At 35.0% G+C, this 121,896-nt stretch overlaps 5 protein-coding genes and 1 long non-coding RNA gene across 8 annotated transcripts; 3 read left to right on the top strand and 3 right to left on the bottom strand.

Annotated features, from left to right (window-relative positions):
• Nucleotides 1–3,053: 3,053 nt before the first annotated feature.
• Nucleotides 3,054–38,293, top strand: LOC128995471 (ras-specific guanine nucleotide-releasing factor RalGPS2-like). The gene is made up of 17 exons (XM_054420490.1): nucleotides 3,054–3,290; nucleotides 12,222–12,318; nucleotides 15,887–16,035; nucleotides 17,138–17,228; nucleotides 20,321–20,485; nucleotides 22,433–22,596; nucleotides 23,163–23,305; nucleotides 24,203–24,428; nucleotides 25,514–25,693; nucleotides 32,675–32,740; nucleotides 35,143–35,356; nucleotides 35,580–35,776; nucleotides 36,019–36,117; nucleotides 36,165–36,318; nucleotides 36,709–36,833; nucleotides 37,186–37,307; nucleotides 37,972–38,293. Exons 2-17 carry the CDS (start codon nucleotides 12,244–12,246, stop codon nucleotides 38,088–38,090), a joined length of 2,289 nt encoding a protein of 762 aa, XP_054276465.1. The 5' UTR covers nucleotides 3,054–3,290; nucleotides 12,222–12,243; the 3' UTR covers nucleotides 38,091–38,293.
• Nucleotides 6,308–11,934, bottom strand: LOC128995472 (uncharacterized). Its single transcript, XM_054420491.1, has 4 exons — nucleotides 11,885–11,934; nucleotides 9,395–9,828; nucleotides 6,640–8,745; nucleotides 6,308–6,465 (listed from the first exon to the last, which is right to left on the bottom strand). The coding sequence occupies exons 1-4, from the start codon at nucleotides 11,932–11,934 to the stop codon at nucleotides 6,308–6,310; spliced, it is 2,748 nt and encodes a 915-aa protein (XP_054276466.1).
• Nucleotides 38,294–45,375: 7,082 nt separating the features above from the next.
• LOC128995266 (neural proliferation differentiation and control protein 1-like) lies at nucleotides 45,376–57,874 on the top strand. 2 transcript variants are annotated; one of them, XM_054420225.1, is made up of 7 exons: nucleotides 45,376–45,556; nucleotides 47,256–47,462; nucleotides 50,337–50,558; nucleotides 52,386–52,452; nucleotides 53,419–53,580; nucleotides 56,544–56,649; nucleotides 57,071–57,874. In XM_054420225.1, exons 1-7 carry the CDS (start codon nucleotides 45,436–45,438, stop codon nucleotides 57,173–57,175), a joined length of 990 nt encoding a protein of 329 aa, XP_054276200.1. In that variant the 5' UTR covers nucleotides 45,376–45,435; the 3' UTR covers nucleotides 57,176–57,874. The 2 variants fall into 2 exon arrangements, with proteins under 2 accessions (XP_054276200.1, XP_054276201.1); XM_054420226.1 differs by lacking the exon at nucleotides 47,256–47,462.
• A 1,278-nt stretch (nucleotides 57,875–59,152) lies between these two features.
• On the bottom strand, nucleotides 59,153–64,161 carry LOC128993763 (uncharacterized). Its single transcript, XR_008490820.1, has 2 exons — nucleotides 64,027–64,161; nucleotides 59,153–59,383 (listed from the first exon to the last, which is right to left on the bottom strand). It is a non-coding gene; the product is annotated as an uncharacterized LOC128993763 (long non-coding RNA).
• A 4,956-nt stretch (nucleotides 64,162–69,117) lies between these two features.
• Nucleotides 69,118–85,946, bottom strand: LOC128994990 (cyclin-dependent kinase 9-like). The gene is made up of 8 exons (XM_054419853.1): nucleotides 85,611–85,946; nucleotides 83,520–83,604; nucleotides 82,640–82,730; nucleotides 81,496–81,662; nucleotides 79,603–79,721; nucleotides 78,952–79,074; nucleotides 74,315–74,462; nucleotides 69,118–72,624 (listed from the first exon to the last, which is right to left on the bottom strand). Exons 1-8 carry the CDS (start codon nucleotides 85,781–85,783, stop codon nucleotides 72,307–72,309), a joined length of 1,224 nt encoding a protein of 407 aa, XP_054275828.1. The 5' UTR covers nucleotides 85,784–85,946; the 3' UTR covers nucleotides 69,118–72,306.
• Nucleotides 85,947–90,516: 4,570 nt separating this feature from the next.
• Nucleotides 90,517–115,810, top strand: LOC128994323 (uncharacterized). Of its 2 annotated transcripts, none has more exons than XM_054418778.1 (11): nucleotides 90,517–90,682; nucleotides 95,689–95,867; nucleotides 98,789–102,672; nucleotides 103,449–103,680; nucleotides 104,107–104,284; nucleotides 104,629–104,820; nucleotides 105,583–105,746; nucleotides 107,563–107,737; nucleotides 109,763–109,951; nucleotides 110,886–111,080; nucleotides 111,972–115,810. In XM_054418778.1, exons 2-11 carry the CDS (start codon nucleotides 95,743–95,745, stop codon nucleotides 112,899–112,901), a joined length of 6,264 nt encoding a protein of 2,087 aa, XP_054274753.1. In that variant the 5' UTR covers nucleotides 90,517–90,682; nucleotides 95,689–95,742; the 3' UTR covers nucleotides 112,902–115,810. The 2 variants fall into 2 exon arrangements, with proteins under 2 accessions (XP_054274753.1, XP_054274751.1); XM_054418776.1 differs by having other exon boundaries at nucleotides 90,517–90,690.
• The last annotated feature ends 6,086 nt before the right edge of the window (nucleotides 115,811–121,896 follow it).

Below are 121,896 nucleotides of genomic sequence, written 5' to 3'. Positions count from 1 at the left end.
TTTTGATATTAGAAATTACATCAATGGACAAAACTATTGTCAAACGTATGTTTCCGATCTTTGGGAAGAATATTTTAATTTTTCTTGCAATAAAAAATCATGCTTGGGTTACTTTTTAACAGAAAAGTTGCATTAACTTCTAATGTTTACAGGAATGGGGGTTGCACTATTTTGTAGTGCTTGTCCTGTGACACTGACCGCTACATGACAAGATCGTTTTATTTGGCTAAATGAAGGCGTAAACAGTGAAACAAATTGTAAACAAAACATGACCTCTATAATCTACATTGCACCGTACAGAAATAAAACTAAAATTTGGGCTTAAGCTGTTCCATAAGTATGACAAATCTACTAAATATGTTTTGATCGTAGATCAAACATCAAGTCCCTTAGAAGATTTGTTATTCTTGTTGAAAAGCTGAAGCCAATTTTATTGCTATTCTATGCCAACTGTAGAGGTTGTATTTCTTTTACAATATGTTTCTTAATTGTTATTTCAGTTATTTAAAACCTAATTTAACCAAATAAAACTATCTTATCATAAAAATATCTGGTCTCCTAGTTATATAACCAAACAGTAAAGCACAAAAATCATAAAATTACCCTAATATAATAGAAACAAGATTTCGTTTACACTAGCGATCAGTGTCGACGTACATGAAATAGAAACGAAAAACAAGCTTCAAAATCAACAATGGGACGAGAAGTCTACTTATGTTGCATAGTCTACGGTTTTATCTATGAAAAAGTATTTTTACACCGGTATTACACAATATTAAAAAATAAATATTACCTATACAATAGTTATCATCCATAGCATAAATAAGCAACACGAGCAATATTAAACTTATGATAATATATTTCAGCTTACATAATTAAAGTAAAACAGCAGATACAAAAAATTATTCCATTATTCAACAAAAAACCATTTAATATATACATCTATAACATATGTCGTCCAGGAGTAAAAAAAACTTGAAATACTTTTGGTTTTGCTACGTTGGCTGCACTTAACGCGACTTCTTATTGCCGAGTAGCGGCTGCTAGTCCATACGATAATTTGAGGACCATTGCACGATAATTTTTTTGTCTACTCAGGATAGATCAGCTGTCCCATCCGCTATGACGTAATTCCCGCGCGTTATAAGCTATGCCACGTTTTTAAAATTATAAGCTATAGAACAAACGAGATTTTATAAGCTGCAGCACATTTGAGCTATGCCATTATAAGTTATGCCACATTTTAAGAAAACCGTTATAAGCTATGCCACATTTCTACGATTATAAGCTATGGAACAATTTAAATTTTCCATTATAAGCTATGCCACATTTTCAAGATTATAAGCTATGCAACAAATTCGCAATTATAAGCTATGACATTATAAGCTATGACATCGTACCGGCTGGAGTACGAGAGTGAACTCTAAACAGCCTATTGTGACTCCTATTGGCTTTACTGTTACTGTACATTGTACTGGTAAAAAAAAATACTAAACTTTGGTTTAGTAAAATCATATTGAAATAAAATAAAGACTGTCAAAGGAAGGTTCCATGATGTGCCGTTAGAGCGTGCTCAGTGTGTGATTTACTGCCGTCCGGCGTCACAAGGCCACACTAAAAAAACTAAAAAGTTTTTTTTAGTGTGGCCTTGGTCGTCGGCACTGTCGGAAGTCGGCTCCTCATCATATGCTACCAGCAGACGCTGCAGCGGTGTGCGGCTACCTAGCCTAGCGGTGGACGCCATAGTGGAAGGAAAATCCGTCCATGGGTGGACGCAAGAACAAATTAACCGCAGCACTGCCACGGCTACTTTTAACTCCAGACCGTGGCCTGGTAGAATTTCCAACGTCCGCAAGTAGTGTTGTTATTAGTGCCAGACGTCCCAAAGATAACATGGCAGGCATCAGGGTGACACCAGCTAATTAATTCGAAAATCATTCATTTAAATTTATAAACATTAAAAGATTGAAAATAAAACATATAGAACTAAACCAAAACAATATAAATTAAAAATCTATTTCTGTACATTTAAACAAAACAGCTGTAACAACAACACAAGGGTTGTTATTTATTATTTGTTACTCACTGTTGTTATTTATTAATTGTTACTCACTGTTATTAATTTTTCATTGTTAGTTGTTATTTATTCTGAGAATATTTATTTATTGTTAGGTACTCTATTGCACTCAATCTTTGTCACTTTTTATTTATTTAGAGTATAACATAATTGAACAGCCGTCCATGTATTCACTCTTGATCAGTTTATTTGTTACTGTTAAGCATGCACAACAATGTATTTAACTGTATTGGTTGTAACCGTTAAATGAATAAATAAATAAATAAACACAACTTGAACCTCCCGGGGCTTACAAATGGTTCCAAACAACCCCCTCCTGAAACCCCCCCCCCTAAACCACTAGATGCGGTCCTGTTTGTACTTGTACCATAGATTAAACATACTCCTTGAGGAGTATGTTTAATCTATGCTTGTACCCATCCATCGACAATCGTCATCGTCATTATTCTAAATTATCGGCAATGACGGCAATCTTATAATTTTTATAATTAAAGGTATGGGTTGCCTTTTTTCTTTTCATCTAATATTAATAATACGAAATGTATACAAAATGTAAATTTGTTTCACATAATGTAAGACAATAGGCATTCTAAAATGTAAATACAGTAATAAAAAATTATTTCAATACAAGTTTGAATTAAGATGATTTATAAAAAGAGCATAAGCTTCTGTTTATTGATCAGACAATAAGTTAATTTATGTTATTTTATTATGTATTCGCGTTAAGTGTACTTAATCAACGCGTTTGTATAGTCGTGTTGTATTTTTTGGTCTTTTTGTTGGGACAAAGACATCAAAAACAATTTGAAATAGAAAATTGAAAAAAAAAAACAGTAAGTATGCACTAAAGCGGAAAAATATTCAGAACAGAACAGATCAACAGATGGTGTTTTATTAATTTGTATACCTAGGCAGGAGGAAGAATTTTCGATTTCGTCTTGTCGTCTTGACGTCTTGTCTCTGTGTAAAATAAACTGTTAACTGTTATGGTTGTCGAAGACTTCCTTTTATCGAGATATATAGGCCTATTTTAGTTTTCATACCCGCAAGTACTTTGGTCACGTGACTACATACTTTCATTTAATTAATTAATTAGCCTTAATAAGTAAGTAAGATTATGGGTCCAGTTAGAGATCAGATTTGTATGTAAGTTAAGCTGCGTGTTTGGCGATACGACCTGTAACATTTAAATAACGTTTTCAACTACCCACAGGTAAGTCTTTATCTTTGTAATGCTCTTTGTTATTATCCATTTAACAATTACCTAGCTCAGTTATGGTGTTTTGGCCTACTATTTTACACGCTATATAAACTGTCATTACCACACATTAGACTATCTGTTTGGCCCAATATACACTCTGATAAACTTCATAGGTCTAAGCCCACAAATACTAGAAAAGCCCCGGTATGGATCATAAACATAAACAAATAGCGTTTTTGGCCCGAAAGTAAACAAACCCCCTATACTACATTAACATATGGATTTGTTTACATTCGGGCCAAAAACGTCATTTTTGATGTTAATGATCCATACCGGGTCTTTTCTAGTATTCGTGCCTAGGCCCTAAAGGCAGCACTCTACTTTACGTCCTACACTCATTCGAATGAAAATATTGATCGATTATTCGATATCGAGGCTGCACTTTACTTGACGTCCTACACTCATTCGATTGTTTTTTCGATTCGATATTTTCATTTGATTGTTTCATTAAATATATCGTTTGGTTAGTTAGGTTAGGTTAACCTTACCTAACTAACCAAACGATATATCGAATGAAGCAATCGATATATCGATCGATATTTTCATTCGAATGAGTGTAGGACGTCAAGTTAAAGTGCAGCCGATATCGATTCATCGATATTATGATTAACTTAGGCCTAGGCCTACTCACTATTTCGATTGCGGTATTCTAACTTATACGTCGATTATTGCATTGTTTTTGTTTTAAAATTTACATTTTTGTTTATTTTTAAAATAGTTTTTGTATAACTTAAGTAAAGTCATTTTTAAAGAACTTCACCACGAATAATCGGAAATTTAACTTAGAGTAGGGCCTATATGATGTAGGTAATCCTGAAAATTGTTTCAAATGGATGCAAGATCAAGGATTACTATGTGAAACCTGGCACAACCATGGTAACAGACCTATGGAAATCATATTTTGGATTAGTAGCCTACATTAAATCTCGGTTAAGACCTATAACCATTTCTCAGTCAACCATAGTAGAAATTTCGTGGATCCAATTAAGTAAGTTCTGCTCATACCCAGACAATTGAATCTTCATGGAGATGTCTCAAAAAATCATTGGGAACTGGCATAAAAGGGGAAAATTTATCGTATCATTTTGCTAAATAAGTTAAGTACCGGTATCTGTTTCGTAGGAATGTTAAGATGTCTAAGAAAGACCCTTTCTTTTCCTTCGTTAAAGCTGTGAAACAACCATGTGTCTTCGGTGTGTTGAGTCGAGACTCGACACACGACCGACGCGCGTCTACATGTCCGTAGTAAATAAAATAAAAGTAGGCCTACAGTGTATTTGTCTTTTATTCGTAATGTATATAAGTGATAAGTTCGTGTACGTGTTCCAAAACTTCAAGACGCACCCTACGGGGAAGATCAAGATCTTATATTAGGACTGATGATGGCAATTTATTCTGCCGAAATGCATATCCTGTAATAGGACACAGCACAAGGATCGACTGGCGGACACAGGTAATTTAACCTGTTATTGTATACCGGTAGGCCTAATGACTTTTATGTCGTGGCACTGGCTTAAGTTATATAATTGGACGTCCTGCAACACTCCCCAAAAGCAAAATCCTTATCTTACCAGACCCAGAAGCCATTTGTCACTAACTTTAGCTATCGATTAAATTATGCTATTAAGAGGTTGATATTAGATAGTAACAAGACCGGATGTTTAGACCGCTCCCTTACAAAAAATGTTGGTAGGTATTTATTTAGTATAGATGCCTCCAAACAAAATTTTAATTTTGATATCTTACTTTATAGTTTTTTACCTCCTGGATCCAAATATACCATTATTTTTCACCGCTGATGAATATTTCTCAAGATATCACCATCAAACTATACAACATTACAATAAACAAGGTAGGATGTATAACATTACAATTGGAATGAACTGTGGGTTAACTAAGCCTGCGGCTGACTCTTTTCAACCACACGATAAGAAACTCCCGTCACAAGTTAAGGTTAAGTGAAGAGAGTAACATGGTTGATGAGAAGAATAACTTCGTTGATTAAACATAACTAAAACATTTCAAGTGATTCTGTAGTCAATAATGTTTTCTATAAAAGTAATTTCGTCACATTATGGAGATATAGATGGACTAGTGGACTAATTACATGTAGTTCTTATTTAGGCATGTCAGGATGGTAGGTCGACCTTTATGTGAATTCGTGACTGCATTAAGTGTTTTAAAATTAGGTTAGATTAGGAAGGTAAAGTTTAGGTTATAATGAATCAAGTTGTTAACTTAGTTTATGTCACCTGCAGACTGTTTTTGTAAAATTAAATTCCTGAGAAAAACACTTAAAATTACTATTTCAAAAATGCTTGCAAATAATGGTACCGGTAGGCCTATATTTGGATTCAGGAGGTAAACAACTATAAAGTTAGACATCAAAATTAAATATTTGTTTGGAGGCACCCTATCTATATATTAATTTGAAACTGTTTTTCTTTGTGACAGCTAATTTGAGAGAACGGCTGGGTGTAGAAACTCGGTAGGGGTCTCTAAAGAAAGGTCTTGGTCTGTAGATGAGCCATCAAAAGAGAAATGTGGTAAATTCCTTTGGGGCTCTGCCCCAGTGGCCTTTAAATTCCCATCCCATGTTATTCTTATGGAGGAAAAACGGGGTTTTGTCACAGCTAATTACAGAGAAAGGCTGGGCGTAGAAACTTGGTAGGGGTCCAAATGATTCAAATGATTCAAATGATTTATTAGGCCATTCAGTGCATACAGGACAATAGGCTACGTCAACAATACAATAAATAATAAATAACATGCCAAGCTTCTTCTAGCATTCTTGACTAACAAAATTAAATTAAAAGCTGAAAAAAAAACATGCAGGATCTCAATCAATATAAACATACAAAGCAATGCATGCAACTAAAAATAAAAAAAAAAATGAAAACTACATGCTGCAAGCCATGCAAGGCAGAGAAAAATAAATAAATTTACATTTTTGTAATACCTCTACTGGACTACTGTGGGTTCAACCCAATAGTAACAAGCTGTGCATTCCAAAACTCTTTTATGGAATAGAAAGGATTGGCAAGCATCCAAGCTTTTAGTGTGGTCGCAAACTTGTTCGGTAAGAGTTGTCTTACAGTTATGGGTAAGGCATTGTAGAACCTTATTCCTGCAACAGGAAAGCAGTTGAGAGTTAAATCTAGTCTAACTCTATCTCTAAAAATATTTTCATTGTTCCTAGTGCTATAATGATAAACATTATTAACCAATGGAAAAGCTGATTCATTGTTCTTAATCTCTAACAGGCATTGGTAAATAAATACATTGTGTACAGGCATTATACCATGCTGAACAAACAGAGGTTTACAATGCTCAAGCTGATGGACTCCACACAAGACCCTGACAGCTTTCTTCTGTAGTTTGAGGACTTTTTGCACTCCAGGGGAGTGACCCCAGAGCCTAGTGCCATACAGAATATGAGCATGGAAAAAAGCTAAGTACGCAAGTCGAACAAATTCAAATGGCATGTCAGCCTTCAACCGTCTGAGCAAATGGATTACACGACTTAGCTTACCACACAGGATTTCAATATGATCATTCCAATCAAGCTGAGGGTCAAGGGTGAAGCCCAGCAGCTTTACAGTGTTTTCTTTCCTCAGTTCCCTAGAAAGACTGAAAGTGATGTTTTGAGTTTTGGCTTGGTTCAGGCATAATTTATTGTTGCGAAACCAGATAGAAGCTACATCTAATAATTCCTGCACAGCAACTTTAGATACAGAAAAATCTGAGTGACTAGAAAAGAGAGTTGTATCATCTGCATATAGCAGGACATTGCCTGCAACACTGTGATACAAGTCATTGATTGAGATTACAAAAAGGAAGGGACCCATAATAGACCCTTGCGGGACTCCATTGTTCACCATCAGAGGACTGGAAGAGTTACCATTCCAAGTCACAACTTGAGACCTCCCTTCAAGATAAGATTTAATCAGTGAGAGAGCATCGCCTCGTACCCCGTACCTTTCGAGCTTTGACAACAGGAGACTATGTGACACACAGTCAAAAGCGCGGGATAGGTCACACATTATAACGGAAGTAGAATTTCTAATCTCTAGACCATTTAAGATTTCTTGAACAAGACAGTCCACAGCCTGAACGGTGGACTTTCCTTTTTGGAAGCCAAATTGAGCGGGCACAATAAGGCGATGCCTCTCAAAGTAGCTGTACAGCTGCTCTAACATGACTGCTTCAAGCACCTTACCAAAGATGGGGATGATAGATATTGGTCTGTAACTTACAGTACTGTCCTTTGGTCCCTTTTTGTACACAGGTACAGTCCTACTAATCTTCAGAGCCTCAGGAAAGACTCCTTCTCTCAGAGATTTATTTACAATATCTACAATGATTGGCGCAACTACATAGATACATCTTTTTAAAAGCTCAACAGACATGTTATAAAAATCTTGACTCTTAGAGGATTTAAAGCTACTGACTACTCTAAGCAGCTTATCAACAGTAACAGGTGTCCATGAAAAATTAGTGGGAACAAATGGAACAGAATTAAGGCAATCATAAGGAACAGATGGATCAGGTTTACAAGAGAGGATTAATTCATCAACAGAATCAAGAAAATATGAATTAAACTCATCAGCAGTGCAAAAGTCTTTAGCAGGAACAGTAGTGGGGGTTTTATGCCTATTGATGTAGTTCCAGGCAGCCTTGCATGCATTTGGAGATGTAGCAATGGCAGTAGCAGTAGCAAATTGCTTCGCCTCCCTTACCTTCAAACGATAATGCTTCCTGAGATCACGGAGGTAGGGCAGCAATTGTGGGTTACTCTTGCATAAGTCACTGATACCTAGGATAAAGTTCTTAAAGGCAGAGAGTTCAGGTGTGTACCAGTTGTTTACACTGCACCCAGCATTTGCATTGGCTGGAGGCACAGTCCTGTAGGTTTTATTTCTTAAGGGAAAACAATAGTCAAAAACTTTTCTGAACTTATCAAAGAAATAGTCAAAGGATTGTTCAGCATTAAATGATTCTATTTCAGAGAGCCACTTTACTGCCAGATCAGTCAATACACATTGAAAGTAACAGTAGTTACTTTCATTAAATTGTCTGTAAGTTACAGTTTTGACAGGATTATTTAAGTAGTCAGGTTCCTGCAGACCATGTTTGGATACACCTTCAGGTAGATCTAGTTTAAAAAAAACATGTTTGTGGTCAGATATCTGATCTACACTTACATGGGCCATGTATCTCCAGCTATCAAGATTGGTAAGAACAGTGTCTAAAGGAGATAGACCACGGGTTGGTTCATTGACACTGAAGAATATATCATGGCTGCGGAGAATGTTCCTGAAATCACTGGCCTCACTTGGATGGTTGAGTATATTCACATTGTGGTCAGTGCCGATTATAATATCTAACCCCAGGGAAGTTAAATAAACTAGACACATGTCAAGTAGATAAAAAAAGCGTTCAAAACTACCACTAGGCGAGTGATACATGGTGACAACAATGAGATTCAAGTTAGAGATGATTATACCTGTAAATTCTGCATGCAGTTCTTCACAGTACTCACTTAAGTCTAACAAAGAGTAGTTCCATTTAGTATTAATGTAAATTGACACACCCCCCCCCAAGGGGTTTTTCGACAAAAACAAGATACAAGGTCAAGGCTATTGATTCTAGAGTAGTATGCAGTTTCTGCCTCTAACAACCAATGTTCAGACACACAAAGCACATCAATGTCCAGTTGACAGCAAAGTATTTCAAGTTCAGCAATTTTATTACGTATAGATTGCACATTTATAGCACACACAAGCAGGCTACTAGCAGATTTTCCCGTACTAGGCAAGATTTCAGGCCCATAACCTAGGATTGAGTTTGACGGGGCTGCATCTTCCCTAAAAAAGTGCGTGATTGTACGAATTGAGGCTTGAGTCTCGGGACAAATTTTTGTTCAAACTCCTTGACCAATGAACCCTTAGGCCAGTAGTCAGCCTGTAAAAGTCTATTTGCATCCGCAGGTTGGACACCTATTTTAAAAGATCGATAAGGCCTATCAAACTTCGACTTTAGAAGAATAGACTCACCTGAAATTCCATCATCAGAGATGTAATTATCAATATCTTCCTTGGTTACATCATTGGCTATACGAGATAGGAAGATCCACGTCTTTTTTTCAACGGCTTTAACCTTAGTTTTAGCGACAGAACCTACATCCACAGACTTGGTGCCTATAATTGGTACAAGCCTATGGGACTTGCGTCTGTTCCTTCGGGATACATGTGTCTGCCAGTTATCAGTAGAAGGAGAAGCCCGAGCACTGACCTTTGTCTTTGTCGGCAATGGTGGAAAATGCTTGTCTAGGCCTATATTCAGATCACCAACAGCAGGAGTCACAAGGTTCACTGAACTGTTAGAATGGTCAATTAAAGTAGAATGGTCTTCTGAAGGAAGATGTATTACAGTTTCATCAGTCTCAATTACAGCGCTAACACTGTCAATTTTTGAAGTGTCGACAGACCTAGGATTCAGATTCAGACCTAACCTCACTTGACAACAAACATCGTCAACGCGTTTATTAAGTTGTAGGTTGTCGTTTGCAACTCCATTAACTAAGGTGACAAGCTTACTTACTATTGAGTTTAGGTTGAGAAACTCTTCAGGATTACCAATCTTTGTAAGCACCTGGTCTACCCTAGTATAGCAAGAGCCACAGAACCACTTAACCTTCGAATCCAGGTCACCAATTTTACTGTATTCAATATCCGTCAAATTAACACATTTAGAGTGATACCAGCTTCTACAAAACCCGTCACAATAAATTGCAGAGTGATTGTCTTTTACACAATTTCTACAGACTCCACAAATTTCGAGTTTGATTTTGTCCATAACCTCAATGAAGCTTGACTCAAATATACAGTACTACAATCAATCAAACACAAATATTATTACAAAATTGTTTGTTCAAAATATTTAGTGGACTTTAAATAAACACTTTTAACATTAGTTAAAATTAGAAAAATTAAAAAAAACCACTTAAAATCGCTTTTAAATGTGGGACTGTCAAACTTAAGTACTTTTACATCATGCAGCAGACGACTCTAAAGAGAGGTCTTAGTCTGTAGATGAGCCATCAAAAGAGAAACAAGGTAAATTCCCTCAGAGGCCTTTAAAGTCCCCTCTGCCCCAGAGGCCTTTAAAGTCCCCTCTTCAGATGTGTTTACATTACGACCATATGCATACATTTACACTACTTTTGAATGAAACAGCTGTTAATATTTAAATTGTGATTTACTAAATTTGTCAAAATTAAGTATTTGCAATGGTTTTTTCTGATTTTAAAATCGATTTTCTTCTGAATCGTGCCATGTTTTGCAATATAATGTTCTATTACCAAATTAGTGGAAAATCCTAATATCACAGTAACCCTTAAAATTATTTCTTATGGAGTTAACTTATATCTATTGTATGGGTTGGTTTCTGGCTTTTTTACCACCTCTTGGAGATTGCACGTAGACAATATTCTTTGGCGTATTGCATCTGTAGTAGACGATACTTGGTTGGTGTAATTTTTAAAATTAGAATGGAAAAAAGTGAGAAATACTGGGCAATTTGGTATACTAAAAATAAAACTGAATTAACACTGTGCTACATTTCTTGAGCAATAATTGAAAGAGCCGATTTGCAAACAATGGAAACAGGAAAGTCATAGAACACAACCAAGTACAGTAGAAGAAATAGAAATGTTAGTTTTTTTTTTCATTTATATTCGTTATTATAGACAACCTAATGCGGCTATGAATGGGGAAAATTTGTAGAAAACACGAAAAAAACAAGGTCAGCTTTTGAAAAAAGATAAGATATTCACAAAATATTTTGATTATATCTAACTGCTGTGTACATCTTGAGTATTTCCATAATCTTTGAGTCGACTCTTATAAAGTCATCGGAAATTATGACTGTTATTCGTTTTAAAATAACGCCTGTAATGCTTCACAATTGCTCGAATTCGAGCAACAGGTACACTAGTACTAAATAATTACCAAAACGTTGCAAAGTGCCACTGGGGTACATAAACACCACAACATAAAAAAACCCCTTGCTTAACCTTAACATAATTGATAACCTTAACTAAATTAATATAGAAAACGCTCAGTCCAAATCCACTTAATATTTTTCCTAGGCTATGAAGTTTCTTACCTATTAATTAATTTGGATTAAATTTTCTTTCAGTTGTAGCACTGGAGCAAGGATAATTAAGTTAGGCTTACCAAATTTAGAATTCATTTCCTACTACTGGAACGTTAGTTATTAATAAATAATAATAATATTACCTTCTTCCGTTCCAAATGATTGTAGTTATTTACGACGCGTTTCGTCAGCACAGTGACATCATCAGGTATCCGCTATCGCTTCGTCTTGAATATATTAACATAAAACAGTCAACAGTGCGTACGTGAGTTGTGGCCACCGCGACGACAACAACGACCGGTCTTTAAATGTATTAAATGTGTGTTTGTGTATTGTGCAATGACTGTTTTATGTTAATATATTCAAGACGAAGCGATAGCGGATACCTGATGATGTCACTGTGCTGACGAAACGCGTCGTAAATAACTACAATCATTTGGAACGGAAGAAGGTAATATTATTATTATTTATTACCAAATTTACTCCCCATTTATTGGTGACACATTCTAGATAGATTAATTAAACATAGGCTTAGTGTAACTTAATTAATTGCAAAAAAATAGATTTTATAGAAAAAATATAGACCCAACCGACTTTGTAAAGGAAAAAGTCCAGGCAGTCTGTTATATAAAGTGATTTCCCAATGTAAAATAATTATTTTGGTTTTACTTCTTGTAGGCATTAACTTGTTTGTAATAGTATTGTATTTATCTTTTGTTCTAGGAATAATTCCTTATGTGCTCTCATGGCAAAAATGAAATATTCAGAGATGTCAAGGGACATCTCCTGCGACAGTCTCTCTACTCTTCGGCTCATAGAGGTGAACCACTATACAGTAGCCTCTTCATTCCATGATATGGAGTGGTTGTGGATTGAATGCTAACCTAACCTAATATGCCCGCGAAAAACTAAATATTGACTTTGAATGTAGATAGTTAATCTAAAAAAGGTTTATGTAGGCCCAATATTATACGTTACTAGTCCTGAAAGTAACTTAGGTGTTCACTGGATGAGTGTGGTTGTTCCTTTGTGAGACGAATGCGAATGTGGGATTACCATACAAGTCTGGTAAACACATTTTGGACGAGTGGTACAATTGTATTTTATGCCATACTACCTTAACAATAAAAAAAAAAACTGTACAAATCCTTAGTATATATTCCCACCACAATCGCTACAGTAGAACCCCTCATATCCGGCCACCACGGAACAAAGCCCCCTGGCCAGATAAACCAACCTACTATGAAAGTGACAATTTCATACCTAATCATAATTTATGTAATCAATATATGCAGTTAAAAGTATCGTTCAAGTATGTTCTGCGATTATTTTTAGGATAATAAACATGTTTGTCATTTAAACATCTTCTGTCATTTATTTATTTATTGCATTTGATTATTAATGTTTATGTTTTGACGCAACTACAGTCGACGCACAGGCTCGCTGCCCATGTCGGCTTATTCCATATAAACATGTACGCTTTTTTAAACATAGATGTAATGTAAAGGTTAATTTTATTTTATTCTTAAATTCACTTATGTTTTTTCCTCCTTTAAATATTTGAGTACATATTCTGTATATACTTTGTTGGAATAAAGAAATAATTCATTCATTCATTCATTCATTCATTGTAAAAATAAAAAAAATAAATTTGTAGGTTAAAGTTGTTAAGTAATGAACATACAAATATTATTACTGGTAACCATAACCTTTTACATCACAATAAAGGTAAAAATTGCAATACATTTACCTTGTAGATCATTAGAACTTGATTGGTACGGTACATACAATTCTAATCAACTATCTAATCCATTTTGTAAAATACAACAATTTAAATGTACTATACCATAGATTAATAGAATAAATATAGACCGTCAGCTGTGCTGCGGTTAGCAGAAGTTTTGGCGTCCACCGCTAGGTTTGCCGTGTAGTTACGGCGCACACTGCTGCAGCATCTGCTGGTCGCATACGGCTCCTGCGCTCCCCGCCTGCAGCGGTGTGCGCCGTAACTACACGGCAAACCCTAGTGGTGGGCGCCGGAACCTTCCTTTGACAGTCTATATTTATTCTATTTGTCTATGACTGTACTAACCCCACTTTGAAAACAATCAACCAACTGTTCAGAGGTTAGGCCAACTAGCTCAACTGAGTGACACAGTAAAATTTATTTACAAACAGATAAATAGTAAGAACTCTCAAGTCACAAAGACTAGTGCTTGCATCTACACGTCTGCAAGCTGTGAGAAAACTATTTATTATTGGCTTCCTAGAAGGGGTCAGATAAAGAGGAGACCGTTAAAATCAAGGCTGGATATCAGTGGCTCTACTGTACTCATAACCTCTAAGAGAGGTTATGTTTTTGTTTATAACCACTCATTGCCAAAATTATTCAGCTGGTGTCCGGTAAAAACTCATTACAGTATAGTTATAAGTCATGAACCCCATTTGATTAGTTTTCTGGACGAAATCCTTGCATGGGCAGTTCGTAAAAACAGTGTGTAGTAAAAACATTTTAAATACAGTGTTCATGTATTTTAACTTTGTTTCGAACATGTCTATTTTATAAAACAAATTAGTAAACTTAATGGCAACAATTAAAACACATACTAAATGTAACTTAGTAGCTACTTATTGGCAGTAAACAGTGACTGATTCAGTGGTCAGTGAAGTAAACAAAGGCTATAATAAGTTATAATCTAACTGTAACGTGGGCCTTCCAACTCTAAACATTTTGTGATCTGCTGAATAACCTACATTCAACTTACAATGGTAATACATAAGGTATATTTTGATTTTTTACAATAGTGTTGAATCTGCAGCGTGATTAATCCACCTGTAGACAATTGGGAGTCTGCTGTAATCACAGCTAATGAAATTAGGTAACATCGTTTCAACCTAATTGGTAATAGGCATGATCAGTCAACCTTTGCAAAGAGTTTTGATATAAAAATGTAAATACTTTTTTTGTTAATATTATTGGAAAGTTTTACCATGCAGTTTTACTAAGCATACTAATATTTATTGTGGTCATGATTGTACTCTTGATTAATTAAAATTGAGTTTGGAGATCCTTGGAAAATTTTGTTTTTAGTCATTGTCTTCCAGTTGTAGCCAATCTTCTGTATGTATCAGATGGGTTCTGTTGTTTATAGTCCAGTCAATGAATGATCCAAAAGTAGGTGTAGAGTGCGTGAGCAGGTAACTAAGCGATTCCTTCAGAAACTTGTTCAGGGGGCTTAGGGTGTTAACATACCAAAAGTCCTGACTCCTAGGTGGTGAGCCAGGGGGTGGAGGGGGGGAAAAGGGGGGGAAAAAGGTACGTATTTTGGGTTTTTTGATTATATCTCGAAAACTATCAACTTTTTGTATACTATAGTAAATTATAAAATTGAAGAAGATTAAATTTTCTACAAGAAAAGTATATAATGTGTTTATTTTGGTTCAACAGATTACGAGTTATAACTTATTTAATTGATATCTTTTTAAAATACTCCTTCCATAAGAAATACATGTAAATTAGTATGCGAAATGGGGCGAATCCTATCCGCCCAAAGGAAATATAACTGATATTCTGGAAATCTTGACCAAATTTCCAGTAATTTAACACTTAAATCATGAAATTTTGTCAAAAATTAAAGCGAGGGTGAGCGTTTAAAAATGGGATGATTTAAGGTTTTTTTTTATATTTCCAATAAAAAAACACCAAAAGTCGACATTTTGTTACCTCGCCCTCGCCTTAATTTTGGATCAATTTTAATGATTAAAGTGTCAAATTACTGGAAATTTTGTCAAGATTTCCAGAATATCATTTATATTTCCTTTGGGCGGATAGGATTCGCCCCATTTCGCATACTAATTTACATGTATTTCTTATGGAAGGAGTATTTTAATAAGATATCAATTAAATAAGTTATAACTCGTAATCTGTTGAACCAAAATAAACACATTATATACTTTTCTTGTAGAAAATTTAATCTTCTTCAATTTTATAATTTACTATAGTATACAAAAAGTTGATAGTTTTCGAGATATAATCAAAAAACCCAAAATGCGTACCTTTTTCCTCCCCTTTTCCCCCCCTCCACCCCCTGGCTCACCACCTAGGAGTCAGGACTTTTGGTATGTTAACACCCTAAGCCCCCTGAACAAGTTTCTGAAGGAATCGCTTAGTTAACTGCTCACGCACTCTACACCTCATTCCTTGACTGGACTATTAACCCAGATTTGAATGTGTTGAATCATGTGAGTTAGCCCCAAAATACTTGTAAATTATAATCCATTGGTTTTGTGTTCTTTTAGTAGTTTTTTTTTGTTTTTAAAGTTAATGACGTATGCATTTCTAGTATGTTCTTGGTGAACAACAATACAGGTTAGGCCTATTTTTTCAGGAGAAACATGAAAAAAAGACAAGAGATTGTGACATTGAGCCTGTGACACTTCCTAAAAATACTCCGAATAAGATCTCTCCAAAGAAGATCTCTCGCACTTCAACTGCGGAATCAATCAGTACAGCGTTGCCTTGTTATGACAATCTCGGGTAAATATTTCACTTCAAGTTAGATTTGTAACATAGGCTATAATTTAACTACAAAGTCTATTCCACAATAAAGTTCGGCCAAAGTTTCTGTACACGTGCCCAAAACTGGTCGGGTCTTGGTGAGGTGTTGGCGGGGGTACTTTTGTGAAAACATTTGTGTCTTCTTTGTCACTCAGTGTAACTGACTCACCCCTACTCCCAGCTCTGCCAATGACTGTCACCCATATGTTTTAGTTCGGCTAGTAGCAACTTGTCCGCGTGCACAGAATTTTTGGCCAAACTGTACAGAGTGTCCAAAAACAAAAAGTCATGGGTCGGTTAAATATTTTTTGAAATATTGAAAATAGAGCTACAAAACTAAGATTTTCATCTGACTCCTAGTGGCCCGTTCCCCTGAGGAAGGAGCGGATCACTGAATATGTGATAAAATAGATTTTTTTGTGCAAAGTTTTGTAGTTCTATTTGAAATATTAGAAAAATATTTAACCTACTCGGGACTTTTTGGACATCCTGTGTATTCCTACTAATTATTAATAGCTACCGAACAAGGTTTTAAATTCCAGTTACACTGTCGAATATCATGAGAAGTTTGATGCCGTGGCAATATGACATTCAGCATTGTTAGCTGCTTGTAGCACTGAGCCGGCCGAGCTGAAACTGTACCGAATCATGTTTACAATCAAAGTATGGTTGGCAGATCACAGTCTTTCGCTCACTGTAAGCAAAACCAAGATTGTGATTCTGACCAAAAAGCGGTTTTACACCATTGTGCCATTGAAGGTGGGGGACGTCGGTCCAAACTGTTTGTGCCGCCAAGTACTTTGTGTCATGTTAGACAGTAAGCTCAGCTGGCGAGACCATCTACTGTACAAGGCCGCTAAGGTGATTTCTTCTCTTAACTGCGTAATGGCCAAAGTCTGAGGTCCTCTGTTCAGTTGAAGCAGACTGTTGTGTAGTTGCCTAACACGGATGTTAACCATAGATCGGTCTATCGAGGCTACTGTAGAACCACATGCTCCCAAAAGTAGGTCCATTGGCATTATTTGTAAACTTTCTCATTACTGGTGATCTCCCTATAACACAAGAACTTGACTTTTTCCAGTGCCACAGGAGTCCAGTCGCAATCTAACAGCAAATCACAGAGTTTACCAGCCCAGGTGTCTCTGCGGTCTATGGACCAACTTGTCTTGGAGGTGAGTATTGTTGCTAAAGGCGCTTTAGCATGAGGCCAGTCGGCAGGTAGGCTACCTCAGGCAGGTTGCATCAGGTAGCTTGGAATCCATTATCTGAGGCTGGTAACCTGACTGCCTACATGCCTTGTGTGACACGGTTGAACAGTTTAGTCACTGTGTGGTGTCTGAGGGTGGGGAAACAACAGAAGTTTTGTTTGGAAACAATGAGAAGTTGTTCACAAAGCTCAGTAGGCCTAGGTATGAACAGTAGTCACAAAACTTAAATGGGTTCGGACCGCTTTCCCTAAAAAGTATTTGACTTCTTTTCAAAAATGCCACTGGCGTAGATACGAGCGAAAAAAAAAAAAATTGTCCACAAATCTTAGTACCTAAATTAATTACCAGTTAGTCTCTGGTATTTATTGTCGATTGTCTACTGTGTGGTTGGGAGATTGGGAAAATTCAATAACAGGAGCTTTGTTTGGAAAACTGATTGTCTAGCTGTGTATTGTCAAAAGATAATTATCTCCAAAAATGTGTAATAAATTGGTAATAAAAATGAATCCCTTTTTTGACGGTATTCCATAACTCAAGAAAGAGTGCACCAGATTGGATGATTCTTTTTTTGGTGTGTTCCTTAGTGCCAGGGGAAGGTTTATAAGGGGGAAATTTATAATCCGTCCAACTGTAATTTAGTAATTTGATTAAAAAAAAAAAAATGCCTTTACATTAGCATTGGAGGAAAATGTTTTCATTAAACTGTAAGATACAATAACATGTGTTAATTTTTAACCAAAAGGTGAGTGAACGTAGCGAATAAACTTCAACCAGGATGTGATTGAGTGATGCGAACGAGCTCATCTTGAAGCAAATTGACAATAAATCAGTAAAATTGCTAGGAATCCATATTGACCAGAAGCTGAATTGGATTGAGCATACAAACTTTTTATGTAGTAAATTGGCTAAAACTGTATTTTTATTTAACAAATTAAAGAACAATGTAAGTGAACAAATTATTCTAAATTGTTATTACGCATTTTTCCATTCTCACCTACAATATGGTGTTCTCTTATGGGGTAACTCTGTAGGAGCCAAAACCGTTTTCAAATGGCAAAGGAAAGCAGTCAGGTGCATTAGAGGAACAATGCCCAGGGAAGATTGCAAAGCAGATTTTAAGGCCCTAAATATCCTAACCCATCTTTATACATTTTAAATTGCTTATTATACGTAAAAGAGAATATAGACCAGTATAGCATCCGATCTGACATACATAAACATTACACAAGAAATAGCCATCATCTCAACTTACTACTTACAAGACTTACACTTACACACAATAGCTACAAATATCTTAGTATACAATTTTTTAATAAATTTCCCCCTTCTGCAATAACGATTCCAATAAAAAAATTCAAAACGGTCCTTGATTCATGGTTAAAATTAAAATGTTTTTACTCTGTAGATAAGTCCTTGGAAGTTTTAGATATAAGTTTTTAAATAATTTATTTAAGATCAAGGTTCCTGTTATTTATTCCATGACTATGTTTAATGCTTCAATGACAAGATGCCATTTGACAATGTCAATTGCTTTTGTAGAGCTGAAAGACAATAAAAAGATTTGATTTGATTTGAAAATGAACGAGCATTTGACATAAAACCACATTAGGACAGGATGACCTGTCGGGCCAGCTAGTTTAAAATAAATATCTTCAATAGAAATTCAGTTTGTTTCTTCTTTGCAAATTTATGTGTTCAAGGTTTAAAAAATCAATTAGTTATTGGTTCCTAGAAGTCTTTACACAAATCATGTTAAGACTTAAGTATTGGAATTTTCGCTCCTTTAAACAACTCCAAAGTCTTAATTTTTTACTTATCAACACATCATTAAACTTCCTCTAATAGATTTCTAGGAACTATAAATCTAATTTGTACAGAATGACAACTTTGACCAAATGTATGATAAAATTGAGCAAAGCTTTATCTGAGTGCTATCAGAAAGATTTGTCATGACAAAACAACGATATTAGTAATACCACAGCTATTTATTCGTTAGGTTTATTGTTTGTTCTGGGCAAAATGACAATCTGATTCACCTTCTGGTAAAATGATTTTTACTCAGCAAAATATACCACCACGGTTATTTCTGGTTTCAGTTCACAAAAATCATGTAAGTCCATTTTTTAAATTTAGAACTTTTGGACCTTATATTATTTCAGCGTACATTATATATTGGCATACACTTGACACTTTTTGATAAAATACAACATGCATGAATTCATTGAATTTCAGTAATTAATAAATTGCATTAAATAAATTAGTCATATTGATTTGAATACACTTCCATAGTTGATTTTTAAAATGTTCAGACTTTTAATTCAAAATCATGTTCAATAAATAGTTGAGTTGACTAAAAAAAATTCAGTTGAGCTGTGTCCGTCGTGGTCGTTGTGCGTATCCCACATGCATATTTATGTGCCATCATATTCATAAGTAATACCAACACACTTTCACTTTCATGTGTCTGGTAGTCAAGATTAGAACTTAATACTAGGGGTTTTCCTCAGTACAGCATTTTACTTGGTACAAATTGGGTGTTGAACCATTCAGTAGTCAGAGTCATTCAGACCAATTGCTACCTACCAATTAGCAGATAGTCAAACATTTTGATAGTTGGATTTTTACAAAAATTTAGGGTATTTTATAGAAAACAGGCCTAATTGAACCAATCTTTTGCTATCCCAATCGCAGATCGTGTCTACAAAGATTTTGCAATTGGAAAATCCACACTTTCACCCCAATCGCAGCCAGGGGATGATGACGATTGCCAGAGACGATGATCATGTCTACAACACCATGGACGATTTTTCCGTGATCACAACTTCTGCTTCCTTTAACATCTTTTCTTATGACTTTTTTTAGATTTAAAAAAAATCTTTCTGTAAGAGATTTGGATAGGCCTAGTTTAAAGTTTGAATAGCTGGAGTTCTACTGTATATCTATGAAAAATCGTTGTGGCTTAATAGGTTAAAGAAAAAAAAAATCCTTTAGAACTGTAATTAGATTGAGATTTTTATCCGCCACACCGATATAAAGCTAGATCTGTTCTTTTGCAGGCGTTACGAGTATCTGCGGAGGATTTTGCATCTCAACTCACTCTCCTCGACCTTCAAGTCTTTGTTCAGATCACTCCAGACGAGCTGGTGTCTTGTGCATGGAACAAAAAGAACAAACTACTCGTTGCACCCAACGTCGTGGCGTTTACCAAACGATTTAACCATGTGAGCTTGCTTTGAATAGATAGGCTCACTCAAATGTTTGACTATAGAGAATTAGACTTATCCTTCCCCTTGTGTTAAAGGAAGAATAATGGAAATAAATGTTGTTGAATTGAGCCGCAAGTGTGCTGATATCAATTATTATTTCTGCCCTATGCACCGACTTTTTCACCAAGCCATACTAAAAGAACACCTTACCACAAAACTACAGTATCTTTATACCACATTAATTATCAAAGTATCAACAACGAAGAGAGAAAACATAATTTTGACAAGAGCTTAATTCTGTTAGTGGCTCATTCAATTTGGTTCTATTTATATTAAGAATTAACTACAGGTATGGCTACCCTTGTATCTAATAGTCACTGCTCAAATGTTTAAAATCTTAACTGAGAAATTTCATACTATTTAAATTTTGTATGAATCTCGAATCAAAATTGAATGCATTTTACTTTGTTGAAACAAGGCCACACTAAAATAAACAGGCCGTAACTTAATGCTCGTCAAGCATGACGTCACGATAGAAGACGGCAATGACGTAGGTAGTTATTTATTTTCCAAGGAAAGATTAAAACAAGGGTACTTTCCTGTTAAAGGGAACATTCATTATTATCGATGATTTTTTTTCGATATGTCAATATTAACAAATTGAAACATATCAGCTGACAACTACGAAAAATATTGTTCAGTATCAACAAACACTAATGAAATGAAACTGTTCTAGAAAAAATAATCTAACATAACTAACCAAACTTGCTGTAACATTCAAAAGTGCCGTGTTTATAACTTGCCTTTTATATTCAAACCCAAACGAAATTTTTTAAATGGTACAGCAAGTTTAGTTGGTTATGTTAGGTTAGCTTAGAACAGTTTCATTTCTTAATCCATATAACAGACTATTTTAGCCTAAACAAGATCAGTTAGTTGTTGTCAATTTGTAATGGATCGGAAAACAAAAACATCGATATATCGAGAAAAAAATCATCGATAATAATAATGAATGTTCCCTTTAACAGGAAAGTACCAAAACAAGCAGCTGATCACAAACGGCAAACATTACGTCATTGCCGTCTTCTATCCTGACATCATGCTTGACGAGTATTACGGCCTGTTTTTTTAGTGTGGCCTTGGTTGAAACCACCAAAAATATTGGATTGTGTAATGGTTTAGGTTAATATGATTTAGGCTACCTAGTAAAAAATTACAGTCTATTCAAGAGTTATTGGTTTGTGAAATTTTGAAATTGAATGTATTTTGGATCTTGAAATATAAAATTCATAACTTTAACTCAATTAAGTGTAGTCTACCGTATATGTAAACAAAATCTGAACACTACTAAACACAATTTTGCACTTAATGAATCACAATGAAATGAACCGAGGGTCATAAAGGATTATGGATGATCGTCATGTACATCACAAAGCGGTTCCTGTTTGATAAAAGTTCTTATATTATGGGCAGTAGGATATGGATCCATATAAAGCTACAGTAAATATTTTTAGTGTAAAATTCTTAATTGAAAGCAAGATTCAGTACTCACTCAGACCATTTACCCTTTTGGACCGGATTAAATGAACAATTAAATGCCTGTGCTATGTTTGCGTCATTCATAAATAGTTATTGTTTTTGTCCAAAGCAAATGGGAATCTTGACTGAGTTTTACCATAGACAAAAATAATTAAATATAGACTGTCAGCTGTGCTGCGGTAACCATAGGTTCTGGTGCACACCGCTGGGAGTGCCATGTAGTTACGGCCTACGCTCTAAGTAACTACACGGCGCTCCCAGCGGAGTGCGCCAGAACCTATGGTAAACACAGCACGGCTGACAGTCTATACCTATTTAATTCTTTTTGTATATGGTTTTACCGACTCAACCAATTTATTTTTTTTAAAAGGTTCAAGGTTATCGCACAGTTTATTATTTTTAAATTTTGTTTAATGATTGCAGGTCAGTTTTTGGACAGTCCAAGAAGTGTTGAGTGGAACTTCTCCAAAGCATAGAGCAGAAATACTATCTCACTTCATAAAAATTGGCAAAAGGCTCTATGAACTGAACAATTTTCATTCCCTGTTTGCTGTTGTATCTGCTCTCCAAAGTGTTTCTGTTTATAGGTAAGAAAAATTTTACAATTCACTTATTAATTTGAAAATGTTAACTTGTTGTAGATGGCTGACCAGGGTGAACTTTTTAATCACAAATATGTTAAAGACGTGTTCTGTGAACATGAAAGTATCACAGGATTTGTGTCCCAGTTTCAGATATTTGCATTTGATCACTTCAGCATTTAGGCTCGTCTCGATTCTGCTTTAAAATCGACTTTCACTCACCTTTTATTATTAATCTTTAATTTATTAAGATAAAGCATAGCCTAAAAAGAATGATTTTTTTTCTAATGCTTCCCAAACATACATACTACTACAAAAATACTACAGGATCACAATGTAATGTATTTCATTCCATAGAAATACTGTCTTTGTCCATCTTAAGAAATGGTCCTGGTAAATCAGCTTCAAAAGTTGTATTAAACATGTGTTGTTAATGATCTGTGAATGCATAAAACAAGAAATGCTCTCATTGTTGTGTTAAATTAAATGCTGTTACTAAAAAATTATTAAAAGACATGCGTAATATAATTCCTTGTTAGATAGATACATTTATTTATGCATTGTGCTTTCAGATTAACAAAAACATGGAACCTTGTATCAAAAAAGGACAAGAGTACTTTTGATAAGTTGGCTGAAGTATTCTCTGACACTGACAACTGGAGGAATCTACGAGAACACATGGAAAATTTGAAACTGCCGTGTATTCCATATTTAGGTAAAGTGGAAATTGTGTATTCGTAGCGGTTTCAGTTTTGATAAAATCAGGTAAAGACAAGATGTGGCTGGAAGGTTTTGTCCATTTTAAAATGGAAGGAGGTCCTGAATATGATTCTTCTTTGGCTTTCTTCCAGGCCTTGTCTAACCATAAACTCTTCTTAAAAACATGTCCAAGTGAAATAAAGCCTTCATTGATGTTTTAGGATTCAATACTTCCAATATGAGCTAGCTTAGATTCAAAACTTAGACAGTAATATTTTATTCTACGAAGACATTTATAATCTTTTATAAATCCAATCTTAAGATGGACAAGTCCCAAAATTTCAGGAAATTTTCGGGAAAAAAATATTCCAGATTTTCGGGACGGGATTACGTTAGATTCGGGAATTTTTCGGGACGGGATTTGATCCGATCGTTGGCGATTTTGCCGCTCTCGCGAGAGATGTTCACGATAGTTCCGCGAACATAGAAGGCAAAGTCATTTCGTCGATCGGGCCAAGACCGCGAGTTATTTCGAAAACTGCAAGTCACAAGTTTCTAAACCCGTAAATTTTTACCCATTTTTTGGTTTTTGTAGATCAGTGCCACTTCTTCATCTGTACTCACTGTAGTAGTTGTAAATAAGGATCCATTGACTGTTGCTCGTTAAAATAAATCATACTAGATTATGGTTGTTATACCATTTTGGAATGTTGAGGGGTATTTGAGGTGAGTCAAGCATGACATTTTTGACTTGAGCCTTATGCCATACAGTGAAACTACACCTTGTATTTAAACTCTTCCTCGATGTTTTCCACCTTAAATTAGGATTGTTTGTTTCCAGCCACATCTCATATTTAACTGTTTTAAAACATCTACCTTGTTTAACTGATGTTTAACTTTTTTTTTATTTCAGGAGTTTTTTTAACGGATCTAGTCTACATAGATATGGCCCACCCTCACATGGGAGGTCTCGAGCCTGAACAAAGAAAGCTGAAGATGAACAATATTTTACGGATTGTCTCAAACCTACAACAGTCTCAGTACCCTCACCTCTTGCCTTTACCACATATCCAGAGATATTTGCATTCTGTGCGATATATCGATGAACTGCAAAAGTTTGTTGAAGATGACAATTACAAGTGAGTTTTTTACACACATTTTTGTCTGTGTTTTTTTATTGTGAAACGCTGGTGATAAGTACAATTTGTAGCAATGAGTGATATAAAAGTGTGAGACATACAATCGTGATTGTTGTATCTGTCTGTTTCAACAAATGTATGATGAGGCTTATGTTTTTATAAGTCTCATGTGTGGGTAACTCCTTCGACCCCAAATAACCCTAAAAAGTAACCTACAAAGCACCAACTGAAGTACCTTGTTCAATCCTAAAAATGTTCAAAGATTCAAAATGACAAAGTAGCTTTTTCATGGGTTGAAACTAAACTCAGCTGTTGCTGATCATTGAACTATTATTTGCAGATGATTAGGCTACTAAGCTACCTGTACCAGCTACCTGTTATTGTTGCAGCCCTGGAACTGTTATATATCAAATATTTGGTTTTACATTACCTTTTATCAGTTCCAAAAGTATCCTTCGTCAATGTGTTAAATGTTTCGGCGAGCTGCCATTGTCATTCACTTCATTTCAGGAATATACAATAATTCTGCTTGAATAGCTTCGTTCTCATTACACGACAAACAACATTTACACACAACATATAAATAAATACTTTTAGTTTGATAGGCCTATCACAAGTATACAACATTGCCGGTACAAGAGCGGGAACAGACTGTCGGTGGAGGGTTCAAGTGAATGCTATCTTAGTGAAAATATGAAACATGTTGTAGTACAGTCTTGGCTTTCTGTTGAGAGCAACCAAGACCATGAATCAGATGACAAAGAATATTGTGATGACTTAAGCCTACGAAAGAAAAGTTTATTACATGTGACACTCGTATGTTGTGTATTTTTACAAATTTTCATCCTTCAAGATTTGTTGTTTCTTGGGTCGAACTCCATATCGTGGAACGACATAAAAACTTGTTATTTACTAATCGTGACGATAGAAAATGTCTGCAATAATCCCTTCAATATTATCTCTCGACTATTTTGGTAAAGTTAAGTCTTCTATATGTTAAGTTGCTGAATTTCACTGCCTCATAGAGTATATTTGAGGCTAAGCATAGATTGTGATTGGCTAAATTCTTTAAATAATTTGCGCAGGCTGTCACTGAGACTAGAACCACCGTCGCCAGCCCCGAGCTCGTCAAGTTCGCGAGAGTCAGTCAGTGAGTTGGCAACCGTAGCGAGTCTCAACCTGTCCCCTGCCAAACCTTCGCTGCGACTGCAACCCGTCATCAAGTTTGTCCCCGGTCACCGCAAGAGCCGTAGTCTTGGGACCAAGTGAGTACACTTGTTATTTTTAACATTTAGGGGTTTTTAAATTAATAAAACCATTGACTATAAAACTCAGCTAGCTTACCTGAAGCTAGCTTATCAGTCCAAGATAGATACATTATAAAAGTCACACAATTTATAATTCACATTTTGTGCACATCGTTTACTCTCGATAGTATGACACGTATGGGATCTGGGGAATGTCAGATTACCAAAAGTTTTAGATTTTGTAAAATATAACTAAGTTTAGCCAGAGTTAAGAAAAGTAAACTTCTGAAGCTTTTTATCTTGATTGATCTTTTTATGTATTCCTCGAATACTGGGCGTTCGAAAGACAGGTTGTGAATTCATTTATTGCATTGAATTGCCAAGAGTGTCAGACTATCAACAGTCACATTCGCAACACACATAGTTTACAAGTTAGTAGTGCAACAAATTTGTTGTTGAGAAATCTGTGGCAATTCCTGGTAGTCAGCTTATTCAGTTTGCTCAATAAACTGGTTAAACCATTCCATCTTCTAAGAACTTGCTGATTCCATGTCTCTTAACTATTTAACACAATTAATGTATACAGTCAAACCTTGACCTAACCAGAGTCCTGCCAATCTGTACCTCGCTAGTCCAAAACCCGCTAATCCATTTTTTCTGTTGGGGGAAGAAGGTTACTCTATAGGTAAAAATAAGCTTTGTCACAGAAAACGTACTACTATAACCCAGAATGCCAACCGCATGGTAAAAAGCATTAAGTGTTTTGAGAGAACTTTGCCTGTCAATCCGTAGGCAGCGCCACCAGCGTTGCTATGCTATTGCATGGCAATGCTGGTGGCGCTGCCTACGGATTGACAGGCAAAGCTCTCTCAAACTGCTTAATGCTTTTTACCATGCGGTTGGCATTCTGGGTTATAGTAGTACGTTTTCTGTGGCTTTGTGTTCTTCCAGCCGTATTTGTCCAGCCAATCGGGAAACCAAGATTCGTGCGTGAATTTTGACAACCAGAAAAAAGACCCTGAATCATACGCGAATTTTGTATAGAACTGGTAAAATTATAATAATTAGTAATAGTATATTTTAAAGGGTTCATTCTTTACCGCCATTCCTTAAGAACATGATTGCAGGATATGATAGTACATTACAGGCTTTGTCGCGATCGCACAAGACAATCATTGTGTCGCAGAAATGTTATTTGTTAACAAGAGACAATCACAGTGTTGTCATGTTCAAGAGAACATGAGAGTGTTTGAGTTTTCATGATCGTGGGAACAGTGAATAGCTGTTTAAAGCCATAAAAATACATTTTTTAAAGGCAATTTTACTGAACTCCTGGTTAATCTGAACAATTTGGTCAGTAATCCAAAATGTCCTCATTAGTTTAGATCATCAGGACTCTGGTGTAGTCACAAATTTCTTGAAGTATTTTTTTTTCTTCTCGGATTAGTTTTAGTGTTTAGTTTAACAAATCTGGGGTTTTAAAAATTCTTTTTAAAGAATTTCCAAAAAACTTGAAGGAAAAATCTACATTTTGAAACAATTTCACAGAAAAAAACCTCTGTTAACAAAATGAGCGTATAAGAGTTACTTTTCAAACTCCAGTAAAACGAAATTAAACAAAAACAAATCTATTGATTCAACTTGTATTGTAACTTTTAAATCCGATGTTATTAGCGTTTTTAAAAGATTATTTTAGTGATACTGTAGCTTGCTTTTTGTTTCACTTAGGCCTACTGTATCCTACACTCTTCAGTGTGTTACACCTCTTTAGTAATTGTTGACATAAATATAGTTACTAATTAGGTAAGGAGATACCATCAATCACCTATGTATGGTTTAACCATTTTATACCACGTTGACCAACTGGTTCTGAGATCAGTTCAAGCTTTAGGTCCACTTATAAAGTACAGAAGTAACATTAAGTTTTGAATTTGATGTTACCTAGCCCCTCTTATTAATATACAGGGTGTTTTTTTAAAAACTTGCAACTTTATTTATGTAAAAACCGCAATAGATAGAAATATGCAGTTGGCGGTAATGAACTCCTAATAATGAACTCCTGTAATGTGGCGGTAATGTCTATTGACGTAGGGGGCACAATTTTTTTGAATTCAACGTTACATTCACATTCCCCCCCTGCCCCCAACTTAATTTTTTTAAACAGCAAGGTACCCCTTGTGACATATCAAATAAAAGAGCATAAAGAAAGAAAATGTTTGATGAAAAAAATTGAAAATCGGTTCATAAATGTGTGAGATATTCCCCCCCTCCCCCCCCCCCCCGGAACTTAATTTTTTTTTAATAGCAAGGTACCCCTTGTGACATATCAAATGAAAGAGCATGAAAAAAGAAAATGTTTGGTGAAAAAAAAATTAAAATCGGCTCATGAATTTGTGAGATAATCCCCCCCTTTTCCCCTACCCATAACTTGTTTTTTAATAGCAAGGTACCCGCCCTTGTAACATATAAAATGAAAAATAAATTTTACCAAACATTTTCTTTTGTCATGCTCTTTTATTTGATATGTCACAAGGGGTACCTTGCTATTAAAAAAAATTAAGTTCCGGGGAGGGGGGGGGGGAAATATCTCGCAAATTTATGAACCGATTTTCAATTTTTTTTCATCAAACATTTTCTTTTTTCATGCTCTTTCATTTGATATGTCACAAGGGGTACATTGCTATTAAAAAAAATTAAGTTGGGGGCAGGGGGGGGGGAAGGTGGGGAATGTGAATGTAACGTTGAATTCAAAGCATTTGGGCCCCCTACGTCAATAGATGATTCCCGCAAACTGCATATTTCTATCTATTGCGGTTCTTACATAAATAAAGATGCAAGTTTTTAAAAAAACACCCTGTATATATTCGTCCAAGAGTTGTTTGATCCTCAGAAAAAATGGCATATAAAATTCATAACTTATGTTGTACGGTATATGTTTCTTACGTTTTAACTTACTGTAAATTCCTTACAACATCTGATTTCTATTGCTTCCAACATAATTATGTTAAGCCAAAATCAACAACTATAAGTAAAAGCTTCACTTTGTTTCATTTAAATTATATCTGTTGTAAATTTGGATTTTTTTGTTAGAGTGAAAACAAACAACCCAAGTTTGTTTTAAATTTGGTCATGATGAGGAATGCCCTTGTGGATATAACAAACCTTGTAACCCAGTAACCTTGTTATACAAATCAGGGTCTACCTTGCATGAAATGGGGTAGTAGGTTTCTTTTTTTTATGTTGTTTGTAATAGTACCGAGTTGCTAAATCCAAATTTTCGACCTCGGCGACCTTCCGGATCACCTCCAAAAAGCTTAAAAATCGGCAGAATTACGCACAATTTTTACGTTTGTCCGATTTTGACCCTGAAGCATCACTTTTTCATCAAGAACAACCATAATCATTTTTAAAGTATATTATATTACCTATCATATAAGACCAAAATGGTTATTACAGGCCTAATAGTTTTCAAGATATGACTCCGCAAACAACGGCTAAAATTACCAAATTTTGAATTTTTTTTTTAAGTTTGGCTAACGTTAACCCTTAAGCAAAACTTTATCGTTATTTTTCATTAAAACAACCATAATTACTTTGAAACTGCATTAAATTACTCACAATTTAAGACCAAAATGGTGATTATAGGCCTAACACATTGAGAGATATGCCTCTTCAAGGTTTATAAAATCTTCCATAAATGTTTGTTTTTTAAGATTCAACTTTCAATTTATTCAATCTGGTCAAGTTTTATAAAAGAACCATAACAATAAATAAACAAATTTATTTCATTTCAAGTACAGATTGTGTTATAACAATTTATTTTTAAATTAATTTAAAATAGTAATTTAAAATTAATTTATTATAAATTGAAATAAATCTATTGTATCTATCTACATAAACACACACGTACATTGTTACAATAATTGGTTCTCGGACAGGCCTGTGACGAACGGTATTCATTCATTTTACGTAGTTTTGATTTTAAATTAACTGTTTACAACATAGAAATACCTAATAATGGCTTAAATACTATGATTTTGAATACAGATATGGCTTCTGTAATAGCATAAAGAAAGTATAAAAGGATTACAATCATATTTTTTCCAAATAAACCCCATTTAAGGGGTCAAAAACATTACGTAAATTGATTAATTAGGCCTAACACATTTTGTGTCTTAAACTTTGAAATGCTTAAAATTGGCTTAAATATTATAATTTTGAATACAATTATGGTTTTTTTTTAATTGCATAAAAAGTGTATAAAATGAATACAACTAAAAGGTATACAAATAAAGCTCATTTAATAGGTGAAAAACATTACGTAACAGATTTTGCGTAACAGATTTTCTGATTTCAACTTTAAAATGGTAAAAAAGCTTAAATTTAATAATTTTGAATAGGATAATCTTACTAATATTATAAATGTGAAAGTTTGTGTGTTTGTTTGTTTGTTTGTTTGTTTGAAGTTCAATCACGCATAAACCACTGAACGGATTGGGCTGAAATTTGGCATGATGATAGCTTACATTCCCGATTAACATATAGGCATATTCTTATCTCAAAAATCCTTTCGGGCTCCGCCCCAGTGGCTCTGTAATTCCCCATGTTAACCTTATGAGTATTCATATTTAAAGGGAATTAAAGAACTTAGTCAGCTGTTTCAACTAAAAAAGTTGGTTCTATGATATGGAAAATCATTAAAAAGTTATAAGATTTACCAACAGGGTGCAGCATTATTTTTTTTGCATTTATGAAAACAGCTAATTTGAACTAAGCAGCAACAAAAAACTGTGATTCGCAATGAGAACTGTCAAAGTAGGATTGTTTACAATTTTTCATTTCATGAATAATTTGTGATATTTTTCTCTATTGTTTAGGTGAAGTGGTAGAACAATATGGCTATGGTAGATGTGTAATACTATAGAATACTGTAAATTTTAAAAAGCAAATTTTATCAAACTCTGTCTTCCTTTATTGCAAACGCAAAGCTTGAGTAACTGCAATAAGCATTTTATACTATTCCAACCCCGTACGAAGGACGGGTACTCTGCTAGTGGTATTATAAATTACACAAAGAGTATATAAATGGAATACAATTCTGACTTAAACAAAAAAATCATATTTAATGAGTGCAAAACATCACGTAAACAAAATACTCAAATTATTTTTGCTAACATTTTACTTTATTTGTTTATTTCCTTGCAGTTCATATATTTTTAACGCTTGAAAATGCTTTATTACTGAAGGACTATATACTTAATGGTATAGAACCAATTTAGACTATAAAAAGTCAATAGTTTGCTTCATAATTCAAAAACAAAGTCAGATTTACAAGAATTTAAGCGAGTTTTGTTGTGCAAACCATACATTATTTGTTAATATTTTTCAAATTATTCACGATTGACTTTTTAAAACCTCATATATCAAAAGAGTACTAGTTGGAGCAAGGTAAGAAACTAAAAAATACCAATAAAAACCTATGGTTTACGCAAGAATTAAGTTTTAACATAGGAAAGAGCTAAAGACCACCCACAGTGCCAAGGGGACTATGGACACCTGAGGTCACTATTACCATAGAAAACGTACTGGTTATAGTAGTACGTTTTCTGTGCTATTACCTACAAACAACCATGATATGACTCATGATGACATATAGTTTTTTTTTTTGTCAGATATTGTAGATATTTGAATCATATACATCCTGCAGTTAATCCCATACTGATGGGTTGAAGCGTTCAAAAGTTATAGGACTTTGAAATTTCAAATTGAGAAAACTTTTTTCACCCAAAAAATCATATTATTGGTCTTAATTTCAATTGAATTCTCGAAATTTGTTACAATTTGTCCTCTTGATTTAATGCTTAAAGGTAAAGCATACCTAAAGGTTGTTTAATCTTATTCCTTATCAAGAAATTGTGAACATTCATAGGCATGCAGGCAGGCAGATCCAGTGTAAGAGTTCCTTATCAGGTTCATGTAAGGATACCTATACCCATGTCCTTCTAGTGTCAGTGCTGTAGTTTGAACAAGTTGGTCCTTCCCCCCACTACTGCTCAATTCATACAGCACAGACAGGACAGGAGGTCCTGAGGAATGCCAGTAAATCCTGGCATAAAAGAAGTAATATATTGCATGGCAGAACGACAGCAAAGTTGAAACCTTTTTTCACTGTTGCATCTTCATTCTTTATATCAATTTCTCTTGATAGTACTGTATAAACATTTTAATTACAATAGATTTCTTCCATAAAAAACGTATAATATGTTGTTGAAATGAAATAAATTTGTTTATATTCTTATTATGGTTCTTTTATAAAATTTGATCAAATTGAACAACTTGAATCTTAAAATACAAACATTTATGGAAGATTTTATGAACCTTGAAGAGGCATATCTCTCAATGTGTTAGGCCTATAATTACCGTTTTGGTCTTAAATTGTGAGTAATTTAATGCAGTTTCAAAGTAATTATGGTTGTTTTAATGAAAAATAACGATAAAGTTATGCTTTAGGGTTAACGTTAGCCAAACTTAAAAAAAATGCAAAATTTGGTAATTTTAGCCGTTGTTTGCGGAGTCATATCTTGAAAACTATTAGGCCTGTAATAACCATTTTGGTCTTATATGATAGGTAATTTAATATACTTTAAAAAAGATTATGGTTGTTCTTGATGAAAAAGTGATGCTTCAGGGTCAAAATCGGACAAACGTAAAAATAGTGCGTAATTCTGTCGATTTTTAAGCTTTTTGGAGGTGATCCGGAAGGTCGCCGAGGTCGAAAATTTGGATTTAGCAACTCGGTACTATTACAAACAACATAAAAAAAAGAAACCTACTACCCCATTTCATGCAAGGTAAAATGCGTTTGGTTACTGGATTATTGGACATAACGGAAGAATAGTGTTAGTTATTGTCAGTGAGAAATATCCTTTGATTGTAGCCTACTTCTTAAACAAATACACCCATTTATACACCCTCCTCTAATACTATTGAGGGTTTTAGATTTCGTAGTACAAGTCTTCCAAGAAATTTTCATAAGCCAGTATTTCCAGCATCTGCTGCCAATGGGTAAGTTAGGTTTGCAATGGGGCACTAAAAAAGTTGCATGCAGCATATGAGAACGTTTGCCACCTATTTCATCGATGAATGCCATATTTGTTTGTTGATCTTTTGTGTTTAAGTTGATTTATTTTAATTGTCATTGAATATTTGTGCATGTCGATGGAAAGTATTTCACAAGAACAATTGTGTAGCCTTTTGTTAAAAATATGATTTCATTTTTAAATTTTATAACAAGTATTTTTATTAATTTTGCTATGATACAAAACCAATTTTAAGCATGTAAAGTTTTGGATTTGTTTAAGCCATTTTTGTAACAATCGCTGCTTTGCATTTAAAACAGGAACAAGTTATATTTGCAATAAAAGTGTTTATAAAAACTGTGTTTTAATTTCTCTCTTGGTTCTCATTGCAACCTAACTTTTTTTAAAGGGATTTAACGCCGCTAAATTAACTACTTTTCAAATATTACCGAGTCACTGTTCACTATTTGCAAGAACTTAGTTGTGTTTCACATCAAGAGCTATGGATCCCTGATATTTTTGGGTCAAATCGGGTCAACATTTGGCCTCAGGTATCGGTTTGGGTAGGTAATTATTTTTCAGCCGAGCTCTAGTTGGATAATTTAAGTTTGAGGTGTACAAGCAGCTTGATTTTCAAGGCAAGCTCTTATATATTTTTGTGATCGCAGAAAGCACCTGTGAAGATGCACAATTGAAAATTGAGGACATTGCTCCTATGTTCACGGTTTTGATGTAACCACGGAAGAGGTTCATGATTTTTCTGTGACCTTAGGCCTATATGATTCTATTAATTTCACCGTGAACATAGATGACTTTCACAATTTGGCCGTGACCTCGGAAGATGTTCTCGATTTGGCTGTGACTTTAGAAGACGATCCTCATTTCGCCATGACCGCAGAAGAGAAGATATTCTTAGTTTCACTATGACCGCTGAAGCTCTTTGTCTATTAAATGAGTTTCCAAACAGCTGATGATCCCAGTGTTTCAAAACAATTTGTATTTTCCCATTTTACTACTATAGTTTACAATTTTAAGTATATTTCTCCTGACCTCTCAAACTTGGAATGAACAGTTTTTAATGTAGGATGCGTATATTCAATTATCATCAAACTCATTTTATCTTTAAACAAATTAGTGGAAAATGACAGTTTTTGTTTATATTTTTGTAGTTAAATTGATTCTTACATTTTTTTGTGTACTGTATTTGTAGAAAAGTATTTTTATTTTTTATGCATGGAAATTCTGAGCTAAAATTTTAAAAGGATTTACAATGGTTGCAACAGTGTACATAATGTCCATTAATGTGCAACACCCTCTAGTGTTCTGACCACAAGGATTTTTTTCTCAATCAGCCAGTTTACTATTTGTTGTAAATAAATAGATAAAAACGTCTTTATTGATCCAGCAATTCTCAGTTGTTACGTAATATTATCCAGAACAAATTAATAAACAACAACAACAGACCTTAGTTAAATTATTTGATTTTCAAAATAAAATAATACAAAGCATATGCTTTGAGGCCAGATTGTAGGTTGTTATATTGCTTTGGACCGAAGTACAAGAAGTAGAATTTTTATTTTGTGAAATCAGGTAAATCAGGACTACATTTTTAACAAAAAAACTACCTGTATAATATTTGCTTGAAACATTTTGTTAGTAGTTAGTCAGCTACATGCACACCACTATTATTATTTTAAATCAATAAGTTATGATGTACTGTTGTAGTGGTCTACTTTGTCATTCTGTACATCTCATGCCTTGTCAGTACTCACACTTAAAATCTGTTGTCTGTTGTAGTGTTTTTGCCAAGCCTTGTCACTCAAGCCCACTCAACTTGCTGGACGACTCTGTGATAGTGGAGGGGGTGGGGGAGGATTAGGTCCACTCAGTCATTTTGTGCATCTCATGCCTAGTCAGTGCTAACACTGTGTTGTCTGTTGTAGTGTTTTTGCCAAGCCTTGTCACTCAAGCCCACGCAACTTGCTGGACGTCTCTGTGATAGAGGAGGGGGTGGGGGAGGATTAGGTCCACTCAGTCATTTTGTGCATCTCATGCCTAGTCAGTGCTAACACTGTGTTGTCTGTTGTAGTGTTTTTGCCAAGCCTTGTCACTCAAGCCCACGCAACTTGCTGGACAATTCTGTGATAGAGGAGGGGGGTGGGGGAGGATTAGGTCTACACGGTCACTCTGTACATCTCATGCCTAGTCAGTGCTAATGCTAACACTGTGTTGTCTGTTGTGGTGTTTTTGCCAAGCCTTGTCACTCAAGCCCACGCAACTTGCTGGACGTCTCTGTGATAGAGGAGGGGGTGGGGGAGGATTAGGTCTATTCAGGCACTCTGTACATCTCATGCCTAGTCAGTGCTAACACTGTGTTGTCTGTTGTAGTGTTTTTGCCAAGCCTTGTCACTCAAGCCCACGCAACTTGCTGGACGACTCTGTGATAGAGGAGGGGGGTGGGGGAGGATTAGGTCTATACAGTCATTCTGTACACCTCATGCCTAGTCAGTGCTACCACTCTGTTGTCTGTTGTAGTGTTTTTGCCAAGCCTTGTCACTCAAGCCCACGCAACTTGGTGGAAAACTCTGTGATAGAGGAGGGGGTGGGGGAGGATTAGGTCTATACAGTCACTCTGTACATCTCATGCCTAGTCAGTGCTACACTCTGTTGTCTGTTGTAGTGTTTTTGCCAAGCCTTGTCACTCAAGCCCACGCAACTTGGTGGAAAACTCTGTGATAGAGGAGGGGGTGGGGGAGGATTAGGTCTATACAGTCACTCTGTACACCTCATGCCTAGTCAGTGCTACACTGTGTTGTCTGTTGTAGTGTTTTTGCCAAGCCTTGTCACTCAAGCCCACGCAACTTGGTGGAAAACTCTGTGATAGAGGAGGGGGTGGGGGAGGATTAGGTCTATACAGTCACTCTGTACATCTCATGCCTAGTCAGTGCTACACTCTGTTGTCTGTTGTAGTGTTTTTGCCAAGCCTTGTCACTCAAGCCCACGCAACTTGCTGGACGACTCTGTGATAGAGGAGGGGGGTGGGGGAGGATTAGGTCTATACAGTCATTCTGTACATCTCATGCCTAGTCAGTGCTAACACTCTGTTGTCTGTTGTAGTGTTTTTGCCAAGCCTTGTCACTCAAGCCCACGCAACTTGCTGGACGATTCTGTGATAGAGGAGGGGGGTGGGGGAGGATTATATTTATACAGTCATTCTGTACATCTCATGTCTAGTCAGTGCTAACACTCTGTTGTCTGTTGTAGTGTTTTTGCCAAGCCTTGTCACTCAAGCCCACGCAACTTGCTGGACGATTCTGTGATAGAGGAGGGGGTGGGGGAGGATTATATTTATACAGTCATTCTGTACATCTCATGTCTAGTCAGTGCTAACACTCTGTTGTCTGTTGTAGTGTTTTTGCCAAGCCTTGTCACTCAAGCCCACGCAACTTGCTGGACGACTCTGTGATAGAAGAGGGGGGTGGGGGAGGATTAGGTCTACTCAGTCATTCTGTACATCTCATGCCTAGTCTACCCGACGATACTCAGGAGTGTGTCACACTTCAGGTACAGTTATTGATTTTTTCTGTAGGATAAAAATAGAACTAGTTCTATGGGACTTTTGAATGCTGATTACACGCTTTTCCACTTTTTTGTCGTATCATTTTTAATTTTTGAGCAAAATTATTGTTAAAAAACTATATCTTTAACAATAATTTGAAATTGAATATTTTAATTTTTTTTTTAGATAAGGCTAATGTAAGGTAATGTTTCCCAATAGTAAGGAACATAATTTATTGCAATTAATCCACAAAAACATTTTTAGAACTTTTTGGAATATATCTCTTTCTTTAACAATGTATAAATTTTATAACTTTGATAAATATTCTTCTTGTATTCTTCTTTAGATAAATATTGTTTATGCAGCAAACATAACCTAACTTAAGAATTGTGCAGGGTTGCCTGAGACGTAAGACTCTGATGAAGGAAGGGCGTAAGCCTACTGTGTCCCCATGGCAGAGGTACTGGGTTCAGCTATGGGCGACTGCTCTTGTCTTCTACTTGCCAAAGACTTTCAAAGGGTAAGGACCTGTGTAAAAGAATTGTAGTGATGGTCAAATACATCAAATTTATAATTTTTACCTATCATTCTACAAATAAAAATAACAAGGGAACCCACAAGCTTCTTCCACTTCCATCACAATCAATAAAATCAATGGCTGATGAAGTGGCTTGCCACCAAACAGGCTTCCAAAGTGGTGCTTCCACGGTGGCCTAGTGTGCAAAGGCCCTATTGGTAGTAGTACAGCTGTCTATAAGACCTGTACTGCTTGGTAAACATGGAGTGGAGTATAGTATCTAATGTTTGTGCTTCCTCCTTTACACTCAAACTATTGTAATATTATACTAATCGACATTCCTGGTTGGTCACAGATGTGAAAGAACTGACTTCAAGCGAGACCCTTGCAAGATGACTCCACTGACCGGGTGTCTGGTGACTCTGGGCCACAATCCGGTCCACTCCGACGTGTTCCTCATCCGGGACCCTCACAGAAGTAAGTATACTATATCTATATATATCTATATACTCAAAAGTCATGTTAGATGAAGAAATGCCAGGAAAAGGATGTAGGCATATAGGCACAATGATCAATCTTTAAATTTTTTGTTAGGAGAGAAGCTTACCTGTAAGGGGAAAAGTCGAATCTGGCTCATGAAACACTAACATTTATACTATACCACATAGAATATTTTACTGTCACCAATTTCTACCAAGGAAGGTTTTGAATCCTGAACAATGGACCTAAAGACCAACTTCCCAACTCAAACCTTACTTAGTTTAAAATGTTTTAAAATTGGATTACATTTTTTGTGTATTAGTTATAATATTTGTGTTCTGTTTCTTGTGTGTTTGGTTATCCAAAAGTTAAACCAAATACAACCTGTAAATATTTAATTTTTTATTTTGTTTTTTGTTTTTAAAGAACATAACTATTAAAAACCACATAAAAGTGATCCAGAACATACACTTTAACTCGCGACAAAGTATTTACAGCAATTACTATTTTCTGGCTATTTATTATTTCTCATGCAAATCTCCTAGAATGGCCTGTAATATGGTTATGTATTGTTAATTTATTTCAGAAAACTGAGTATAACCCTTTACGTTTCTTAGATAAAAAGTTTTTTGCTAATTGTGACTGAATTTTGCTTTTTCAGGCAATATGTACAAATTCAAAGCGATCAGTGAAGAAGATGCCTTAATCTGGTACAACTCATTGCAACAAATGCTCACAGAAAACAACACTACCTCTACTAATCTCATATCCTTCGATTGATTTGTACAGTTCCTATTTTAGTCCCTTAAGCTTTAGCTGTAATCTCCTTATCTTTTTATGTAGATATTTTGTTAGCTTGCCGTAAGACGATCTCACAGCAGTGTTTTTATGTTTACATTCTGGTCATACACTTTGTGATTTATTTTTATAGTCAATTTGTTGATTTATTTCATTTATGTTGGTGACTACCAAATTCAATAAAATAAGCAAAAACATTATAGTGGCGATTTTTTTATGTGCCCTACCTACCAAATCTCATCATTTTTCATGGAACTGTTTTTAAAAACTGTCAGGTTGTGGGTTTTCTCTGGGAGCTATGGGTGTAAATGAAGAAACTTTTGACTCTGACATAGTTGCTCTGATATAGGTTAAGGGTCTGACGGGAATTTTTGTAATGGATAGAATTTAGTTACGAAGGACCTGCAAGAATTGAATTAAGGTTGGATCGTGGAAGTAGTTAAGTAAGTAGTAAATATATTTCAGCATAGTGGCTAAGGTTAGCGGAGTGACACCACAGGAGTGCTGGAGATCGAGATCAGGAACAAAAGATGAAAAGGCATGGACATACCTGACGGGAGTAATAGCTGAACCATGGGAGACACCAACGTGAAGGGGAGCAACAGAATAAGTAAACAACTGCAAATTAATTTGCTATTATGAAATTAGTTTTATACTAATTCTAAAATGTCCCACAAGTTAGAGAAGTAAAATATTATTAATTATCACTAATGTACTCAGTTCCGAATATAACTTACTAATCTCAATCAGTGTTAGTGGTTATCTCTTTGCTCCATTTCTGCCAGCCTAACAGTGTTGTAAACAAAAATAATGACAATGATACAAATATGTCAGCAGTTTCAAAACCAAAATGTTTAATTTCAAAAGTTATGAGATTTGTCACATCACTAATGGTACTTGATCTATTTACATTTCTACCATGCCTTAAGTGTTTCACCTATAGTCTATTTTTTTATGCTAAAAAGTAAATTTAAATTTACTGTATTTACACATTACGTTTTTGCACAGACAGTTTGGTACTTATTTTGGCTATTAAAAAAGAGACTAAGGAGCTTAGGAATTACTTCAACAGATTAAACATAAGTTTCAATATTCACTTGTTTAAAACGTTACGAGAATGTACGATGATTGATTTAGCAAGACTCAATACCATACAGCATGCTACATTACATGCTGATATTTACTGCCAAGCAATATATGCTTGTAGTGAAGCCACAACAAGCACCGGGCACAAACGTACGAGTTGAAACACGTTTATTGGAAAATGTTAGTGCTGTTACATTTTAAATTAAACCAATAACTTTTGTTTTGTTAACACTTTCAGTGATGAATATTTTTACACACGTGAAATAAAGACATCTAAAATTAAGACGGTATACAGGGTGGGGAAAAAGTATCAGGACAGTTAAATATTTCAAAACAAATATAAAGCAACCAAATTATGAAAAAAAATTTAGTGGTCATATAAAAATGTTAAAACATTCAGTAATGTTACCTTCTCAGAGAGATCAGAATAAAATCTAAAATATAAAAAAACTTTGATATTATGTCATCTAAGATAGGAAGGCCTACAACGTACAACAATTTCTAACCATCCAAAGAGTATAAGGAGAGGCTAAAATAATGTGACAGTTGTTTTGTTTGAGCTTTTTCCATTCAATCTTTTGGAAATTTTGAGACGTTATATCCTGCATCGACGGAATTTTTTAAAATAGCTCTAACTTATGATTTTCAATCATAAAATTATATTTCTTGCATTATGTCAATAGGATTGCTTTCATTTTTTGAAAAGTTGAAATGTATTTATGGGAAATAAGCATTTTAAAAAATAATGAAAAAGATATACACAAATTTAATAAAACTTAACTAAATATTTGTAAACACTCAAGCAAAAATGTACAACAAACAAGTATTAAATGTCAACATTTAAAACCATTGTGGTATCAATCAATAAATCATTTGAAATTTAAAATAAAATCATCACCAATTTAAATATTTTTTTAAATTTCATGAGGCTTTTTGCAGCTATGCATCATCAGACACATCACAAAACTTAATAAATAATACCCCGTCGCAGCAAACCTGCAGACTTACCGAATTTCCATTTGCCTGTGGATTTACACTAAAATGTTTCCTTAAAAATATCACATTTGTTCCCTATTTAAACAGAATTAGTTTAACGAGTACTTAGGTTTGCTGCAACAGGGAGGGTAAAAAAGTTTTTTTTTTATGTAAAATGTTAAAAGGTACTGTAGTTTAGTAAGAAATTAATGTATTTTCCAAATTTTATCAAAATATGTTCATAAACAAGCAAACTACAACAGTTGACTTATTCTCCATAAGAATAACATGGGAATTTTAAAATTACAATTTTTCTGAATTTTATCCGTAACAATTAGGCGCATAATAACGCTTCAATATACTAAATTATTTGTTTTTTTAAGCTCTACAAAATGGTTTAGAGAGAAATTGTGAAATTTTGTGTTTTTAGGGTCAAAAATGGGGAAAACCTATTTTTACCCCATAAAACCCCCCATAAACCCCCGTTCCCATAGTCCGATCATGCTGGTTCGCGAACTCATTCAAGTTTATCCCTTACACCTTCAAACCAAATTTTATCAAAATCGGACAAAAATTACTCAAGTTATCGTGTGGATGGACACACACACACATATATATATATATATAAAACTCTATATCTAATATATAAAATTCTCGTGTCACAGTGTTTGTCTGCAAACTCCTCCGGAACGACTTCACCGATCGTTATGAAATTTGGTGTGTAAATTCTGAAGGTATGCGAATAGAAAGTAAACTATTTCCCGTTTCGAAATTCTTAAAAGGGCTCCGCCCCAGTGGCTCTGGAGTTTCCCATGTTAACCTTATGAGAAATGGAATTAATGAATCTTAACAGCTGTTTCAATTAAACAAGTTGGTTCTGTTCTATGATGTTCAATAGCATTAAAGTTACAAGGATTACCAACAGGGTGCAGCACTATTATTTCTTTTACATTTATGACAACAGCTAATTTGCAACCAAAAGGTGAGTGAGCGTAGCGAACGAACTTCAACCTGGAGGCGAGTTAGCGTAGCGAACGAGCTAACCTGAAGGCAAGTGAGCGCAGCGAACGAGCTCCAACCTAAAGGTGAGTGAGCGTAGCGAACGAGCTCCAACCCAAAGGTGAGTGAGCGTAGCGAACGAACTTCAACCAGGACGTGATTGAGCGATGCGAACGAGATCATCTTGAAAATTAAACTTAACGGTACTTTCTTTCCATCGGTCTGTCTTAGGGGAAACCTATAACTTTGGCGATACGAAGTTCGTCGGGTCAGCTAGTATAGATATATAAAAATTTGAACGAATGGTGTTTTTGGCCTCTGGGGACATCAAAATGAAAAAGTAAATCGGTCCCGGGCCTAGGTCTTACCATGAGACCTACGGTAATAGCTACTTCCCTATAGGGAAATTCGCTAATAACTTGATTAATGAAATAAAATAGTTTGTAGAGCATAAATTGTATGAAACACATCTTCCCTAACAAAAAAGATAAGGTGTATGCTAATTGGGAAAAACACTTTCCCTAACAACATTCTCTTGCTTCACTATCAGTTACTCCAAGACCTTGGTTACCTCATAAATAAACTTTCTTTCCCAACTCTTCCTCAATTGACCAAGTAGGCCTAGTGTACACCAGTGATTTAAAACTCTTGCATTTGTCATCTGTTCATCAAAGTCATTAATATTATTTTATTAAGATTAAAGATTTTTTATTAATAGGTACTTTATATTATGTAATCAATAATTTTGTTTTGATATTTTATTTTTTGTAATATAGTTATTTCTGTTAAAAGTATAGTGATAAATATTAGTCTAATTATCAAATTAGACTGGAGTGAAAACTTTGTTATCCTTCAGGCATGATTTAATTTAGAAAGAAGTCAGTAAATGTACTTGAATAGTTTAATTATTTTTATAAATAAAAATATATTGTCTTCACATTCCAAGGTGGTAAGCCATTTAGGTATTGAAAGGCAAGTGGTTATAATCTAGCTTTCAAATCTGAAGTTTACTGGTTTGATCCTGAGCACCCAGAAGTTGGTTGATCAAGAAACTACTCGGCATTGGGCAATCAAATCAGAAGCTGTCTAACAAAAGGTCTAGAGAGTAATAAGACCAGGCTTAAACCATTCCCTTACGAAAACCGTAACGAAATTCCAAAAGGCGAAGAAAAAGTACAAATACAAAAACTATTGAAAACAAAATGAAGACTGGGAGGTTAAGGGCAATGGTTGACTGTGGTTTACTCAGTGATTAAACTACATGATGGATCGTCTGTTCACAATTTCAAACTCCAGTAACTTGATTCCATCTATCCACCTCAGTGTCAAAGTTTTTCTACCCACTACTGTATAAACACTATATGAGTCCGTTAGCATGATAACTCGAGCAAAAACCATCCGATTTAGATTAAATTTGGTACAAACGTGTAAACCTACATTCATTTGACAGAGTTTGCGAACCAGCATGATTGGACTATGAAAAGGGGGTTTTATGTGGTAAGAATTGTTTTTTTCTTATTTTTACCATCAAAACATAATTTTTTTTTATTTCTCACTAAATCATTTTTAAGAGCTTAAAAACAAATAATAGTGTACTTGAAGGGTTTTTGTGTAGTTATTGATTGACAAGAAAATCCAAAAAGTTTTAAATTTTAAATTCCCATGTTATTCTTAGGGAGAATAAGTTAACTGTTTGTAGTTTGCGTGATTATGGATATATGTTGATCAAAATTGGCACATTTATTTATTTTGTACTAAGCTATTAATATTTTATTAAAAACACTACTACCCTCCCTGTAGCAGCAAACCTAGGTACTTGTTAAACCTAACGTTATTTAAATAGATTTAAGTGAGAATCAAATCGGGCAAATGGAAATTCACTTAGTCTGCAGGTTTGCTTCGGTGGGAGTATTAATTTGTGTGTTACCGAATTGTGTATTAATCTGAATTTTTGTAACCGAAATAGATTGAAATATGCTGTTTGTGGTATTGATTGTTAACAAAGAATGGTTAATAACAGGTATTTAAAATTTTGAATTGGTGAAATGGATGCTTTTTCACCCAATCAAATTTTTAAATACCTGCCAATTTGGCTAGGGGTGACATATCGACTTCGTGTTTGCACCATTGCTTATGTCTTGTAAAATCCTCCAAAATGAGGCGTCACTCAATAGGGGTGGTTATTTGAACAAAATAAGTCACCCCTACCCCCTACCCTGTTAAGGAGGTTTTAAAATATGTTTGATGTAAAAAATTGTGGAACCTTTGTTAATGCCACAAACAGAATATTTCCATCTTTTTCGGTTTAAAATCACAGATTTGTTTCCATATTTGTGAAATTGGTGCTTTTTCACATAAATAAAATGTTGGAATACCTGCCATTTTGGCTAGGGTAAGATATCCACCTCGGGTTTGTGTCATTGTGTTTCTTTTGATAAACCCTTCGAAATGAGGGGTCACTCAATAGGGGTTGCCATTTGAAAAAATAAGTCACCCCCTACCCTGTTAGGGGGGTTAAAAAATACTTTTTATGTAAAAAATTGTGGATCTTTTGTTAACAATCAATGCCATAAACAGAATATTTCTATCTATTTCGGTTTAAAAAATACAGATTTGTTTCAATAATACAGGTTTTAATTTACACACTGTATAAGATTCCATAACCATCTGTTGGAGGCCAAGAGAATAATTAGCCGTGTAATGCACAAGCTATAATTACGCTAGCATATGCCAAATTAAATGTTGAATTGAATACATTTTGGGTGGATTCTTTATCAGTATCTATCTAGTATTCCAAATTCGTAATTATTTATCGGGAATGTGTTATGGCAAGATCTAGTCAATACCCAACACTTACTAAAATTAATAAATGTCAAATAGCAAAATGATAAATATGTTTATACCAATTTAAATTCAAAAATTGTTAAAAAAAACAAGATAATCTTTTAGGCCCATCTCCAAATATTTCTAGAAATTTTATAAAAAAAATTGCATTAGCCCAATAGTTTTCAGTCGTGTGTCAAAATAATTATTCAATTTTGGCGTTTCAAGGTCGAATGAAACATCCATTGTGTCACTTGTCAAATTGTCACTAGAGCAGCAAGTTGAAACAGCTGGCGCTATGACGCAAATAGATAAGAGACGGTAGTCGATAATGCGACATTGATGTATCGATATTTTGCACCGACCGAACAATTGCATCGGTACTTCAATACAACAACAACCGACATTGTAAAGCAAATTCGTATTGTTGTAAGATGTAGATGTAATTAATTACTGTTTGATTGTTGGGTTCTAAGTGCGTGATGTAACACAATTTTTTCTAAATAAACCTTTTAGATTAAAAAGAAGCTTATGCAAATGTAGCAAAATATTTATTCTATTGCATTGGGGATAAAACATGTCTTTCAAGACTAGACCTAACAAACTTCTCAACTTCGCCACAAACGCTTTTCGCTTTATAAGATCTATACAAATTTACTGACCTATGAAGCAAACCTATCTTATTTTGTGGTATAGAGAAAAGAACAATTTATTGACAAGCCCACAGATTTAACAGTAATTAGGCATTAGTATACAAAGCTTTACTTACTACTAAACAAAATTACAGTAAAGTGCATAAGTCCATGGACATTGAAGACATTGAAAAAGACAAAAGACATTGAAGTTACGGTTTTGGTTGGATTTTGTTAAAATCAAATATGTACACAACTGGCTCATGAGCTTTAGTCAACGGTTCATTTTGGTTAGTCACCCCCCTTAATTTCATCTGGTTTTATGATTTTAATTCATTTTTTGTGTGGAAACTGCTTCTTTAGCTTTATACCTCACCTAGGAGATTTCCACAGTAATTTATTTACGACATTGACCAGACACACCGGGTTTTTGAGGCGAAGATTAAATTTTTCAAACCATCATTCATATAAAACCACTATATAGCCTATCCATAGAATTCTTTTAGATTTATAAATTGCACGTTTTCATGCCCAGTCACTCCATTTTTATTAGGTTGCTATTTTATGAATTAAAATTACATGTAATGAAACATAACCTCACATCGATTGGTGCGTGTAGATACATCGAAGTTCGTTCGATTCAACTATCGATTCAACCGATACGTCAATGACAGTTGTTATCACGCATGACTATGCGCCGGCGCAACTGATACTACACCGAATCGACTACAAACAGTCAAAACTGACACTGTTGAACTGAAGCTTACCGGGAAAGGTATCGATTTTTCAAAATGGAAGTGTGACGGTACCATATGGGTAGGCCAGTCAACATAGGTAGGCCTGAAAGTATGCATTTGGTCTTGTGTTGTGTTTTGGTTTATGTTTCCGTTTTGCCGCATACTTTAGTCGGAGCTGAACATCTAGACTATCCAGGTATGTCTTACTGAAAGCCACGTATTTCTCTTTATTTCCTCAATGGACTCATTCATGAACTCGTTACAGCTAAAGGTGTTTATTAATTAATCACTAAGATAATTGATAGTGATTTTTAAATTCAATGGTGTACCGTAGGTCGTGAGTTCCCGATGTACTGTGAATTAACTGGGTGGAAAGGAATTGTATGTCAAGGATGAAGTTGTAAATTAGATTGATTTTGTTGGTTTGTTTTACTTGAAGTGTAGACAGCAATGTTGAGAATGATAAATAATTGTATTGACCCATTTGACGATTTATTTATTGATTTACACAGTTTTTTTTCTTATGGAGACTATATATATCTTCCAATTTATCTACCTACCCTATTAAAAAAAATCCAATGAACTAAGAGTTACTTTTTTAGTGTATGTGAGTCAATTGAATTTGGTTTATGCTAATGGGAAATAATCTAGCTTTCGATACTATGAGCTCTTTGAGAATTCAAATGAAAATCTTCCGAATTTAGTTCAGTAGAAACGGTAAAAGTTGTATGATTGACTAGCAATTACAATATTTTATTTTTATTTAACGTATAAAAATATCAATAACTCCTCAGACCTCAGATATATTAAATGAATTAATTTATTGACCTTGATTTTATTTTGTCACCTCATGTTCTGTCTACAATAACAATTTGATAGAAACATTCACAGATACAAGCTAGGCCTAGCGTATGGTATTAAAAAAATGCATATTATTATTATTAGTCACAAGGGTTATCATATGCAGCCCAGATTAAAACATTAAAAAACTAAAAGAAAATTTAAAAAATATTTGTTGAAATTAAATATGGTAAAAAAATTGTGTTTTTGAAATAGGCCTAGTACAGTACCTATAAAAAAAACCAACCCCAAAAATATAAATGAAATAAATGAAACTATATTAAAATAAAATTAACATAACAAACATTTAAAATCTCTAACCTAGAAAACTGTCAAATAAATTTACAATTTTCTTTTAAATTTTAAAACCATTATAGTTTTGGAGTTTAGTGTACGCGGTAACTGTAATTTTGAATGGATTTTCTTAGTTACAAACATTAGGGTTACCGTTACACAAAAAACTAATTTTAAAAAGTTGTTCTTTTGTAAAGTATGTTTTTGGAGGCACTGTCATAGCAGTCTAACAAAATTAAATTACCCACCCAGTTCTTCTGGGTTACTAGCAATTTTGTGTAGCAGGCTTGATTTGTAATCCAATGAAGTTTCAACAACAAAATCAAAATTAATTATTTCAAGCAAGACATAAAAATATAATCAAAAAAGTCATTCATTTGCAAAGCTATATGGAAGCACATATTTTGTAATAAAACTCACACAAAATTAAACTTTAACCCTCACTGATTATTATAATTGTGTTCCTAAAAACACACACCTATAGTTGAAATAAAATAGTTTAACTATGTACAATCACACTCAAAAATATACTTTAAAAAAGTCATTACACAGTAATATTTTTTACTTTTAATTTTCCTGTGTGAGATTCCCATGTGATTTATATAAGTTTTATTATGAATGTGACATGGATTGGATCGTAAGTTTCTAAATTCCTTGAATAGTGTTTCTAAGGTATTTGGAAACAGACCAAACTCTGGTCTATTGCAAGTATAATGTTTACTATAGTTTATTTTTGTTTAAAATTTAAATTTCTCTTGAAGAATATCAAGAGGCAGCTATTATCCAGCGTATCCAGCGAGTTCTGAGCAAATGGCGGCAATACCAACTACGCAGAGAGGCGTCTGAGCCGGAGGTGGTTCCCGCACCACTTCCAGAGTTTACATATCGTTTCCCGGAAGATGGCGGCCGCAGTTACCAAAACGATTTATTTGCAGTTCCCCCTTCTAACCCTAGGTTCTATGATCCTGGTATGGAAACTCTACTCTGCATGCTGCATGTTGTATTTCCTCCTCAGCCAGTACATATTTTAATTTTGGTCAAGTTTTCTGTTTTTCGCTCTGTCCTCTGTGCATGTAGAGCTATAACAATTTTAAATTTCCATGTGTTATTTTGATTTATCATTGTCTGAACATACTTCCCTCGTTATGTTTATTTATATTTTGGTTTCAACATTTGTCTTGTTTGTGTTGAGCTTGTAGAGCTTTTCCTTTTAAATATTGAACCTTCCATATAGTATTTTGATTTGTCTTTTTATATTTCTGTAATTTTCTGCATGATTTCTGTTCATTTGAATTTGAAGTTCTTCATTCTGTGACCCTCTCGTTTGTAGTAATAAGTAAATCTTTCTGAATCTTGAATATTTCCACTAACATTTTTGTTTCTTTTCCATAGTTCCTTCTATTATTTAATGTCATTGGTGGCAAGAAAACACTTTCTTCTCTTATAGTCCAGTCAATCCGTTGTAAAATTCAACCATACGTGGACAAAATTGGCGTCCAAGGAATTTTGTCTGAAATTTTTGTTTTTTGGGGCGCTGAATCCGAATCTGAAGTTGTCCAACAAATATTTCTTGAGCGTTCCAAGATATTCGCAAAAAATAGCAAAATTTTAGCACTTTTCAGTTTTTATATTATAAGTCGAAAACTATGAATTCTAGCGAATTTTACCCCAGTACAAAATGGAAGGTGACAAAATTTCCTTCAAAATGCACTATTCACACTTGAAAATCGATTAGAAATAACCTCCGCTAGAGTGCATTGAAAATTGGTTATTTTTCTGATTTTAAAAAAATTCAAGCTTTTGCTCTGATTTTAATTATTATCAGCAAACACCCACACCCTTCCCCTATAACTATCTCAACCCGAATTCCCCCATCGGGGGGTGTTTTGATGGGGGAATTCGGGTTGAGATAGTTATAGGGGATTATTTTTAGCCCCACCCAATGTACTATATCATTCTTCCCCTTCATTCCACAGCGTTCTTTCTATTTTTCTTGGGCGGAATTAATAATCTTAGAGAGGTAGGTTTCCATGGTTATCATAAACATGACAAGACAGTTGTTATCATTGACCCAATGACACTACACCAAAGAATGACTATTATAAAGCAGTCTGAAAACGAGCTTAAGGAATCCTTGAAATTCAAGCTAAGTCCGTATCCTTCACCATTATTTCAAGAAGGATCCACGAGGAAAGGAAAGAAATCGAGCCTCTACAAATCTTTCTATAATATGCCCGATTCTGAAATACCAAAAGACACCCAAAATGTTATATATGGAGGGTTAAGAGGGTGTAGTGTCATTGGGTCAATGATAACAACTGCCTTGTCATGTTAATGATAACCATGGAAACCTACCTCTCTAACATTATTAATTCCGTCCAAGAAAAGTAGAAAGAACACTGTGGAATGAAGGGGAAGAATGGTATAGTACATTGGGTGGGGGGGGGGTGTGTTTTGATGGGGGAGTTCGGGTTGAGATAGTTATAGGGGAAGGGTGTGGGTGTTTGCTGATAATAATTAAAATCAGAGCAAAAGCTTGAATTTTTTTAAAATCAGAAAAATAACCAATTTTCAATGCACTCTAGCGGAGGTTATTTCTAATCGATTTTCAAGTGTGAATAGTGCATTTTGAAGGAAATTTTGTCACCTTCCATTTTGTACTGGGGTAAAATTCGCTAGAATTCATAGTTTTCGACTTATAATATAAAAACTGAAAAGTGCTAAAATTTTGCTATTTTTTGCGAATATCTTGGAACGCTCAAGAAATATTTGTTGGACAACTTCAGATTCGGATTCAGCGCCCCAAAAAACATAAATTTCAGACAAAATTCCTTGGACGCCAATTTTGTCCACGTTGTATATGGATAGACTGTACTATTAGTTCTTACTTCTATTTGTGTCTGCTACTGTACTTATTTACAATGTTTTTTTGTGATTACCCTGAAGCAAATGATTTTAAGAAGATGAATAAATCTAGTTAATAGTTATCTGGTATTCTTTAAGCTCACAAGGTACTTGCCCACATCCTGTGTCCCCCATGTGTGATTTAAAGCAGGTGGAGATTAATTATCGTAGTTGGGAACACCTGCCTAGTTTAACAGTTATGTTCTTCAACTATACAAGTGACCTGTGACCCCTGTGAATCATGTCACGTTAACAAGGAACGCTTGTTATCAGCATGTATTGTGAAGGCTACCTAAAATAGTTATGCCAAAATAATCAGGGGTACATCCGGTATATTATAGGACTTTTGTCTTGAAAAGTTGGATTCATACCTGATCAATTATAAAGTTACCTATGTGTTATTATCATGAATCCGTTCCATTGGTTCGGTGTCAAGCTAAGGTATAGGTCCATCTATCTACCTAAAATAAAATACATTACTTTTAGGATTGGAGCATTTTTTTGTCTATGAAAATTTTCTCCTGAAAAAGCCCAATAATAATTTATTTAGTTTTTTTTATAATAATGTGTAGTAAAATATCGCTTCAATGCTGATTATTTTTCCTCTGTTGGAATGTAAGCCCAATGTCCTATTGATTCTATTGTTGAGTATATTCCTTTAAAAACTCCATTTTGGTCGAATATTAGCAATGTTGTACATGTTAGTACCTACCTAATATCATGTAGTTGTTTTATTAAATAAAATCCATATTTTCTGCTGATCAATGCAGGATTAATCATAAATATTCTCCAAACTGCTCTACAACTTTTTTTGAAGGAAATTCAATCTTAACATATTGACAATGCAAAACGTATTCAACAAAGTAAATTACGATTGTGATTGTGATTTAATATAGTATTATAATTGTCACTTATTAATACCACTTTTTACTTCCTAGATCCAGACTTGCTTGCAAAAGAAACTAAAAGGCTAGAAAGTGAGGCGCCGCCAACTCAAGAGGAAGATGAAGCTAAGAACCCTACAACGGAGCCGGAAGAAGTAACTACCGGCTGGGAGGAGGATGAAGCTACCTTAGAAAGCAGCGAGCCTAGAGATGACGAAGTTTCATATGTTTTTAAGAAGTTTTTGGCCAAGGGGGATCAGGATGTCGTACTTGTTGGTAAGAATATCTAATTTTTTTAAAAGTGAATTTATAATTATTATTAAAGTAAAATGTATATCATGGTCACATTTTTGGCTGGATAACCCATAAGTGGCTCTGTGTTACCCTACAATCGTTTTATAACAAAAAAAAGTAAAAAAATGTTAAACTTTAAAAGACGTTTTATTTAAAGTTTTTTTTATTATTATGATGTAAACTTAAAAAAAAATTAGGCCTATTTAGTATCTCCACTACCCCAAAATCTGATCCTTTCAAGACTTCCAATGACTAAGTAACGGCCAATGTAAGTTTTGAATGTAGATGAAATTTTATGATAAAATCGTTAAAAAAAACAACAACAAAACCCCGTAATGGCCGTTTATGGATTGATAAATAAATCTTTATTTTCCGTAAGGATACAACATATGATTGACAAAGTCTTTCAAGGATTTATAGTTTGACAAAAGTCTTAAACAGCAAGTGGATGACACCAAATGCTTATATTAAATCTCAATGTAACTTCTTTAAAAAGATTTTCACGTAAATTTATTATAGGCATTTATCTTTTGTGTTATCTACTGGTTATAAAACACAAATTCTTAAATCCTAAGTTTTAAATGTTTTTTTTATATAACCTACTGGGTGATACATTTTCATTAATTCAGTAATTAAGTTAATTATCCCCTGAAAATGTTATAATCTGCATAAAAGTTATTTCTTATTTTGTTGTTAAATGTATAGGTCTAGTTGATTCCTTGTTAAATAATCCTACACCAACAGTAATTGAATGTAATATAGTTACAAGTTTGGTGGTCAAGTAAGTGTCATATTTCCTGGAGATTTCTTATCCTTGGGTCAAAGTTATCAGTGTCACCCATCTTTGCATCCTGTATGAATTTATCTTGTTCTTATTATAGGTCAATGAAACAGTTCATTGTAAAAGTTACATGTAAAAAGAGGTATGCAGTTAGTAAATAAAATAATCAATTTTAAGGTGTATACCAATTCATCTTGAAATATATAGAAAGATATTCTTCAAAATATTAAATACTCTGGTAGATGAAATATAGTTCTTAATGTTTTAAGTTGTTTTTCATACCACAAATTTTAAAGGTTACCCAGCTATTTAAATTCTAGAAGAGTTCTTTGTTCAGTATTTACTTGTTTTTTATGAATTTGTTAAAAAAGTTACAGTACCTAAATTAATACTGTTTTTTACTTCATCAAGATTAAGATTTATCAAGAAGTTAAGAGATCTTGCTTTACAATAAGTGGTTTGCTTTATCAGAAAAAAATAAAAAATATAAAAGTTTGAGTTCAAAAATATAAAAGTGATATACTTACTTTTAACAATTAATTTATGATCTAAAAAAACATGAGAAACTATTAAATTTACAAAATATAAAAAATAGTTATTTTTAGAAAAAACACTTAAAGAAACAAATTAAAGGTATGTCTAAACAATTAATACAGTACTAAATGGCTGGTAGAAAGATTGACACAAAAAGGACTGAATACTATGAACTAAGTTCACACCAATCTTAAACAAATTTTGATTAAATGTTTTTCTGCCTTTTTCATACATTTTGTCATATCCTTATGTTTCACAACCTTTTTTCAATCCATATTGTATATTTTCAATATAAACATTTTAAACTAGTTACCAAAATAAAGTGTAAGACTAGGGATTGTTTAAAATGTATTTAACTTTTATTCTGCGATAGCAAGTGTCTGATATTTTAAGTTAATGTTCAATTTCTTTCACTGCTCTCCATCTTTTAAGTTTAATAATTCGGTTGAATTAAGTCGAGGAAAAGAGTTATTAAGTGAATTATTCTGCCCTAGCTATCATCGCGGGCTGTGGGGCCGCGGCAGCGGCTGGTGTCATAGCACTTTCTATTGGCTGGTACAAGTAAGTACGATTAAACATACTCCTGTTGAACATTTTTGAACATTTGTATTTTGCATCTGATCCCTCTACTGAGCACAATATTATCTTGGGAAAATTCCTACGAAATATCTGTATAAACTTTTAGTTCCACCACCATTTTGCATCTAGTTATTCCGAGTGTACGCTGAATTCTACCCTTAAAAAAACTTCCCAATCATGTGGCTTTAGTTTAATGTATTGCATTTGAATTTCCCGGTGAGGTCAGAGGGATTGCATGTGATCGAGAAATGCTGTGACAGTCACCGATACAGTTGGGACCCATATGTGTTATGTAAACTAATTATTGCTACTGATCTTTTCAAAGTAGTCGGTGTTGATACCTATAAGTCTATCTGCACTATAGCTTTTGAACATGTTTACTCGCAAATTGTAAACATTGTTTATTGTTTTTTTTTTTTTTTTGTTTTTTTTTTTTTTACTTCTACTAAACCTAGCTTTGAGTTTAAAATAAAAAAGTTATAAAAGTTGACAGAGTAATTGGCCTTACAAAAACCTAAGAAAACAGTATGTTTTTTCTCTATTGAATATAATCATCACAAAAAATACTTGCCAAAATGATACCGCGCAAGAGATAGAGGCTAAATGAACTGTCTAAAATGCATTTAAGATGAGTGGTTCTAGTTGAAAAATAGTTGATTATTTATGCTGATATCATTTAACCTTGGAGCTTTGCCTTCATGACCTATTTTGCACAACAATTACATTTCCCATTATTTTTTTTTTAGTTGAAGAAGATTTTTAATTGTTATGTAATCATTAGTGATTGACATCCGCACACTGTAGTTGCCCAATTCAACTACATCCATTTTGATTCTAAAACTGGTGACAACTTTAACAAGGGCTAGAATGTCTAGCTCCATAGCTGAAGTGTTTGATTGGTAATAATGTTTGTATTTTATGAAGCAATTAACATTTGAACCGTTGCAGATTGCACTCAAACTCCAAGGCTGCCGCAGACATTGAGTATCCTGCGTATGGAGTGACTGGTCCCAACAAGGAGATTACACCTACAGGAGACCGCAGACTAGCGCAGTCTGCGCAGATGTATCACTATCAGCACCAGAAACAACAGATCATTGCTATGGAAAGGTAATTCTGTATAAACCTCATGAAATAATTTATATGAATTGGTGTAAATACCCGCTGCGTTATAATCCTAATGTTGCTAGTGTCGCAAATAGTTTAGACTTTCTACAAAGTCATCTTCAGGCGCCAAGGATGTCAAAACGTTGATCACTTCATAAGAAGGGCATTGATTCTTATAAAGGATAAAGACACACGAACACGGACAATGAAACGGTACATTTAAAACAAATATAAAACAGTAACTGCGGTATGGGGAATGAGTTTTTACAACCGGATGGATGTAGAGTCAAGACTGTCGGTCATTCCCGATACCGCGGTTACCGTTTTTTGTTAGTTAAGCAGGATAGAAGATGGGACTTGGTTCTAATTCTGCTTCGTTTATCAAACCCCAAGTAGGTAATAGTAATGAAAATAAACCCTACAATTCCATATTGTTGTTTTAAATGTTTGTTTACTATTTTATTATCATACGGTAAAATACTAATTTGATCTACCTAAAAAGAAAATGAAAACAGAATGAATGACATTTATTTTGAACCCGGGAACCCGGTTCAAGTTTTATCGTGTCCTCTGTAGCCTACTTGAAAACTGTATTCAACTCTAATAAATAAAATAATATAAAAATAATAAAAATTACATTTAAAAAAGAATATGAAAAATGTTATGAATCTATTTGTTACCTGGCATTACACAACAAAAACATATCTAATAGCAAACATATCTAAACATAATATGTTTAGATAAAATTGTTAATCCATATTATGGTGGCGGAGGAAAACCGGACTAATTTTGTTTTGTGGTATCAATTATAACTTTTATTACATTAAACTTACTGTAAACTCATGCCATTTAAGAAATACACTATTTACTAAACATAGTTGGCTACAATTATCAGATATTCTTTACTCTTAGATGAAATTTCAGTATGTAGTCCACTTTCATTCATGCAGGTTTGAATCATTTACTTACATTCTTCCATTATATGTCCCAACATTTCATGGCCACCAAAGATTTTCCCGCCACTTTCATGTAAAATCCATCAGAGTTCAGGGTTTATGAGTGTAGACACAAAATTTGAGATCACCTTAACAAAAAATTCACACACCCTCAAACGCTGGGCGTTTCCACAGAATATCATAGGAACGTGAAATAACCTTTTCTAGGAACATACCCTCCACGGCCATTGAACCCTGAGTATTTGTCATAGATAAAACATACTCCCTTAGTAAATTTCTCATCCTTGTGGATCAACAAAAGACAATTAATTGTTAGTTCCGCCCCGTGCACTGTAGGAGTTGCGTTTTGTTTACAATTTGTTTCTTGTTATTTCAGCTATTTAAAACCTCGTTAAACCAAATAAAACTTTAATCATAAACAACAACTCGTCTCCTAGTTATATAACCAAACCGTAAAGCACAAATCATGGAATTAACCCTAAAATAATAGAAAAAAAATTTTGTTGACACTAGCGATCAGTGTCACCAACATGAAGTAGACACGAAAAACGAGCTTCCAAATGTGCAATGGGACGAGAAGTCTACTTTTGTTGGTTAGTCTATAGTAGTATGTTAGTGTGAATCTTGTTGAAGACTAACTCATCTGTGACCAAAAAAGTGCCTAAGCACATCAACACTTACATATTTAGAGCTTACAAAACTATTTCAAAATCTACAACATTCTAACAGCTATTTTTTGGCCAAGAGGCTTCTTTTTAGCGAATTTCCCATATAGGGAATAAGCTATTACCGTAGTACTCATGGTAAGACCTGGACCCGAGACCGATTTAATTTTTCATTTTGAGGTCCCTAGAGGCCAAAAACACCATCTGTTCAAATTCATATATATATATATATATTTATATATATATTTATATATATATATATATATATATATATGTGTCCGTTAGCGCGATAACTCGAGCAAAAATGATCCGATTTTGATGAAATTTGGTACAAACGTGTAAACCTACGTTTATTCGAACGAGTTCGGGATCCAGCATAATCGGACCATGGGAACGGGGGTTTATGGGGGGTTTTATGGGGTAAAAATGGGTTTTTCCCATTTTTGAACCTAAAAACAAAACATTTTGCGATTTCTTTCTAAACCGTTTTGTAGAGCTTAAAAAAAGAAATAATTTAGTATATTGAAGCGCTGTTGTATGCCTAACGGTCACGGAGAAAATTCAAAAATAGTGTAATTAAAAATTCCCATGTTATTCTTATGGAGAAAATGAAAATTGTTGTAGTTTACTTGTTTATGGGTATATATTGATAAAATTTGGCAAATTTATTTATTTCATCCTATACTATTGACGTATGGTCAAAAAACACTTTTTGCCTTCCCCGTAGCAGCAAACCTAAGCACTCGTTAAATCTAATGTTATTTAAATAGAGAATAATATGTCTTATTTATGGAAATATTTTAGTAAAAATGTAATCAGACGAGTTGAAATTCGCTTAGTCTGCAGGTTTGCTGCGGCGGGGGTATTTTTTTTATAGATCCTCTTTTCTCAAACTTTTAATCAGCTTGAGAATTGTAATTTGGCTGGAAATTATGTCATAAGATGAAAGGGAAGTTTAAAAAAAGTTACTGCGAGTCCTTGATAGGCTCGACATTTCGCACATACTCATGATAGAGAAACATACAATGTTTACTGTCCAACGCTCCGTGGCTAATAAGATGGCAATGAAATACAGCAATGAATTACACCCCTCCCTACTCGCATCGATAACTGCAGGGCATATACTATCCGTTTGAAAAACGTCCAGCTCCTGTCAGTCACCCTGTGCACGCAAGCTCCGCTCGAAAAAGTTTATTAAAAGTATGTCTTGAACTTGGCTCATTGTAAGACCTCAGGCTCACTTGCCTCTGCCAAAGTCTTTGTACAACGTTCGCAATACAACACACACTTTGGCGTAGGATAGGAGAGATAATGTAGCTATACTAACACACCCCATTGTTTACAGTAACCGCGCCAACAACGAGCGAAGGGGGTCTGTGTCGGAGGGTGACAGTGAAGAGGAGAATGAAGAAGGAGATTACACCGTTTACGAGTGTCCGGGATTGGCTGCTGTGAGTACTAACATGGTTTGTTAATAAAAGTAATAAGTAATGAAGTATGGAAGTAAAGAGATAAGAACGACAATAATCATTGGAGAATAAAATGTTATGATTTTAACCCTTTGGACTCTGTGGGTTATTTAATAATTTAATTATACAGGGTGTTATTATATAGGGACATAATTTACTTTGTGATTCCTTGGGTCAAAATAAGCAAAATATTTTAAATAAGGTTGTTGACAATGGTTGTTCATATAGAAAGTATGTGTCAGATTGATGATACCGTTTATTTTGATTGAGTTAAATATTGGATTTGGTCCATATAGGTGGGATGTTTACTTGATATCTGTCAATGACTGAACCGGACTTAAAAACAAGTCTGTATGTCCTATAGTATCCTATATATTTCTCATCTGTTATTTTCATATTCCAGACTGGAGAGCTGGAAGTGAAGAACCCTCTGTTTTTAGACGACCCGACTCCCGCAGCCGTTGTTACCGACGAGCTGCAATCCCCTTCTGCTGATAAAAAACAATAAATTATTTCTCTGGTTTAACCCCTAAATGAGAATCTCACCTACTCCCTTTATATACCAACCCCTGTATTAGCAAGGTGTCTAAATCGGTCCGTCTCTATAAATCGATATATAGCGCTATAGAAATGTGGTGTAAATTACATATATGTCAAATATCAAATACAAATATTTATACACATAGATATAATTAGGGAGAGCTGGCTGGCTTCTTGACCTTTGTTGAAAAATTGTAGTTCTAGTATATGAATTTTATTTATTGTTAGGTAATATGATATATTTTTATACAGAGCTCTTCCATTATCGTTCCACGGCAAAGCCGCTAGCAATCTTGATGAGTTTTATTTTTCTACAGTTCTGCTCGGTCGAGTATGAAGGTCCTAAGGAAGATACATCGAGTTGATTTCGGTAAAAACACTTGCACAGTCGGATAACGCTGCACCAAAAATATTTTCACAGTTTTGTTAATACTCATATAATTTAATGTTTGGAACGTTTATATTTTTATAAGTACCTCGATCACGCATAGATACTTACTGTGTACCTTATCTATAAGACACCCAACAATCCATTACATATTATAGCTCTCTGCTTTCAAGTACAATATTATTCTTGTTTCTACATTGGGTCACCTTCCTTTTTCGGTTAGCTGGAAAGTAACTGTCGATAAAAATTTACCTACTTTCTTTATCTATTCACGGGTTTTCATTTAATAAATTAATTACATTCAACTTTTTGAAGTTGATGAAAAATGTATGCACTTTAAAGATCATATAATATACTAAAATAAGTACAATAACTGTGAAACAAATCTAAAATGACTTAAGTACCAATTTAATATCCACAACATATCAATAGTAATAATCCCCCTATTTGAATTATTTGTCTCATAAAAATGAAATGTTTGCATTTTATTTACTTTGATCACAAAAAGATATATAGGAACAACCAAATCAAGTGTACTCATTTTTACAATCACTTAAAAACAGACTGTGATAAAAAAGGAAAACACCAACTAGTTGCAGCTTATTTACAAATAGTTTCTTGAATGTGAATCATTATTTTTTCAATACTTAAGTACTGTATACCTCTTTTATACGTAAAAACGCAGGAACATATGAATATTACTGTGTTAACTTGATTTACAAACACAGACACAACATTAAAACTTACCATTAAAAGACATTCACAATTAATACAGTTACTTTCCAGTTAACCAACAATTTGAGTTAAAACTCAAAGCCAGTTTAGAAAAATCACAATTTGTTGTAAGCAACCCAATAGATCTAAAGTGTTTAGTATCCTACCCCGTTATTGTGCCAAGATGTAAAAGAATAGTTACCAGTAAAAACTTGTGGCTTTCAGTCTATAAATATGCCTTGTAAGGGTAATAAAAAACAAAATATATAATTATTAAGTTAGACTATTGCCTTGCAGAATGAGAGGGAAGGATAACTTTCAAGTTTAATGTCCAAGATAGTGTGCAAGGGTGCATAGCAAAAGCAAAGCCATACTGATTCATTTAAAATTCTAAACCAGCTGTATCTTATAACTGTTAACATTATCATGGGAAAGTTGCAGTTATAAGAAAGGAAAAAATCTGCAATAAGCATGATTTAACATTGTTGCTTTTCAACAATTTGTAAAAATCAGTTTATTTAATATTAAAGAACATCTAATCATCTTGTATGTGTCTTCATTCAAACCTATAAGTGAAATTAGTAAGGTACCTAGTAAAATTGTTAAATGTTATCAACATCTTGTATTGTAATAACATCAATGACCGGACCACTCATATTTTTTTTTTCAAATTTTACTTAACACTTCTCTATCTTCTTCTTCCTTAACTGTCCTCCCTGGAAAATCGTATACAAAACTTTTTATGCTCAATTCTTGGTCTATAGATACCTAATGCACTTAATTATGGAATTACTCTTTTATAAAAACAAAAGTTTCAGACAAGGATAAAATAAATTTCAAACATACAAAATTGACCATTATCTTTGTCAACTAAGGTAATAATACTGTATTACAAGAATAACTGTTATAAAAACAATAATCACTACAAAACTAAGGAAAAGTATTGAAACGTAGAACATGTCTTGCTGTAACAGTGCAGATGTGCCGCGGTTGAAAACGTAAGCTCTTCTGTTTTTTGTTGGATTTTCTTCATCATTGAGTAGGAGATAAACATTGTCTTTCTCCATGATGCACCTGAAATGAAACTAGTTTTCAAATATCATTGGTGCAGCCACTAATACTTAAAGGAAACATTCAATGGCACACTTAAGTGGTGTCTAGCTCTAGTGCTGGTGACTCGGACAAAGTACAACACCCACCCCCAATCCTTTCCCTTATGTAGGCTACAACACATTCTCATGGTAGAGGAAGACCCTGTGCCCGCGACAGGAATTCCTTTCTCCTAAGCTCTTTCTTGCTTGTCACAAGTACATTTCCGGCACTATATATCGGAGATGAAAGCGCACTGTTATCACATAATTGTGCTCCTCTTTACTTCTATGCGGTACAGCAAAACTACTCCATAGAATAAGCAAATTCCCATTTGAAACTTTGCATTCTTGATCGTTGAAAACTGACCATCCATGACTGGTGAGCTAAACTGTCTATGTTAAAGAAAATTGACACTTTGTTTCGCTCTTATTAATTGTAAAATAGGTTGGATTGTACGGGATGTAATTATTTTTTAAATACAGGGTGTTTATAAAAGAATCATCATATTTTAAAACATTTTATTGACATTAATGTTAAACAAATACAGAAAAAAATTTGGAAGTGCTCAATTAGTCCATTAGCAGTGGAGCAAGTTTCCAATCTATGCTGTAAATTGTCCCATACAACGGCTAGCATCGCAAGGTTGATTGATTCAACGGCATTGCGAATTCATCCACGAAGCTTTTGAAGCATTGCCGGTACATGAACTTTGTCTTTTACATAGCCCCATAGAAAAAAATCACACACCGTAAGATCAGGAGATCTAGGGGGCCCATTTGAGAAGGGTCAGGTCATTATCGTTACATCTGCCAATCCACCTCTGAGGTAGCTTCTCATTTAAGAAGTTACGAACTTCACAGTGCCAGTGAGGTGGGGTCCCGTCCTGCTGGAATACAAACCCTTCTGAGTCTTCTCCCAATTGAGGAAAAAGCAAGTGTTCCAACATGTCAAGATAGGCAACTCCAGTAAGGGGTTTTCCCTCAAAGAAAAAAGGGGGCCATAAACTTTGGTTTTCGTTACCGCGCAGAAAACATTACACCTCGGAGAACACCTCTAGTGTTCTACGAAAGCATGTGGAGGCTCAGATGCTCGAATACGCACATTATGTTTGTTTATTTTCCATTCAAATGAAAAGTATCCTCATCACTAAATACAAGATGGTATTACGGTCTATTAGGTTGTCACAAAGCTCTTTACGTTTATCAAAATCACCTAGTTTTAACTTATGAAGTAGTTGCAGTCTGTATGGTTTCAATGACAAGGATTTTCGTAAAACCTTCCACACTGTAGATTTGGGAAGGCCAAGTTCACGCCCTGCACTGTTTATGGATTGTTGGGGCGTTTGTTCAAAGCACTGTCTAACCCTAGCTACTGTTTCTAAGGGAACTCTTCCGTGACCACTGCTTTTACGTTTTAATAGACTACCAGAGTTCTTAAACTGGCGGATACCACCTTAAAATGCTTTGGTGTGTAGGAGGGGTCTATATAAAACTCGTCCAAGGAAAAAACCAAGACTGATTATTGAACAGCTGATTATAAAACTTGGAAACATGCTCTTTAAGCACATGTTTCTAATATTAATGTGGACAAGAATTGGGTGTGTACATGCCATTAAAACCTGATGATTCTTTTATAAACACCCTGTATATCAAAATGAAGCTAGAAAGATAAATTTGATAAAGATATACATTCATAAAAAATTTGATTATAGCAATTTACTATCCATATGGTTGAAAAGATGTGGATGGGCAATAGAGTGATAAGAATATTCAATATCTTATTATACAGGGTGTTGAAAATGTCTGGAACCAACATTATATCTCGTGAGTGGTTAAAGAAAAACAACTGATATTTTGTGTACGGATATACTATGGTTTTACCTATCTTTTAGTGCCTTATGAAAATTTTTACCACTTATAGGGAACGTCCTGTGGAGGATGCAGTAAAAAGTTTTAATGGAAGCCTATGGTAAATGATACATTATTTCAAAGGCCATTTTTTTCTGAGTAAGGAGCCACAACTTTCATCTCAAAAGGACCACCCTAGCAAAAATGGCGACTGTTTGAAATTTAAAAAAACACTTATAGGGAACGGAATTTTTAAATTTCAAACAGTCGCCATTTTCGCTAGGGTGGTCCTTTTGAGATGAAACTTGTGGCTCCTTACTCAGAAAAAAATTGCCTTTAAAATGATGTATCATTTACCATAGGCTTCAATGAAAACTTTTTACTGCATCCTCCACAGAACGTTCCCTATAAGTGGTTATTTAAATTTCAAACAGTCGTCATTTTTGCTAGGGTGGTCCTTTTGAGATGAAACTTGTGGCTCCTTACTCAGAAAAAAATGGCCTTTAAAATGATGTATCATTTACCATAGGCTTCCATTTAAACTTATTACTGCATCCTCCACAGGACGTTCCCTATAAGTGGTAAAAATTTTCATAAGGCACCAAAAGATAGGTAAAACCATAGTATATCGGTACACAAAATATCATTTGTTTTTCTTTAACCACTCACCAGATATAATGTTGGTTCCAGACATTTTCAACACCCTGTATGTATACACTACACAGATATCTAGTTTTGATTCATCAAGCCAAATCTTGTGAAATAAGAAATATAAAAATGTATAAACTTTAAAATCAATAAACACGATTTCTGGTAATAGACACTAAGTCCTACCTAAAACAGTGTATATGCTACAAAATAAAATTGATTATGCACATTTTAAAGGCAAAAACTATTTGGAAAAGAATACTTACCCCTAATAACAAAAAATATTATGGTATTCTGCTAAATTACATTTGTTTTACTCTACTAGATTACTCTAAGGTTCTTTTTTCTTATAACTCATTCACTCTGGATTTGTGAGCCGTTGACAAAATATACTTGTAAAAACAAGAGTAAAGTCGTTAACTTACTATCTTTGTCATGACAACATACAACATGGTAGTTATTGGAATGTTCATCATAGCAAGTATTGCTCAACTTTCGTTGCTTTAGAGATTAAACAATAATATATAGAAAATATTAGTTGTAGCTTTATTTAAATTTTTTAATGCTGCAAACAGACTGTTTCTTCTTTTTGTTTTTTTATGACTCAGTGGATTGAATTCATCCTAAGTTTTTAAAAAGATGTCATGAATATAGTTGACATTACAGTTAAATCTTTTATTGACTTTTACTTCAACAACTTGTCAACTCAATACAGAAATAATTATGCGTGTAGATACAAAAATAAGGCTACTAACGGTTTACATTTACTATAATGACTTTAACAGCTTAATTGAGCCTAGCCAGAGAACACAATTTAAACATTACTTCAGTATTTTGGGGCAGAGTTATTTAGCTTTTTATGGTTTCATCTTTGTGATTTCATATTCAAAATATTAAAAAATTTCATCAATCCAAGAACAAATTATAATAAATATAAATTCTGGTTGTTAACTAAGACTTTTGAATCTTTTGATGAATTTTTAAATGGATATTGGTAGGGTAAAATATTAAAAGTTTTCTAGAATGTTGACAAGAAATCCCTCATTTTATGATGTAATGACATTCTGTGAAAAAAATAATAAATTCGTTACGTGTATCTTCAAAAACATTTTCTTTATTATAATATCACTTATGTTCCAATTTCAGCTAATGAAAGCAAACTTTGTTATTATTTACAAAACTACTAGGACCATTTTTTTCTTCAAAATTTTAGTTTGAATATAAAAAAATGGCATACATCATAAAAAAAATATTTGTATATATATATATATTTTTTAAATTAAAACTGATTATTGACTATATTTTTTTAACCTGCAAGTTAGAATTTTAAACTGAGCCACTTACCAACACACAAAATCATTAAAGACCGGTATATTCTTTTATGGACCTTTGACCATAACTGATTAGTGTTCATCAAAACCACTCTCAATGATGAACAAGATTTGGCCCTGAGAAATGTGAACTAGAGAAGCTTCTGTTCAAGGTAAAGCTTATAGCTGAAGATTGTTTACAAACAAAAGAGCCAGCTTTGCATATACAATCGACAGATCACTAACCTAACATGAAGGCCTTACAATGGCCAACCGGTTTATTTTGTTTAAGTAAATCAATACCCAAAACTAAATAACTAAATTTATATATCACACTTTTTAAATACGGTTTTTTTTTAAGAACAATTGGTTTATAAAATGTTGATGATAATTTTCTTACTATACCGGCTTTGATAGGTTGAAATATTGAACTTGGGGGGTAGTTGTGCAAAGTTTTTCTAATTGTTTCTGCTTTGCATCTGGTATATAATCAAAGAATAGAGCACACATTCCCAAATAAACCTTAAAACCAGGGAGACACATTTGGTTAACAACAGCGCAATCCAACTCAACAAAAACCACAAAAAACAGGCTTCAGAGTTGACAACAGGACTGCAAGTCTACTTGCAATATTTAAATAATAAATGTGAGACAGTTTTAATAGTAGAGGGATGATTAATACCCACAAGAAACATATTGTTGCAATCAGCTGTTTATAAAATATATGCACAGGACAATTCAGAACTGCATGTTCGGTACCTTATCCTTTTGTTCTAATTCAAGCCGAACTACTAAATCTAAACATTTAGTGAATACTTACTTTTTAGCTTTATCAGTAAAATTCCAACTTCTCAATGAAACCGAGTATTCCTCACAGTCGCTCTATGTGAAACATATCTTCTAACTTCATCTGGTGACCACATGCATCTTAACACTCTGAGCTCTTGATTGTTTGTGTGATTATAAGCAATCAGAGGTACTTGGATGTTAGCCAGACACTGTGGTTATATTTGGCTTCAAGATGTTGATTTACAGGGTGTCTCATAACTGAGATGGATTTCACCAAACGCTTTGTTGACAAAACAAACTTTTGACAATAGACTTATTTAATTACTTATTTAATTTTTTTTTTTTACTTATTTAAATTTTTATAAATTATTACAAAAATCTTAAAATAATAATCTTTTTGAATTATTACTGCATGTTGTTTGTAACCTACCTGTTTGTAGGTATTTAGGCCTACAATAGAACTAGTTCACTGGTATTTATCACAAAATACATTTTGGGTGTGTGCTAGCCTAGCGATTAGCACCTAGGACTTTGGTGTGAGAGTAACGGATTTGAACCTTCATACGAAAATTTGGGATTTGGACTGATTTTCCAAAAAAAGGTTATATTCTAAGTAGGATCTTCTGTTAAATCAAAAGTTTTGATCTACTTATAAATCTAGATTTTAATGGTTTTTTATATAATTTTGATTTATTCGTTCTCCAACTGAATATTTTTTATATTCTCTCTAACTTTCAAGATTTTTCTAATAGAACTCATTTGACTTGGAGGGAAAAATAAACCTTCGGAAGATTGAAATTTTCCTCAAGATGCAGATTCATAGCTTTTGGAAAGTTTGTTATGCTACCTCAATCTCTATATCAAGCACAAGTTAGGCACAGATGATTTTTTTCCTACAAGAGTTTATATTTCTCCTATTCTTCATAATATACCACTTGCACATAAATACTGCTTATTCTTTATACCATAATCTTATAAATCTTATAAATCTTTATTGGTCATTAAATAACATATGTTACAATAGACCTCGTTAACAAAAAAAGGGCCATAGATTCTAGTAACATGGTCTATAACATGGAATCTTCACTAAACTTAAATATAACAAAGACAACAAGAAAATAAAGCTAAAATCATTTGAAAAACACAGAACTATATATATGAAACAAAAGTGAGGTACTTAAACAAGTGTTTGAAAGACTAGGTAACAGTTGACTAGGGACTAAGTAAGAACTAGATAACAATTTTACCATTACAATTGTATTCTGCAAAAAATTCATCTAAACTGTAAAAAGGGTGGTCAGCAAGCCAAACCATCAACTTTTGTTTTAGCCGAGTACAAGGAATGTCAAGTATTTCACTTGCAAAACAATTTACTATTTTTACTGATATACTAGCAAAACTTTGCTGTACTGTTGTTAGTCTGGTGTAGGGCCTATCCAAAGCAGATCTTCCCCTTGTGTAATATGAGTGAAAATTATTTCTTGAGCTAAAGAAATGTGAATTTTGTTTTACAAAAATAACACACTCTAATATATACAAATTTACAGTTGTTAGGACACCTGTTGCTTTAAAAAGAGGTTTACAATGGTCCCTCAACCCTGAATTGGTCAACAGTCTTACAGCCTTTTTTTGAAGCTTTAAAATTATTAGAATGTGGGTGGAGTTACCCCACAGTAACAGACCATACTTTAACAGACTTTGAAAAAAAGCAAAATACGCAGATCTAACATACAAAGGAGGAACAAAATCTCTTAGACGTCTAATTAAAAATAAAACTCTTGACAATTTCTTACTTAAGTTATATAAATGGGTTGACCAGCTTAAATCACTATCCAAATCTATGCCTAATAAATTTACACTTGACGAAAAATTCTTTTCTTCCTCAGGTGTGCGACCTAACCTAAAAACAATAGTTTGAGTCTTTTCAGGATTCATAAAAAACCCATTGACACTGAACCAGTTCTTAGCTTCATTGAGGGAAAGTTTGGACGGCACCATGAGTTCACTAAAGGTACCTTGACTATTTAAGAAAGTGGAGTCATCCGCATAAATCACAGAAGTACAGGACATACATTTATCCAAATCATTAATCATTATAAGGAAAAGAACAGGGCCTAACACCGAGCCCTGGGGCACTCCGCAAAAAACCTCACTCTCATCTGACAATATACCCGCAACATCAACCTGCTGCCTGCGGTCTGATAAGTAAGACTTAAAAAGATTGAGTTCTGTGCCACGGATACCGTAGTACTCAAGTTTATTCAAAAGTAAACCATGGGGAACACAATCAAACGCTTTACTCAGGTCAACTAGAGTTGCCTGGGTAAGAGAGGCGTTTTCATAAGAATTTAGCACATGCTGCACCAAGCGCCTTACCGCATCCGTGGCACATCTACCCGTTCGAAACCCAAATTGCCAATCAGATATTAGGCCATGGTATTCAAAAAATTTCATTAATTGTGATTTTATTATGGTTTCGAACACTTTGCCAATCACAGGAACTAACGAAATGGGCCGGTAACTACTAGGATTCTCCCTCGGACCCTTTTTATAAATTGGAACAACTTTTGAAAACTTCAGTTTTTTGGGGAAAAAGCCAGAGAGCAAGCAGCAGTTAATACTTGCAGTGAGTGGCAACAAGATATACACTATAATAAGCTTTAGAAGGTTAGAGGACATACCATATGCATCTGTGCTGAAAGAGGATTTCCCTATGCACAACACTATATACTTCCTCACAAGACACTGCACTGAACTTGAAGGATGATGGAGAAGCTGGTGTATTCTCAAGTAGTGAAGTGGATGCAGCAATCGAAGGTGTCACCAGTGCCGCTGTCTGCTCCACAGATGACACGAAGAAATCACTGAAGTCTTGTGGAGATATGTATCGTAGGGGGTTGGTGTTTGGCTTCTCCATATTACCACGGATGATGGACCAGGCAGCTTTGCATTTGTTGGTTGCAGATTCGATTTCTATTACATTGGCATTGAGCTTGGCTGTTGCAAGAGATTTTTTATAAGTCCTTTTTAGGGTCACATAGGTTTCCCTATCAATCTGTGAGTCAGATGTTTTATAGGCATCAAAAGCTGTTAGGACTAAGTCACGCTGGACTTGAAGCTCTGCTGTAAACCAACGATTTTTTCGTCTAGGTTTTTTACTCTGATAATTTGGTAAGATTTTCTTGAGAGGGAAACAATCATTGATAGTTGATTGGAGCTGATCAAACAGGATGGTGAAAAGATTGTTGCTGATCCCATGAATAAAATCCCATGAATAAAATAAAAATCAAATGATAATTCCCTTCTAGTTCGGACTTCCAAACATCTTTTTTAAAATTAAAATCCAACTAGGGGTTCCCAAATACTAACCAGCATATCCAGCCAACCAGGATACCATTACTGTGAATTCCATCAGGAACCAGGAAATTTGGAATAACCACCAATAGCCTAAGACCGAACGTCCATTCAGTAACCGGATTCCGTTGGTTCTCTTTTCTTAAGGTCATCAAATTGAAGAATACTTTAGCAGGAAAGATCACGATGTTGCCGTGATCACAGTTTTGTCATGATCGTGGGAGCATCCAGTATATGGTAATTTACAAACATAAAAATACATTTTCCTACAGTCACCCGACAAAGTTGGCTTCCCTGTACTGTTTATAGTACAGAAAGCTGCTAATTGCTGCATATTTATACTTTGCCGTACGGTTTATACTTTGCCGCACATCAGGATTCCAACCAAACAACACAAAACAGCGTGGTTTTATTATGCACGTAATCCGTGTACGCTTGGAAATAGGTTGGCAACACTTAAAGATAATAATTCTATGAGCAGCTGATTGACTATTATAACTACGATTTAACCTGTCATTTTGTGTTTATAGTTTCGGTATTTCTGAACTTTCTGGATTTTTCTTTTAAACGTTTTTTAAACATTCCTACGATCTTAATAAACAAGAAAATACCTTTAAAGCATTTTTTTAGGCGTGGAAACCACTTCAAATTACAAAAAACATACGGAACTATATTCTCAAAACGCGGAGCACATTTCTTGCCGAGGAATAGCGGAGTGATACGGACCGCGGGTACTACTTTCTCTAGGGCACCATTTGTGTTGCCAGCTGAACCTAAAAACGTGTTGTATAGTGTTTGAAAGACTAATTATTTATATGCTTTATAGTGACTGTAGGAAAAATATAATGTGTAACACGAGTGAAAAAGGCCTTTGCTGCACTCGAGATCATTCCGACATTAACATTGCGTTAACATTGCTCTCGTGTGCAGCAAAGTGCCACTTTCACCACTAGTTACACAAATAACTATTCCCTACAGTCACCTGACAAAGTGGCCTTCCTTGCACTGATTATAGCACAGAAAGTTGCTAATTGCTGCATCTACTTACTTTTGCCGCACACCAGTATTCCAACCAAACAACACAAAACGGTGTGCTTTAATTAGGCACGTAATACTTGTATGCGCTTGAAAATAAGTTGGTAAAACTTAAAGATATTATGACTACAATCAGCTGATGCAGTGTTCCCCATTTCGTTCAATGTTTGGATTTAACCTAAAAACATGTTTTAGAGTGTTTGAAAGACTAACTATTTGTATGCTTTATAGTAACTGTAGGAAAAATATAATGTTTAACGCGAGTGCAAACTGCCTTTGCTGCACTCGAGAAACTTTCCACACTCGGCTAGGGTTCGTGAGTAAACATTACTCTTGTGTGCAGAAAAGTACCACTTTGCCCACTAGTTACACAAATTTCTTTAACTATGCACTCAGTTTTACTGCATTTTTGGCTAATCTGGACAAGAACTCTGATGTACTTTGAATCTACATCCTACACATTTATGAAAGTAATAGCATTGTAGTTGTTTTAAACATTTGACATCTGCAAATCAAAGTACTGTAGATATTGAACTATCTTGAGCTTGATCCCAGTTAAGATGTAATTTTTCTTTAACCCTTTGAGGTGGAATTTTTTTCATTTTTCGCCGAGTATAGGTTGCCATTCGAGCAGTCGGGAAAATGACGCTCGGCGACCTATACTCGCCATTCGACCACAAAGGATTAACAAGGAATGGATAGGTGTAGTGATTATAACTTTTGAGTTTTGAAATACAAAAATATTTAATTTTACAGTGACCACTGCAAAGACAATATGTACAACGATTAAGGTAAACATAATAACCTATAAATAAATACTACATAACCTAAAGTAGGTGAAAAATTACAGACACTAACTGGACAATATTTACAAAACTTTATATAAAAACTAACATTGGTTTGTAAAAATATGACAGTAGGTTTTAGTGTGTCGATATTGATTATATGCTGAGATTTAATAGCATATTTTAACTTTTACATCATCTATTGAGGTATATAATGAGATGCCTTGTTAACATTTTTTCAAACATTTCGTTGGAGATGTTTTGACTCGAGGAAATATAGATGTTTTAAAAGAATGAATACTATTTGTTTTGGCTAATTTTTCTTAACTTAAAATACCCTTTAATGCACCACCACATATTATAAATATACATTTCCTTATTAAGGACATTTGAAAACTATACATGAGCTAAACCAATCAACTCATTTTAACAATTTACTTACTCAATTGACATTTAGATCCATGAATGTTATATGTAAACTGTCACTTTTGATTTTGAAGTGTTATTTATTCTATGTTTTTATATTGTAACCAAATAATAAAAATCCAAAATGGGAACTTACGTATAGAACAACTAACTTTTAATAAAATCATTTTTTAAATGAAAAATAACATTTGTTTACAGAAAACATCAAATACTAAATGGATAAATGAATATTCACAGACAATTTAATTACACTTGCAGTAGTGAATCCAAAAAAGCAATATTACATTTAAAAAATAAAATTACTGATGTAAAAATAAAACTTGATACAGCCTAAAAAACCCTAAACAAAAATATTTTTGACTTTTTTACAAAATTCTATAACTACTGAAGACAAATTTTGTTACTTATACGGACTAATCACAAAATGCCCAGTCTAAACTTGCCTTATAATGTACCTAACTATTTTGCTTGATAAGTGGCACCATTCTTGCCTTAACTTCTCCTAAAATTTGATAAAATAAGTAAAATAAAAACATGATTATTATTTTTTTTGCAACACTACACAGTAAGAAGCTTGTCCCTACGTAGTTTCTATAGTAGGCTCTAAATGAAGCTATACAATAAATACTAGACAGGTTTTTGACAAGTACATTGCATTTTCACAATAAATATTAGAAGTAGTGAACTGAATTTCAAATTTCAAAACCATCAAAACTTTGGAAAAGTTTCGGTTTTGAGATTTGATCACCGAGTTTCGAGATTGAAAAGTTTCAAAATTGAAGATTTATGGAAGTTTTATTTTTGAAAATGCTGACATTTTTGTGTCAATATTATTGTTTTTAATACTGTTTCCACTCAAGCTGGCAGCAATAGAGCAACCATATCGCCATTATTAACAGTAATGAAACAAGTAAATTGTATTATGAACTTCAAAAGGCATCATACTATAACTGAAATGACGTACAATTCAGTTTTATATCAATATTTACTTAACACGAAGAAATATTGACCAGTAAACGTACTAATTAATCTAATATTCATGTTTGTGTTGGTGTTAGGAGTTTAATTTATTTTACCTAACCCGCCACGTTCAACTTCCCTATCCCAAGTGAGATATATACAACTTCTTTACTTCTCGAGTGATGTAAAGTTGAAAAAAACTACTGTTAGAAGATGAGTGAAATGGATAATGAAAAATATTGTTCGTAGCCTCCTGTATATTGTCGGGTCAGGTAAAACCTTGTACGTTACACGTTACGCAAGAGCGTGTTTATATCACTTTGGTAAATTGACTCGCTTCCGCTCGTTGCACAACATTCCCCTGCGTGATGTAAAAACGCTCTTACTACACTTGTAAGGTATATAGCTATTAATGTTGTTATAGTATTAATGGTTGTTTATAAAAAATAATGTTGTATTGGGTTTTAACATTATCAGTCCTATCATACTTAAGATTTTATTATTACCTATATTTTTTGTAACCTTCACCTTAGTAACCAGCTAAGTAAAAAAGTTTCGGTTTTGAGATTCAAGATTCGGGATTAGAAATTTCTGGTTTTGACCATCACTAATTAGAAGAATTACAAACGTAAATTTTTTTGAAGTTGAAGATTCTGTTCAAATGTTCTTTTAAAAAGGACTGATATATCAGTGCTGTAATTTAATTATTTTTTTGGTGTTTTACATAATCCTGTATATTTGATGCTGGTAGTGTAGCAAAAGTATTGTATGTGACTCATTCAAGAAGATGTTAATAGTACTCGCATGAGATGCCGTGCTCGGTATGCCTTGAATTATCATGCACGAACTATTAACACCTACTTCTGGCCTTGTGGCATATTACAAATAGATATATTTTGAAGTCTGGTGTCAAAAATCAACTAAAATAGTTAGCTAGGTGGACATCTTGAAATTTGAATGATAACATTTACTACAAAATAATAAAAAGTATTTTTCTACAAAATATGTCATCAGCTATATCTGAATTTTATACCATTGCTGTATAGTACTCTTATAGATACTTTAATCTGTTTATTGGTTTTCTAGTAAGAACTAAAATAAAATAAATACAAATATTAAACAATAATTATTAAGGAGAAAGGAAGGAAATACAAGTGAGTTACTTGTTTATCCTTCCTTTCTCCCCAATAATTATTCCAAAGCCAAGTTGCTTTTTTCCCCTTTAAACAATATTAAACAATACAATTTAATAAAATCAATCAAATTTTTCTAGTAATCTCGCTAGGAGTATTATTAACTTTACTTCCTTTATGGTAGTTGTAATTATAAAAGACTTAGATTAGATCCTTATTTTAGTAGGCCTACTATTTATATTAAATAGCCTAATTTGTATAAACTAATTTATGTTTAAAATCTGTGTCTTTTGAGAACCATAATAAATCTAACTGTACCCCCTTATGGCAATTTAGAAACTATAACTTTCTCATATTTTGAATACCAGTACTTTCACAAAGTATTGTTAAAATGACCAACCAGTTTAGCAACATACTAAACTTTCCACCAAATATTTAACTAGCCATGAATAAAAGAACTTTCACGTTTAATCCATTTATTTCCGGCAAAAAAAAAATGTGACACATAAAATTCTCCTTAAACGCACTAAAACCTCCATACCTTTACATTGCCATAACAAGTACGAGTTTTAAAGCGTTATTTACAGAAAATAATTTGAAACAACAAATTGACATAACTCAAAATACTCTGTCCTGATAGCCACTGTCCATCGATGAAACCGGTTTGCTGACCGTCGTGGAAGGCACGGCGCCGGGTTGGTGGTGGTGAGGTCGCATGTGTCCGGGTCGCCGAGGCGGCGCCAGGTACTCAAACATACTCTGTGTGTGCTGCGCTAACATCTTACTGAGGTCGCAAGGCATGGGGTCTGTCCAAAAGAAGTCGTGGTTGAGCGCAGAGTCAGCATCCGCTCGCTTGGCAGGGTCTAGCACTAGCAGTTTGTCAAGCAGATCGCAGGCGTAAGGGTCTTTGACATAGGGTTTTAACCGTTCTTTCACCTGAAATGTTAATATTTATGTGACAGGATTTGAGTTCTTTAACAAATAACTAAATTTATAAAGCATTTGAACATGACGGAGACTATAACGGTCAACAGTCTTCCGGGATTTAAGAAAGTTACTCTATTATATTGCAGAAGTGATGGTGTTGGTGTGTTTTACAAATGCAAAAACTAACAGATTTGACTTAAATTTGTTAATGTTTCATTTATAATTATGAAATTTTTACTTAATAAGGTCATGCTTTTATCATACCAAGGTTTTGCATTCTACTTAATAAGGTCATGCTTTTATCATACCAAGGTTTTGCATTCTTTTCTTTTTGGCTTACTGTGAAATGTATCTTATGAGCTTTAAGTAAAGAAGCCTGACTAAAATCAAAGATTTTAAATAAAACATGGGCCTACCTATTTTATATTAAAAACAATTGATTATATTGCCCCCATAGTATTAAATAAAACTCCTTCATCTGTATTGGCTTTTAATTAAGTAGATAGTATTCAAAATTAACTTTTAAGTAAACATATTTTGTTAAATTGGATCATATAATTGGTTGTATTGTTAGATCCTACAGGGACTAAGAAAAAAGCAATTTTAATTAACGTCTCAACTAACTTCCGAACTACAGTATACCTCAATTTTTTGAATTTAATTGGGACTGTACCACAGTTTTGGGTTAAAAAAAATCGGTTGGTTGGAGTTTTACTAAAATATGAAATATTTTATAGAAAATAAAATAATTAATCGAGCCAAGCTTTTACTATTGCCATTGCAGATTGCTTCTCCAAAGATTTAAGATTAGCACTTTTGCCACGGTTGCGCAGGATAATGATGATGTATCAGTGACCACAGGAGACGAAGATGATGTCCACACGACCTTGGGATATTCAGGATTTGTAGTGATCATAGCTTCTACGTCCTTTTGTAACGCTTCTTTTTATTATAGTTTTAGGTTAAACAAAATCTTTCTGTAAGCAATTTGAATAGTTGGAGTTTGGAGAGAAAGTTAAAGCTCTTTTGTACTAGATAAAAAAAAGAAATGTCAACGTTGCATTCAAATAAAATTGGAATGTTATTTTCTGTTGTTTGCTTTCATACTGCTAAAAGGTGAATTTTCCTAGCTGCTGAATTTGGTTGCAGAATCATGAATGTTATGCGAATGTTTTAGTGCCATTCTTCAGTTACCTGCAAAATTTGGGTACTAGGACAATGCTCGTACCTAATCCTTGTGTGAAGAGTTTGTGCAGAAAAACGCTGCCACATTGGGCAGCTAGAAAGACCTGCCTTTACATAAAAAAAAGCTTAGACAATTCTGAAAGATTAAATCTCTCTTATCTTTATAGATTTAATCCGAGAGGTGCTGTTGCAGTTGTATGATTTTCATAAGGGTCAATTTTGAGCGTTGTGTGAAAACTTTCATTCAAATTTTGAAAACAGTGGCAATATTAAGTTGAAAATTGGTATTCTTCTAAGCGAATATAAGATGTACCAGCATAATGAATTTCTTTGGTAATTGAGTAGGCTAAGACAAAAATATTAGGTACTGTGATAATTTGAGATGGAATAACCCCACAGTATGTACACCAAAATACTCTGTATAACCAATAATTTGGATACCGAGATGGTCAGGTAAAATGACTACGGATTTGACAAGGAGTTATTCAGTAAAGTGTTGATGAGACAAAGTTACCTTGCGTTTCTGGCCGCGGGGAAGCTCCATCTTGTTGTACAAGTCTAGAGCCTCGACACCAGGCCACACGTCGGGAGTTATTGAGCCACACAGCTGGGAGATCAGGGTCAGCTGTTGTTGCTCAGTGTTACCTTGCATTATGGGACTCCTGCGTCACAAAAATATATTTCATTAGTTTAACACCGTTGGCATTAAGCATTTAAGAACATTTAATACTTATGCAGGAAAGTAATCCAAACCCCTAAAAATTCTGTGGATATACTTGCATTAGCTGTCCCTCTCGCACTGAAGTCTATGAATCGTACCCTTAGGCGAACAAGATAACCTCTCACAATCATTCCAAGAATAATCTATTTTGTACGGTTGGTGTTCTTTAATTGAAAAATAAATAAAAAAAAAACTTTATGGGAGGATTTAACAGCATACACAAAATATATTCAATTAAGGGACTTGGAGCAAAGTTGAGAGTTAAAAATACAATATTGTTGTGCCATTGACAGAGATTGTACAATGAAGTCGCAAATAAACACAATTGTGTAGGCAAATATTTCCTCATACCATCTCTGTACTTAGAGGCAATATGATAATATTGAGCAGCACTATCTGTAGAAGAGGAGATATGTATGAGGACAGTACATTCCGTTTAATCCAAACTAATTGGAACCGAACCCTGTTTAGATTAGCTGATTGTTCGGATTAGCCAAAATAATCAAGAAGGAAGCAATTTGACAGTGTATTTGACCGTAGTGTTGTAATATGAACAAGCAATACACAAAAAACAGTATTAATAGTCCATTTACTCTAGAAAATAAAAAATTAAAATTAGTGGTGGGCGGATCCAAGAAAATGTCGGTACCGGATACGGATCCTGTAAAATTCGGATCCGGATCCAGATACCCACTGTCATAAGAGCGGGTTAAAAAACCGTAATTAACAAAATGCCAATTTAAATCATGCTGTTTAAAATTAAATTGGTAATGTTTAAAGGTTAATATATCTTATATATAGAGTACCTAATCTCCAGTTGAGCCCATAATGCCTCATTTTTTGGGCACACTAAAACTTTTCAAAATCTTAAATGAAACTATGTGCTAAGTTTGCACGACCACCAAAAGGGTATCTGTGTATATTTTACTATAGTTCGATCTTGAGTACGCTATATCGTGGTTTGTGCATGCAGCATCCAATTTATTTATGCCTGGATCACCTCTTGATAATCTCTTCCTTAAATTCGTTCCAGGTCCACAGTACTGATAGCCGGGTATGTGAAGTTCTACAGGTAAAATATCCTGTGTCTGTGTACAAGAAGACTATTAGATGGGGGAGTCTTGTCTTTTTATTCACCCTGTATGTACACAGACACAGGGTATTATACCTGTAGAATTTCACATACCAGGCTATCAGTACTGTGGACCTCCTGGAACGAATTTATTGGATGCTGCACGCAAAAACCATGATATAGCATACTCAAGATCGAAGGTAGGGATGTGTCGAATCCGGATCTCGAATCCACCGAATCTTAAGAAAAGAGATTCCGAATCTAACCATAGAGATTATTGACCTCGTAATATACAGTACTGTGACATTGACTAACCATAGAGGTTGTTGACGTCAGCAATATACAGTACTGTGACATTGCCTACCATAGAGATTGTTGACGTCGGCAATATAGAGTACTGTGACATTGCCTAACCATAGACATTGTTGACGTCGGCAATATACAGTACTGTGACATTGCCTAACCATAGAGATTGTTGACGTCGGCAATATACAGTACTTTGACATTGACTACCATAGAGATTGTTGACGTCGGCAATATACAGTACTGTAACATTGACTACCATAGAGATTGTTGACGTCGGCAATATACAGTACTGTAACATTGACTACCATAGAGATTGTTAACGTTGGCAATATACAGCACTGTGACATTGCTTGACCATAGAGATTGTTGACGTCGGCAATATACAGTACTGTGACATTGACTACCATAGAGATTGTTGACGTCGGCAATATACAGTACTGTGACATTGGCTAACAATAGAGATTGTTGACGTTGGCAATATACAGTACTGTGATATTGCCTAACCATAGAGATTGTTGACGTCGGCAATATACAGTACTGTGACATTGCTTGACCATAGAGATTGTTGACGTCGGCAATATACAGTACTGTGACATTGCCTTACCATAGAGATTGTTGACGTCGGCAATATACAGTACTGTGACATTGCCTTACCATAGAGATTGTTGACGTCAGCAATATACAGTACTGTGACATTGCCTAACCATAGAGGTTATTGACGTCGTAATATACAGTACTGGGACATTGACTACCCATAGAGATTGTTGACGTCGGCAATATACAGTACTGTGACATTGACTACCCATAGAGGTTATTGACGTCGTAATTTACAGTACTGTGACATTGATTAACCATAGAGATTATTGGCGTCGTAATAAACAGTACTGTGACATTGACTACCCATAGAGATTGTTGAAGTCGGCAATATACAGTACTGTGATATTGACATTAGTATTTTAGTATACAGACACAGATAGTCTTCTTGTACACAGTCAAAGATAGTCTTGTACATAAAGACAGCTTTGTGTTAGTAAAAAATTGGGAAAAATTGGATCCATCAAAACCGGATCCAGCCCAAAATCCGGAATTTTTTGGATCTAATCCGGTACCGGTTCTAGCTCGGACCCGGCGGATCCGGTAGTCCGATATCCGGATCCGACCATCACTAATATAAATTAAATAAGCACATTAGCTAATTACACTCAACTTTGCATGGACTTGCGAGCGATATGAATGGGTGGGCGGACAAGTATAATGTGACGATAATGAGCACGGATTGTACGTCTGCACGCACTGCTTACCGGGACTCTACGGTATGTCTGCCCCCCGGTGGAAAAAGCACCACGGTATTCGGCAGCTATCACCGATGAACAACTTTCTTCAGATCAGGCTGCGGCGCAGGAATACATTGCTTTATTTGATAATTTAAGAAAGGCGTGCTCCTGGGTTTAAGATGGCTAAGGACCAAGTAACTATAATGGCTTGTTCCAGTGCTGCTGTTAACCATAAGCTTTTTCTCATGATGATAGGCAATGCTGCTAAGCCTTGAGCCTTCAAACATATCAATATGAAGTCATTTCCAGTGTATTATAGGAACCAGAAGATAGGCTGGATGGATGGGAAATTGTTTAAAAATAATGGTTCCATGCCTTCTGTTGAAAGGTTTAGCATAAAAAATGGCATACCCCATGTGCTAGATAATGCACCGTCCCACCCAGACGTTGATGAACTTAGGCTACATGTAGCGAAATAAAGGCTGCCATTTTACCACCAAATGTTACGCCTTTACTGCAGCCAATGGACCAGGGGGTTTGGCAGGCACTTAAGTTAAAGTACCGCAAGCATTTCTTAAAGTCCTTAATTGAAGATGATGCAATCCCCTAGGTTCAAAAAATTAAACAAACAAACGTAAAGGATGTTGTGTATTGGGCTGCTGAATCTTGGGAAAATCTTAAAGCTGGAGCGATAAGAAAATCTTGGAAAAGCTAAGGACATCATTAGATTTTGAAGAAAACCCTACCGAAAAACCCAGCTAACCGGTTACCAATGATACAAAACATTCCTGGTTGTGAGAACGCGGTCAAAGAGTACGTGGGTGAATGGATAGCGACGGACGGCAATATTGTAGAGACCCTGACTGACGTTGACATCATAGCAGCTGGGACGCAAGATCATGTTCAGGGCGACCAGGGAGGGCAGTGATGACAAGCCTGGGGGCGGGGGAGGAGAGGGGAGAGTGACACACAATGAGGTAGCTGCAGCGCTTAGCCTACTTTTAATATTTTTTATATCAGTGCAAATTTATTGAAAAATAATTTCTTTGGCAAGTTCGGATTAAGCGGACGTTTGGATTAACCGTGCTCGGATTAGCGGGACTCAAGTGTATTAGGAAATCTATGAAACTTTTGATGATGGTTGGTGATATACCGTTAGGTTTCATTTTTTGGACCTATAGCCTAATCAAAATATGGCGAATACCAACTTCATTTTAATTTTATATCATGTTAATAGCACTGGTACAGAAAAATTAGGAATTAAAAATACAGGAACAGAGAAGATTAATGCTGCATCGAATTTCATACTTCACTTTTCAGCTCTTCTTAAGTAAAATTCCAGTTTCACTTCCTTCGACAATACTGTACCCTCAAATGTATCACTATTGCTGTTATGAGATAAGGACACTACTGAGGCTCAAATATGAATGAAAAATGAGTTAGATGAATTGATGTCTTAGGACGCTTTGTTACTGAATAAGATCAGCTGTTTCTTTGGCCAGCTGGGTATAGTTTCTACTTTCAAAGAATCAGAAAAACTTAATTTTCAATAGATCGACCAGGCAATCATTTGTATTAGCTCGTCTAAATGTTATTGGGTGTTAATGGTAATTTAGAATACTTACTTTCAAAACATAATGCAGATTTTCTTGTCAGCTTAACAGGTTCCATAGGCATATGTGGACGTGCAAACATACTCCACGAGGTAAAAAGAGGTCCAAATGTCTCAACCTCAACTTTTATCAAATGTTAACATCCTCATCTCAACATTACATTACCTTGTCCACATTTCCGCCATAATACAGCCTGCGCCCCACAGGTCGACTGGCGGACCGTAGTTGCGGTCACCCAGCAGTAACTCTGGTGGTCGGTACCACAGCGTCACCACTCGGTTTGTATACCTACGGTTACGCCAGGTCGTAAAAAACATCCACTACATACAACACTATATGAGCAATCATAATTGCTATGTTAGTATACAGCTTGAGTGAATTCCTGTTTAAGTTAATGTACCTTTGTAGATGAGTCACTAGATAATTTTTAACTTGTTATTAATGCACTATCCAGTTCACTGTCAATAAATCGTAAGTAGGCCAAATGTAAAAGTGTAGCTGTACACTTTCATCCACAGATTATTATTGTCTACAAAGCTTGCACTACAAAGTTGTGTGTTTATAAATCTGCGGCATCAGTAACCATGTGGCATGTTTATACTTAGGAGTATTTTTAAAGTTTTCTTATCTAGGCCTATAATGAAATATTAATAGTCTTATACAGTTATTCTGAAAACCGTAACATGGCAAGTAGTCCTACATTTTTTTGAAATAAAAAAAACTATCCAGGTTAAATTCCAAATACAGAAAATTCTATATAAACTGTTGACTGAGGCCCATTGAAAGATATGACTAGTGACTACCCTCTTCTCTTACCGGTTTGCCTGTCCGTTTTTGGTTGCACTAAACGCTCTTGCCAACCCAAAGTCTGCTAGTTTTAATATTCCAGTTTTGGTTATCAAAACATTAGCTGCTTTCATGTCTCTATGTAGAATCTGAAAAGGGATAAATTAGATTAGTTGAAATTCTGTATTTCTCAATTGAGAATTTTGATCAGTGCAAAGTTTTACATTATACAGTTTTACACATAAGTAGAACTACTGCAATTAATATTTGAGCCGAAATATGGATATTTTTTGGAGGTTTGTTTGTTTTACAGGTGAGAATATTTTATCTAAAAACTGTTTGAGCATTTATGGTTAAATTATGCATTAGCCCATAATCATAACTCATTTAACACGTTCGCTGCAGCCTACTGCTATTAGCACAGCACTAGCACTGCACGCGGCCTTCTGCTAAATCAGTAGTGTGCTCACCTGCCAACTATTGCGTCAGTCTGAGCCCAGCACTCGGCCGGGCCTATAGCGTGTAGTGTGTGACTTGCTTTTTGTTGTGGTGTAGGTTGTTTCCCCATAAAATTCCAGTTAGGCAAGCTTAAAAATCAACTTGTTGTCCCGTCATTCTCCCTCCAATTGACAATACAATCACAATGGGACCGGCTACGTTCCAAGCAGTGCTGCTATCGTGGGTGTTTTAGCTAACTACGTTGACTCTCTTCGTAAAGCAGGACATCACCGCAAGTTATTTGCTATTCGTCAGACCAAAATTTGAAAGCCAAACACGGCAATCGGGTTTGTTCGACGCTGCGGGCTGCGCTGCACGGGGGATATGCCTACCATTTGATGTGCCGCATCAAACGTGTTAAAGCATACTAAACTATAGCTTTTTACCACAAACCTTGGCAGGATCCCCATCATAAGAGTGAAATTCATGATTTATTCACGGTTTTTTACATATTTTGCATTTTTTTCGAGTCGACATTTAGGCCAGGTACAGGCGGAATCGCGACAGCACCAAAAGTTGGGAGCAGCGCAGCATTGTTTCTTTTTTAATGTGTACAGTCGACAGATTCCAGCTAGATTAGTTTTGATTACTATTTTTGACCAAGTTAAGATACCAGCAGCTAAAACTTTGAGTGATTGAGAACCAAGTCTGAAAATCGAGGCATTCGGGCTGAGCAAAGTTCCCGCAATCACAGAAAGCGCCTCCAAAGTTTGCATGGTTTCACTGAAAGTCAAAAAGAATCAAGAATTGATTTTTCTTCAAATCGTAGGTCTAAAAGTTTTGAGTAATTAGAGGATAAGAATCGGCCCATTCCTATTTTTAATGTTGGATTCCAAAATTTACGGCTTATTCACGTTATTCATGGTGACAAAATTTACGTCAATAACAGTTTTCAGATTTTCACAGTTGAGTGTGTACCCTGCTTTAAGACTCGAGGGTTTCCATTTTCCCTACTGATTTATGGAGAAAATCTCAAACCAGTCTTCCAATAATATCGTCTGACTAAAAGTAATAAAGAATCAAGTTTAGCTATCATAATATTTTCAACCCTTTGTTATGGAGTCTTCCTAAATGACCTTTCAGGTATCTTAGGCCACTCTTAGTGCCCAGAACCATTCCTGAGCAAAGTATTGGCAGTTACTGGTGAGACTGAGGACAGCTGTTCAATATGACATTATACCTGACACCAAAAATGACAGTGGCAATTTTAAGTGGCCCAGCGTCACAAGTGTGAGTACAACAGGGTATGGACAGTGGTAAGTAGCCTACGCACCACCACCACAACCACCACAGGGTTAATTTGGGGTAAGATATTAAACTATAACAGATTATTATTTTGCTTAGCAATACAATACTTAATTAATAAATATTACAATCCTTGACACTATTTGCGACTTAATAAGAAAAATAAAATGGCTCACTTACTTTATTGCTATGAATGTAATATAATCCATTGAGTAGTTGTTGCATTACTTTTTTGATTTCTCCGAGGCTAAATTTCACATTCACATTGGATAGTAATCCCGCTAGGTCGTGTTCACAAAAGTCAAAAACTAGATAAAACGTTGATCGATATCTATTAAACTGTGTAGCTGAAACAAAAAATATTATTAGTTTTCTTTTTAGTTTGCAATATTGTGTTAACAGACTGTAATTGTAATTTATGTAGGTAGCAAATTGAATTCTACACATATGTCAAACAAAACTTAACTGTTGAAACGTTTAAATATAATTACAATATTATTTAATTTTTTCTTACTTAAATGCTACGCAATTTAAAAATTTTATATTATGAATCCAAACGGAATTTCAGAGACAATTGAATATTTTCTATTCCTAGTGTCTACACCAATGGTGTTTTTGAAAAAGGTGTAATTTAAATTTATGGCTTGGATGTAATTAAATTTATTGCTTAAATGTAATTTAAATGCAATCAGTCCAAATTTATAAAATGTTTTGTGGATGAGCCGGGAATTGCCCCTCATGGAATACCAAAGTCTGAGACACTAAACATAAGGCCCTACACTAGGGATGGACAAGTCTTGAAATTTCAGTAAATTTTTGGTAAATTTAAAACTCTTGTCCTACGAGTCCTACGGTTGATCTACTAGTTCTACTAGTTTGTGAACTCCTGTTAACTGGATTTGGGTTACCGAAATGGTTTTATAAAATAATACAGGGCTGTAAATTGCTTTAGTAGCTTCAGTTGTTTAGGTTAAAATATTTTCTAACCCGTTGTAACTTTTTTGTAGCTGAAAAAAAAAAAAACACTTAATAATTATATAGAAATTATCTTAATTTCATCTTTACTCCACACCATGGTAATACATTGGCTATTTTTAGCATATGAAATTAAATGAAATTTTTTTTATTTTTTTTTTACAGGCAAAAGTTAGGGCCACACGACCCTTTCCAATTAACCTGTAACCTGTAATATAATGGGTTAATAAAAAAAATTGTTAAACGAAACGGCTCCCCCCCCCCCTTTATTTCTGTTACCCAGGGTTCAACTGTGTTTAGTAAATATTTAAAATATATATTTGACTATTGTTTGTACCCTATAACTTACCTTTAGTTCTACAAATTTCTATTAAATTTACTACATTTTCGTGTTTTAGAAGCTGCAATATCCTGATTTCTCGGAGTGCAGTGATCGGGAACTAAAACATAAAGTAAAGAAATTATTTCTAAACAGTGTTAATTTCTTTAAATTTCTACTAAACTTATCCACCACATCCTAATAAACACAAGATTTTAGATGAGGTATTTAATCAGTACTGTACTGAATTAATTCAAAATCAAGATTAATAATGATTTTGCTGCTAGTCATACAGTGGTTGTGACAGACAGCAACCTCATGTAGGCCTATTCATTTCATGTAGGTACAATTTTTCAGATCTTACAATAGTGATAAAATAGTATTTAGGCCTAACTAAGTTATAGATCCTGCAACAATTTTAGATGCAAAGAAAGGAAACAAGCAACGTTTAAAACCGTAATTAATTACGAGTATCAAAGAAATACAAGCTATTAGGCTACACTGCAAAATCTAAAAAAGTACCCTACACTTAATGTCTATTTCCAGAAATCTTGTAAATCTATTATCAGGGCTGGCCTAAGGGGTGTGGGACGTATGCAGCTGCACACTCAAGCCTTTTGAAGGCAGGTCACCAATGGCCAGTTTGCTATTTTTTGTTAAAATACCTTCCTTGTAACCGGTATCGTTGCATAGCACTCGAAGGGTTAAATTAGATTTTTAAAATGGCTTTGGCTTACTTGTTTACGAGACGTTCATTTTGAAGATAACAAACCATATTTAGGCTAACTTACATAAACTTGATGGAAATTTACCCGCTGAATGAAATTGTTCACGATTTGTTTTTGCAAAACAAACAAGAGCTCCAAATGGGACCAACAAGTTTTACAATCTAGAGAATGGGTCTACCTACACCTTCTTTTTCATTGTCCATCAACACTTTCTTCATTGCTACAACCTTCTTCGGATTCTTCTTCTCTTTGGCTTTGAAAACCTCCCTGGAAAAAACATTGTTTTTGTAGGCTGGGTACTAAAGTTTAAGTTTCTTACATTTTGTTAATGAGCCAAGGTAGGCTTAAAATTAATGTAGGCTACTTACCTTTTAAAATTAGTTTTTGGTTGATCTATATTTAAAACTTAGGCCTATAAGTTATTTAAAGTCGGCAAGCGTTTGTTGTAACCGCTTGCCGACTTTGGAATGACCTCTCCTTAGCCATCAAATACCTTGATAACCGGGTTCCCGGTTTGTGGTAGTGCTAAAAAATATGTATTTTGAACATATGGCCATAGTTGGTTTGTCCTAGGGGCTTGTACGCGTGGTTGGTCACTGACAGATGTGCTTTGGTGTGTGTGTGTGTATGTGTATTCTATCTGATGGTTAAAATAGATTAGGCCATAGACACCTTTTTTATCATTATAATTTTTTACAAGTCTTATGACCTTAATTGTTATGGCGTACATACGTCCAACGCTAGCTAAGGAATTCATTGATAGATCCGTAAGTTATAACTTAGGTCTAAGTTAACGCTTGTAAATTATATTTAGGATACTTAACATTTTTTAAATAAATTGTTAAAAAGGCTAGTGAAATAATAAAATATCGTAACAGCAAAAAAAAAAAAATCATGACTTCTTTATTACCAAAATACAAAACAGACTTAGGCCTAAGTTAATTTTAACTTCAATCATAATATGTAGGCCTAATACAAATAAAAATAACTTATTGATTCGGAACATTCAATATAAACGTAATTTAGTTTTGAATAAACAACACAACCCATTTCTAATCCACAAAATATATTCCATTAACTTAATAACTGTGCAAAACAAAACAAAGTTACATGACTAAGCTGGTCAGTTTAGTTTAAACAACAGATGTTAGGAGATCAGTGATGCCAACCCACCAATCAGAAATTTAACACGAAAAATAAACATAGGCCTACTGTATATACGGCCAAAGCTTGGGAAGGGTTTTCGTGTAACTACACACGAGTTTGTAAGCTTAGGCTACCTACTTATCTAACATGCTCCTTGATAAACCTATCTTTGAAGAGCCAAGTGAATCCTACAATGCACAATAGACCTATAACTTAAAGCTTAAGTCTCTATGAGTACAACACAAAAAAAAATTGTGTACGGCAAAATTAGGCCTAAGTTAACTTAGCCTACTCATCATAGGTTAGTAGGTAAGTTATTTAATGTAAACAAACGGGATAGAAGCTAACCTAACACAACTAAAACCATATTTAAATAAACTTAGGCCTAATAATTAAATTAACCTGAAGGAAAGTGAGCGCAGCGAACGAGCTCCAACCTAAAAATGAGTGAGCGTAGCGAACGAACTTCAAAAAGAACCGAAATTTCTTAAACCATGTCCTCACTCATAACTGCTATAAGCATTTGATACTTATATGCCAACCCCGTACGAAGGACGGGTACTCTGCTAGTTTTCTATAAGTTAGGCCTACTCAGACCACCCTTATTGATAACTTTGTAAGTTTTTTTACGTAGTCTATTTATGGCTTTTAACCTTAAGCCTATGTTAATTGAGAGCAATTAATATAGGCCTAGACCAAATTGATAAAATTGTAGGGTAGGATTACACCAAATTTCTTATACCCCAGATAGGGCCAAAGTTAACGAGTAAATACTAACTTACAAAACAATTATTTAATTAATAGGCCAAATAAAGGCCAAATAAGGATAACAGCATGTAAAACTTAGAATCCGACTCCCATAGGTCTATTCAAAAGATACAGCAATATACAGCACTCTAGGCCAAGGCCAAAATGATGCAAGTTCAAAGCTCAACCGATTAGCCTATATGTACAGTTGTAAGACTATTGGACATCTTTAGACTTACTAAGTTGATGATTGTATAAATCCTTTTTACCGTGAAAAATGGCATAGGCCTATCTTTCCATTCATTGCATCATAAGAAGGTAGGCCTAATGTAGAATAAGGTTGTAATCCATCAGTTAGAAATAGGATAAAAAGTGCTCACCCAAATGTGCCTTGACCAATTTTTGCAATCTTCTCATACTTTGTAGCTTCATCACAGTACGGAAAGTCGAATTCTTCTATATATTTCTCTTTTTCTTTGGTATTCATAATCGTAGATGTGGTCACTGATGAAGAACTATCGCCACCACGGCTAGTGCTCGGTCCGCCTATCATTCCAGTATTACTTACTTAGTAGATTTGTCAAAGAATATCCGAAACTCCTCAGAAATTCACACACTGACATTGTTTTAAGTTTAATCTTGAGAAAACTTACAATGCAATTTCTACAATAAATACAACTCACGGACAATATGAGGTTAATCCTGCAAGTCTGGCTGAGCTGAAAGCTGAAGCCAGGCAGAGCAGAGACAGAGCGAGAAGAAGATTAATTTCTCCTCTAACTATATAGAGTAGCAAAGCAAATTAATTGATGTAAACACAGACAGGCATGGATTATGAAACACGGTATCGAAAGACGCTCCCTTGAATTACAATAAATAAATAATACGGTCATTTAACTCGCCAGTGCATTGGCTTCGCTTCATCGGAAAACATAAATACCCCTACCACAGCAAACCTGCAGATTAAGTGTATTTCCATTTGCCTGATTGGATTTTCAATTAGTTAGATCTATTTAAATAACATTGGGTTTAACAAGACTGCCTAGGTTTGCTGTTACAGGGAGGGTAATAAAGTGTATTTTGGTATTATATTAATATTTCTTATTTATTTATTCTCCATTATTATTATTATTAATTTTATTCTCCATAAATACTGTTGTAACATGGGAATTTTAAATTTAAATTTTTTTTAATATCTCCGTAACCAATAACTGTAAAAAACACTTCAGTATACTAAATTATTTGTTTTTTAAGCTCTGGGGCCTATTTCATAATAAAGTACAAACTAATATTATTAGTAAATCAGCTGATCGCCTAATGCAAATATTATGGAAATTACAAGAGTGAACAAAGACGGTGACGGTACTAGTGTGATCCCCTACAACAGGTGTTCGTCGCGCGTCCGCGCCCGCGCTCGCGCTCGCGAAGCCGCCGCGACGTAAGCGTACGGTCGGTGATGTGTATATAAACTGTGTGTATATAAAATGTGTAAATAGATCTTCTCGTCTCCCTGATGATGCCACACACTGTGGCGAAATATATTGGAGGATTTAACATCTTTCTACAAGAACAAAGGCTATAAGGTAACAAACGTCCAATAATCAAGTTACAAGTTGTAACTTGTAGCTTACTATGAAATGGGCCCCTGCTCTCAGGCTTGAAGAAAAATTAAAATTTTTATGTTTAGTGGTCAAAAATGAGAAAACCGAATGTTTACCTCATAAAACCACCATAAACTCCCATTTCGATGGCCGATCATCAAAGCTGTGTATAATTCTGACAAATGCTTCTCTGATTATGTTACCCATATAAGCTCTTCTGTGCCTAGTAACCCAAAAATCTTCTGGGCCTTTGTAAACAAAATGAAGCGTGATAGAGACTCGGAATGCAGTTATACATTCAATGGACAGCATGCGTCTGATCCAGCTGAAACATGTAATCTATTCGCAAACTATTTTTCTTCTGTATGACAGACAACCTGCATCAGCCACGACCATCTTTTGGCAAAATTAAAAGGTTATGGCATAGTCGGAAGCCTGTTGCGATGGTTTGAATCATATCTTAAAGACCGCACCTTAGCTGTCAAGTTTGCATGAGCCAAGTCAATCCCTATCCCTGCGGTTTCAGGAGTCCTCCAGGGTTCTCATCTGGGTCCATTTCTTTTCAATATATTTGTTAACGATGTTGTGGATAGTATCGACTCTCAGTTCTTGCTGTTTGCTGACGATATCAAGGCTTTCAAGTGTATAAAATCTCAGGCAGACTGTTCCACCCTTCAACAATGTTTGCACTCAATCGACAACTGGTGCCTGGATAACAGCATGGATATCAATGTTTCAAAGTCTGCAGTGGTATCTTATCACCATAGCGAGCAACGTATTGACATAAACTAACCAACACAAGTAGACTTCTCATCCCATTGTAAATTTTGAAGCACGTTTTTCGTGTCTAGTTCATGTACGTGACACATTGGCGCTAGTGTCGACGAAACTTTGTTTCTAGTATTTTAGGGTTAATTTCATGATTTGTGCTTTACTGTTTGGTTATATAACTAGGGGACAAGTTATTGTTTATGATTAGATCGTATTATTTGGTTAAACGAGGTTTTAAATGGCTGTAATAACGGAATGGGCACACGGAAGGGACTAAGGCTAAATGTGTAATGACGTCATATCTCTAGTGGTTATTGTCTTCTCTTGAGGCGACACGATTACCGTAACGAAACGATGTGATTTCAGCGACATTTGTGGCATAGTTGGTAGCGTTTCGGATTGCTGTTCAGGAGGTCCGGGGTTCGAAACCCGCTGGCAGCATTAGCTTTTTGTCAACAAATTTTTCATATCAGCAAGTTTGGTTGGTTAGGTTAGGTTATGACAGTTTAATTTTATACTACTAAATTTTAAAATTAATTTTATAATTAATTAAAAATTATAAGTAATCATTAATTAGATTTTTATCTTATATAGTTTTTATATCATCAGCAAGTCTGGTTGGTTAGGTTATGTTATGACAGTTTAATTTTAAAAATTAAAAATTTATTTTATAACAAAAAATTAAAAATTAATTTAAATTTTTTCAACTTAGCAGTCCTAGCGGCGAACGCTGACACTACAAGATATGTTAGCCTTAGTCCCTCCCGTGTGCTTCACCGTGTAATAACGGGAAACAAATTGTAAACAAAACACGACCTCTACATAAACCGTACAGAACTAACAATCAAATTGTCTTCAGCTGTTCCATAAGGATGAGAAATCTACTAAGGGAGTATGTTTTATCTATGGTATTGACTTCTTCTACACGCCAGTGGGTCTTCGTCTTGGATACCGCTACGCAGATGTTACAGTGTGCGCCTTGGCAGCTGTCTTGGATCTTCGTACGCTGGTGTATAGAAGGAAAGTATTCGATCTGATGTTCCTACATAGACTGGTCAACGGAGAGATACTCTGTCCGGAGTTGCTTGAGCGGATTAGCTTCCACGTCCCAGGAGGGGGTACCAGATCGAGGGAGCTGTTTGCTAGGTCTTATCATGCTACGCTCTACGAACAGCACAGTGCCATCGCCCGCATACAAGCCATGGGAAACTCTCTGCCACCTGAAATTGATTTCTTCAACTGTAACACCACATGTTTCAGGAGATTGATCAGCTCGCTTCCACTTGATTAGAGAAGATGACCTATCTCATTAATTTAATCTCTCACTAATTTGTTAAATGCTTTTTATGTTTTGTTGTTCTCGTTGCTCTTTATTGTTATCTTAGTATTTATTGTTACATCATTGTTATTGTTTTTTTTATTTCGTTGTTGTTATTATTATTATTATTATTATTATTATTGTTATCGTTATTACTATATGCACTTTTGTTGTTATTTATACATGTTTGTTAGTCATCACTCATCAATTTAATTCAATAGTTGTGACACAAATTGTATCTTGTATGAAATGGTTTGTCCGTCAAATAAATGAAATAAATGAACAACGCCATCCTGCAATGGAAGGGTGTCATACGAGTAGCAGCAAACCTAGGTACCTGTTGAATCTAATTTTATTCAAAATAATACAATTAATAAAACATCCAATCGAATGGAAATTTGCTTAGTCTGCAGGTTTGCTGTGGCGGAGTTATTTTACTCATAAACCAAGCTTAAATTTTAAGATTTTATAGTATTACACTATTTAACTAAATGGGATAAATTATCATAATCCTTTAAAGTAACGGTCAATTTCCATGTGTTTTACCTATTTTTGATAAATAGAAAAAACTAAATATACTTAATCACAAATAACTCAAAAACCGTTGGATTTAGAGAAAGATGTTAAATACAAAAAATGTGTATTTTTAGATGGACTACGTTTTGTATATTTAGTTTTTTCCTGTATCTCTAATAATAAAGTCACTATAGCGAAAAATACAGAAATGTGCCGCCATTTTCCAATATGGCGGCCGTAGCACAGCTTCAATTTGAGGGGACTTTTAGTATGTTCAAAAGGAAGGTACACCCAACATCTGTACCAAATTCCCCGGTTGTGCTATTTTTTTTAGGTTTATGGAATTTTTCTATTATTTTTACTGCACTAAATGGAGATGAATGTAGATAAGAATTAAAATACGATCGATCGTTTCGGACTTTCTATATCAATTTTATTCGCGTTTTGTATTATAAAATCACAAAGTATTAACAATAAATTAATTGTTTTATATGTCAGCATGTTTTTTATTTCTAAAGGAGTCAATAATATTAATTATTCCTTATTGATTGGGTGTACCTGTAGATGATTTGTAGATAAGTATCTTATTTGGAATGTCATTCACCTGTATATACACATCATACACATACTGTTAATATGTGTAAATTAAGATTATAATAAATCATTAGGTCTGATGATGATCGGAGTGTCCAATCGAAATCGATCACCACTTACCATCTTTTTTGTATATTTACCGTCTTGTGAGTAACAGTATAAGCGTTAGTGTTATAAGACGTTTATTTTATTTACTTTCCGTAGATTATAATATTAATAACATGACATGTCTTAAGCTTGATTTGCCTTATTTGTTGTGTTTGTAATGATTATCCATATTTATGTATAGTTATCTCTGTTAATTACACTGACCGTTGACCAATAAACAAACAAAAAACATCACGGTTGCATTGCTCTATAACCAATGACTCATCGAACAGATTACTATGCCAGTCTGTCTGTTTCTACTTGTTTCAACTCGTTTTACTCTCACTGTGTCTGTCTACTCTACTACTACTACTGTCTAGGGCTGGCTGTCAAGTCAAGTGTAGAGTATTAATTTTCGGGACTTCTGAAGTAAAGAAGATTATTATTGTCTATTATTTTATTTGCGAGAAGTTTCGATAAGGAGTTACTTAATTTATTATTCAAACAGTCTTTAAGCGCTAAAATGACTTTGTGATGATCGAGTTTGGTTTAAGATCATTTCAATGTAAGTAGGTAGGTACCTATTTGACAGTGTTTTAGAGGCAAGCCTAAGTTACTCATAATGACACTATTATAAGAGATAGAATGGAGCTAAGCTACCTTAAAATGTAACATAGTTTTAATCATTATCTTACACATGTTACTTAGATTGAACCTATGGTCTACATTAGACTTGTAAATATACCTGATAGGCCTAGCAAGAAAGTTGAAAAATTCAAATCTTCCTTGGTAACTTATTACAGGGTCTTGTAACCTCATTAGGCTCACTTGTTTGCATTATGGTATACACTCCTCTGCTATTCTTAATCTCAATAAATGATCTTCCATCCAGTCTCAAATGTAACACATACCTTTATGCTGATGACACAACTTTGCTTACACACAGCAGAGATTTAGAATCTCTTGAGGCAAAAAACTCAGTAAAGGTAGCAGCAGAATGGTTCTCTGCGAATAGCTTTCTGTTAAACAATGAGAAAACCCAAACTGTTGTCTTTGGACTTCGTAAAATTCCTGAAGCACAATGTGATAAGGTCAAAGTTGTTAAGTTTTTGGGTGTTTATGTGGATCAACTCCTGTCATGGTCATATCATGTTGAACATCTCTGTACTAGACTAAGTAGATTGACATTTCTTTTCAGAAAACTCAATGATGTTGTTCCTTTTGACTATATAAAAACTGCCTATTTTGCACTTTTCCAATCAGCCCTTAATTATGGAATAATCTTTTGGGGCAGCAGCCCTTACATCACTGATGTTCTTTTAATACAAAAAAAGGTGATCAGGATCATGGCAAATGCCAATCACAAGGAACACTGCAGACCAATTTTTGTAGATTTTATGATTTTGACCGTTGTTAATTTTATATAACATTTTGTTGACTAGTTTTAAGAACCTGAAATCCCACACTCTTAGTGGGTGATGTACACAAGTTTAACCCTCCGAGCGTCACTTGTCGAGAAATCGACTCACGACACACTTTGTGTAGCGTCACTTGTCGATTTTTCGACACACGAACATCGTTTACGGCAAAGGCTCTATGACTGACTGAATCGGATTGAACTGGATCGAGTTAGGTATCGTTCTTTTTTTTAGATTCAGAGCTTTCTCCGGAGGTCTGTCTCTAAGCGCTATTCATTTTAGTTCCGAAAATATTGTAGCAGACAGCTGACGTGCGTATTTGTAAACAGCTAGGCCTAGGTTAACCTCGGACCGATGACTGATGTGTTTTATTACGTTTATCATTGTTTTAGTGTTAAAAATCAAAAGTAGTGATATACGTGGTGCATTATAAGAAGATTTAAGTGATTTTGAAGGGCTAGTTGATGATCCTGAAGAAGTAGGTAGTAATATTGATGTAAATTATCAGCCAGATTCCTAGCTTTGGTTAGACTATGCATTCTTAGCTAAACGCTATGTACTGGAATCTGTTTTTTGCCCATAACTTATTTATTTGAAAATCTACTTCCTTATATTATTATATATTTGTAATCCTCATAAAATTTAGAACAAAGTGGCTATTTTCAAATATTTATAGGCCTATAATTTATACAATTTCATTGAGCGCGAACTTTTTTTTTTTGAAAATTTTCCAAAATTTTTTTTATCTAAAAAATTTTTTTGAAACAAATGTTCCTTATGTTTTATGTATATAATTGAAGCCCGTGATTTTCCAAACAAAATGGTATATAGAACAGTAGAATTAACATTGTTTTAAGCTTCTCAGATCCGTTTTAATAAAACCTTGCAAATGCGCCAAAAATAGGCGGACATTAAGGCCTAAACTATGGACACTCGGAGGGTTAATACTAGGAATAGAGGTAAAATTGACATCCCTTATGTTAGACTTGAAAAAATGAAATCTTATTATGAAGTACTGGGACTCAAATGCCTAAATAAACTCCCCAATACTGTTACTAAACAACAAAGCCTTCAAAAATAAAATTCTTCTGTGGCTGACTGTACACCCTTTTTATGGGCTGGGAGAATTTTTTGAATGTTCAACCAAAGAAATCATAATCTAGTCACTGCCTTGTTCTAAGTATTTATTTTTTTCACTAAATTATATCTTGTATCTATTTTTTCTGTAAGTATACCGTAGTCTTCACTGTGCCATCTAAATGACCTTTGTATCTATTTGATTTTTTTGTTTATGCCTTATTTGTTATGTACTGTAATTTATCTTTGAATTGTGTTTTTGCAGCATGTATTCAACTTTATTTACGTATCCTAATGCATGTGCATGTCTAATGGAATAAAATATTGATTCTGATTCACTAACTATGGCGTACCATTAATAATTTTAGAGTCCTTAATAACTTATCGGTACGTCTAATGTGTGGCTCTGTAGAGCACTTGAATAGGCCTACCTTATCCAGTCCATGAAATACTTAGCCTACTTGAAATACTTGATCCCTTCATCCTTTACCAACAAAAGTTGGATAGGTTGCGTGATTATAGAAGACAATACAAACAAATTATTTAAGATAGGTAGATATACAATTAAACTGAACTGACGGATGTGACTTTTTGGGGAAGGCGAGTGGCTCTTCTTGAATACAAGGGCCTCTGCTAAGTAGGCTCTGCGAAGAGCGGATTTATTTTTCTTTGGGTCTAGAGCTCGGATATATTTATTGGTTGCGTGTTGATTAGTTTTATCGCTATTGAGAGGTATGACTGAAGTGTGTAATGAAGCCGACAACGAGGTAGGTCAAGGTCACCAGCCCTCGGGTCCCATAGTTGCTTCTGGTTGAGAAGTTAGTTAAATTGATTCTCATAAAGACTAAGATTTTGAATATATAAGTTACTGGTTGTAGATAAGATGCAAAGTTCTTCAAATATAGGCTGACAATGGTCAGTAGGGCCGGAAGATGTTACCAGTCTTAGAGTCATCTTCTGCAGCAGCAGCACAATCTAAACTACGTGGCTATGACCTGATACCACCAAGCCATAGTTGATATGGTGGAATAATGCTTGGTACATGATGAGCAGGTATGGGCGTGTGATCTCGTGCTTTAGCCTTCTTATCAGATAAATTCTGCTAAGCCTAACACACACCTTCTCAACATGTGATAATTCCAGTTTAGGGTACTTTCCTGTTAAAGGGAACATTCATTATTATCGATTATTTTTTCTCGATATATCAAAATTTTTGTTTTCTGGTCCATTACAAATTGACAACTGATCTTGTTTAGGCTAAAATAGACTGTTATATGGATTAAGAAATGAAACTGTTCCAACATAACCAACCAAACTTGTTGTACTATTTAAAAATTCCTTTTGATAACAGAAAAGGCAAGGTAAACAAACACGGAATTTTTAAATGTTACAGCAAGTTTGGTTAGTTATGTTAGGTTATTTTTTTTAGAACAGTTTCATTTTATTATTGTTTGTTGATACCGAACAATATTAATCGTAGTTGTCAGCTGATATGTTTCAATTTGTTAATATCGATATATCGAGAAAAATCATCGATAATAATGAATGTTCCCTTTAACAGGAAAGTACCCAGTTTAGTTTGAAGTCAACCCAGAACCTTAACAGTTTGACCACCTCGTCTACAATACCCTATTTGAGGGTCACATGATAGACTGTGTCTTGTCATAATTGATTTTGAGACAGTTTAGCACAAACCATTCATTGGCTTTCATTCAATAGGCTAGAAATGCTGCCTCTGTTCGTATGTCCTTCAGGTGCTGTGCCTGATCAGTAACGATGTGTCATCTGAGAAGAGCAGCAAGCGCCTGTTAAGGGACAGATCGTTTATTATTATTACGAACAGGCCAGGACCCAGAATCAAACCTTGGGGCACACCATGGTGCATTTCCTTGCTGCTGGAGGAAGCTCCATACAGCGAAACAATTTGTTTCCTGTTTTCCAAGTAGGTAGGGCCTAGTTTGCTAGTGATTTGTGGACCACTCTCCAGTGATGCCATACCATACTTCACGAGCTTGGCGAGGAGGATGTCATGGGAGCCCACGTTGAACGCCTTGCTTAGATCACAGAGACTTAGATGGATGGAGTCATTAGATTCAAATGCTTAATTTTTTTTAACTGTTTATAAGTTTAAAACATTTAAAATTTTCATAAATTCCCAATTAGCGAATTTTCCCTATACGGAATAATCTAATTTTGGGAATCTTTGATTAGCAAACAAATATTCCCGGCCCACATCACTACTGCAGATGAAGCAAACTTCTATTCGGAAATTGATTAGATTGATATTGATTGGATTTTTATTTACACATTTCCTTAAGTATGCCAGATTCCTTCCATATTTAAATAACCTAACATTAAGGTTAAATGAGACTTAGGTTTGACAGAAAAGGTAATGAGGTGTGTTTTCAGGACTTAGTAAAATATAATTTTTGCATAGGATGAATTAAGTACTCACCATAAGTTTGCCAAATTTGATGAGAATATCAAGTTATACCATAAAAAAGCAGACTACCCTACTTAGGGTAACACTTTTCTAACTCTCCTTAAGAATAACATGCGATTTTTCTCCATAACCCATTAGTCGTACAACCTCACTTCAAAATGGCCTAACTTACTATAAAATGGCCTAATTCTCACCCCATAAAACCCTGTTCAATTTGACCGGATTGTGTATTCTGCCTCTAGGGACATCAAAACAAAAAAGTAAATTGGTCCTGGTTTTAGCTCTTACCATGAGACCAATAGCAATAACTTATTTTCTCTAGGCTATATGGGAAATTCTCTAAAAAGACTGTTATTATCCTAGTTAGCCTGTATAACTTAGGGTTGGAATGCAAGCCAATATGTTTTAGTTAAGTCTAGCTTGTGAAGTACTGTTTGAAATAAATACCGTAAGCTGACCAAAATAGTAGCCTATACACCTAGTCAATATCGTGTTAACAATAATTTGCGTAGTGAAGAACTCTCGTCAATTAATCCTTAAGGCTGTTCTACAATTTTAGGGGCATTTAAAATACTTGACAAAATTAATATAGTGTTCTAAGAATAGCTTGGACTAATGTTTTTTTATTTACAGTGGATTCCAGTGTTCGAGGAAAAAGAAGGATAATAAATTGTCCAGTCATGACTAATGGCAGAAAAAATCAACTCTACATCCCCCCTTCCCCCCTTTCTTCCCTCTACTAAAAGATCTACAGCTGAGTTGGGTGTCTTGAACGAGAAACTCCAAGCTCAGCTCAGAGGCGATTGTAAAAAGTAAGTCAATGTTATTCTGGCCCAATATAAACTTCTACAAAATTGTTAGACTTAATCCTTTGAGCCCCACAAAATTTATATTGAATTTTCCTATTTTTACCATTAGGCCTATTATACTTCATCTTAGAAGCACCAATAATCCATAATTTAATAAAACAAGTTTTAAATATAATCACAAATACAGGGAGCGGCAAAATGATCTGACGGTTTTCTTAGCTGCCCTGTCGAGCGAGTGAGTGGCGGAGGGTGGTGGGAATAGGGGCGTTACAAAGCCAACGTGCGGACATTTTTAGTAGCCATGGAGCTGTGGACGACTGAGCACCATGTATTTGTAGTGGAAGTGTTTTTAAAAGTAGCAATTCTTGTGTAGCTGTTCAGTAAGCATTTCAATGTGGGTCAAAGAAGAAAAGTCCCAACTCGAAACACCATTTTGCTGTGGGTGGGTAGCTTTAAAGCTACTAGTTCAGCATTGAAACTAAAACCAACAGGCCATCCAAGGTCAGTCCGGACGCCAGAGAACATCAAGAGAGTGAGGAAGACTGTGTGGTGTGGTTGAAAGTGCGATTCGTCACTCATAATGACTATTTTGTCACGTGTAAGTAAATAAATCACTTGTTATGAAAATGAGATGAGCTTTACGTAACCCCTGTGCTTCAACTGCTGCAAGATTGCCATTTTGTATGAATGAAAGTGCGGGTCGTGCCGTAATACTCTTATACCGAGCGACCAGACATGTGCAGAGCTGCAGCTTAAATAAGCACGTAAATACGTGCAGGTCGCTGAGGACTAGCTTCCACAGCTGTCTTCTCTCACTCACTAGACGTTCCCTGGCGTCCAGGCTGACCTTGGACCTGTTAAACTTTTTTCAATGCTGAACTAGTAGCTCTGAAGTTACCCACCCACAGCAAAATGGTGTTTCGAGTTGGGACTTTTCCCCTTGGGCCCACATTGAAACGTCTACGGAACTGCAGCTGAACAGCCACACAGGAATTGCCACTTTTAAAAAAAGTTCCACTACAAATGCATGGTGCTCAGCTGTCCCCAGGTCCATGGCTACTAAAAATGTCCGCACGTAGGCTTTGGAACGCCCCTATTCCCACCACCCTCCGCCACTCACTCGCTCAACAGGGCGGCAAAGAAAACCGTCAGATCATTTTGCCGCTCCCTGTAGTTTTAATTGAACGTTTAGTGAATGCTACTTCAGTTGTTCGGGGGTTTAAGTCTAATGAAACATTAGCATTAGTTTTGAGTTTAGGTATCAGGGTTCTATAGTCAATAGTGACATTTCTTAGATACAGATAGTTTGTTAGTGTTTTTCTTAATTACTTAGACTTTTTAGTTAGGTAGTTGGAATTCAATAGTGATCATAGACAATGGTGAAACCAAGGTCATAGTCTTTAAATGACAAGTTAATCTGTATAGAAAAAAAATAGCTTACTCAAAATTATTGAGTTGTTCACATTGGCCTATCTGATAAATATTCCTACCTAGATCAAGTTGATGCTCTAAAAACTGTCCTCACTGGAGTTCTATTTTGAAATTTTAAAAGGTAGCATAATTACTGTAATATCTTGTTCAAATAATCGTTAATAAAAGTTATTTAGGGTTTTAGGTACTTTTTTGGAAGTAAATTACTCAAAATCGTTTTCAGACAAGTTTTACTTAGTTCGAGTAATTTTTAGGATTTATTCTGAGTCCCTATATACTGATTTGGAAATCACATTTGACTACGGGTGTATAAGAACACACAGTAGTTTTTTGAAGTCGAGAGCTCCAAGATTCTTCTCTGAACTTTGCTCCCACTACTGTCCAACACAGTCTGTGGTTGTTTTGGGGAAAGTTGACCAGTTTTCCATTGAGTCTTTCGTCAGGTATCTCAGTATATTGTGCCAGTAGTCTTTGGGATTTTATTTGTATAGCCTGTTATGTAGCATGCCGTTTATTTGATACCTCTAAGACTATTTTTAGGTTGTTTTAATCGGTTGGGTGTCCACAGTATTTTGCGCAACAGCTCAAATGAATTCACTGTGTTTTCCTGCCCACTGTTTTTGGATGCCCAACAAAAAACCAACCAAACACTTGGAAGGTTAGCAGCACCTGACATGTTATCTCTGCTGAGTGGCGATACCTAGGAAGCAGTTTTGAGACTATCATAATCGTAATATGTTTTTCGACTCCTTTATTTGCCAAAACAATGAAAAAGCTGAGTTCAAAAATTATAAATTGTTAAAATTGAAAATGTAGTGAATGTAAGCCTTGTGATTAATTTACAGCCGTGGTAGGTAAATAGTCTGCTACAAGTGTGCCTAATCCTCTAGCCTTCACAGCTTTGTGAGCAAACTAATATTTTTTTCCAAACTAGAGCATGGATAGTTTTCTCTGTTGATTTATTACCTCTTCTTGATGTTAGTTGTTATTGTTGTTTAGTGTTGTTGTGTGTGCACGAATGCATGATTTAAATCATTAGTCAGCCCACTTTATGCTAGGTTTGAGTGTATCATAATCGTTGATTTAAACATACACATATTACGCCATTGATTTAACATTTTTTGTAGCGACATTTATGGGGCTACTGATTCCTGTTAAATACAACTGTTTAACTGCAAAGATACTACATATCAAGAACCACCCGGGGACCATACTGCTCTGTCAGCTGTTTGATAATTTCAGCCAAAAAACCTATGGCTAATTTCCTGCAGATTTAGCTGTGCAAACACCTTAAAAATATATATAGATAAAACTTTTATTCACAATCATTACCTATTTCTGTATCTTACATATTTGTTCAAAATTGTAAGGCACATAAAGTTAAAGTTTTAAAATTGTTTAACGATAGCATATGAACAAGAGTTTAATTTTCCTAGTAGCTATGTTTTGTAAAATAATAAAATAATATTATTTATGTTTTGTTATTGTTTCAGGGAAATCTACACCCAAAACACAATACGTGAAAAGGAAATAGCAATTGTTGAATACTTGTCGGCATTGAAAAAGTTAAAGGTTGATGCTATAACTCCAGAGTCTGATGTGTATGTCACTCCTGAAACTTCCCCTACCAATGCTAGCTACAAGTTTGGACATGCTCGCTGTGTTTCAGACAGTGGTTTGAGTTCTCTAGCTGTTTCGGATAATAAGTATTTGCCCTCGCCTCTGTACTATTCATTAGTCACCGTCGATGAGGTCTACGGACCGGAATCCGGTGATATTTTGGAAAAGGAACTAGCCGAACAAGATCAGCTTTTTAAGTCTTTCAAGTCCATTATCTCTAAGGAATCAAAATCCCCGAAGAGTAAACCATTCACTTTACATTCCCCACTGCATAGAACTTCGCAGAAATTGCCTAAAAATTGTTCAGGTATCATAAGTCCGAAAGGTTTGGAGCTCAAGTTGAATGTCAAAGCGAATGGAAGGGATAAAATAAAGCATTTTACCACCAGTAGAATCTTTAAAGAATCAGATGGTTTTGGTGAGAGAAATGTGAAAGACAGATTTAGAGGTGATGTTTGTGATGGCAACCTCATTGACATCTCAGTAATGAACAAGGCTAAGGCAGAAATTGACGAGACAATGGAGGCGGAAAGTATCGGTCCCGACTCGTGTTTGGAACCTGCCTCTTCCGGCTATGTGACCGCAAGCAGCCCGAAAGATCATACCAATTCAGAAAACTATGGAGGTGATTTAACAGAAATTGCGACAAGTGAAGACATACCTCATGATAATGATCAATCTGCGAGGTCATCATCCATGTCATCTGATGCTGGGACTTGGGATTCTACTTTCCCGGCTGCCATTGACAAAGAGGATGACAATTTTGCAAGGAAAAGGGCTGTGGAACTTGATGATTATTCAAGTGCTCTTGTCTCTCTTGGCGACAAAGCTGTAACACCTAAAGCAAGCTTAACTAGTGTAAATCTGCTTCCGAAATCTGATTGCCCTTTAGATTATAACTTGGGAAGTGTAAACAACCAATTTAACTTGAACGAACAGTATTACAATACAAACGAACAAGAGAATCTTCTGGGTAGTGATGAGAGTACTGTCATGGACTCTTCCTTAACTGACTTATCTGCCTTAGATAACAAAGATGGCAAACTAATAGGAGTCAAGACCAACTGTTTCATCGATGCTGCAAGTTTATTGGATGAAAACGAAATATCGCCCGCTCCATCAAATCCGGTTTCCTTAAATGGTTATGAAAACCCAGATTATAATCATAAGTCCTCTTGGTCAGGTTCCGAAGTGGACGAGTATCAGTCTAATGACGTTAAAACTATTAACTATTGTGAAACAAATAAATTGGAAAGTGAAAATAATGCAGCAAAAGAAGAGAAATCCAACTATGACAGCGATTTTGAAAGAAGGCGTGCTAGTATTATTCGGCGAAACACTTTTGAACTTGAATTAGACGATGAAAGGCTTGCAGTTCTAAGAAACGAATGTGAAAAACATAAAGATAAATCTAAGAAAAGTGTAAGTGAAGGAAACACAAATTGCATAACTCCAGGCGAAACTGCAACATTCTCCATTGGTACTGAAGCTACAGTGAACATAGTCGATATTACTAAGCACACTCCAAAGTCACTCCCATCTCAACTAAATTGTTTTGATTCTAGAAAATGTGAAGATGAATTACACTCACCAGATTCACTCAATAACGATGGACCTTTAGAAAACGTGTTCAGTAATTGTTCTAAACAAGATTACAATCATTACTCACTGCCGTTTGAAATTAACACTCAAATAATTGAACCAGAAATTGTAACTGAAGTTGGAAACGGTTCATTGACTCACCATGTGAACCAAGTGGATGACACTTCCCTATCAAATGGGTTTGAAAATGTGACAAGTCCATACAAGAACTGTGTAGAGCATATCCAAAACAAGATAGAATCTACTCCTATAATATCAGGCGGTGTATCATTGAAAGATCTGTCATCACCTGAAAAACCTTATTTCAGTCCTCTTATGAACCGGAGGAAGACAGAACTAGCACCCATAGTATCTGGAGGATCAGTTATAGATACTGAAACAGAAAAAGAGCTTAAACCTAGAGCAAGTCCTCCTGTTGCTTTATCAGAGTCTTGGATCGTTGATATGAGTTCAGATAAAACTTCACCAGGAATGAAAAAGAAGCATCTTAGTGACTCAGTATCGAGTTTAAATTCAGAGAATGCAGATAAGGTTACTAAAATGAATTCTTCATTGGGGTTCTTCATTTCTCTTGATGACAAAGTAAATAAAACCCCTAGTACCAGTAGCAGCAGGTGCTCCAATTACAACACAAGCAAACAGAGTGACATTGATAAAACAACATGCGGGGCAGAACTGGTGTCAGGTAATGGCAGCTTCAGTGGAAATAGTTCATCTTGTGGGTTTTTTGTTGACTTCAACAGTCCTGCTGTAGATAACAAAGTCGTAGAAAAGGAGTCTGCTGCTCCAGACAAGAAACTATTTTCCATGTTTATTGACATAAGTGAAACCGGAGAAAGTGATGGCAATTCCAAAACAAACTCTCCCCATGTTTTCAAGAAGAGAAATCATAGGAGGACATTTTCAGGTGTGTTTCCGAAATGCGATGCTAGAAGTAGATCGACAGAAATCAGTTCAGAATCGAGTCTAGAAATGACAGAACCCTCTGATGCTACAAGAGAAAGGATGTCTTTAGAAAAGGAATTGCATGTTTCGAGGAGATCTAGTAGTCAAGGAAAGTCAGAAGAGAAAAATAAGAAACAAAACACTCATGCTAGTATTGAGTCAGAGCCATCTCCTGTTCCTCATCGGAAGTCTTTACCCTCAGGGTTACAACCAACCTCACAAAGACACTCCTGGAATTTTGATTCTCACAATGTAAACATCTCTGCAGCTCCGAGTGAAGAAACGTCAATAAAAGTACACAAGAGATCACACAGTGTCTCTGTAAATAAATCTCTGGAAGTGATGTTCAACGTTGAGCATGACGAAACCAAACCTTCCAGTGTATCTTCAGTTAAAGCTTCTACAAGCAACTCAACAGGTTATGAGTCGGGGCCATCCTCAATTGATGATACTGTCTCGAGATCTTTCAACAATAGAAGTATGATGGCTTCCTGGCATGGGTCGATAAAACCAAGTGCCGAACTACAAAAAGTCATTGCTAAAAGCGAATGGAAGGACAAACCTCACAAACTCAAGAGCCCTCTGGATTCCAAATCCGACATAGTAGATATCTGTGAATCATTTGACAAGATCGATGAAGTAGCTTCCATTACCAGAAGTGATGATTTCAGCAACGCCTCAAATGAATCTAGCAACACTGGGATCAACAATTCTACGTTTATTATCAGCGACGTTTCAAATGTAGCTAATGCTACCAGTGAAGACTTGGAGCTGACCACACCTACTACAGATGTCATCAGTCAATTGTCCAAAGACGACAGTGACAAGACTGGAGACTTTGATGATATCAGCGAGAAGAAGTCCGGTGATATTCCTAGGACACCGGATCACAGTATTTCCCAAACCGAACTACCCCCACTAGAAAACAGTTTCAGCTTTGTTAAACTATCGGATATGGATAAAGAACCGAACAAGGTTCCTTTAGAAGGGAAGAGCATTCCGAACAGGATGACTAGAAGTATTCCAGAAGCTTCTTGGATAGAAAGTAAGATGATGACAAGAAGTGCCACAAGTCGATCCTTGAGTCGATTATTCCCTCACTTGAACACATCAACTCGTAACTTGACACCAGAGTCTGTAGAACAAGATACCGGTACTGACTTTTCAGAGATCAGTAGCATGCAAAGCAGCATGGATCCTTCAGCACTAGGTAAGAAATGATTTTCATTCATAACTGATTTAAATTTATGAATTTCTCTTTGAAGAAGTTATGAAGACCAATTAGCCATTTAGATTTGTTAATGGGTGTAGCTTAAAAATATCACTTATTTTCAAAAATTTAAACAATGTAAAGCTTTGTTAACACCTAGACAATTTTTTTATATTTAGCTTGAAAAGATAACTCAACTTTACTTTTTTTCCTAAATTACTGATTACTAAATAATGCTGAATACAATGTGCTGTTTTTCAATCTTATTCTCTTTTAGTTTGCTTGTTCATTTGGCAAATGTTTTACTGTCAAAAAGTAATTTGACTGAATCTTTTGAGTGGTTCTTTTTGCAGTACAGTAGAATCCTTCATATCTGACCACCATGTTACCAAGCCTCTGGCCAGACAAAAAATCTATAAAAGGTATAAAATAATTACCTGAGTACTGGCCAGAGTGATCCTGTTACAGTCCTCAAGATCAGATCTTGTACAAGAACATTTAACACTGTCACTTCAAAAAGGTTGTCAAGAGTTTAAATACAAAACACGGACACATAAAATAAATACAGACGTTTTACGAACAGTTACGTCTAGGCCTACAGACAAAAACTTGCAATGTCCGACCGCACAGTTGTAGGGTGAAAGTCATGACTCATCAGTCACGAGTAATGATTTTAAAAGACTTCAAACTAATGCTTTATAAAAAAGTTTTGTATTTTGTGATTCTTTTCTTTTTTCCTTTTTTCATTTCGCATCACTTAACTTTATCATTCACAGAAGGTAGCACTGAAGAGACTTCAGCATCCTCATGTGGAGGTCCTGTATCCCGGTTAGGAGAGGATCTGCTCCGGATGTTCCTGGAAGAGATCAGTCCGGACGTGACTCTGGAAGTCTCCGGAAGACGGATCAAGGCTCACAAGTGTATACTGAGCTCCAGATGTCAATACTTTGCAGCCATTCTGAGCGGTGGCTGGGTGGAGAGTGCGGGAAACGTTATTTCCCTTCAAGGGTAATTTATTTTCAAGTGTTTTTTTTTATATTCCTTCCTTTGAATATAGATTTAGTTAGTTTTGCTTTGCCACACATGTAATCTCAATTATCAACCAATACTTGCTGGAATCGTGGGGTCGTTCAAATTGGAAAACCTGAGTAGCTGGAGGATTTTTGAGAAAAAAATTGTTTCCTGATTGTTTATGTACTTAACGCATTACTAGTCTGTCTTATTAATCACCATGACATTTTGGAAAACCTTTCTTCATGTGCTTGGAAAGGTTTCTGTTATTCCTGTTTTATCAACCGAGGGCTCTGAACCCTGACATTCAAAGTAATCATGTTTAGTTTAGTGGACTTGAAGACATTTTTTATCCATGGTGTGGTTTCCGTTGCAAAGCACAGTTAAAAAGCTACTTGTAAACAAATCCAATTTTATTTCCAGGTTTTCCTACAGTGCTGTCCACTTTGCCTTGTGTCACATATACAGTGGTGCCAGCAACATTCCTGACTCTATCAACATTGTAGAACTGGCAACACTGGCTGACATGCTGTGTCTCGAAGGGCTCAAGGAAGTGATTATGTACACGCTCAAAGTTAAATACTGCCATTTTTTCCACAAGGTAACTGCGTTGTTATTTTTTATCTATAGTCATCCTAATCTTTTTAGTTTACAACTGACCTTGAATGTAAAAACTACTAGGCTATCTAAATATTTTATGGCAAAAAAGAGTTCCTAGATTTAAGGTCTGTGAATGTAAATGAGATCTTAGCCTGAAGGCATCGACATTTCATAAATCAGCCTACTTTTCACGACTTGCCTGTCTATTATACCCACTCCATAGTTCTTCACCATTAGGCCTAAACGATAAATTGACTGTGTATAGTCAATGCTATTAGTTAATTGACTTAAACACTTTCTATCTGTCTTCTGCATTGAAGTTATAGTTTGACTTATAATTTGCAGCCATGCCCGATGTGCACTGTGGGTGTGTTGGAATGTTTGCCGCTTGCTGCTGCGTACGGCCTGGATGAGATTTACCGCAAAAGTCTACGCTGGATCACCAAACACTTTGTTAGAGTCTGGCCCACCAAAGGATTTGCGACCCTGCCCCGGGAACTGCTTGACAAGTGCTACAAACAGCACATCGTTCATATGGTTAGTTCTCGCACTTCTTGTTAATTATTTCAAAATTTGATTTTTTATCACCTAATTTTAATTGATTTATACTGTAAGTGGCAGTATGCTAAACGCTATATTTTGTCATGCTTTTGCAACTTTTGACACTGAAAGACAGTCGAGTGTAGTAATATGGATCTGGGGTGTGTGTTGTAGCTTGAGAAAAAAGTGAAACCTTAAATAAGCTTGTCAACCTTAATAAGTGTTTTTGAACAGTGTTGATGTCCAGAGTTTTGTCATTCCTATACAATAACACATGACTCACGGCTACAACAGAACAACAGCTAAACTATTATGTGAAATTTCTTTATCTTCCATAATGTCTAAATTCAGTCCCATTAGGATTTGAGATTTCACATTTTGTAAGAGATTTACAGATTTGTGTGTGAAATTATAGGCCTAAATATAATGATAATTATTTTAAGACAGCAAGGCCACCTAGTTTCTAAAATCGTTGATAAGAACAACAGCACAGAATGAAGTGAGGTATTCTGTTGCTTTGTTATTGACTGAATCAGCATTTTTATTTGGAACAGTTGGATCAAGTTTTAGACCATAACGCTATTAAATTTTCTTTGGATCGAACCGGCGACCTTTTGACTATCAGGAAAAACAACATCCACCCAGCTTTTTGTAATGTGATCCATCGATGCTGTAATAACATGATCTGCCACTTCTTCAAAGAGAAAACTAACTGAAGCTGTATTAACATAAATTATTACACCAAACCCTTTGTTTCAGACTGTGGACAATGTGCTGGAGACCATTCTATGCTGCAGTAAGCTGCAAGGGCTGATCCCCAACGTGAGGTGGGCAGAGCCGGTGTTGGCTCTCACCAACAAGCTGTACGATGCTTGCGTCAAGTTCACAGCTCAGCACTTCTGCGATATCCTCTCCAGTGACATGTGAGTCAAGTGCAAAAAATTACCCAGAAATACCTGATCGTTTCAGTCATATAACTGTCATTGAGAGTGGAGACAATGTATTGGGTCAGAAATAATTCTACAAATAACTATTAAAATTTGCTTTATACTGTTTAGGATTTTTGGTCAATACAGTAGTTGTCCAACGATTTCCCAACAGACTTGGGGATAGAAGAATTATTAAAAATGTTCGATTTTCAAGATTGGGTTTTCTAAACGGATTTGATCAAGCCAAAATATAACCACTATTTTCTAGGGATGGACGGGATTGAATTTTTAGTTTGGGACGGGACGGGATTTTTATTTCCTTCCTGATTTTCGGGACGGGACGGGATTTTTTTCTGTGCATAAAAAGAAAGTCTTTAGTATTGCAGTTACCAAAAAAGGCATACAAAATCAATTTTTACTGTTTGTGGCACTGATCTATAAAAACAAAAAAATGGGTAACAATTTAGAGGTACCATTAGAAACTTGTGACTCGCGGTCGAAATGACTCGCGGTCACGGTGCGATCGTCAAAATGACGGAGGTCACGAGGTAATCGTCTGTATGACTCACGGTCACGGCATGATCGTCGGTATAGCTCACGGTCACGGCACGATCGTCGGTATGACTCCGCGATCACATCGTGATTGTCGGTATGACTCGGCGGTCACGGGGTGATCGTCAGTATGACTCCGCGGTCACGGGGTGATCGTCGGTATGACTTGCGGTCACAGCGCGATCCCGGTAGGCCTATACCTCCGCGGTCATGGCGTGATTGTCGGTATGACTCCGCAGTCATGGCGTGATTGTCAGTATGACTCCTCGGTCACGGCATGATCGTCGGTATGACTCCGCGATCACGGCGCGATCGTCGTTATGACTCCGCAGTCACAGGGTGATCGTCGGTATGACTCGCGGTCACGGGGTGATCGTCGGTATGACTCGCGGTGACGGCACTATCGTCGGTATGACTCCGCGGTCACGGCGCTATCGTCTGTATGACTCCGCGGTCACGGGGTGATCGTCTGTATGACTCCGCGGTCACGGGGTGATCGTCGGTATGACTCGCGGTCACGGCGCTATCGTCTTTATGACTCCGCGGTCACGGCGTGATCGTCGGTCCATGAATCGCGGTCACGGCGCGATCGTCGTTATGACTCGCGGTCACGGTGCGATCATCCAAATGACTTTGTCTTCTGCGTTCGCGGACATATTGCTCGCAATAGCGGCGTAATCGACACTTGCGACGCGGCAAAATCGCCGCCGATCGGACCAAATCCCGTCCCGAAAAATTCCCGAGTCAAATGAAATTCCTTCCCAAGAATCGGGAATATTTTTTTCCCGAAAAATTTCCGAAATTTTGGGACCCGTCTATCCCTACTTTTTGCTAATGGGTAATAAATACAAATTAGGAATATTTTTTTTACCTTCTTTCTCCATACATCAATTAGTCCCACAGGGGAGAAAATATTGTGTCTTATGTGTATTCTATGGCCTACCGTACTTCTTCTATGGTAAGCTAGCTGCTATTTCCTTCATTCTACAATTAAAATCCTGGTCTAGAGCCATTCCTTGAACAATATTAAGTATTTGGGTACAGTATAAAAACACAGACTTACCTACAGTACAGGTAGTTGTATAAGACTACACTACTACACTCAGGGTTGCCTCTCGTCCCCATTATGTCGGGACAGTCCCAACCTGGGTCCCTTTTGCCTTTGTTTATGTCCATGTTAATCCTGGGGAGAGGGTAGACACGATTTTTCCCCAACAAAAGGTAGGACTACACTTCATAACTCACATGACACTTGCAGGTTCATGTCATGTGGTAGAGAACAGCTGTGGACAATGTCCAGACTAGAGGAAGTGCTGCTGTCTGCCGCTGAGAAGCTACCTCCAGATCAAGCGTGCAAATGTTACTCCCACCTCTACAAGCTTTTGAATCTGGTTGATTCTCCGCAGGCACCAGTAGAACTGAAACTTAATGAAGTAAGTTTTTGATTATTTTACCCGGTAATAATTAAGGCTGCACTCAGAAGAACAGTTGTATAATTAATAATAACTTTTGTGTCATTGAGCATGTACATTTAACAACAAACTCACATGTTTAAATAACATACATTTGGGGTAATATGAAACATAAACAGATAAGGGGAAAATTAAAATAATCATATGTTGGCTGACTTAATGTATCTTAACCACAAGCTCTTGTTTAGATATCTTCAGGTTTATGATCTCTTGGATTTTAAAATTAATGTAATGTTCAATTGAAACACTAAGCATAGTGTCCCCAGTCTCATTTTTTTCAATTTAATCCTTTCAATGGACATTCTTGGTCAATTTTTTGTTTAAAACTAAAAACCCTTAATAGCATGGTTTTATTAGTGTTTTTTTTCAGCATGTATTTATTCACAGTCATGTGCTTTAATTGTTTACAAATGAAATCAAGTTTTAGTTTGGTTTTGGTTTGATAATAAGACTAGCTAATTTATTGTGTTAAAGTTGTTGAAAGGCATTTGGAAGAAAAATCTCTTGGTTTAGGAATACAAGGTAAATTGAGGAAGAAGGAATTGGATACCCAACTAACTAGTAAATTAGTCTTAAGTATAAGATGATCAGAAATCAGTGATCAGAAAATGATGTGTTGGTAGGACTGATTTACTTAGTTCAAATTAAATTAGTGACAGTTTTGTTTTGTAACTGACATTCTACTTCTTTCTTCTGAAGAAGCCCTTTGTATGGGCGAAATATCAAGTAAGTTTATTGTGTGATGAACTTTCTTTGTGGTTTCAACTAGGCCTACCTAGAACTCTTTTCTGAGGTAAGTTAGTTGGAGGATCCATTCTGTCTTCCTTAACTGATAGTGTTACGGAAAATCTTGATTTTGATTTTGTCCGTAACACCAACTGTGGTGAAGGTAATCTTGTGATATAGTTTTTAGCTATTCTGGTTGTCAGTATTTCTTTGGATTACGGGAAATGTGTGATGGGGCCCAGAGAATTGGACCTTTTACCCAGACCAGGAAGACAGCCCAAGCCAGCTTTGATTACACTTATTTAACTAACACCCTACCCTAATTTTTATTGACACCTTCCAAACTAATATATAAATATATATAAGAAAAACCTGATTGAAGCAAGAATTGGTTGAATTGTAGCTGGTAGATGAACTAAGCAATCCCTTTTACCGGCAACTTAATCTCTTGGAACATGTGACTTTGAAACATTAAAAAGATTGTTTGATTCCGTTAGGCGGAATCAAACTTGATAGTTATCTACTACATTTTCCAGCGTACCTGCGAAGCCAGTGGCTTCCCCCCCTGAAATTTACTTCTAGCCTAACATATTTTTATATTTTACTTAAAACTAATAAGTTAACTTAGCTTGATGATTATTCATTCTGTACGAAGTTTGAAGACTCGAAGTTTGTCCAATCACGGCAGCGGGCAGACAGGGGCGAGAGAACAGGCGAGCCGGCTGAGTTTAGAAAAAGATTGGTCCAAGAAAAAAACCCGGTTGAACGGCATGCTAGCGCATAACGCCATGAAGCTGTGGCGCTTGCGTCACACAACTGAAGAAAACCCTAGACAAAAAAATAGTCATGGGTTTTGAGTTTTGACTATTTAATTTTACCGCAAAACTTCGACAGGGGTTATAACAACCAATCAGTCCTTTAAGACTTGTTTGACAGTTTTGCTAATTCACTAATGAGGAGGACACTCCCCACACTTGTAGACATCTCATTGCTCAGAAGACAATATTTATTATCATTGTAAATGTATATCAAATGTTAGATATTGTTATATTATCCTGTTTAGAATTATGCCCAAAGTATGTTTATTCACAAAAGCCTTGTTTCAGACTTAAAGGATACCTTAGCTAAAATTGCTAAAATAGGTACCTAGTTTTATATGAACGTGTTGATCAGGTACGAAAGAACTTCAAATTCAACCCAAACAATTATCAAACACATTTTATAAGTGAGACATCAAATAAACCGCAATGTTTTTTCTAGGGGTTTGTAGAGTTTCTGCACGTTCTACAGACAACGGTGGAGGGTAGTCTGTTGAAGCAAGCAGCCCGAGCATCACGCACGCCCGCGTGGACACTGATGGAGCCACAACTGAGGCACAAGATACAGGATGCTGCTTGTCTCGTCATTGTGCCTGGAGATGACAGACGACGGGCTCGGCATCTCAATAAGGTACATAGATAATTAAGTAGGCATCCCATATGGACCAGCTTTAGCAAATTTCCTATTCAATTACAACATAGTTTAGCCAGTGTAAACAATAATTCTCCATTATCAGGAATTTACACCAGCCTAACACACACTGTCAGTGGTTTAATCCTCTAAATTGGTCACAACTTTAACATGGGAATGGTTTTTACACTGTACTGCAAACAATTGTCAAAGGTATGAAAGTGAATCTGTACCCCCAGCAAGGTATTTCCTACAGCAACACCTGTTTATATAAATATGTAGGCTAATTAGTTTGTTAGAAAGATTTTTGAACATTTTGAAGGTTGAAACATTTTTTAAAGATGATCCCTGAGGGACACTAACGTCTATGTTTTTTCCCAGAGATAACTCATTTTTGAAACTCATATGTTTTGTAGATGTGTTGGGAATCAAACTCGTCCCTCCTACACCGAAGTCCGAGATGCTAACAACTATGCTAGTAACACAATCACCATGATTTTTGTATACAATTTTGATTTGTAATGTTAGTTTTCTCATAAAAACCATAAAAAAACAGCCCAAATTAACAAAACTTTCTTAATGTATAGTTTGGTTTTATTCAAGGAAAAGCTCTAGGCCAGCATTTTGAAATGTAGAAAAGCAGTAGGATAGCAGCGCTTGCCTTGAAGAAGTGTTGTTAGGCCACATAGAACATACAGAACATACACCGTGCACACAATATTTCGTCACCAGAGGGAGTGTAGAGCTCTACACTAATAATATTGTTTGCACTATATTTGTTTGCACAATATTACACTAATATTGTTTGAAATATTGTTTGCACAGTGTATGTTCTATGTGGCCTACCTACACTTCTTCAAGGTAAGCTTGGAGGTATAGTTTGTTTACATATTGCTTAGAACTAGATTCTTCAAATGTTTATTTTCTATTCCAGAGAGCCGAGAGTTCCAGTAACAGCAAGCAGTCAGCTGATCTATTAAAGCCAGCGGCCGTTGGTGAAACAGCAACCAAGAAGAATCCCCAGTCATCACGGTCTGTACCCAGTGTAAAGCCGAAGACACCACAGCCAGCTGTGAAATCAGAGAGCACTGGGCCTCGCCCGAAAACATGGCCTTATAAAATATCTGAGGTTTGTAAATTTTTGTGTTGTGGTATGTGACAGAATTGTGTTATTGTAGTTAATAAAATAAAAATTATTGTAAAATAAATATCTAAAATCTAGTAAATTAATAGTAGTTTAAAATAAATAGTAAATCTGTTAGTTCAATCATGTTCAACGATGTGTGAGTCAACCATCAAACTTAAGACTTAAAATGTTGAAGTTGGAGTCGCATTTTCCCTTATTTTGCCAACTGCTAACTGTAATTCCTTAAAAGAAAAAAAAAACAATCCATCAATCAACCTCTAACAGTGGCAGTGTTGCAGGACCAAAACTACTGTACAGATTTGTTTTCTAGGATGCTAGGCACAAACCTGGAATTGTTTTTCACATTACTTCAGGCTAGACCTAGGGGTTGCAGCATTATCACTTAAATAAAATCCGTTGGTGATATGGCGGGATTTGAACCTTGGACATCACATACCAAAGTCCCGCGCTCTACCAATGTATAGATTACCAACCTTCCAGTTTGGGATTGTTTTGACAATGATCATGTGACTAAATGGGGTGTTAAAATTATGATGTAACTAATGCCCTCACTTTCTTGGGTTTGAAAGGTTTTTCTAGCTAGAATTTTAAATATTTAATCACCTTTAAGTAATTGGTGCAATAGATGAATATTCATTTGAAATATATATTTAAGTAATTAAACAAGCACAATTTTTGCTATAGAGTGATTGATTTTATGTTTTTGTATTTTAAGCTTTTTGCAAAGATACATTTTATACCAGGTCTGTTTGCATTCTCAGTGTAGTTGTATAAAACATAAATACTTTTGTTTGAATATAGAATAAAATTGTTGTAAAGTAGAACAATATACTCAGCAATAAGCAGATTTAAAATACACTTCTCCACTTGCAGGTAAAATCCAGATACCTCGAACCAAAGCAAACGCCGAAACAATCGCCAGCATTAGCGGCTAACAAGACAGACAAGCCGACGCTGACTCCAACTGCAAGGAGAAACGTAAGTAAGTCTATCATCTCATCTTCGGACTCCTCGAGAACATCTTCACCAGCCATGAGACGCTCCTTGCCTCAGCGGCCGTCTCGCAATGTGACCAAGAAGGACGACAATCTCACAATGTCCACCGACTCCCTGGCAGATCCTAACTCTGCATCTAGTGCCGGCTCCAAGAAGAAAGCCGACCCAGCTGTCAAAACACAAGCTATCTCACGAATAGACTTTATCGAGAAAAACGTTCGCTCTCTCTCGCTTAAGTCTTCAAAGGTGGGGACTTCTGCAAATCGTGTTGCTTCGAGCGATTCTAAAGGAAGGTTCCCACAAGTAAAGATCGAAAATGACAAACCAAAGTACTCTCCTGTCGCTGTGAGTAAGAAAGGCAGTAGTCAAAGTTCCCCTCATGTGAAGGACTCGCCAGTCTCGCTGAATAAAGGAACGGTGAATTCAACACCGTCGCCATCGGTTCGGCGAAGCGTTCTGTCTCTCAAAGAGAAGTCTAGTGTGACCGCAGAAACAAAGTCTACTATGTTGAAAAGAAACGCGACGTATCGAGTGCAAGCAAAGTCGTCGAGTCCTGTGAAGGGAGCAAATACGAAGCAAAAGGAAATCTTGTCTGTAGTAGCTGCTTCACCAAATACAAAAGGGAATATTAATAAATTACAAACAAAAGTAAACAGCTCGAAGAAGTCCGGGATGAACAATAACAATGCAGGTTACAACAAGACTGAAGCTCCGCCTCGGCCCATGGTAGGGTCCAGGTCGGGAACTTTTCTGAAGGATGAACCGACTGTTCTTAAAAAGCCGCAGGTAGCAAATGTGTCAGAATGAATGTGGTTAGTATTAAAATTATCTTTATCAAGTTTATCGCTAGTCAGTGTGCCATTGGAGGCTTGAATTATTTTCATTAGCTGTAGAATACTTTAAAATATTTGTAGTGCAGTATAACGCTGTGTAGGTATCCACAATTCATCACTTTGGTCCAGTATTATTATCTTCGTTTGGAAAAAAATGATCGTGTTTCAGGTTTCAGTAAATCTTAAAATCGTGAAACTTCATTTAGTTTTCATTTATCGTAAACACTTTAGGCAATATTGAAGCAACAGCCATACACTACAAAGTTACCAAAGATTTTTGTGTTTAATGTTTTTGTTATTTGTTTCACGTTACTAGAATATAATTTAAAATTGTTGTTTTTGTATTATTTATTATATTTTGTACATTATTGATGATAAGTAAGATGAGTATTGTGAGATGTAAGATCATTATGTGTTTTGTTTCTAGGCGTTAAACCATAAATGGGTAAATAAAGGTGGAATGTGAATATTATGTATATTAAGAAAGATGTATTAATGCTTTGAAACTTTAAAAAATAAATTGCCTGAACTGTTCTTGCCTGTTGCGATTGGTTGTAACTTATTTTGGCAGGTAAAGGTTCAAATTAGATGAATTCAGTAATTATGTCTTGTGCAATATTTACTTTTCCAAGAATTAATTTTTCCGCCCAATGAAAATGGTTGTATTTTTAAAATCAAACAGTTATGCTCCTTCAACATTTTAAACTAATTACATTTTACTCTGTTTGTTTACATACATTTCAAATAGAAACAAACTTTTACTGTTTTCTTATACTTGCATAAATGTTTACAAAATCACAAGTTGTAGCTATCCATGGTGACAATGAGACTTTTACTATTTTTATTAAGATGCACTATATTCAAAACAGCTTCGGGGAAACCATAACCGTTTGTTTCTTTCGGTTTTACAAACTAATCGCAGCTTCACGTTTTGTCACCCTGATTAATATTTTTTAATGTGTTTTTGCTCAAGTATAAAATTAATTTTACATTTCCTTTTGTCTTCATTTTGACTGGTACGGATTGATTTTTCAAATTACTAATACTCTAAATTACTTAAAGTCTCAATTGAACAGAAATACCTAAAGTTGAAATGTAAAAATCGTCACTGAATTTTAGTAGAATTTCAAAACACAAACTTACTAGTAATTGTTTTTTTAAATCCATTTGGTAGACGGAAGTTTTTTTTTAGGAATGGAGTTAAGCTTGCTTTTAACTGAAAAAATATAACGTCCAGCGGTTTATTGAAGTGCAAAAAAGGACACATAACATACTGATATTTTTTCCTACCTTCTAGTGTCAGACTCATAAAATAGTATATTTTATATATTTAATCAATCATCTTATTAAACACATCAACAACAATTAACAACAATACACTCTCAGACTTGGACACAATGTTATGTCCTATGATCAGTAAATCATTCTGTTTAAGATTCAGACAGGAGTATAAAAGGCATTAAGTATGAAAATAATAGTACTCAGTAATCATTGGCTCTGTTGAGCGCATTTGCAAAAATGTCCAGTTTTTAAGAGAGAGAAAAAAACAACTTAACAACAAAATACACAACTGTATTTTAAAGGATACAGCAACTTGTGTTAAACTACCAAGCCAAAGAAATTGTTCTTTCAAGTTTTGTCATTGTTAGAATGAAAAAAATAGGTTGATATAATATTTTTTACTAATTTTGCGATCAAATAAATATGTGTATAAATATGAACAAATTATGGTAATTTTCTAAATTTGAAATTTCTCCTCAGGCCTATATGTCTTTATCAGTGCTTGTAAGTAACTTGTTAGCTCAGAATTCTAGTTCCTATTTTATCATCAAAATTGTGAAAGTGTTGAAAAATAACACGATGAATAAGTTATTAATTGCTATTAGGCTAAACAAAACGTTTTCCGAATTTTCTTATAGTTCTTGCCTACATGCAACAGTAGCATAGAAGTTTAAGGGGATTTTTTTTATTTGAGCTGATCCAACCATTGACGATATGGATGAAATGGTTTTACAGAAATTTGTTTTTTTTTATCAATTTCAATTTTTTTAAATCTTGTCTGTTCAACTTCACTAGTGCTTTAATATGAACAATATAGTGAGGCTTTTAGTTGAATAGTTTTGTGTAAAAAAGTGTTGTGATTTCGTATATATATAATATTTTTTCTAATCTGATCATTTATCAATTCACACACCCAATCCCTTATTATATTATACAATTTAAAACCCACTCGTTAGGCCCCGTCCTAGCTGAAAGGCAAGAGTGACGTGACCGACAGATACAAACACATGGTAAGTAATGGGAGTGTCCTAGCTATGCAGCAAGAGCGGCTTACATGTGCTACAAGCGCTTCAAGATACAAACATGTTTATATTTGGTAGCGTTACACCGGGGACGCAACAAAGCGTCATCTACCACAGCTGCCTCAGCCTGTGCCGTGTCGCCTTGTTGCAGTTGTCGCGCCCCTCAGTGTGGACACACATTCTGTCGCCGACAGCAGCGATTGTTGGTCACGTCGCTTTTGCCATCCAGCTAGGACGGGGCCTTATACTACGAATTGAGCTGCTTTACCAAAAAGTCTTGACTATTACTTTTTATTATTTTATTGTGATATTATTTTTGTGATTAATTTGTGCATTTTCTATAGCTATAATAATACAGATAGTAGGTTTTCACTGTGTTTAAAGTATTTTACTAGTCACCTATCCTTTATCATAACATTCCTCTATCTTTATTACTTGGACTGATATGTACTTAATGTATTTTATGTTGCGTTTATATTAAGCTACATTTTTATATTTGTTAAATAATTTCTGAATGTCTTTAAATTTTGTACAGGATTTGTAAATAATCTTGCTTTATAAATAAAAGAGTTATCGTTCATTGCTTCACTACTTAATTCTTCACCTACACACCAATTAGAGTAGCTGTGATGGTAATTAGCCAATATTCTAGATATCAAAAAATAAAAATAAAATATTCTATGTCCTTAAACTTAGCAAAAACCAAAAACAATCAAAACAATTAATAATTAATGTCACTAGTCTTAGATATGTTAGATGTCTACAAAAATATTTGTCGAGGTTAAACCTTTATTTAATAGTAAAATTGTATATCTAGATCTAATTCCTGGTTGTACTGTTTTAAATTTTAAACATCTTATACCTACAGTACTTAAATATGCTTTTTTAAGTACTAATGACATAGAGGCAGCCTTTTCATCATTTTATCATATACATTATTTATAACATTTTGAGACAAACTTATGTTAGTAAAAAACATAATTTAGCTGCCAATGCTTATTGTATTGTGATTATTGTCATCACTCTAATCTAAAGTTTTGTGTTAACTTAGAAGATGAGCATAATATTACTTTGGCAAAAGAAACCATTTCTGCTGTGAAAAGAGATATGAGATGTCTTTATAAAGCAACTGATTTACTCCAAATGTGTTTGTGCTAATTTTTTACAGTTCTGGAACTATGGCTAATATTAATTAAAATACAATTCTTAAAGGAAAGTAGGTATATCACTTGAGAGTGGAGTGACTCCAGGAAATAAAAGCCTCCGACAACGGAGAGTACTTTAGCATTGAGAGATCTTGTTACGGTAGGATTATCTTACAAAGGTAGTCGCATTCACTTTTTCCTCAAAATACTGTGCGAAATTAACATGTCATCATCCTGCAACAGCCTTCATCGGCTGCTAGCTCATGTCGCGATGTAGTATGATCAGACCTTTTTATCTTCTCTAAGGCGGGTGCTATAAGCAGGAAAATACTGATAAGATCAGTGTTTTCTTTTACAGCCCTTTTCAAGAGCAGACTCCTTCTACAGACCTCTTACCCTTGCCGGGAGACTTGTATGACGGGATCAGTATAAGTGAGAACTTTGTCAAGCTTGATAGTTTTCAATTTGTTTCACACTGTCAAACTTCTGCCTCAAGTGTGATTCACACACATTTTTGAGTCTGTAGCAGACATCAGGTAGAGTGATGCGCAGTATACAAGACAATGCTTTCGTTTGAATTTACCTGAATGTCAATAGCCACAGACCACTTTTGAAATGTCCTGCAGGTTATCATTGATTTGGATATGAGCTTTTGTCATAAACTACTGGCTTATTATGTCATGTTCCCATGGGCCGCACCTGTATTGGGGATAGATTTACTACCCGTCGTAAGGCTTGAAGTGTTCACTGAGCCACGCCTCAAAGTCTATCTTTTGGATTTAGTTTACTTCAGAAAGTCAACGATGGTTAAGTGTTTTATTGTTGACAGTTGTGTGGTTGTAAATTCTGTTTTTAATAGCATTTTAGTTGATTTATTGACAGGGAACTAAGATGCAGTCACCCAGAGGATTTTGTAAATATGCTAAGCACGTATGATGATCAGTTTTTTCCTAATTACTTTTTGGAAGATAGTTCACAAAAAGACAGCTTGGAATGCAAAAAATTCAAGCTTTTCACAACTGAATAATATTAAACCTGTTTAATCCGAAGCGTGGCTGTTTGTGGAACTCTTCCTACGGAGGGTGAGGTCAGAGGAAACTCACTACGTGTCGTTACCACGGAGCGTATTCCATAAATGTGTGGTATATGCAGACGTCCCACACGCCTCATGGGGGTTTTGATTGGATTAGGATTGTTTGTTTGATTTATGATTGATGACACACCTGCAGAAAGATTAATTGAAGGCTACAGATGATTGACAACAGTAGCTATAGAGGTCAACTAAGTGAGCCGTACACTGTGCAGTGCTTTACAGAGGAGGAAAGTCAGCTGTGTAGTGTGTAGTGTACATAGAGTGTTGCCTCAGACAACCACCCTGAAGAACACCTCACCACTCGCCAGGCAATAGTATATTTCGCAGTGTTGGGTAGTAGCAAACTACAAGTAGCAACGCTACTGTAGTTTGCTACATTTTTTGTAGCAGTAAATGTAGCATTGCTACTTTTGTAAAACTGTAGCAAAGGCAGTAGCATGCTATATTTGTAGTAGCAGTAAATGTAGCATTCACTACTTTTTTATGCTACTTTTTACAACAACGATATGTTTTTCTTTATCAGTAGGCCTACTTAGTAAATCACAGTATATGCTTTATTAATTCATGATTTCAAGTCCATTCAAGTTTTCTTAATGTTATATTTTCAACATGTGTTTTTAACAACCAGCTCATGTCTCTTGATGGACTACTGAATATGTTTGTCTGTAAAGTTTGGTTTAATATATTTTATTTTTAAACTATGCATAATTTAAGTGAGACATTTGCCAATTTATTTACGGTAATAATATTAAGTTACCAGTACGGTAGAGGAGTTGTTTTTTTTATAGGAGGTTTAGGATCACGGCTAAGGGGTCATCCACATATTATTATGTAACACGTTTTTGTCATTTTTTTTAAACCCCTCCCTCCCTTCCTGAGGCTGCACAATGCAAGCCTAAATCCCTCCTCCCACCTCTGTAAGACATTTTCTTAAACCATGTTGTGGGGTATGAAATCTTAAATCTATGAAATTTTCTCTTATACAGCAGGTAGTAATTTTTTTTTATTGTTTTAATGTTATCAATTAAAAAAAAATTATAACAAACTTAACACTTTATATGAACACAATATCTAAACAGATGATTTTTTGTGAAATTTGGTACTAATTCATTAAATCTCCAAGCATGTTTTTTTTAATATTTTTTAAAACTTATTTTTAATGGTGATTTTCCCATAAAATAACGGGAAAATCAGATTTTCTAAAAAACAGCCAGAACGATTTTGATAAAAATTTAGTATGTTATAGTCTTTTAAATTCTAAACAAAATGGCACAAATACCATTTCTGTAAAAATTACGGTTCCAAAGTTATTGTAACTTATTTATTTTCCCATAAAACCCCCATAAAAAAAATTGATTTTATAAAAAAAGGCCGGTTTGATTAAAATTAGTACTTATATTATGGTCCTTAAAATATTGAACCAAATGGTACAGATCCCATTTCCGTAAAAAGTACGGATCAAAAGTTATGTCTTATTTTTTATTACCGTATGTTATTTCTCATAAAACCCCCAAAAAATAAAGAATATGATATTTTAGGAAAAAGCCGGGTTTGATTGAAATTAATGTGTTATGGTCCTTATAATTCCAAATAAAAATATAGTTCAACCCCCCCATTGTAGGCGTTTGCTGATACCGTTTATTTTAATGATTCATTTTTAAAAATGAAATGTAGCAAAAAAGTAGTTTGCTACAATTTGATTGTAGTTGTAGCTGTAGCAAGCTACATTTTGTAAAAATGTAGAAGTAGCAAAAGCAAGCTACATTTAGAGAATTGTAGTTGTAGCAGTAGCAAGCTACATTTAAAAAGTAGTTTACCCAACACTGATATTTCGCTACTAGTCGACTTGCATGTAAAAAGCTATTGAGCCCCAAAATGGGACTTTCGTGACGAGTATTGAACGATACTTTTTATCACGATGAAAAAACTTACCTTGCAAATGTTATTAAAACTTATTAATGCAGAGATTATCCTAACTGCATTTTTGCAATCAACAAATAGTGAGTATTTGATGATTTTGTTGTACAGAAGGGTGCTGATGGTGCTGTACCTATCATTTTTCTTATAGTTAATCATTCTATTGATTTTGTTCAGGGTAGGAGCATTTTGATTGAGGACAGTGGCTTCAAGCACTATTAAAAAATCCAATTGTTCTGTTGTGGGAACTGACATAAGTTGCATTAACTTTTGAACAGTAATTTTTACTGCAATCAGAGGTTCCATAATCCATAGTTTTGTTTATTTTATTTTTTTATTTTATTTTTATTTCCCAACGGCATAGCCACTTTACAATGAAAAACATTCACAACTTGAAATTACAGGGAACAAAATAGTAAAAGTTGTACAAATAGTGAACAATAACAATGTGGTAACAATATCAATAGTAACAAATAAAAATATTAACAATACAAATATTTACAATTTATAAATAGAAAGTTGGATGGCAACAAGTTTAGAGTTGAATAAGCACTATGGCATATTAAATTTTAATCAAAATCGTTCATGCCATTTTTGTGAAAATTACGTTTTTCTGTTTTTTATAGGAGAATCACACAATTAAAAATAAAAATATTTTGAAAAAAATTAAAAACGCCTTGAGATAACATTATGTTAATAGGCAGAATTGACGTTGGATACTGTAAATAGATGTCCCATTGACAAGAACCAGATGAACCATTGACTTTAGATACTGCAGGTAGACATCCCATTATGACTTTGATACCGTACTGCAAGTAGACATCCTGCTTTTATGAGCCCGAGCCCATTGGGGAAAATCAATCAGGTACATTTCCCAAAATTATTGGAGAAATAAGCTTGCTCCGCTCAAATTACAAGCAGACAACCGCATTGTACATCTTGCAGTGTACGATTTTTCTTAAGGAAAGTGGGAGAGGACAATTAATAGTTATAACAGATTCAGAATAATTTATTTGTCATTTTATTTCATTTTATTTTACATTCCAACGGACAGATCCATTTTGATATTTAGTGCAATACAAACAAGACTTACTTAAAGCTAGTTATACAATAATATTGAGTGAAAAACAAAGAATCAGAATCAATTGATGATAACAACAAAAAAGAGAAACGGCAACAATTAAGATGACAAAAAGACAGCGTTGCAACGAAACAAGTGAAAAGAAACAAAACAGTTACAACAAACAAATCAATAAAAGCGTTACAAATGAATAACAATAATACATTCGATTTGAGTAGATAACATTAATAGTTAACAAAAAAATAAGTTTAAATTCATTAACAAGAAATTAAAATTAAATTAACAAAGAAAAACGGTGTAGAGTTAACAAAGAAATAGAAGATTTGTCATTGGTTGATTTAAGAAGATTATTTGTCATTGGCATCGATCTCTATTATTGGTCATTGGACATTACAAAAATGCATTGACAATAATTGTCATAGCATGGCTACAGTCCATCGATCTTTACAGCCAGGCTAGACATTACAAATAACATGTCTAACCCTTTGATGCCCAAACATAGATGTAGATAAGAAAATATTTTTTATTGTTGATAACTACACTCTTTGGTGGCTAACATATTAGAAAATAAAATTTAACATTTTTGAGGTTTAATAAAAAAAAATCATGAGGAAAATAATACTCATTGGGCAGTGAAGGTCTTAAAATAAGCAAATTAAATCGACAAGAATTGTGTTTTTATCAAGATTTTATTTGTTATATTAAAATATAGAGAGTGATATTCACACCAACAATTATATAGCAAATAATAATACAAATGCTTTCTAATGTTAATACAAAATGTTTAAATTGCAAAAGAACATTTTTGTCCACAGGGTGATTTTGAAAATACATTTTATAATATTTACTTCACATGTTCAAGTAAAAGTATGTAAAAATACAACTGTTCACTGTCCAGATTGTTTACTAATTTAATCAAAAGAATATTATTTGTAATATTCTTAACCCTCCAAATCTTCTAATTCCTCGATATCAGAATCAGACAAATTCCCCCCTTGCCCCTTGCAGCAATTCTTCTATTTCAGAGTGTGTATGGTATTGTTTATCCATATTCACGATCTAAAACATAAATATAATACACTAAATTTAGTTAACGTTATAAAAATATAGGTGTTAATACAATATTATATTTTTTATATTGCTGGAAGTGAAAATATCAAAATATAAGACATCTTCATTAGAACTGAGCCGCAACTGCCCAATGAGTAAAATTTTATTCATTAGACCTGAGCCGCAACTGCCCAATGAGTAAAATTTTACTCATGGGATTTTTACATCATAACATTTTTATAAACATTTATAACTCGTGGTAAATTACATTTTAAACTAATATGTATGAAATATTTAACAAGAAACATATTTTTTTTATTTCACTAAAAATGAAGGAACTTACCTAAAAAAATAACCAAAGTTGAGCTTCTGAAGAAAGC

This window comes from Macrosteles quadrilineatus, unplaced genomic scaffold (assembly GCF_028750875.1).
Source record: "Macrosteles quadrilineatus isolate MER2022 unplaced genomic scaffold, UCM_ALF_1.0 Scaffold_5__1_contigs__length_97177068, whole genome shotgun sequence".
Classification (NCBI taxonomy): domain Eukaryota; kingdom Metazoa; phylum Arthropoda; class Insecta; order Hemiptera; family Cicadellidae; genus Macrosteles; species Macrosteles quadrilineatus.
Note: the sequence above shows the minus strand (reverse complement) of the source record. Positions and strands in the feature narration are given on the sequence as shown.

Bases quoted from the DNA above. Each gene is read 5' to 3' on its own strand.
- LOC128995472 (XM_054420491.1), bottom strand. From the start codon at position 11,934: ATGATTGTAGTTATTTACGACGCGTTTCGTCAGCACAGTGACATCATC. The intron at 9,829-11,884 runs GTATCCGCTATC...TCTGAATCCTAG, and splicing joins CAGCACAGTGACATCATCAG to GTCTGTCGACACTTCAAAAA. The intron at 6,466-6,639 runs GTATAATGCCTG...TTCCTGTTGCAG, and splicing joins ACCTCTGTTTGTTCAGCATG to GAATAAGGTTCTACAATGCC.
- LOC128995266 (XM_054420225.1), top strand. From the start codon at position 45,436: ATGGGTAGGCCAGTCAACATAGGTAGGCCTGAAAGTATGCATTTGGTC. The intron at 50,559-52,385 runs GTAAGAATATCT...ATTCTGCCCTAG, and splicing joins TCAGGATGTCGTACTTGTTG to CTATCATCGCGGGCTGTGGG. The intron at 56,650-57,070 runs GTGAGTACTAAC...TTCATATTCCAG, and splicing joins AGTGTCCGGGATTGGCTGCT to ACTGGAGAGCTGGAAGTGAA.
- LOC128994323 (XM_054418778.1), top strand. From the start codon at position 95,743: ATGGCAGAAAAAATCAACTCTACATCCCCCCTTCCCCCCTTTCTTCCC. The intron at 109,952-110,885 runs GTACATAGATAA...TTTCTATTCCAG, and splicing joins GGGCTCGGCATCTCAATAAG to AGAGCCGAGAGTTCCAGTAA. The intron at 111,081-111,971 runs GTTTGTAAATTT...CTCCACTTGCAG, and splicing joins GGCCTTATAAAATATCTGAG to GTAAAATCCAGATACCTCGA.
- LOC128995471 (XM_054420490.1), top strand. From the start codon at position 12,244: ATGGCAAAAATGAAATATTCAGAGATGTCAAGGGACATCTCCTGCGAC. The intron at 16,036-17,137 runs GTAAATATTTCA...GACTTTTTCCAG, and splicing joins CCTTGTTATGACAATCTCGG to TGCCACAGGAGTCCAGTCGC. The intron at 32,741-35,142 runs GTAAGTTAGGTT...TGTCTGTTGTAG, and splicing joins CCAGCATCTGCTGCCAATGG to TGTTTTTGCCAAGCCTTGTC.
- LOC128994990 (XM_054419853.1), bottom strand. From the start codon at position 85,783: ATGATAGGCGGACCGAGCACTAGCCGTGGTGGCGATAGTTCTTCATCA. The intron at 79,722-81,495 runs GTAAGTGAGCCA...ATCCCTTTTCAG, and splicing joins ATTACATTCATAGCAATAAA to ATTCTACATAGAGACATGAA. The intron at 74,463-78,951 runs GTAATGTAATGT...TTTGTGACGCAG, and splicing joins ATGGCGGAAATGTGGACAAG to GAGTCCCATAATGCAAGGTA.